Here is a 125,376-nt window from a genome sequence, read left to right as displayed (position 1 = left end):
TTGCCTTTCTTTTATGGATTCTGTAAATTCTTCTTTAAGACTGATATTCTTTAGTTTTTTAAAAAGGCTCTTGTTCTAGCTAGAATAATGAAAGAAGACATAATGGTATTAAAATATATAAATCAAATATAAACACACAATAAAATACTTAGCCCTTACACACAGCATTACATCTTTAAAATTCTTAATTCACATTGCACCTTACATATCCTCTAAGGCAGGGGTGGGTAAACTATGGCCCAGGGGCCGCATCTGGCCCTTCAAATGTTTTAATCTGGCCTTTGAGCTCCTGCTGGGGAGTGGGGTTGGGGGCTTGCTCCCCGCAGCTCCCGGAAGCAGCGGCATGTCCCTGCTCTGGCTCCTACATGTAGGGGCAGCCCAGGGGCTCCACACGCTATCCTGCTCCAAGCACCGCCCCTGCAGCTCCCATTGGCCAGCAGACAGGGCCAATAGCAGCTGCAGGGGCAGCGCCTGTGGATGGGGCAGCGCGCAGAGCCTCCTGGCCGCACCTCTACTTAGGAGCCAGAAGGGAGACAAGCTGCTGCTTCCAGGAGTTGCTTGAGGTAAGCGCCGCCTGGAGCCTGTACCCCTGACCCCCTCCTGCACCCCAACCCCTTGCCCCAGCCCTGATCCCCCTCCTGCCCTCTGAACCCCTCGGTCCCACCCTCCTGCACCCCAGAGCCTGCACCTCCAGCCAGAGCCCTCATCCCCAACCGCCTGCCCCAGCCCAGAGCCCCCTCTCACACCCTGAACTCCTCATTTCTGGCCCCATCCCAGAGCCTGCACTCCCAGCTGGAGCCCTCATCCCTTCCCGCACTCCAGCCCCCAATTTCATGAGCATTTATGGCCCACCATACAATTTCCATACCCAGATGTGGCCCTCAGGCCATTTGGCCCACCCCTGCTCTGAGGGTTAGGCCATTTTAGAGAGAAGGAAACAGAAGGTAAGTGAGTTACGCAGGGCCACACACATATCTTTAGGAAAACTAGGAACAGAATTCAGGAGCTCCTTACTCATAGTTCCATACTCCCTCAATGGACAAGATTGTTATCCCTTACACCCATTGGTGAGCAATTACTTGCAGGAGTCATCTCATAGAATTCAGTACTGTTAGTGGAATAAGGGGTTCTCACTGTGAGATCTTGAAATAAAAGGAAAAACCCTCAGGGTGGGAGAGTATTGACATCTGTTTCTCAGACACATACTCCACTGCTTTATGAGACTGATTAGATACATCCTGCTGAGTTCAGGCTACAGTGCCCACCACTGTAGGGGGATGGTGGGGGGTGCTGGGTCCAGGGAGGGGAATGGTGGAGTGAAAATCTGTTATACCAGATTGTACACTGGCATAAGGCCACCTGTGTCAGGGACCTGACTGCAGTCCTCCACAATAGCTCTAATTTATGCGGGAGTCATTCAGCAAAGCATCAGGGAGCTGTGACCAGCTCCCTAAATCTCCACTGGCTGCACCTTAGGTGGGGTGGAGAATTTAGCCTTCAGTGTTTTGTCCTTTCAGGTTTCAAGGATGGCAAAAAAGACTACAAGAAGCTGAGGACTTTAATTATTTTGATTGGGAAGCTGGTGTTTCTCAGTTAATGCAAAGGGCAAAGGTCAGACCTTCTTGAAGTAGTTACTGTACTGCAGAATCCACCATACAATAGATTGACTATTTGTAACATGCTACAGCGATGGAGAAATCTTCACCATGCATTTGCATTATCTGGAGAGTATAACCCCCGCTCCCACCTATCTTAACTGAATCTCCTTTAATGTGACCCAGGTTTCTGATTAGAAAGTTTGGAGTGGGGAGTTGCTAACCTGTATACAAAGTGTTCGTATAAACAAATTCAATATAATTTAGCAGTAGCTATAAATTAAATTAAGCACTTGTAAAGGAGCCTCAATAGTTTTAAGAACAAAGTCTTTAACATTCAATCTATTATATTTTAATACAGGTTTCAGAGTAACAGCCGTGTTAGTCTGTATTCGCAAAAAGAAAAGGAGGACTTGTGGCACCTTAGAGACTAACCAATTTATTTGAGCTCAAATAAATTCATGCTCAAATAAATTGGTTAGTCTCTAAGGTGCCACAAGTCCTCCTTTTATTTTAATACATTTATTATGATGTTCAGATCCACCTTTGCTGCAAGGGGCAGCAGGTGAATCTTTCCAAACATATTAAATATCTGCAGAATAGGCTGAAGACATCAGTCTAGAAAGATTAATTCAGGAGGTTCCCAAACTATGGTCCATAGCACATTTGCAAGTGATCTTTGCCGAGATAGCTTGTAACAAGATGCCAGCTCTATTCTATTCCTGTGTTCCAGTTCTAAAAATTCATTAAAGCACTGATAAAATATGTCTCTTTCCAGATATGACTGGGCCATCTAGGTATAGCAGCCAAGATGAAAGTGGCAGAGCCCGTAAATCCATTCTAGCACAGCACTGAAGAAAAATAAAAATGGACTTTGTGGTGTCTGATTGGGACATTTTATAAACAGCTTGGTGTCAATGTATTAATCATAACATTAACTGGAACCTCTGTTCTATTTTAGGAATGTATTATTCATATCTTTAGAAGTATTTAATTTGCTGGGTTTTTTTCTTAGATAATGAAAAGGAGTTTAACATTCGTTCAAGAACCTATGGGGGGGGGAGTGGCGAACACTCAGAATAATCCTGTAGATTAAATCTTTTGAGAGATTCTATGAATTTAGGTCCTTTCAATCTTCAGTGGCATCAGGGCTCTAAAATGATGTAGTTAACCTAATAAAATAGTACTTTACATTAGAACTGTGAGATTAAATTAAAAATTAAAACTATGGGGCAGATCCTCAGGTAGTGTTAATTGGCCTAGCTCCATTGCCATGAACTGAGTTGTGCCAATTTTCACCAGCTGAGGATCTGGCTCTCTCGAAACATATAAATAGCTGACTTGGCTCATAGCCTGCATTTGCCATGGTAGCACTGTGAATCACAATCTGTGAAGCTGACAATATACATGACCTGAGCAAGATTCCCAAATTCCATGTCAATGTATAAAAGCCATTTGCTGTCTTAAACAGGGACTAAATAGTTTAGAAGATACTTGATGGACACCCAAACACCTACAATGAAAAAACAGAGTTTGAAGACAGTGTTTAGTGGACAATAGAATGCTATTTCAGAATAAATGAGAGAGAATTTGCACAGACTCTGGCTGGTACCCCTTCACAGAAGTGAAACACCACGGTCCAGCTTCACTAGGCCCAAAGACCAGTGCTGCGTAGATGCTCTGAACAAGTAATATTTACTGACAGTAAAATGAAGCTCTAACTTTTTAACCAGTACTTTCCCGCCTTCTTCTCATACCACCCCTCTGAACTTGGTAGAGATTCTGTCCGCAGATTGTTAGCTGTTTTTCACTAACAATCAAAAAATATGACAAAGTACTTGGTTCAGAAGCTAAACCTTAGACACAATTGAATAGTATGATACCATGATAACTACACTGTTATCATGGTATAATGATACCTTGAAAAGTGACCTTCATTTAGAAATGTAAGGGGCCGGCAGCCACCTTTCCACCCTACTGATAATCTGCTGGGAGGATCCAATCCTCGCTGAAGCAAGGATCTGCTGCTTATCACCTTTGACCCTTGTGTGGAACAGACATAATTCCACCAAAATTCACTAGTGGTCTAGTTACAGTCAACTAATGTAAAGTACAGATATCTAAATGCAAGATCTGGCACACCAGAACATGATGTGTGTTTATGACACTCCCAGAACAACTGTGGGTCCACATACAGGACTGAATTAATGATGAAGCTTTTAAAAAAGGTTACTTCTCAGCAACCAGAGATCTCTAGATGTCTTCTCTCTGCTGATCCTACCACAATGATCGTGAGCTGTATGAGCACCTATTCAAACAGCCGGCTACAAGGGAGGCGTGTGGCCACTAACCTGTGAATTGCAGCAAGTTCTGAAAAATCCAAGTCCCAAATGCTTTTGGTTTCTCTCTCCTTATCAGTTTCTAGCATAAGACTCAGAAGAGGCTGGAGGAGACAGTGGGTCAAATGCAGGTGTGCAGAAGCAATGCATGAATTTCAGAGAACTCCAGTCAGTATTATCTCTCTCAGCATTAACACATGAGCAATTCCAAAGCAGAAGACTACATTAGTACTTAAAGACACACAGCCAATTTAGCTCCACCAATGACATAATACTGCTGAGTAAAAGTATGTAGCATACTCCCAAGTGGCAGCCTTAGAAAGATTCCCATTATGGCAGCATGCTGTGAGGTGTTTTGCTGAGTAAATGCCAGCGTCTGGCACTAACACCCAGGCCTGTTCAAAACAGGTTTGAATTAAAAAAAAAAAAAAACGGATCAATTCAGACAGCTCTTGGACTGAGACTGTTTTAACCTTTATGGCTTGTTTATATGGGGAATTATTCCTGGTTAGCTGTTCCTGAATAACTCCATATACGGACAATCTTATTCTGAATTAATTTAAACCAGTTGATTAAACTAATTTGGAAGAAAGTGTTCCTATTATGAAATAAGAACACACATTGAGTTAATCAGGCATAGTTAATCCACTTTAAATTCACATCCTACTTTACTTTGGATTAATTTTCATGTGTAAACAAATCCTTAGCATTTGGAGAGCAATCTATAAAATAAACAGTGAACTCTCTAAGGGACTCAATTTTGTTTAAGAGAAGATTGAGGGCTCCTTCCACATCCAGTATATGAAGCCTGACTCTCTCGCTAATCACTAAAGTAATCATGAGGAGAAACAGAGGAATAATTTGACTAATATGAAACCGTGAAAGTGCTTTATGAATGTTAGAACCACCTTGTTTTTGTGAAAAATTGCAAGTGGAGGGTGGATGGGCTTGAAATTCACTGGTTTAACTGGATGGCATAATAGCTACCAAGAAAGCTATCTATACCATATGGTACTATAAAGGACAATCTTTAGTTACTTAAATGGGACTCCATAAGTCTACATTAAGGTTTTAAGAAAATATGGAGAAAACAGGAGGTTTAGAGAAAAGAGAGAAAAAAATCTAAATGTCAAATCAGCTGGAGAAATTGTTCTGTGACCTGGTGGGTTCACAGGTAGTTGGAGGGCAGGGGCCTCTTACAACTTCAGCTAGAATACAGGATCTCCCGGATGACAGGAACACACATCCTAACAGTCGACTGATGGAAATGGTTCATGGATCTGAGATGGTGTGTAACTCCTGTGCTGGATATCTGTAGTTTTAATGGAGGAAAAATGAGATATTTTGTCACTCAGGTACTCTTATTCCAATATTATCCATTTTCTTCAGATGAGCACTCAGAATTTTCTCAACAAAAAATAAAAAATTAAATTGAGTGATGTGAGAACTACACTTATGACAAGTTTGGCAGAATTTAAAGTGTCATCTTTCTGGATGAAGGAAATATGTGGCTTATTTTAACACTTTTACTACATCATGTGTAAGTGCACACAAGAATAACAATTTCTTATACAAAATGTAAGATGCCATTTGTCATGACACAGCTCATGCTTATCAGAAAAAAGGGAGATGCCACACACAGATGCTTTACTGTGCCATGACACCTAGCATGAGCCCTGCTCTAAGAGTGTGTCATGTATTCCATGGTTAGCATAGTAATAATCTTGTTCCTCAGACATTTGTTTGGCTGCTTAACACAATCAACTTTCTGTGGTGGAAAACTTTAATTGTTGGACTCTAAGCCCTGGTCCACACTACAGGGTTAGGTCGAATTTAGCTGTGTTATGTCGATTTTATAATTAATGCGTCTACACAACCAACCCCGTTCCGTCGACCTAAAGGGCTCTTAAAATCGACTTCTGTACTCCTCCCCGGCGAGGGGAGTAGCGCTAAAATCGACCTTGCTGGGTCGAATTTGGGGAAGTGTGGACGCAAATCGACGTTATTGACCTCCGGGAACTATCCCAGAGTGCTCCAATGTGACCGCTCTGGACAGCACTCTGAATGCCAATGCACTAGCCAGGTACACAGGAAAAGCCACGGGAACTTTTGAATTTCATTTCCTGTTTGGTCATCGTGATGAGCTTAGCAGCACAGGTGACCATGCAGTTCCCCCAGAATCGCAAATGAGCTCCAGCATGGACTGAAAGGGAGACACTGGATCTGATTGCTGTATGGGGAGAAGAATCTGTGCAGGCCGAACTCCGATCAAAAAGAAGAAATGCTAATATATTTGCCAAAATTTCACAGGGCATGGTGGAGAGAGGCTACAACAGGGACACACAGCAGTGCTGCATGAAAGTTAAGGAGCTCAGGCAAGCCTACCAAAATACAAAGGAGGCAAATGGTAGCTCCAGGTCAAAGACCCATACGTGCCGCTTCTATAATCAGCTACCGGCATTCTAGGAGAGGACCCTACGACTACCCCACCCCGCCATCCATGGACACCTGCAAGGGGGGAGTCTCCCGCAACAGGGAGGAGGATTTTGTGGATGAGGAAGAGGAGGAGGAGGAGGAGAATGCGCAGCAGGCAAGTGGTGAATCCATTCTCACTGGCAGCCAAGACCTTTTCATCACCCTGGAGCCAATACCCTCCCAAGGCGGGATCCCCGACCCTGAAGGCGGAGAAGGCAGCTCTGGTGAGTGCACATTTGTAACTCCAATACAGGGTTTAAAAGCAATAGCGTTTAATGTTTGATTTGCCCTGGAAACTTGGGTTGCATTCGCGGCCAGTACAGCTACTGGAAAAGTCTGTTAACGTGTCTGTGGATGGAGCGGGAATCCTCCAGGGACATCTCCATGAAGCTCTCATGGAGGTACTCTGAAAGCCTTTGCAGGTTTCTGGGGAGGGCTGCCTTATTTCGTCCTCCATGGTAGGACACTTTACCACGCCAAGCCAGTAGCCTGGAATCATTGCAGCACAATGCATGGCAGCGAATGGTCTATGCTCCCCCTATCATCTCTGTCCCTGAGTTTATTGCAGATTAGAAGGCGGAAAAAATGCATTCATGATGACATGTTTTCCGAGCTCATGCAGTCCTCCTGCACTGGTAGGGCACAGCTGAATGTATGGAGGCATTCAGTGGCAGAGGCCAGGAAATCATTAAGTGAATGCGAAGAGCAGAGGCAGGAGGCAATGCTGAGGCTAATGGGGGAGCAAACGGACATGATGAAGCATCTGTTGGAGCTGCAGGAAAGCCAACAAGAGCACAGACCCCCGCTGCATCCATTGTATAACAGCCTGCCCTCCTCCCCAAGTTCCATATCCTCCTCACCCAGATGCCCAAGAACTCCACGGGTGAGGCTCCGGGCACCCAGCCACTCCACTCCAGAGGATCGCCCAAGCAACAGAAGGCTGTCATTCAAACAGTTTTGATTTGTAGTGTGGCTACAATAAGCAATGTGGCCTTGTCCTTCCCTCCTCCCGCACCCCACCAGGGCTACCTTATCAGTTATCTCCCTTTTTTTTTTTTTAATAAGAAAAGAAAGAATGCATGGTTTCAAAACAATAGTGACTTTATTTTCTTTGCCAGCTGTGATTGAAGGGGGGAGGGTGGTTGGCTTACAGGGAATTAAAATCAACAAAGGGGGCGGGTTTGCATCAAGGAGAAACACACACAACTGTCACACCATAGCCTGGCCAGTCATGAAACTGGTTTTCAAAGGCTCTCTGATGTGTAGCACACCTAGCTGTGCTTTTCTAATCGCCCTAGTGTCTGGCTGCGCAAAATCGGCTGCCAGGCGATTTGCCTCAACCTCCCACCCTGCCATAAAAGTCTCCTCCTTACTCTCACAGATATTTATGGAGCACACAGCAAGCAGCAATAACAATGGGAATGTTGGTTGTGCTGAGGTCTAACCTAGTCAGCAAACAGCGCCAGTGAGCTTTTAAACATCCAAAGGCACATTCTACCACCATTCTGCACTTGCTCAGCCTATAGTTGAACTGCTCCTTACTACTGTCCAGGCTGCCTGTGTATGGCTTCATGAGCCATGGGAGCAAGGGATAGGCTGGGTCTCCAAGGGTAACTACTGGCATTTCAACATCCCCAATGGTAATTTTCAGGTCTGGGAAGTAAGTCCCTTCTTGCAACTGCTTGAACAGCCCGGAGTTCCTAAAGATGCGAGCGTCATGCACCTTTCCTGGCCATCCCACGTTGATGTTGGTGAAACATCCCTTGTGATCCACCAGTGCTTGCAGCGCCATTGAGAAGTACCCGTTGTGGTTTACGTACTTGTTGGCAAGGTGGTCCGGTGCCAAGATAGGGATATGTGTTCCGTCTATCGCCCCACCACAGTTAGGTAACCCCATTGCAGCAAAGCCATCCAATATGACCTGCACATTTCCCAGAGTCACTACCCTTGATAACAGAATGTCAATGATTGCATTGGCTACTTGGATCACAGCAGTCCCCACAGTAGACTTGCCCACTTCAACTTGATTCCCGACTGACTGGAAGCAGTCAGGCATTGCAAGCTTCCACAGGGCTATCGCCACTCACTTCTCAACTGTCAGGGCAGCTCTTATCTTGGTATTCCTGTGCTTCAGGGCAGGGGAAAGCAACTCACAAAGTTCAAGGAAAGTGGCCTTATGCATGCAAAAGTTTTGCAGTCACTGGGAATCATCCCATACCTGCAACACTATGCAGTCCCACCAGTCTGTGCTTGTTTGCCGGGCCCAGAATCGGCGTTCCACTGTATCAACCAGCCCCACTGCCGCCATGATGTCCCAACTGCCATGGTCCATGCTTTCAGGAACATCTGTGTCCATGTCCTCATCAAAATCCTCCTCACGCTGGCGTCTCTTAGCCCAGTTCTGCACATACTCCAAGATAATGCACGAGGTGTTTACAATGCTCACAACAGCAGCGGTGAGCTGAGCAGGCTCCACGCTTGCCATGGTATGGCATCTGCACGGGTAACCCAGGAAAAAAGATGTGAAACAATTGTCTGCCATTGCTTTCACGGAGGGAGAGAGGGAGGGAGGGGTGACTGACATGTACCCAAAACCACTCGTGACAATGTTTTTGCCCCATCTGGCACTGGGTACTTAACCCAGAATTCCAGTGGGCAGCGGAGTCTGTGGGATAGCTACCCACGGTGTACTGCTCCATAAGTCGATACTAGCCAAGGTAGTGAGGACACACTCCACTGACTTAAGGCGCTTAGTGGGGACATACACAACCAACTGTATAAAATCGATTTCTAAAAATCAACTTCTATAAAATCGACCTAATTTCGTAGTACAGACATACCCAAGTGGTGGGGCTGATCATGCCCCATGCTGGTAACTATCAGGATTTACAGTGGTGCAGGAGTTAAACGGACAAAGTGGTAAAGGATTTGTTAACTTGAAAGGAGAGTTAGCTTGTAATTATTGTATTGAAATCTCTTAGCCTGGTTAATGTAGGTATTCAACAATGGAATTGTCTTATTTCCTTTGAAGTTCACCATTGAAATCTAAAGCTGACTATTTTAGAAGTGTGGACTAGATGCTGGTGAATTGCATGAGAGAGAAAAGACTCCTCTGGAAAGACCTTGGAATAGGAGCAGTGGGCTTGTCTACACCACACCGCGGCTAGCGACAAGGCTGTCTTAACAGGGTTTTATTCCCTGCACTGCCACAGACTTTCTGTGTAACCATGTGCAAGTCACTTATGGTATGTGTATATTGCAGGTGGGAGCGTGCTTCCCAGCTTGGAGAGACAGACACGCCGCCCAAGTGGGTTTGTACTCCGTGAGTAGCCTGCGCTGCTGTCTGTGCTACCTACCATATCCTCCTACACTGTTATTTTTGGCACATTACTGTAGCTTGAGCAGAGCTAACACATCTGTATACTTGTGTTGGGAAGCACGCTCCCAGATGCAGTGTAAACATACGACATCTCTCAGTCCATCAGTTCCCATCTGTAAAATGGGGATGACAGTACTTCCCCTACCACACTGGATTTTGCAAGGATAAATACATTAGACTGCGAGGCACTCTAATACTATGGTAATGGTCACAATAAAGATCTTACACAGGTTTACAGATTTTATCTATTTAAGAGCATTTTAAATGTGCTTTTTTCTCAAAATATATTACTTGGATTTCGTGGAAAGAGGAAGGTTTCTATCTATCCCAGATGTCTTCTTCAGTACCTTCGAACTTCTTTGTGGAGTTATGCATTGCTGATTGACTTTCACGATTTTATACCTACATATAGTACAAAAATAATTCATAAATGAAAGCTTGCATTTCTTAATCACTTTACATGTCTGGACTATTATGAATGACAGTAAATAGCACTTGAAGATTGTGAAAGGCAGTATTAATCTGAAAAGAATGTAGATTTAATACTGAATGTAATGACAGCTAAGAGAAATTGCTAAGGAATTTGTAGTGCTGTGTAAGAAGTAAATCTTTTTTCATGACACACCTTTTAAAAATTAATGCTAACAATGTATAATTAGATGTGCCTTGCAAGCTTATGGCATATAAAATTAGCAATCCATGGTATAACCCTCTCCAAAATCGCTCCCCCCACAAAACCCCAAAGCAATAAAGTCAACGCTGAGAAGCAAGAATACTGAAACTGGGAATACTGTCTCACCACGAAAGATTCATATTTGGATGCCTTTGTGTTTTCCAGTGATGTCCTGGAGGGAAGGAGGGGAAATCAGGCAGTACATTTACACAACTACAATATGACAAATAATTATGTCTTCAGATTCAGAACTGCAAAAACACAGATGAGAGAATTGCAGTGTGTATGGAATGCCTATTGCAAACTGTTGAAGATCAAATAAACAAAAAGTTTCATGCTTGATAAGGTTGCACAATCAAGCAATGGGGTCAAGAGATTCCAAAAGTCAGTTAACGTGAATTCAGTCCTGTTGCACGTGATGTATACTTTATGGTATATATTAACAAAAGCAAAACCATTAAGGTTTACACAAAAAAAGAGGAAGAGAACATACTGTGTGCTCAGCATAGTGGTTAATTTTGCCAGAGCAACTTTAAAGTTAGGAATTTCCTGATTCATGTTTGGTCTTACAACTTTACTATAGTATTGTAGAAGTGTTTCTTTTTTAATTACACTTAATTAAAAAAAAGAAAAAAAAGGAAAATATATGTGGGGAAGTGATCAACTTGTAAAATCAAGTGGAACTTGTAAATTAAACTGCTGAGGAGATTTCGTTTAGACTTTCCAAAGGAAAAATAAAATTAATCTGTGATAAAAGACTAAGTATGGGAAATTTCAGTCCAAAAAAGAATATTTTGGTAAGTGTGAAAAGTAGTGAATATGGAAACTATTCTGCAACCTTAAACTTAGTAAATGCTTCTCTGTTTTGCTTCAGAGGAATCATCTGGAAAATGGACAGTCTCTTCTTCTTGCTTCCCATTTCATTTTTGTAAGGACTGAATAACCTTAATCCCTATTAAGCACCTTCCATTACCTGTATTCAGCTGTCAAGTGTCATTGACTCCTCAAATATAATTCACTTGGCCAGTTTTTTCTTTTAAAAATCTTCAGCACTAGTGATGGGCTACAGAGAATTGAGGGAGAGAGCGAGGACCTATGAAGTGTCTTCTCCTTTCTGGAGAAAAAGCAAATGTTGTAGGGAGTAATATCAATCCCCCTCAAATTTTAAGTCTAAACAGAATATATGAAAATAGGAAGAGAGCAGATATGCTGATTATGAAGCAACAGCCCAGCTAATTATGCTGCTACTGGTCACAACAGAATAGGGAAGGAGGCAGCAGAAGATTTCAGTTTAACAGGAGTTCTAAGAAACTTTATTTTGTAAAAATCTCAACTAGCAAAAAATGGAATATAATCTACTATTTGAATCTTTCAAAGCAGTTTGTTGCAAATTCAATCGCTACAGAAAGAATGAGTTCTAAATTCACCCCTTTTTTGAAGTTTCTCACTGGATTGTCTCACTTTTTTTTTAAACCCCTTTACGAAGAAATGTAAAATACTCTGAGATTGGGGATTTGCTCCTCATGTGCTAATTAATGCAATATCCGTTATAAATACCAGTATGTAGTGTTTGTCTGTATCATGCTCTTTCTCCATAATTGAAAAGAAATGCATGATGATGAATTTAATGCATTTAATGGTGATGATTCAACGTATCTAGTCAGGTAATCTTCTACTGGGGATGGAGGCAGGAAGGGAGACAGGCACACCACCTCTCCCCCAAATGTCCCTTTAGCCATGGGCAAAGTTCCTGAGCTAGGAAAGAGGAGACCTTGAGTTCAAGTTTCATCTCTCTGTGGTTTATATTCCCATGCACCTCACCCAACCAAGCCTGAGCCCCAATCTCAGATGGCAGTCAAGCATGAACTGATACATCACTCTATACAAATAAGATAAGAGGTTACACAATGTCACAGACACAATCAGGAATAGAAGCTAGGACTCAACACAACAGGCCAAGTCAGATTCATTGCCTGTCAGATAGGACTGACTATGCTTTGGCTATTGCTAACCCCCTAAACCTAAACTATTTTCCAAGAGCCAGGGACAGAACGCACTTTTCTAGTGGGTTACACAATTGTTTACTCTCCATTACGCTACTGATGCCTACCAAATAATTGTGTAACCCGCTAGAAAAGTGTGTATCAAGTCATCTTTCCATTGTGTTACTAAATAGAAGCTAACAATTACTTATGCACCATGAGTGGTAAGAGTCTGAGGCTTGGAAAGTCCAGGGTTCAAATCCTGATGTTGATCCATGTTAGGGCATGTGAGGGTAACATTTCATTTTGTTTTTAAATAAACTGGTTTATTTAGTTCAGACAATGAGCATCCTGCAACATTTGTAACTGAAAATCATTTTCTGTAAATTAAGCAACATCTCAGAAAGGGTGTGTGTTGCATTTCAGTCGTTATCATTTCCCCTCTGACCCTGAGAACATACCTAGTGAGATATACCATTCCTATATATAAACAAAAAACCTAAATATTTGATACAAAAAAAAGCTTAGTTTAGTGACATAAGAACGGCCATATTGGGTTAGACCAGTGGTCCATCTAGCCAGATATCCTGTCTTCTGACAGAGAGGGAATGAACAGAACAGGGGAATTTATTAAGTGATCCATCCCCTGTCGCCGAGTCCCAGCTTCTGGCAATCAGAGGTTATGGGACACCTGGAGCATGAGGTTGTGTCCCTGACCATCTTGACTAATAGTCATTGATGGACCTATCCTCTATGAACTTATCTAATTCTTTTTTTAACCCAGTTATACATAAGAGCGGCCAGACTGGGTCAGACCAAAGGTCCATCGAGCCCAGTATCCGGTCTTCCAAGAGTGGCCAATGCCAGGTGCCCCAGAGGGAATGAACAGAACAGGCAATACTTTTGGCCTTCACATATCCCCTGGCAATGAGATCCACCCGTTGACTGTGCGTTGTGTAAAACAATACATCCTTATGTCTCTTTTATACCTGCTGCCTATTAATTTCATTAGGTGACCCCTGATTATGATATCTTCTTTTATTATCTATCCCTTTCCTAAGGTTTTCTAACATTGTTAGCTTTTTGGATTGCCACTGCATACTGAGCAGACATTTTCAGAGAACTATCCATGCTGACTCCAAGATCTCTTTCTTGAGTGGTAATAACTATTTAGACCCCACCATTTTGTATGTATAGTTGAGATTATTTTTTCCAATGTGCGTTACTTTGACAGGTAAGGTTGCACCAGAATACTTCCCTCCACTCAAAACTGTGAAAAGTTAAAGGAAAGTCTCCTGCATTCCTTGCCACTTTCACATTGCCTACACCACCACTGATAACAGCAAAAAGCAGTATCTACCGCAACTTCATCAAACTTGTGCTCTAGCACAAAACCTTAATAACTGACCTCATTAATGTTAAGGCAGAATAATTTCTCATTTGTATGCTACAGGTGACAGATGTGGCAATCAGTTGATAGGGGAGCCTGTTAAAATGCTGTTAAGATTTTGTGCAAGAGCACAAGTTTGAATCTGGGGGTGTGTGGCTTTTAGTTATCAGATTATAGTCATAGTTTAGAGTCAAAGTACTATATATACAAGATGACCTTAGACAAAGTCTGGTCACATCTCTACGTGATCTGGCACCACTGTCTTAGGGAGGAAATATTTGGCAGGAAAATGAAAAGAGACTCCATTTGTTTATGCCACTCACTACAAATTTCTAAACATAGAAATCAATGACACTAGAAACTAGCTATGTAAGAAAGTACTGATTTATAACGGTGCAGCATCCAAGCATCAAGAAATGCAACTGAACTATTAATCTGTACATTTTTATAGAATTTTGTTTTTCTCATTTGTAGGGTCTTACCAAATTCACGGCCATGAAAAATGCCTCATGGACCATGAAATCTTATCCTTCTGTGATATCTGGCTATTGTAGGGAAGGGGCAGGGCTGGGGGTACTGTGCACCAGGCTCCAGCTGCTAGTCCCTGCCCAGCGGTTGCCCGTGAGGCTGGCCCTGCCCCCCCAACTGACAACACCCTCATGCCCCGCAACCATCATTTCTGCGCTAATACTGGCGGTGGTGTTGGCTTTACAGCTGGGCACTGCCCAGCTCTGAAGGCAGTGCCCCTGCCAGCAGTGGTGCAGAAGTAAGGGTGGCAATCCCACAACCCCCCTATAATAGCTTTGTGACCCCCTCCATGATCCCCTTTTAAGTCATGACCCCCATGATTACAACACCATGAAATTTCAGATGTAAACATGTGAAACCGTGAAATTGACTATTTTAAAAATCCTATGACTGTGAAATTGACCAAAATAGGTCATGAATTTGGCAGGGCCCTGCTCATTTGTATAAAATTAGATACAATATACTCTGTAATTATTATTTAACATTAGTATTGCAGTAGTTCCCAAAGCCTCTTTTTGCTAGGTGATGCCCAAACACACAGTAAAGGGTTTGCTTACAAAAACAGACCACTCCTCCATCTTCTCCACTTCGCTCCCTCCCATACGTACGTTGTAGAACGAGATATTTTTCAATCAAACATTTTCTATTGCTATGAACATCTTGGCTTTATTAGTAACTATTACACTGTAACACAATCATCTTACCATCTTCCTTTTATAGTCTTTAGTTAAAGCCATTGTATTTAAATCAGTCAAAGTAAAAGAGCTTGAGTTAGCAACTGGAACGCTGCGTCTCCTGTGGGGTACTCTTCTGTTAACCACTGTGGGAAGTTCCAACTCAGTAAGTGGTGCATGATCCCCTGCTATGCATGGTGCAAATCTCCATCCTGTTACCACTTGGTTTGGAGACTAAAAATTGTTAAGAGCTTAGAATTTTCACCAAACAAATATCATGAAAATGAGATCCAGGAGAGAGAATCCTGGTGGATTGGTCAGATAGTTATTCAAAAGGCACCAACAGAAAGGAGAAACCATCTTGGAAAACAAATGTCTAAATCACTAACATGTCCTTATGGAAAATCTGGCAGAGATTCTTGCAGGGGGAAAACCCCCCAGCAAGAACAAAACCCTATGCTCCTACATTCTCCTGGCCAGAAGATCAGTTTTAAGAGTCAAAATCCCTCAGAACTTCTTCAGGTGTTCAGAAGGAGATTCTGAGAGTGCATTTAGAACCACTGAGCTAGAACAGAGATTCTATTCTTCCTTAGCTTTAATAATAACCCAGCCAACCAAAAAATCTCACCACTTCTTGATCAGAAGCCACAGAAGAATGCTCCGTTTTGCTTTTAAAGCCCCACTAGCATCAATTTGGACCTAAAGAGAGCCCATATTCAGGCAAGAGTGTTAAAAAAAAATCACATTTTTAAAGGATTTAAATTGATGCTGTTAAGGAACCCAGATTAACATACAGGGAATGTAGACTACTTACGTGCAAATAGCTGTAAAATCCTCCTTAATGAGTCTCACTTCATAAACCAGGCCAACTAACATATTTGATCACAGTATTCATGGTGGACTGGATCTTAGGCCAGAATGTCCCATTTGAAGGGAAGAATTAAAGAATGATCTAGGCAGAGATTCAGTCAGTCTCATAACCAAAGCATCATTGGCTATCAGGAAAACTCGACTAATTGTTTGCTCATTTGATGTGGAGGTAGAACAGAAGATATCCTGGGTGAAACTTCCAAAAAGAGAACACCTGTATTCCTAATGATAATGATAATGAAAACTAATGATTCTGGAGAAGATGACATTTGTCTTTATGTTTGACCATAAAGCCATCAGACTCATCTGAGGACTCCATTTGTGGCAAATTAGGAGGAATACTGACTGGTGCATTTCCTTCCCTTGATTAGTTCTAGAAGTCTGTCTGCTCTGGAGTTCAGAACCCCTGGTAACATGGATGACCACGGGGAATACGTAAAACTCATTTTTGCTGAAAAGAGGATTTGGCTGCCATGCTCTTACATTGTGCTCCCTGACCTACTGATTATGATACTGGAGAGACAAGGGGCAGGTGAAGTAATATCTGTGATGGGACCAACCTCACCCATCTTGTCTCTCTAAATTCTTGGGGCCAACATAGTTACAAATGGTTATGCTACTGTCTGTTTGAATTTTTCCTGTCTAGAACTTTGGATCCTAGCTGAAGTGGTAAATTGCCTACCAGCTGCACTATCTAGCCAACTGATCAGGAGAATCTTCTCTGTCAGCAGCCAGCAGTCCTAGATTACAAGGTGGCCTAAGTGTCTATTTCTACCAGGTTCATGTCCATAGTGAGTACTGTTATTATAATAAATGTGGTACCATCAATTGAGAGGATCTAAAAGTGACCAGTGGTGAAGATTAACAACCTGCATTCACCAGATGAAAGACTCGGTGAGAGGGCTGAGAAGCCAAATTTGGCAAGGTAAATGAAAGCAGGTACAGGATACTAGGGCAAGTCATCTGACAGAGTGATGTCAGAAGAGAATTGCTCCCCCCCATCTCCATTTGCTGGAAGTAGGATTTATACCTAACGGCTGAGCTTCATGAAGAAACAGTATATTTAGAAAATAAAACATTTCTTCATTGAATACAGACCTAAAAGTTAAGTCACTCTGATATTTATAATAAATAGTTCAGATATTGGTCCCTTATGTCCCCTGTGTGCCACTCAAGTAGTGCAAAGGGGAAGGAAAGATGGCTTTAACAGCTGGCTGGAGATTATGCCTGCACAGGGGAATCCTCAGGCAGCGCAAAGGCAGAGAACCTAGTTCTATGGTTCTTGCTCCTTACCCTTATCTCCCCTCTGGTTTAGGAGTCATTGTGGGACTGAGAGGAGATATGGCTGGAGCATGATAACATCTGAGCCAGTTTCTATCATCACAAATTAGAACAGCCCTGAAGCTGAGGGATCAAGATTGTTCCTGGAAATAAAGAGAAATAGGTTCAGGATCAACACTATTTTACATTCTTGTGTTTCTAGCATGGTATGCATTGCAACATCGGTAGTTCAAGATAGAATATGGAATATTATTTTAGGGCTTTTTGGTGGGTACCTCTGTATTAGTAAGTCAAGCTTTCTTATTCATTGAAACATGCAGAGATTTAATAGAAGATTATGAACTGCTAGTGCAAAGAAAATGTTTCAATGGAAAAAATACTGCACTTAAATAGGTCAGACTTGGAAATTGAAACGTGTTTGATTTAATGACTACACAATTTCAATACATAAAAATAGGTACCCAGTAATGAACAAATGTATACAAACCAGATTTCCTTAGGTAATGTACAAAACAATTGTAGAGAGAAAAAGGGGGGTGAGGGAGGAGGAGGAAGGTTTTGTTGGATTACATTGCAAGACAAAAAACAAAATGTAGTTGAGCAAACAATGTTAAATGAGGAGATCAGAGGCTTATTTCATAAATACTGTGCAATGCTTTCATTTAACAAATACAAAAATTACAATTATTTAACTTAATGTCAGGAAATATAAAATGTAATTCAATGACAGTTCTCTAATTTATTTAAAAATGGATGCAAATATAATAGCTTTTAAAATTTTGAGGTAATATTACACAGTAAACCCAAAAAGCTTTTAATAATTAAAACTAAACCAAGGCAAAGTGCAATTTTATGATAAAAGATTAAAATGTAAAGCTTTTATCTTAATGATAGGCAGAAACAATGCTTCAGTTATTAAATGTGGGCTTGAGTCATAAAAATATTGACATGTGCATTTTTACATGAGAAACTGTAGAGCTATTAATTCATAAACAAAAATGCATAAGACAACTTTCCATGAATCACCCCCTCTAGAAACAAAAATTTTGCTTCCAGTTTACTTAATAAAAATATACATAATTCTGACTTCTAAAATACACCCACATTTTTGTGCTTATTAGTATTTTACCCATTTTAAATGTCTTTTTAGTTCAGGCAGTACAGTGGTGAAGCAGTGTGATTTGTGTAACTGATTCACTTTACATTTTCAGATTAAAAATATAATTCTAGAGTGGTATTTTTAAAAGCAACAATTACTGGCCTAAATATGCTTCCACTGAAGTCAATGGTAGTTTTACCACTCACTTAAAGAGGAGCTGAGTTAGGCCAATTCTGAATGCTTTCAAAAATCCTACCACTAATCTCTATTCCTAATAAAATAAAAATGGAAAACCATCACTACCTTCTTTAAGGATCAGAACAGAATGAAATGTGTAATTATTTACTAAAGGATTAATGGCATTAAGGTTACAGAGTAGCCAGATTAGTTTACTAACCAATGTAGAAATCTGCTGGTTGTGTGTAAGTAGTATAGAAAGGAAGAAATAGCCAGAATAAGAAAAGTATCAGAAAAATTACTATATATTTTGTTATTGCAAATAAGTTCCACTGCAAAATCTATAGAACATACAGTAGGTATTACTTGATGTAAAAAAATACAATATACTATACTGTATGCTGCTACTGTCTCAGGTTGTGAATAAAAATGGACTTGTAATTATGCCTGCATTTTACAACCAGTTTCTTCCTCAGCTCCAAATTTGCTAAAACTTTCAGACAAGAATATCTTTACATTTACTTTATTAGTGTGCAGTGAAAAAACCAAAACATTGTCTAAATACCGACCTTCAAGTTAAATGAAAGATACAGCATTTTGATATGTTCTTGTATTCACTTTTGTCATAGCTTACTCTAATAAACTTTTAGTAAAAGATTTCTAGCATAAAGTTGTTGATCAAATGACAGCATTGTACACAAGTTAAAATTTTAATATTTTTCCATGTGATGGGGATATCACTTATTTCTGAAGTGATTCAAAGAGATTTAGAATTTACCTGTTAACATCCAATTTCTTTAAGTAAGCCATGGTTACAAAACTACAATATCTACAGCCAAACTGATTAGTTTGCTGCCAATTTCATAAGATTTACATGCAGGTTGTTTAATACTTAAAGTTTGTCCTTGAGTCCAGTTATACTGAAAATAGTACTTTTAACATTCCTGTACAAATCAATTCTGTTGATCTGTAAAAGCTGAATATATAACATCTAAAACTGTGTATTTGTAAAAATAAATCTTTAGCAATTAATGGCACTATCAAAATTCTATTTTTCCACAGGCAGTTATTTACATGCTTTTTAAATATCCTGCTTAATTATTTGATAACGAAAGCCAGAACATTAAAACTGTATACATTTTATCTAGGCTATAATTGCTTTATGTCTCAATATGAAAATATGGCCCCGTGTCTCACATGAATGGCAGTTATACACTTTGCTACTGCGTGTATTAATTGAAGACATTCTGCCACTCGGCTTATCTAATCAATAAATCTTTTATGTTTCCTTTCCCAGTGGAACATGCATCCGGATGTAAATTATGATTAATTATAAAGTGCTCCAAGAATAATCAGACACAAAACTGTAACCTGGAATTTGTCACCTCTGGCAGCTTTCTTCTGTCAAGTAATGCAGCATTCTGTATTTTATGAAAATTACTTTGTGAAAAAAAAGAAGCAGTAAATGTATTGCCATACAGCAAAAACAAATGCACTTTGCATTTAAATAAAAAAATCATGTTTTAAATTGGATAAGACTGGCACAGTATCAAGAGACTGAAACATGAAAAGCTTAAAGGCACAATAAGAGGAAAGTGAGTGCTACATAAAAAATCCTGTATTTTAAATCTTTCACATTATTCTAGACCAAAACCTTCTGCATTTGAAATTCCAATGATCAGCTTCTGCTTCAGTTCTTTTTTGCTCTTGTAAGGAGGGAGGCAAAGCTGGTTGAAGCAGGTGTGGGCCACAGGTAACCTAAAAATATTTAAAAAAATAATGCACCATTTGTTTTTAACATAAATTTTATAGCATTAGGATATTACCTGTATTGTTTTAATTTACGTGCATTATTTTTAAAAAACGCACATGAAGAAAGTGTTACTTACCTCACAGTAACTGGGGTTCAACATGTGTTGTTCATATGTATTCTATGGTTAGTGCACATGTGCCCCATGCCGAGTTTGGATTCTTTTCGGCCAGCGGTGTCCTTGTGACTCCCACCTCAGTGCACAAAAGGTGAGGAAACCCCAACTAACCCTCAGACTCTTTGCCAATACAGAATCCAGGTATTATGAGACCCTGTAGTAGTGAGGAAGGTGGGCTGTGGAATATAAATGGCTAACGCATCTTGAAGAACCACAGTTACTTTAAGGTAAGTAACAGTTTTCTTTTAGGTTAGTTGTCCATATATATTCCATTGTTGGTGACTCACAAGCAGTGACCTATATCACAGGAGGTGGGTGCTTGGAGTCTAACAATAAGATAGGTCTGCCAAAAGGAGCATCAGATGTTGATGCTTCATCTGTGGAGTAATGTTTGGTAAAATGTATGCATGGAATTCCGAAGTTGCTTCCCTACATATTTCTAGTATCAAAATGCTTCTTAAAAAGCTGTAGAAGCTGCTTAAGCCCTGGTGGAGTAACCTATAATTCTTCCTTGTTGGCATATGGCTTGGGAATGAACACAGGCAGGTGTATTACTTGGTTGAATGGAAGTCAGAGACTACCTTTAGCAACACCTTTGGGTTAGGCCTCATTGAAATATTGTATATGGAGGTTCTGCAGTGAGCATATGCATTTTTTCAACCTTGATAGCTGCTGTTATTGCAATCTGGAAGGCTGTTTTGATGGACAAGAGGGAATGTGTAGCTAGGGGCTCAAAGGGATGGGGAAGGGAAGACCCATCAAACCTGTCAGCACGAGGTTAAGATCCCAAGGAAGAGGAGGGTCCCTGACTGGGAGATATACCCTTATAAGGCTCTTCAGGAATCTACCTACTGTGAGGTGTGAGAATGCTGATTAGCTCCGAATCAAATGGGAAGATGGAAAGCTGAAATGGCTGTTAGGTGAACCTTAAGGAATTCAGAACTGTCTAAAAGCTCCCTAAATGACAGGAGGTATTTTAGTATTATATGCAACTAGACTTCCTGAGAAGTGCAGGGACCTTGTGTCTGAAGATTGTCTAGGTGGGCTCCCCACCCTAGACTGGAGGCATCTGTGACCAAGGCTTTCAATAGCAATGGCGGATAAAATGATGATGCAGCAGAAGCTGATGGTTTCCTTGTTTGGAATCTCTGATACTTCTCAGATGGGCTCTGCTGTGTGTGAGGGATGGTTGCCAGGGTGCTGGTAAGAATATTGAACAGGGAGCCATGAGAGTGAGTATGACTGCTGGGGTCCTGGTACGGATATTGAACCATGGGGGTCAAGGCATAGTGTCTCTCCTAGAATTTTGGGCTTTAGATGGTAGCAATGCGCTCTAGAATCCTTTTCTGGTGTGTAGGGATCAAAGGACTCCAGGGAATGAGATGGTCACCCCAACCTGCTATTGTCTGAATGAGAGGAGGAGAAAAACTACTACTCTTTTAATGGAGGAGCAGTACCAGCTCAGGTGCTAGGCAAGCCTTTAGTATGTTGTCTACCTGGTACCACAGATATGCCCAGTACTGAAGAGACAGAATAGTGGTTGGTACTTCAGAAGGAAGTTAGATGAACAACAACAATGGTACTGCAGAGGGTGTGAGGTCTGTTGACGCTGCAAAGGGTCTTGGTACTGAGCATGGTGGTACCAAGTGAATGTAAGAGACTGGTACCAGCAGCCTCAGTGACAAGTCAGTTCTGGATGATATATGATGCTTTGTGGGAGCTGGCTCTAGGATATGGTGACTGGTGTGGACTGGGTGCCAGAGAGATACCCACTCATTTGAACTACCCTTCTCAGTAGCAGAATGAGAGGACCTAGTGAGGGGGCACCTAGATCTGTGGCCCTTAGAGGTGCAATGCTCCTTTCTCCCCCAACCTCAGATATTTTACCAGCCAGAGAGGAAGGTCCCTTAGACATGTGCCTCAGAGAGCAGATCGAAGAGCAGACTGGAGCACTTTTGGAAGAGGACTGTTCAGGAATTTCATGTCCAGCCACTCCAATATCTGAAGAGGCATAGACCTCTCCAGTAAAAGAAGCTTCTTGAGAGTCTCTCTTCCCTTTGGTGTTTGCTTCAAGAATGATTTGCAAAATGGCACCTCTCTCAGGAACGTGCCCCTTTGCTAAGGCATAAACACCCGTATACCTATCATTAAGTGGTGTTACTGCCTCACAAGGACAATTCTTAAATCGTGGAAATTTCTATTCTGCTATAAGGACTAACCCTGGTTCCAGGTGAAGTTGTTTAGAGAAATTTTTTTGTTTTCAAAGAGAAAGGAAATGCTAAGTAAAAAGCTAATCCTAACATGAAGGTATTTACAAACAACAGAACGGGCACAGTGATCAAGAGGCTCAGCCACTGTTGAAGTTCCAACTTGTAGCCATGGGCACTGAGAAGGAACTGAAGGATGGGTAGGGTTTCCCTACCCTTAAACACTTAGGTGGGAGGCACAAGGACACTAAGAGCATAGGCATGGCCCCATATGGATATTGGTAGCCAAAAGAATCCAAAAATCAAGTGCAGGGGCTGCACACGCACCAATAATGGAATATGTATGGAATTACAGTTCAGCTCAGTTTGAGGTATGAAACTGACTGGACATATTGGCAAATTTCCAAAGCTAGATGTCTAAAGTTAAGTTTCTAAATTCATATTTGGGGTGGGATTTTCAAATGCTCTCAGAAGTGGCATAACTTTCTTTGAAAAATCACAGCCTTTAGGCCACTGAAGGCCGGGCTACAGATGTCAACAAGCATTGAGAATCCATGCATTTCACTAAAGTCAACAGGAGCTGCGGGTGCTCAGCATCTTTAAAACTCAGGCCACTTTCACTACGAGGTACATATCCAATGAATGTAGGAGTTTAATATTGGACACTCAGATTTGAAAATTTTGGCCATTACTACGGCCTGGATCTTGTAATATGATCCATGCAGGTGGATCCTTATGCTTATGAAGAGGCACATGGAAGCCAATACGGCTCTGCATGGGTGCAAGAATCTGACTGCAAAGATGACACTGTAGGAATAGGGCCTACATTATTTTAACATACACCCTTTATTTAAAAGCTACTACTCCATTTTTAAATTGTGCCACTGCACCAGACAACAGGAAGATATGTGTTGCGTGTACCCAAATATATGTAAGATCATATACAATTTTGAGAATTTAAAAATGGGACCAAGTTAAGAACAGATTAGCAGTCAGCTCTCAATTTTCTTGCCTTGATATTCCTTTAACATATTACTGGATTCATGAGTCAGTTGATCTAAAAATCAGTAGAAGCATTATAATATTATGATAAGGCCAATTACAATAAATGAATTTTTGAAAAAAGATCTCATGTACTGTACTTATTTCAAATCTATGATTACTTGTGATGCTGAAGACTTGACAATGCAAAGTGGAACCAGGAATTTCTGGTGATAGTAAGCTTCTTTATATAGCTCTCCAAATTAACTGAGCTGAATTTCTCCTAACCTTCTGGAGAAAACAGCCATCCAAAAAACTAGCTTGCTAGTAAGGAATGAGAAACTTCCCGCATGAGTTCAAAAGGATATAAAAGGTTCTAGCAGAGCAAACAAATATTTAACCTTTAATTTCATGTTACAGACTCTCTTGTTTCACCTACAGAGAAGAAACTCTGGACCATCTGTCCATTTACTCGATAGAGGTCCCAACGCAATGGTCAGTCTGTTCAGGGCTCACACTAAAAAGCTTGATTCAGATCAGCTGTAAGAAACAAGAGCATCCTGCCAGCTGCGGAGACTGGTATCCATAGTGATGAACACCCAAATGGATCCAGCAGGACTCCTGGTAAATATGGTAGTTTATTTTTCACCAGCTCAGCCCCAGTCAAGGACTAAAGCAAATTGCTTCTCTGAATTGAAGCATAAGGACCACTTGTATTAAAAAGCAGAAACTGGACTTCAGAGTTACACATTGCTTAGAGAGCTAGCTCTGTATTAGATGAACATCTGCTAAATTTGTGTAATCAATACCTGGTTTTAATAATATTTGTAAACCAAGCTAAAGGAACTAATATAGTTTCTCAATCAGTTTGCTTTTTCTTTACAGTACGATCTTCTGTTAAAATATTTAAGAATACAACTGAAAATTATTTACCAGTTAGTGGACGTTTCACTCTTTGAAATCTTGAAATTCAAATCAGCCATCCCTCCCACAGGTACTCTGTCACTTCCTGTAGTAAAATGCAGCAGCTTCTTTTGGAGATCAAGAGGAAATCCAAGTACTACCTCCCAAAAGTATCTACAGGATTCATTAGGGAAGGGGAGAGTTAATATCTTGATAAAAGCAATGTAAAGTTATCACTACACCCTAGGCTCAGATATTGTCACTTAATATAAAAATTCCCATAAATATATAGTTAACTGGTGAACTTAAAAGCAAAAAGTATTTATGTACATTTTCAAACACTGTGTTATCAAAAATGTGCTAGTGACACTCCTCTATACAACTCCTCCCCCCCACCATTATTTGGAGCCAGATTTTATAACTGGCATAGTGAGGCAAAGGGAAGAGATGTTTTGGCTGAGCTATAGATTACATGCCTGTATCTTACAAACCCTTATTTTTCAAATGTTGGTTTAGTTAAAGATACATATTTACATTTCTGTCTGAAACGTTATTTAAAACCTATTAGTTACAAGAAATGCCAAGGGTTACTAGGTATTACAGAAAGATCAGATGGAAATATTTTCTTCTCAATTTTTTATGCATTTTATATTTTGTGTATAGACAGTTGCCCCAGTTTGTGTGGCTCTTTCACACATCATCATCAGAGAAGAGAGAGAACATTTTAAAATATAGGAAAATAGTGTAAAACCACACAGTAGCTTGGTGTAGTACCTGAAACTGACTAGACTTAAACCAATTGTGTCCTTTTAAAGACACCTGGCATAGCTAAGGAGGTTCAACTAATATAACTTTTCCTACTAAAGGAAATAAGACTACAGTATTTTAATGTCATTTTGAGATAACCTTTTTAAAACTAAACTTATATCTTAGTACTTCATGACTATATTGAAATTCAGATTTTAATTGCTCCCATTAGTGCATCAGTCTATACTGTTCTTCTATATGAATATTAAGAAGATTAAAAATTAAGTCTACCGTATAGTGAGATCAGTTTTCAGGTAGCCATCATACTGGGTGTTTCTCTGTAGAGCATACATATCCAGTTCAGGGCTTCCACAAACAAGAATTTCAACCTCTTCTGGACGAAGTAGCTGCCAAAAAGTCATAACATTTGCTGGCAGAACACTTTTTTAAAAGATATATAATGATGCTAATACGATTCAGACTAAGAATTGAAAAATTAAATTGCAGATGTTTTGTTATGTATTGTAGACAAAGTATGTTATTTTCTTAAGAACATTTTTCATGGATAAAAGTTGATATGTGAACTCCAGTATTTACTATTTTGCAGGAAGATCAATTCCTCAGCGCTTAATTTTAAAATCCTGTACTAACAAGCAAGATAAATGTGGGTAATATCCATTAGTGTGTTGTTATTACTATTACCTTTATTCCCCTTTCCTCCTAATGTTTACACTTACTTACTTAGAGTCAGAGATTTAGGCCACTGAGTCTGATCTCCTACACATCCACAGGCCCTAAACTGAGCCCAATTACCCTGTACTGAGCCCAACAACAGTAAACTATTGTATGCCACAGCCAGAGAACAGGAAGGAGTGAGTAGCACTAATACTCAAGGCCTCTGCGATGGCAGGGAATTGATTAGGTTAGATATGCTCAGATGATTCTAACAATCGACATGCATGCCATGCTGCAGAGTGAGGCAAAACTCCCCATGATTCCCGCCAATCTAACCTGGGGACATTCATTCCTGAAAACAGAAACGGTGATCAGTATGACACTTAGCATGTGAGAAAGACTCACCAGCCAAGCATCTGAGAAGGAATTCCATTTATGCCTCATAGCATTGGCCCATCCTGTCAAGTGTCCTATCTCATACTTCAGAGGAAGGAGAAAAAAATTACAGAATACACCTCTGGGCCACTATGCCCAACCCCCCTGTCACAGCATGTAACCCCATCATACAATCCCACTCATAAATTTATCAAGTTCTATCTTAGAATTAGATTGCTTGCCCAATCTACTCCTATTGGGAAGTTCCTCTGATGGTTAGCAACTTTCTAATTTCTGAGCCTTAATTTGTTCATGGACAATTTATACTCATTTGTTCCTCTGTCAACATTTTCCTTTAACTTAACTAGCTCTTCTCCCTCTTTGGTGTTTACCTCCTTGATATATTTGTGCATACTCCCATCCCCCTCTCAGCCTTCATTTTGCTAGGCTAAAGAAACTAAGTTCTTTCAGCCTCCTCTCATAAGATAGGCCCCACATGCACTAATTGTCCTAGTAACCCTTCTCTGCACCTGTTCCAGTCTGAATATATCTTTCTTGAACATGGGTGAACAGAACTGTATGCAGTATTCCAGGTGAAGTCTTACCACTGCCTTGTACAATAGTGTTAATATTTCCCAATCTCTACTAGAAATACCTCTCCTGATACATCTTAGGATCACATTTACCTTTTTCACAACTGCCTCTCACTGATAGCCATAGCCATCCTGGGATGAACCTACACACCCAGGTCTCTCTCCTCTTCTGTTGCCTCCAAAGGCTGAGCCCCAGCTTGTAGTAGAAATTGGTATTATAATTCCCCAAGTGCATGTCTTTGAACTTGATATTATTAAATTTCATCTAATTTCTATTACCCCAGTCCTCTAGGTCATCTGGTTCTTTCTGTATAATATTCCAATGCTCCAGGTGTTGAGAATGGAGTCTTTACCCTGAAAACGCTACTAGTTTTAAATCTCTCCCCCTTCTTCCTGAAGTACTAGTGTGGTGCCTGCAAATGTAGGGAGCAGGGAACAAGTACGTATGAACCTGCGACACTTTAATTTCAGGACCCGAAAAGCTCCCAATCAATCAGAAGCTAGACCTTGGAGCAATTCATTGACATGCTGTTGGTCAGATTAGGAGCCCCACTACCATAAAGCCGGTTCCAAGCCACCTTAATAGGCTCTTCCCTGTCCAGGAAGGAATTAACTGTCCCAGTGACCAGAGGGCCTTCTGTTGCAATCTCACCAAATTCACGGCTCTCTGGTCAGTAAATGGGAAAGATACTCCTTGATTGGGATTTCTGGTTGTCAATCATATTCAATCTCCACTTATATCGTAAAACCCGTATAACCAAACCCATTAACTAAAATCCTTCTTCTGTGCTTAAATTAAACTTTATTGAGTAAGAAAATAAAGGAAGGCATGTACTCAGTAATGAAATGTGTATAATTTAACTCCTTTAATCTAATACAGATGTCAAGGGACTCCTGGCACTAACAGAGGATATTTATTACTATAGAAGTATGATATAATGAACAAGATAGGATAATTGATAAAGGGTGCTTACAATCCAGTTATGTTCTGTGATTAATAAGAGGTATTTGTGAATACAAATATTTTCTGTAATTTATAAAAAATGACACATTCAAAGATGTTTTTAACTCCTTTGGAAATGCTTGCTGGAACAGATGTTCTTAATAACAATAACTGGGGTTAGAAATCCCTTTAGCGTATCAATCATGTAAATTAAAATACCATAAAAATTCCATAAGTATTATTTAAATAAATTAAAATATTAAAACAGAACACACACAATCAACTGTGGGAAAGTAGTTTTTCCCCTCCCAACAAATAAATGTTCTTTGTTCTAAACCAGTATATAAAGGAATAAATTTTGAAAAGTTAGTTGGAAGTGAACAAGTTGCCATCTCAGTTATTTTTATATATTTAAAAAGAGAACAAGCTGCCATCTCTTCATAATTTACAGAGGGTAGTAAAGTATTCTTTCTGTATTCTGTATCATACTGTATGAATCTTTAACTAATAAGCTCTAATTAAGTAATTCCAATTAAGACAATTGTCTACCATCTAGTGTTGTTATTATTATTATTATAATATTTAAACATGCAACATTGCCCTGTGGCTACTTGCAAACTATGTGGCTGAACTATCAGGTTGCAGAAGTGGTGAAAAACTAATGGAGACTAAGCTCCAGTGTCAGCTCTTCTCCCTGCCAGTTTCTGATTGGCCCCATGGTTCATGAGAAAGGGAACTGATGTAGCAGCTGAAGAGGCCAGCAAAGACTGGAAGAGAGAAGAAGTGATGCCGGAGAAGTTATCAGATTCCTGCCCCCACTGTAGGGATGATCCATAAGTGGGGGGCTGAAATTGAGGGACCCAGAATGGCTTTTAAGATGGCTATCTGGCTTTTCTTCATGTTCTCTTTGAGTAAAACTGTACCCATTATTTACTCCCCTGTAAGTACACAAGACTGCACGATCCTCACAACCCCCTCCCAACGATCCAACTAGAAATGGGGGAGGGGCAGAGGAGGGAAGCCACCAGTATATCTGCCATTAGTCCTCATTTGGCCAGAACAGGCTTGGCTTTAGAAAACCTGCCCAAGGTAACTCAGGTCCTGGTCAGCATCACAGGTGTGCATGACAGGCAACCACTCTTTCCTCTACTACCTGCTGGCATCTTTTCTCACTTGCACATACTGAGCTTCCAGTTCCGATCCTCTCTAATGATCTAGAGATGTGTTCAGCTCAGTAAAGGGTTTAGTTTGGAGCCAGATCCTGCATGCACTGAAAAGAAGCAGTCAGCAGGGAGGAGGCACTGAGCAGCCACGAGGCACTTTTTGCAGCCAGAACAAGGTAGGTCACTAGGAAGAGGCAAGCCACGGGGAAAAGTGAGGGAGAAAAGGGACGTTTCAGGGGAAAAATGGGGAACAATATTATTTTCAAGGGATGGTTTTTCATGTCAGCCAGTGGTGTGGGGGTCTACTGAAGGATTTTATGTTCATTCTGCTGAGTTTTGGGTGACTTCTCTTTGCTTTTTCTCCCATTACTTTCTAAGATGAAAATAACCTAAAATTCACCAAAAATGCCCACAGAACTGTTTATTAACAGACCCTAGTAGTCCCACCCTTTGATTATAAGGATAGAATAAGAATAAGGATAGAGAGGGGAAGAGAATGGATTACACTAGGTGACACCACCTGGGCTATATCATGAGTAGGGTTGCCAACTTTGGTTGGATGAATTCCTGGAGGTTTAATCACATGACATTATCTTTAGTTAAAAATTAATCTTTAATTCCTGGAGACTCCAAGACAATCCTGGAGGGCTGGCAACCTTAATCATGAGAGACAGAGGGGCACCTCTGCAAACCTGCCACAGAAGAGGGGATCTAGCTCTGCACACCTGGGAATCACTGGCTTAAAACTAAAGACTAAAGTGAGGAAACAGAGGTTCCATTTGTAGTTTTATTATAGAATTGCAGTTTCTTAAGACAAGATTTTAAAAGATTGGTATATAAAGTTAAGGTTTCGAGTTCACATTTAGGCACCTAAATAAATGGCCTGATTTCCAAAAGAGATGAGCAGCCACTAAGTTTAGTGAATACTGCTGGGTGATAAGCACTTTTGAAAAACCAGGCCACACTGAATCCTAACTGTTAAAAATCCTACCCATTAGAAAAAAAAAAAATCTTGGCCTTAATCTGTTGCAAATATCTGTCTATAGAAGGGGGATCATACTGGTTACTTACTAGCAGTATTGTGAGAGGAAATACATTAAATATCTTTAAAGACCTTTAAGATTCTCCAATGAAAACACTATTCTTTCCAACTCCGTAATATTGCAGAGTCCTAAATATTAATGCAATTATATAGTGTTTTTCTCAAATAGTTTTCTGGTCATAAGAACATAAGAATGGCCATATTGAGTCAGATCAAAGGTCCATCTAGCCCAATATCCTATCTTGCAACAGTGGCCAATGCCAGGTGCTTCAGAGGGAATGAACAGAACAGGTAATCATCAAGTGATGATCCATCCCCTGTCATCCATTCCCACTTTCTGGCAAACAAAGGCTAGGGATACTGTCTCTGCCCATCCTGGCTAATAGCTATTGATGGACCTATCCTCCATGAATTTATCTAGTTCTTTTCTAAACCCTGTTACAGTCTTGGTCTTTACAACATCCTCTGGCAAAGAGTTCCACAGGTTGACTGTGCATTGTGTGAAGAAATACTTCCTTTTGTTCATTTTAAACCTGCTGCCTATTAATTTCATTTGGTGACCCCTAGTTCTTGTGTTATGAGAAGGAGTAAACAACATTTCCTTATTTACTTTCTCTATACCCGTCATGATTTTATAGACCTTTATCATACCCCTCTCCCCTTACTTGTCTCTTTTCCAAGCTGACAAATCCTAGTCTTATTAATCTCTCCTCATATGGACGCTGTTCCATATCCCTAATAATTGTTGTTGCCCTTTTCTGAACCTTTTCCAATTCCAATATATCTTTTTTGAGATGAGATGACCACATCTGCATGCAGTATTCAAGATGCGGGCATACCATGGATTTATATAGAGGCAATATGACATTTTCTGTCTTATTATCTATCCTTTTCTTAATGATTTCCAACATTCTGTTAGCTTTTTTGACTGCCGCAGCACACTGAGTTGATGTTTTCAGAGAACTATCCACAATGTCTCCAAGATCTCTTTCTTGAGTGGTTATATTCAGCAAGGCCCATTGATCACAGTGGGACTACTCATATGCTTAAAATTAGGCATTTGCTTAAATATTTTGCTGAATCAGAGCCTCTATGAACACTGAAAAAAGTCAGTTGAATTATTAAAGTTTATTTATCTAATTCAGATCAGTCATTTTCAATTCTTTGTCACAGATTTATAATAGAAGTAAACCAAACTTTAAGATAATATTAAATAAAGTTTACTATAAGACTTTTCATCTTATTCTTACCATCAATGCATATGAATCACAGACACTATGGAATCCATAATAAAAAGCTGCAAACTGTTTGTAGATTGATTTGTTGAGAATGAAGTCAACATAAAGCTGCACATATTCTAAAAAAAAACACAAAAAACATTTGATACCCTTTCTATTAGATATTAATAAAATTATTTCAGACTATCATTTAATGTATTATCTTAAACGGAGTTGAAATAATTTAAAACTTTTAAAATACATTTTACTTTACGTAGCATTATAAATAGAAAGTATATTAGCAAGTTCATTCTGAATTTTATTTTTACTACTCAGCTAAATAACAAAATCTATAGTTACAAGTGAAGTTTGGTGCATTGCAGTTGGCATACTTATATCTTTAGTGTACCTTTCCTATTCTGAGCCGTAACTGGAATTTTATCACCACCAGGCTTTAGGTTATAAGATTTTATGACTCCAAATTCTTCTTGAAAAACCTGGAGAAAGAGAGAAGATGGTATAGTACATGTAACACCTTTGGTCCATTATGGCAAATAAATCACTTATCAATAGTTTTGCATATTTCTGAGAGATTTTTAAAAATTATGCGTTATACTTTTTAGTATTTTTCTTAACAAACAAATACACTATTTAAAATGTGTTAGTTGTGTGGTAAGACTCAGATACCATGAAGGAGAAAGACGCAGAAAAGGATTTAGGAGATTAAATATATTAGAAGAAATAAACTCTCTTTTAATTGTAGGTCCCACAAAATTGAAAATAATTTAGGTTATAAAAATTCTCATACCAGCTGATAACAATATAATTCCCAGCTAAAGCAAAAAAGCCTTGAACTAGATTAACAAGCCTATGTCAGGCCTAACAACCGTTTTCAGGCTGTTGCAGGCCTAAACCCAAGCTTCCTTGGCTAAACTAAATCATTCCAGATTAGAGCAAGCCTCTGCTTAGTTTAAAACTCCCATGGCATACCAAATCTTTCATAACTGGATCAGGATTCTCTTTAAGCCAGTGTTCCAGACTGGAGTAAATCAAATAGTTAGTGCAAGCACTTGCCAAAAACTAGCTCCCAGATTAGGTAAAGTCTTTCAAATTAGGTAGGTCTCTGCCTAAATCAGGCTTCCAGGCCAACTTCAATCCCAAATTTACTAAATCCTCCAAAGCTACAGCAAGCCTCTGTCTGGGCCAACCTTCCAGGCTAAACTGACTCTTTCAAAGCTAGGGCAAGCTTTATAGTTCTTTAACCCCAACCCCACTGAACTCCAGACAATCAGCAATCACTCTCTATCATGGACTACTCTACCTATGAATAAATCTCCTGAGATGGACCAATAATTACTATAAACTGTAGAGTCTGTGTTCCTACAGTACCTGGAAGGTTGAATAAAAGTCTTCTTCAACGTTGTCTTCATAGGATAGAAGCTCACTTAGTCCATGGGCCAACTCCTGGGGGGAAAAAATTACTAAATTAGCTACAATTCCACCTTGTCCTTTTAAAGTACAACAATTTACTACTGAGAAACACCTTGGGCAAAATTGCACATTAAAGCATACTATACATAAAGCAACCTGTTACTCCACATGTGCAGAAATTATTTTTCAACTACTAATAACTATATTTTGAATTTTTCCCCTCACCAGGCAAAGGAACTTATTTCCAATATGTTCATACTGAATTCATCTTTCAAACATCAGCTACAAATGGACCTAAAAAAACTCTGTTAGATTTTTTTTTAAACAAATGGAAAAAAGGGAGATTTATCAGTAATCGTTCCCCAGATGTTACCTTTGAAATAAAGGTACAACTAAACAAAGAGCTCATAGAGAAGGGGCTGCTTCTGTATTTTGCCTACCACATTTATATAACACTTATTCCAGTAGATTAAATTTAGTATCCAGGTCTGTAATAAGTGAGCTGGAGTCCCAGTGCCACAGAGACTAAACTCTTATTCTACCAGGGGAGTGACTGCTTGGAATGCTTGCATCCAGAACATATGTATTTTGCAAATTTGTAGGGCTGCTACTTGAAGTTTAGTTTCCAGCTTTATGTTGTTTAAATAATCATGACACTCTTGACACTGGGGTCAAGATCAGATGCTAATATTGGGAGAGCAGCTCTTCAATTTAAAAAAAAAAAGTACTCCTTTGACACCACTTGGTTCTGTTATTGTATGTTATCCTTCTACAGTGGGGATTCAGAGGCATTTTACTGAGGGAGAAATGTATTTCTCCCACAATGCCCAAATAACTGTGATGAGCCTGAGTGAAAGGCTCAGTGTGTCCAGATGGTAACTAAATAGCCCATTCCATGCCCATCTTATGCTTATGTAACTTCTCTTTGTGGCATGAAGACACCATAGGCCAGATTTACAAAGGTAAATAGGTACCTAAACATGCAGCTATGTGCTTACTGGAATTACAAAAATATCTAAGTAGGTTAGGTACCTAGCTCTCACTCAAAGTCAATGGGAGTTAGGCACTTAACTCACAGAGTGCTTTTGTAAATCCCACTAGGCGCCTATCTGCATCTTTAGGCTCCTATGCACTTTCATAAATCTACTGTCTGGCCTGCGTATGTGTATCTGGAGGAATGCTTTGCCTCCCCCTTCCTCTTCAATATGACTGCAAGAGGAGCTATGACTCTCAGTATTCAAAAAAGGAACCTACTGATAGATAAAGTGGTTTCTTGGCAGGAAAAATAAGATCTGAAGATCTTGTCTTCAATTTATGATCTGATGGTTTCTTTGTTGGAGAAGCTGGACCGAAAGATCATCTCTGATTTCAAAGTCGAAGGTTCTGAGACTTCTGAAGAAAGGAGTTGAGCAGGTCAGACTTCAATCCAGGGGGGAAGTTTAAGACTGAGCTCATGCTTCTTACCCCTACCCTGGAATATGGTGCCACACAAAAAAATAATACTAATGCAAGTACCCATCAGCATACAAAGTGCCTTAATGATAGGGTAGCGACATCTTCCAACTGCACGGGGCACCTTTTTTTGATTCCCAAACTCTTTTTAGGATATGTCATCTTGTGCTGATGCAGATTTCAGAATATTCCTACTCAATTGTAGAAACTAACCCCACTACAATTATTAGAAATTAATCTGGCCATTACAAAACTTTTATGGGCTTTTTTAAACCATAGGAATGAAGACTAATAATGATCTAGCAGGTGGCTATAGAGGAACTGAGGTCAATTAAATGGCTGAGGCCATTTGTAACTTCATTGAGAATGCTTAGATCCAGAACTGACTCACGTACACCGTTGAGAGTTTTACTGCATCTAGTGATACCATGGATTGCAAAATATAGCACTGGTCTCTTAGAGTGGCGTTCTGCATAGTAAATTTCTTAGAAGTGAAGTTTCATGAGTTTGTGTGTAGTTTTGCTTTTTTAAACTCCCATAACTTAAATGGCAGAAGGGAAAATTTTGTTCAATCTTTTACAAGCAAAAAATAAATAAATAAGATCTTCAAGAAGAGAGAAAATGGTGAGTGGTTTGGAAAGCATATAAAAAAGGGGCTTATAAAATGAAATGTTTTGCAACATTTAAATGAAACAGAAGCACCCAAGCACCCATAAATGAAACCAATTATTTAAATAAACTATCCTTTAAAATACTGCTTTTTACTTACTGGTATAATATGACACAGGTCATCTAATGAAACATCACTGATGCCTACAGGTGTGTTCTGATCACAGGGAACAATGGGAGGACTCAAAAGTTTCTTATAACAGCAAGGTGGGAAGCGAATATCCAAGGTGATACTGTTATACACGGCAAGTCCCATAAGCTATACATGTCAGATGTTAAGTAGAAAATCATATTCTTATTATTCTTTTTAAATCACTTTTGGAAGAATATTTTACACTGTTAGTGAGTATTTTGTAAGTATTAAACAAAACTGAAAAGGCAAGAAAATATGTTCCTTTTTCAACATTTCTATCATTCTTTTAAGAGTCTACTGTCTAATGTAAGAATTATTAAACTAAAAAATATTAACATGATCAAATAATGCACTTCTATTCAACACTTGAATTGCTTCATACTTAAGATTCTAATACAGCATGAAACATTTTCTGAACTACTATAATATGGAAAAAAAGTTAAAATGAAACTATAGATATGGGTATCTTTAATCTAAAAAATTCTACAGAGGTCTTAACATACCAATGATTCCATAAAAATTAAACACATTAAGACAAACTTATGCTGACAGTGTAGGTCACCAGCTGGCCTATTCAGGCATATTTGGTGGGACTGCACAAAGATCCAGAGTTTTTGGGAACTATTAATGAGAAATCAGGTTGATTTTAGACATTTTTGTACAAATCAATATGATTACTGCTGTACCTGAGAAGTTAATTATCCATCAAGAGAAGCTGCCCGTCTTTTGTGGTTGTTACTGGTTACTGCCAGATTTGTTATTACATCCCATTAGTTTAACCTTCCTGTGCCAGGCAGCCAACTGGGTAAAGCATGGGATATTTTCCTTATACAAAGCTTAAATATAAGACCAGGCTATTGGTTTCCATTTACTAAATATGCCAGTTCTAATAAACAAATATATAAGCCATCCGATTTGCTGCCTATTCCACCAGGCTGTTTTTCTTTTTGTATTTAGCAGATTAAATCCTGTTTACTGTATGTATTCATTCTATTTGTAATGACTATACTGTTTAATGATTTTTTAAAAAAATTCAGTTTATTTATTGCTAATCATTTTGTTGACAAGTTATGTCATTTATAATAGCATTGTGAGTAACCTATACTAGATTATATGTCAACTGGTTTAACAGTCAGCAAGAAATTACTTTTTTCAACCAAAGATTCAATTTTACAGATGAAACTTTATGGTCAATGAACTATAATTATAAAATAGATTTTAAACTGGTTACCAATAGGAGTTCCATACTTTAAAAAAAATCTAATTCTTAATTTCCTAACTTTGGAGTGCTTGATTTTCCTGACTTTACATTATTTTAATGTAGTTTTTTGTATGTAATGTATATGTATACATACACACAATATGTATTTTCCTTATTTTTAATTTTCCTACAAGAATCACTAGTCAGTGTATTCTGTTTAGCTCTTTAAAGCAAAAAAAAGATCTTTTACTGAAAAATAAAAGCATAATAAAAACTAATTCTGATATTGTATATTTATACTTAATCAGAACTTCCTAGCTTTTTGTTTTTACATTTAGTAACTCATTAAAATACTATGCAGGTAGCACCTTCAAGTGGACAGCAAAGGATACAGCTCCAACCAATCGGAATTCAGAGTAGTTATCACATTTATAGCTGCTAAACCAGTGACAGTGTGAATCCTTGTGATATGTAAACATACCTGTGGAATGTAAAAATTATTTCACAACATTATTTATCTGCAATGAAAAAAATCCCCCCAAAGCATATATTTGTCTTATGCTTTCTTCATCCTTTTTTTAGCTAACAGTGTGTGTATATCAGTGAGTGCCTTCATTCTAGATACTTTCCTTCCTTTCCACAGCAGTACAGGTAGTTGTTTGGCAATCTTGAAGGATGCCGGCACATATTCACTGACACTAATGTCACAAGCTGTATTGCCATGTAAGGCATGGTTGTGGGCTGTCTCACAGAAATCACCAAACAACAGTGAAATTGACAATGTTAAAGTCAATTTGCTAAAGAATTGTATTTAAGATCCATATTTATGGAGCCAAAAATTAGAGTGTTAGAGTGAGTCAAAATTGCTGGAAAAAACAAGAGCAAAATATGTTCTAATAATGGTCTTGGGATATGTGATTTAGAAGTTGAGGAGACAGAGACCCACTGGATAGCGCAATACTGACTACCATGCTCACAATTCTCAAGTAAGGAGCTGGCCCTCATGCAGGCAAGTCCCACATCTATACACAATTATTGTGCTTCGGCTTACAGACACTGAAGGTATGTTTACACAGCAAAGAAAAACCTGTAGCTGGCCTTTGCCAGCCGACTCGGGCTTGGAGGGCTCAGGCTACGTGACCCAATAGAGAATATTAAAAAAAAGATCCAAGGTGGATGAGCTAAACATTTGAAAAACTAAAAATGCCTATCCATCCCTGTTTTTAATTAATCCTGTTTTTAATCTGTTAATCTTAAAGAAGTAAATTATGAGGACTCACCATAGTCTGGGTGAAAAATCTGGCGAATAAGGAGAAGAAACCATTCTTTTGTCAAGCCACCCATATCAAGACCAGCCTCCCCTACAAATGTAACTTTCAACTTTTTTTTCAAATCTGCCCTCTTCCGTGTCAGCTATTAAAAAATTAAAATTAAATAAATCAGAGACTCACAACATATTTAATATTACAGAACTTCTGGATAACACAAATGTTCTTATTTTATTTCTACAGCTATTATTTCGAGTGAAATATAAATCCATAAAGTTACTGAATTCTAATTCATAATTCAGGTTTATATGAAAATAACTGTCTAGACTGGGAGAGTTAGCTAATCATAATTGTTTGGCCGCTCTGCCTCCTGACTCATGAGGTCTCTGTCCAGGCTTGGAAGCCATCTTGGGAGTCAAGGCACCAAATAGCTCTCATCCATGCTCTCTGTGAGTAACTGGGTCCTGGGTATGGCAGCAGTGGGTTAAAAATTTGGGTAAGAAATTGGAAGAAGAAAGCCTAAAGTATTTAATAATTTTGGAGCATGTGTAATTCTGTGGGCAAGTTAATGATAGAAAGGTAAGTGAAGTGTCATTTGAGTCATTAAAATCTACGGAATCATAATTTCAATGGTATCACCTTTTTAACCGATGATGGCAATCAACTTCAAGCATTCCTTCCATTTATAGTAATCTGCAACCTTAAAAATATTAATCCAGGTATCACGTTCTGGGCATTAACCGATAACACATTATTGTCAGTCAAGAGCCTCAACAGAACTTCATGAGGGCTGCCACATATGACAAGCCTGTGTTAAAGTATAATTTAAAAAAATTATTTTTAAATATTTTCTTTAATGTATAGCTACATAATTGTTCCAGGCTTGTCCTGTTTGGTGCCATAGTGTTTGTTGGAGAAAGGACTTTTGAATGATACCCAACTTGACCCATTTCCGACCACACTGTATTATCAAAATGTCCACCAACTGCAGGACCTGGAGTGGGGGACCCATAAGAACATAAGAATGGCCATATTGGGTCAGACCAAAGGGCCACCAAGCCAGTATCCTGTCTACCGACAGTGGCCAATGCCAGGTGCCCCAGAGGGAGTGAATCTAACAGGTGATGATTAAGTGATCTCTCTCCTGCCATTCATCTCCACCCTCTGACAAACAGAGGCTAGGGACACCATTCCTTACCCATCCTGGCTAATAGCCATTAATGGACTTAACCTCCATGAATTTATCCAGTTCTCTTTTCTGTTATAGTCCTAGCCTTCACAACCTCCTCAGGCAAGGAGTTCCACAGGTTGACTGTGCGCTGAGTGAAGAAGAACTTCCTTTTATTTGTTTTAAACCTGCTACCCATTAATTTCATTTGGTGGCCCCTAGTTCTTATATTATGGGAACAAATAAATAACTTTTCCTTATTCACTTTCTCCTCACCACTCATGATTTTATATACCTGCATCATATCCCCCCTTAGTCGCCTCTTTTCCAAGCTGAAAAGTCCTAGACTCTTTAATCTCTCCTCATATGGGACCTGTTCCAAACCCCTAATAATTTTAGTTGCCCTTTTCTAATGCCAGTATATCTTTTTTGAGACAAGGGGACCACATCTGTATGCAGTATTCAAGATGTGGGCGTACTACGGATTTATATAAGGGCAATAAGATATTCTCTGTCTTATTCTCTATCCCTTTTTTAATGATTCCTAACATCCCGTTTGCTTTTTTGACTGCCGCTGCACACTGTGTGGATGTCTTCAGAGAACTATCCACGATGACTCCAAGATCTTTTTCCTGATTAGTTGTAGCTAAATTAGCCTCCATCATATTGTATGTATAGTTGGGGTTATTTTTTCCTGTGTGCATTACTTTACATTTATCCACATTAAATTTCATTTGCCATTTTGTTGCCCAATCACTTAGTTTTGTGAGATCTTTTTGAAGTTCTTCACAGTCTTAACTATCTTGAACAGTTTAGTATTATCTGCAAACTTTGCCACCTCACTGTTTACCCCTTTCTCCAGATCATATATGAATAAGTTGAATAGGACTTTTCCTAGGACTGACCCTTGGGGAACACCACTAGAGGAGAAGTGAGCCCCCCTGCCATGCCACTGCAATTATGATTCTGTAGATTTTTACAAATCAAACAACCCCCACCCCTTATCTTGGTAACACTAGCTTGCCAACCACAGAATGAGATTTTACTACACTGTGCTCCTACACTATAAAACTTGAGGAGAGAAGGTCGTGAAAGAAGAAATCACACAGTATCTAAAGCATTACTTAGAAGAAGTTGGAACTCCTACCTTGGAATATGATACAATATAATCTGATGATTATGCACAGTATTATTAATGGGTTAACTTTACATTAATATTTTTAAAATTTATTTTTAGTTAGCATGTACATACACAAAATGCACATAACTGTGTGTGTAAAGTGGGTAAATGTGCAGGAGACAACGACTGAAAATATGGTTAGTTTCCTCAGCTACCATTACAAATGTTTTAAATAGATTCACTACAGAAATAAGTCCTATCAGACTGAATTAAAAATGTTACAGATACTTTTCAACAAACATTAATTAATTTCCATTTTCTGTACCTCATCAAGTGAATCACTAACAAGGTGCATCCTTCTCACTTTCAAGTTTAGGAATAACATATTCATGTCAGGTCTCTGCCTGCGAGAGACTTTGTCCACTAGGCTTTGCTATTTGGAATAAAAAAAAAATATTTTACATACACAACATTTTTGCTTAAGAAGCCAGATCAGCCCTCAGTACCTAGCACCATTTCCTCTTAACAGCCACTTCTCCCTTATATCCAACACCGTGTCCTGTGACCTGTATATGTACTCTTGTATTCCGATCTATCATTGTTCACACTAGCAGAATAAAATTGACAACTAACAATGCGTTTCAGGGAAATGTGTTCCCTCAAAATTATCTTCCTCATTAATCTGGCTTGCCTGTCACTCATGGGAGTGGTGAAGGAAGATTCATATATTGCAGAAGACTAAAGAACAGCACATTATACTGTAGAAACACATTTATGAAGCTACCACAGCCCTAAGCAAACTAAAACAAGAACACTGTGTAAGCATTCTTCATGGCCTTTTGCAGACTAGAAGTTACAGAATGATCTAATTTTGTTTCTTACGAGGTTAGCCCTAAATTTCAGAGATCGCAACGAATAATTTTACAGAATGTTTAACAGACTAAAATGTACAACATTATTTTTACATGAACATCATTTATCACAAAGTTACTTACCCGTGCCATGCTTATCATCTGTTGTTCTGAGTCCCTTTGAATAATAACTTTTTTTGCTGCTATAGAAATAATGAATGGATACTGACAGAAAGAAAACCTGAATGGCAAAATAGACAGGAAGTTAAATAAGGTGTAATTTTTACTAAAGATAATAAAACAAGAATCAATCTGTGTATTACAGTTTAGTAATTTTCCCCCGTTAATATTTTTATAAGAGTTATTTGTAAATAACTCTTCTTCTGAAATAGCTATTGTTCTTTCTGCATTGTGTGCACAGATGTTAATTTAATCTTGTGCAAACCATTTTAGTGTTAACTAACAAGGACTTAGCATTCAAAGTATTTGTATATACTTTTTCACAATAGACCTTTAATCTTTATCGTAGCATCTACCATCATTGCACTTTCACGTGACTGAAGAAGAAAGCCAGCCACTATAGTATGCAAACAGTATCTTTGGTATTAAATACTAAATTTGAATTGTTAAGCAGAGCTAAAGAATAAAAAAAAAAACTTAACTTTTAAATGACTTTGATTGCAAAAAAGACGTCTCATGTCTACTATTTTCCAGTCAATTAAAGCACATAATGTAAATACTTGTATTTTATGCTATTTGCTGGGGCCTGATTGACATTTGGAGCTGCAGGTATCCAGCACTTCTGAAAAGATCAGGCCATTAGTAACATTATTTTTCAATCAATCAGTATTAAGAACGATAAACACTCAAGAATCCCAAAAGTGACAAACACCTATGGTTCTTTTGTTAGTTTTCTTTGTTAAATTTAAGCTCTCATGAAAGTGAGGGTATAGACAGCACTAACTTGAGCAAAGAACAGAGCATGTAGATGCTGTCCAAGCTTCCTCATGTGGCTCTGCTAGTATTCAGTCATGACATGCAGTAAAGTTATTTGTCTCCTTAGCCTATTCTCTGACAACTGTGTAGAACATTATACATATCATAAAGCTACTACAGTGAAGTATGACACTCCCTCCCAATACAAAATTTGCCTTGGAACTTGTGCAGGAATTTGGACTTTGGGCCCCCAACATGCAAGGATAGCGTATTAGTCCACTGTACTATCTGTCAAAAAACCAGTGTCATCTTTCATATAATACCTAAAGTTTCTTTCATCCTTCACCTTTAACAACATTATATGGGCCACAAGCCAACAGTTAGTATTCTTAGTCAACAGAGACATCATTCACTAAAGAATACAGCAGAAACATTGATTCACCATGTAAACTAAAAATGAACTTATTAAATATTCTACACCACTCATTAAAAATCAATTTGAAACTAACTCTAAGACTGATGAAGTGGTCCACATGTCCTGTTACAATACAAAAATTTACAGCTACATTAACAACAGACAAAAAAAAATAAGAAGTGTATGTGAACTGCATCAGCATTTCTATCAAGAATTTTTATAAAACCTAACATAAAAGATTACTTACCAATAACTTTAAGTTGAGTGTATTTCTTTTGTTCACATTTATGGGATGTGTGGCCTGGTACAGCTGAGTTTCAGGAACTTTCTGGAAAACACTCCACTGTTGCTCTGAACATTGAGACTCAAGCCTATACAAAGGATTATGGAGCCCACAACCACCAAGTGAACTCCATAATCCCGCGAGAACAAAGTTGTGAAGAAGAGAGAAAGATGGGAGCAGAGTGTGAATACGCAGAGGCAACCCTCTAAAGAACTACATTTGCTGGTGAATAATCATCTTTTTTTCCAAGGTTTGCCTCTGTATATTCCTGATCATGAGGTATAAAACAGGATGATGAGAAGTGCTCTCATATCGTCCTTGTTTTGAGAATTTAATGGGCAGCTAACTAGTACTGCATTGGCTTCATTCACAGACAGGGACCACTAGGTCCTGTGACATAGGTGCAGGAGGCCACGAGACTTAACCACATTAGAAAGAAACTCACTGACATTTGATAATTATTCTTTAATGGAATAGTAGCTTAGAAAACATCCTGAAGTCTCTCTTCGGGATAAAAAATGGCCAGGATTGAACCAATATAAGAAGATATCTTTTGAGTAGGTATCAGAGAAATGAAGCAATACCCATGTCACTTTCAGGAATTCTTCTAAGGTTTGTGGTATACAAATGCAAACCAGCCAGTTCTCCAAGTACAGGTACATTGGAATACCTTAATATCAGAAGTATGGTACAAGCACAGCTGAACAACTGGTAAATCAGAAAACAGTAATGTCTGTTGCCTGCACTTAAATATTTGTGTTGTTAAGTCTGAAAGAGATAAGTAAGCATCTTTTTAAAAAGTTGATAGCCTTGTACAGGCTTCATAGAGAAAAGATAAGAATGATGGAAGCAAATATCAGCATTTGTAATTTGAATTTCTTCATTAACTCTTAATTTTTTTAGCCTTCATATCATCATGGATCTATCCTGATTTTTTTACATGAGAAATGATCTTGAATAGACAGAACATCCCCTTTGTGCTCATCAGGCACCTTCCTTCTGTAGTTTCAAACTTTACAGAGAATTCTCCTCTGCTCTGAATAGTGTTTAGTGAGAAGAAACCCTTGTAAGCATATGGGAAGAGAGACTGGGTTGCCCCATGGAATTAGATTGTGTGGCCCAACCAAACTTTAACCACCAATGATCCATGGTAATTTCACTCCCCATTGCAAGGAAATGGACCAAATGGTCCCCAACCGCCAAAGATGACTAGAAATTAATGAATGGCACAGGTTTCTCAGGCAATTTGTTAAATATGTCGCTTAGTGGATGCAGAAGCCAAGTGAACATCAGTAGTCAAAACTGACCTACTATTTTTTTCCACCCCCAAGCCAGGCAGATCATAACAGATATAAGCTGAAGGGAGGAGAAACAGTCAGAGTTACTGGAGCTGGTTGTGGTCGCAAGAATGGTGAAGACTACACACACAAAAAACACAGTTTGAAACTGGTATGCTTGTCCAGATTGGCTACAGTGCTCTGTTCTGAGGCCCCACTGGGGATTTAGACTATGTAATACTGCAGAAACAAGGGAAAAAACAAGGGAAAAACCCCAAAGTAAAAAAAGAATTAAAATTATACCAAGAGTGATATAGCTGGACTAAACTACACTATGGCCAAAAGCCAAACAAAAAATGTCAGGCTATAGACAATAGGTCCCAATGTCTACAGTTAGCCAAGAAAAGGAAAGAACTGAGGTGGGGTGAAGGCCAAATAGCCCTACTAAAAGCTTGGTTCTGAATGTTCAGAGCCAGAAGGAGGCACTCCTGTGAACCCAAATGGCACTGTTTCCTAGGAAGTTCCTGAAGCTCAGCAGTTCTGGGACATACATGTGAATTTGCAGCTGAAATTCTGTAGTTTTCTGAAGATATTTGTACGACAAGATTCCGTGATACCAGAAGTCTGTAAAATGCTTTTATATTTCCAAATCCAAATATCAGGCATCACACTGAAGCCTGATCTAAAATACCTGTAATGGTGCGAACAAATTCTGCCCTTAAGGTTTTCTTCAACTCCTACTAAAGTCAATACAAATAGCACATATATAAACACAAGGCCGCATTTGTTTTTAGTATCTTTAACTTACTGAGAACACTTCAGTGTACTTTGAAATAAAAAAATAAAAAGTAAAATAAAGAAAGATGTAATTAGTCTCTCATGATTCAAGACATCAAGATCCCTTCAGAAATCCTTAATGAGATGATATATTGTCTAATCTGATCCAAAATTTTCATTTTGTAAAAACAAGCTTTTGTGAAATCAATGAAAAAAGTTTTCATTAAAGATTTTTTTAAATTCAAAGGAAAGTTTTAATAAATATTCCTCTTCTGTTTTTGTAACCCAAATATTGTGCTGTCTCATGAGAATCTAAAGTCTTAATTTCACTGTACAAGCTGAGCAAAATGCAAAAAATAAAACAGCCTAACAGTGAAAAATAAACTGAATTTTACATTTTCTTCCACTTTAATAACCTGAAGTATTACTTAGAACAGGAGACTTGTTGCCAAAAGTGACAGTTAAAGACCCTAAGCCTGCAAAGGCTTACTCACGTTTATCTTTATGCACTGAAAATAGTCCTATTGATCTCAGTGAAATTGATCACAGTCTGTAAAGTTAAGCATGTGTTTAAGTCTTGGCAGGATCAGAGCCATATTCTGGAAGGACACATATAGTATATGAATGTCTGATATGTTTTATATATAAAATGGTTAATGCCACTTGATATTAGTAGGTGTCTCTCTTATTGTGTGGCAGACAAAAATAATTTGTATCATGATAAAAATAATTCATATTACAAAATTTGTCCAGTAGAACCTCAGAGTTACTACGTACACCAGAGTTACGAACTGACCAGTCAACCAAACACCTCATTTGGAACCTGAAGTACACAATCAGGCGGCAGCAGAGACCAAAAAAAAGCATATACAGTACAGCACTGTGTTAAATGTAAACTACTAAAACATTAAAGGGAAAGTTTAAAAAAAGATTTGACAAGGTAAGGAAACTGTTTCTGTGCTTATTTTATTTAAATTAAGATAGTTAAAAGCAGCATTTTCTTCTGCATAGTAAAGTTTCAGAGCTGTATTAAGTCAATGTTCAGCTGTAAACTTTTGAAAGAATAATCATAATGTTTTGTTCAGAGTTATAAACATTTCAGAGTTACAAACAACCTCCATTCCTGAGGTGTCTGTAATTCTGAGGTTCTACTGTAATTAGTTTTCACTAGCTGCCTTTTGTACTGTCAATGTTAGCAAACAATGAACTTATATTATTGTCTACAATTTTTACCTTTTATCTGATTTAAATCAAAGTGTGAAATCCTGGCCCCACTGAAGTCCATGGTAAAACTTCCAATGCCTTCAGTGGGGTCAGGATTTTACTGAAACTGTCAAAACTATCTATTTGAAAAAGACATGGTGCTGAACTTTAAAATAAATAGACAAACCTATAACGAACAACAAAAAAACAATCTATTTTTATTCATTGTTAGACAAAACCTGACTCTTGCCAGTTTCTCTTTTACCTGTGAGAGTTTCCATAACACTGCCAGTTATGATACTCTTCCATGAGATCAATATGATCCAAAGTAGAATTATAAAAATCCATATATGGAATAATAGCAAGATTAGCTAGGCTATTTGCAGCATCTACAAAGAAAACATACAGAATCACTATTAGGAACTCTTTCAAACTACTGTTCCAATGAGGCACACCAATTTTCAAGCTGTGTGAATGTCAGGGCACTTAGAAAAATCAGCTGTTATATAGCCATCTCTTTTGAACCTTACCTATAGCATTGCTATCACTCTGCTAAAATAAATATTGTCATGCTGGCACACCAATACTTAATGAGAATACTTTACAAACCATTATAATCAAAGAGAAACTAGACAAACAAGTGCTAATCTCAAGATAATTTTTAAAATATTTTTATTTTGCAGTTTGAATGTTAAAAAATAATAAGTCTAGGGACTCAAATTGCTTTTTTTTGCTATCTCAAATATGACTCTGACATATGGAAATTTGACATGCAATTGATATGTATCATTTAATTTACTTTTTTGGTATTTTATGAAGAACCAACAGATTTTGTCATTGAAATTAAAGTACCAGCTAATGCTTATGATCAGTGACTTGAAACAGGGACCAAAATTCCAAGGTAATTTTTTTCTGCTTCCATTTTTTCCAAATATATTGTAAGAATTTAAGGAAAAAAACCCAACCTTGAAATTCCAATGGAAATCTAAAAAGTATTTTACTCATCAGCAATAGAAGACTGCTTTCCTGAAAAAATATCTTAGTTTGACTGTACCTCAATATAAAGGTGAAATCTTGCCCCATAAAAGAGTAATAAAACTCCTATAGACTTCAGCGGGGCCAGGATTTCACCAAAGAGTAGAAAGAAAAGGCGTACTAGTGGCACCTTAGGTTAATCTCTAAGGTGCCACTAGTACTCCTTTTCTTTTTGCGAATACAGACCAACACGGCTGCTACTCTGAAACCAAGGAATATAGTCTACTCATATAAGCCATAAATAAAGAGTAAAGTATAGTCACCAGACCAATGGACACCTTTGATTAAGGAATCAATTGATTCCTTATCTTATTTTTCAAGACCCTGAAGTCTTAATTTATCTAGATATTTCAAACACATCTATTGACATAATATGTTTTTACGTTACATGTATAAGTTCAATGCAGTCTTAGTAAAGGGAAAAAAGGCATGGATGCACTCCAGGCCCTACCTATTTCCTTTCAGAGTTCCAATTCTCTATCACCTTGTCTAAGCTTCATAGTGAAATAATTAGATACTAAATGAGAACAAGATTTAGCCAACTTGTCATTACTTGGGGATCTGATCTTTAATCAACTGTTGTCTTGATGTAAAAAGAGGGCCCACACTGTAGACTTGAAACCACTCCCCATAACTGACCCAATATTCATGGCAAATGACGACTCCTTTCAACAAGCCCAAATTTATGAGTCGCAATGCATTTATTGCCATCAGTCAAGCAATACATTGGATTAGCAATTCCAAATTTAATACTAAGGTTTGTAAATATCTGTTCACTCCACAATAAAAAACGTGTATAAAGTACTGCACTATAACGAGATCTGACTTTCACTGGATGTGAAATAAATTGAATGCTGCATGTTGGAAATTTTTAAGATCTGCTAATCCACATGCATGTTTGCTAACAGGCTTGTGCCCGTGGGATTGGTGGATTTATATGTCAGCAATTTGCCGCAAATATCAGTGAGACTGGTATGGGCTATCTATGAGACTGAGAGTATCTCACATTCATTTGATCTATTTTCTTTTAAGGGGAAACAGGCTAAATGCTGACCATTCAATTTGACTTGTGTTCAGACTACCTATATCTTTTTATATGTATTTATGTGGTAAAAATATATGTATCCTTACTACAACATTACAGTCTTATTCAGTTGCTGGAGAAAAATTTTGTATAATCATTTGATATCAACATATTCCTATCTGCACCTGTGAGTTTTGACTAAAACTTAATTGGTCACAATTTTGTGAGAGAAAATCTCATCCCCTGAAGTGCAAGATAAGAATGCGCCTTCTCCCTAAATATACATACAGGATTAGGAAAGAAGTGATAGTTATGTAGACTAGATCACTTCTGCAGGGAAAATCTTGCTTTTGGGTACAGTTTAAAGGCATTCTTCTAGGATAATGGAAAAAGCATTTGGTAGGTGTAGACAGGGCTGCATTCTTCTCAGTATGCAGTGGTAAAAACTGAAATGCTGTGGGAACATCATGGTCTGTTGATGAGATTGACTGAGGAATCTATTTTGTCAGTTACCATTTTGTATCTCTATGGTAAAAAGAAAAAGCCCATATATCCTAACAGAATTATGAACTAAGAATAATCAATTTTAATGAGAAAAAACTTACTGAATAAAGCCAAGACTTTGGTTGCTGATGGAATCCACCAGGTACATTTTATCATGGGTGGGAATTCTTCAGGTTTTGCAGGGAACAGACGTAAAGAAATAAATTGCAGCAACCTGTCTACTAACTGCTTAAACCTTCTCTGCGAAATCCTAGAAGAAACACACTGAAATTACTCTTATGCTAGTACTGCCCCCAATGAAGCCCACTATAATAAATTACCACATAATGGACAAAATTCCAAATATAAAGTTTATTGACATCTGCATACTTCTAAACATTGACATGTGGCAATATTTTTCTTTAAAGGATATAGCAATTCTACTGGATGCATCAGGCGTACTCTAGATATGCTTTAGTCTCTACATCTTTTTCAGATTACTGTATCAAAAGTTACATCTTTCCTTTGGCTCTTTATTAAAGTGGTAAATAGAAAGATAGAAATTATCTGTTCTCTGTAAAGTTTGTCTTTTAATCCTGACAGCTTTTTGGAATTTTCTATTTAGAGATATTTTGCTTCATTGAACAGAGACACTGAAAAGAACATCATGCACTCTTGAGTATAGATTAAGTATTCTACAAACACTTTTTATGTTGTACAATACATAGCTTCCATGTATATAGTAAGAGAAGTGCAAAATCTTTTTAAAAGATAAAAAGTTCAAATTTTTAGTATTGTTTGGCTTTTCTATCCTGGCTGTAACAGTGAAAAACGTCAATCTCCATATTACCTTCTTAACCAAGAGAACAATCACCCTTTTCAAACAGTGAGCCAAACCAAATTATAGCTATTAAAGTTTTTGGTAAACTAGGACACATTTCTGCTTGAGAGGGAAATTTTTACCTCCTCATGGAAAAGCTGCCCCCAAACCTAGCAGATAACCTGCAAGGCCAGGCTCATTCAGACAGAAACCCTGTATCCAGATGAGGCTACAGCCCCTAGTGGTCTCTACTAGCACAGCTCCAACAGGGCTACGCTTCCACCAATGGGATCTGTGCAAAAGTTAACATAGCCTTGTAACTTCCATGAGTATAGGAGAACTATGTATGTACCTCACAATCTGCTCCTTCCATATATGTTTAAAAAAATAAAACTTTTCAGTTAATATAATTAATATAGTATAATTGTCAGAATACAAAAATGAAAGTACATTAAAAATTGTGATCCTATATGATGGAAAGTATTTTTTTTTACTTTTTAAACCAGTGAGCTAGGAAATGATGGTCAGCTTCTGCCAAGGTTGCTATCTGTCTTAGCAAGTGAGCATAGATGACATAAGTAGATGTGTTACTAAACTGAGGATTCTGCAAAAGATATTAAAAACATGTTGTTAGTACCAAAATTGTATAAAGAAAAAAGCCATTATACTTTTCCAACCAATACAATCATGGATGAAAATATCATTCTGAAAATTGCTGTGATAGAGTCAAGATTATAAAATAATAGATATTTTTTATTTACAAACTTCTGTTCAAAGTCAAAAGATATGTACAACTTCAATATAGCAACAGAAAACATTTAAAATGCTCTTACATTTTAAACAGAAAGCAGAGGTTTGTTTATTTAATGAAGACTTCGCTATAAGTGAACATCAATTAAAACATGTTGGATAAGCTTATGGAAGTTTTAATATTCTTATGGCTGTGGTTAGCATTGACCTTACAGCTCAATATTATATACAACTATATTTCTCCACATAGATTCTAATGATTGACATCTTCCAGGATTAGAGCATTAGTCTTAATTTCTATCATCACCCCTGCACTGGACTGATCACATTTCCACTATCACAGCAGGTTATATTTCACACAATTCACAGTTGCTTCCCCTCCCTGGTGTACTGAAAAACTTTTCTCCTACATGAATTAGATTCCCAGCTGATTTTATCCCCAAATACTGGTGAACTGCTCTCTTGTGTACAAAACACATCCACAAGCCTCATCTACGTTAGTAAAATTTGGACATATAATTCATCACTGGTGCAACTCCACTAGTAGCAGCAACAGTCAAATGCTAGTATAAATAAGACTCAGGCATTCTTACCTCTGTATCTGATGTATTTATCGATACTATTTGTATGTTTCGTGCAACATTACAGCCTTATTTAATTGTTGAAACAAAACTGCTCAAAATATGCAGAATGTAGCCTGTTGGGAAAGTGGGCACAAGGGCAGATCAATGCAGGAGAGCAGGGGATGGGGAGAAAATAAAATAACCCACTTTGCTCTCTCATCCTGCAAGATGGCAGTTTCCAAGCAGTAAATTTGTATTGTTTTTTGCATGTTAATTAGAAAGAAAGCCTCTATGTTTCATATCAATTTAAAATTTTAAAAGAAAAAACCCACAGCAGTAGATTTTTCTGTAAGGTAGCTGTAAATATTTCAGAACATAGTTTCCATATACAAGGAAATTAAATATAAATCTATTTAATGTAAAGCCGCTCAACTTATATTTTTTAATTTACAGTACACTTTAGTTACACTTTGATTGCATACAGGATTGTACATCATGCATTAAACAGATTATGTGTTTTACTAAAAAGCTTTTATTTTTCTTACCTGTAGAAGTATACAGTATGCTCTAAGATCATCTTTTGTTCGTGGCCTAAGAACAAACAGATTTATACCAAAACCATATGTAAGTATAAAAAAAATTAACAGTCAATGAAAACATGTATCTAACTTCTCAGTTTTGCTTCTCCAAAGATATCATATCTGTTGATCTTCTACAATCTATACATACTCTGGGTCTCTTTCACTGATCAGTTAGGAGAAGCAAAAGTAGTCTATCATTGTAAACCAGAGGCTGAGGAACCCACCATCCACCTACTTTCTGCCATAAAGAGTTCTTCCAAAGTTATTATAAGCAAGAAGCATGTTACTGTAAATAACTATGTACACAGGGAAAATGTCTTCTAAAAGGATCTCAGTATGATCCTGAAGAACCCTTTGAAGATACACCAAGTTGATTGACCCTATGTATTCCTGAAACAATATAAAGAAAGATCAGCAGACATGCCCAGGTAAGAGAAATTGACAAGAAAGAACATTTCTCTTATTAGAGAGACTTGTCCATTGATCCTTTGCATAGAAAGCATAGCCAGAAGTGAAAAGTAGACAGGCAGGGAAGAACAAGGTTAGGCCAGAAACACTGGAAAGCACAGAAAAAAATTGCTGAAGCACCACTTCACTGAATACCCTCCTATGAAACACTGTACAACGAGATACCCAGAACTCCTTTTTGGAAGCAAATGGTTGCTTTATACATTTCCTTGATTGATGTTTAAGATTTCTCTGTCCATGAAAATGAAGCTGATTCAGAGGAGTGTGTCCACAGTCCCTCCAAGGAGAGACCTTTGGCCTGCAATGTTTTACTAACAAAGCATTTGATTCAAGAAGAGACTTTGTCCTGTTTGGATTTTCTGACTCCTATGTTGAAGACTAATAAAAAAGACAAAAACTTGACCATCAATACTGCTCTGTTCTCTTAAGATAAATCTTGAGAACAAACCAAAAATCTGAGATATATCAGGTTTCTTTTTGGGGCCATTTTAGATTAGGGTAAAACAACAGCATACTAAGACATGAGATACACTTCTAAGTCTGAAATCCTGGGGGTTACTTTGTTCCCTATGGAATATGCTGTAATGAGTCTCAACTAATATGACTTTTGATAATGATACACTCTGAGGAAGTGTTAGCCATGAGGTAAATCCCACAAGGTAAGTCCATGTAAGAGTCTGGAAGTAGAAGTCTCTGATGAATCCCTCTCATGAGAGCAGAAAGCAGGAATCATTCTTAAATGTCCTTGGTATTACAATTATAATCAAACTGCCCACTTGTTTCTGATATAGGAAATGTTGCAGAAATCCTGGTGTGCTTTTTGTAATCATTGGCTTTCATAGTTTAGAAAAACTGAATTCATTCTTGTAGCTACTGTTGGAGATGTGTGAAGAGACAGCCTACAATTTCTGAATGGTCTATATTTCTTGGGTCAATTGTCCTGAAGGGATTTTAATCATGACCTTGTTGAGAGCTTCACCAAATGGTCCTCCTCCATGGAAAGGTGTTAAAGGGTTACCAGTTGCTTTGGTGGTTAGCTTTCCATAAAACACAGCTATGTTTGTTTCCTGACAATGATGGCTGGGATCAGTGATCCTGTGGAGAATCAAACTGAGCGAATGGTGGCATCTACTATGAAAGAAGAGATGAGAAGTCTTCAAGATGGCCTGCGTTATTTTGTGTTTGAAGGCCGTAGCTTTTCAAGGATGGAATTTTCAAAAGCTCTCAGCATTGGCTTACTTCTGCTTCCATTTAGGTCAATGATAAAACTCCCACTGGATTTAATGGGACAAGAGGAGGTCAATGCTGAGCACTTTTGAAAAACCCACCCTAAGTTTCCTGAACTATAATACAGATGCTCCAGCAAAGTAGATGACAGAGACAGAGGGCTGGAAAAATAATACTAAGGCCTGAATTTCCTTGGAATGGTGCTTTGACCTTCCTGTCCAACATAGTGCTTAAGAAAGAAATCTTTCTCAATGAAGAAGATTGTTTCCTTTATCATGCCTGTCAAAACAGCATCACTCTTGGGCACTGTAGACAGTTCCTTTCTTTGCAGCTTATTCAAAAGTTATTGATCTGCTAGTTTAGGCAATTGCTTTTTCATGGCTGCTCCCATTCTGAGTTTACTGTTCCTTAAGCAATCATTTCAAAGGAAAGTCCATGTGGTAGCAGGAAAATGTATGAGCACCTAGGCTTTAACTGATTCTTTCTTGCCTTCTTTTGGTGAGGACTCAAGAGCCAAAATAATCCTTTTAGTCATACTTTTAGTCATACTACTGCAGTATTCCATGGGGTAAAAAGTCTTTCTTGGGAGCTTAGTTAAGATTTTAAAGAATAGATTCAGATAGTTGTTCTTTGAGGAAAGAGAGTGAAAGGAAGTGGTTGAGTTGGAGGAGGAATCAAGTAGCACTTCCAAAGCTCCTAAATTTTTCTTGTATTTCTTTAATCTTGGATCTTAAGATCCAATCATGGATCTTATGTCCACAACAGAAAGAGTCTACAGATTCAGAAGGAGAGAGGAGGAGGAATAAGCTCTTTTAGTGCTCACTGCATATAGGATCCATTGCTCTCCATTAAATAATTAAATGAGAGACACCTTTGGGAAGACCCTTACCAAATTCTGGCTACTTTCTGAGTGAGGGAGAGCTTGTGCAACAGGAACAATGTCAGCCAGCTAGCTATCTTAGCATCTTTTCTCTTTTCTATATTTGTACAGCACCCAACACAAAGGACTCAAATACTAGTTAATATAAATATTTATTAAAAATCATCCCCACATCTTAGAGGTGGGGGAATCTTATGGAATGGGAGACGCATGGGGAGCTGGGAATAGTGTAAGAAAAAAGAGGGGTAACTCCTTCTTTTCCATCTTAGAGGAGCATGGATGCTCTCATCGCCCTTCATGGTAGAGGATTTGCCTACCTGCCTTTTTGAGCTTTGTGACAGGTGTATCAGTGTGGTTTTGCTACTTCTTGCTGTTCATTTACTTTCTTGCTGCTGTTACTGTCACTGCTGAGACTTGCCTCCCTCATTGAATTTTTTGTTTGCCTCTTCAGGCTCTTCTGTTTTAAGCTATTACTGTTTGCTGAGCCACTTTGGTGGGAATTGGGAAGTAGCTTATCCATCACATTCCCCTCTATCCAGCAGAGATCTATCAACCAAAAGAAGCAGTAATGACCAAGAGTGGAGTGTGGAAAAGAATTCTGTGTCTGGAACACCATTGTTCACCATTGTAAGCCACTAGCTTAAGTGTTGCCCTGTCAATCGAAGAGCAATTTGCATTGTGGAGAGGCAGCAGAGAGAAGAGATTCTGAAAGCAAAAAGCTGAAAAGAAAAAGAGGGTTTCCAGCTGGAAAATAAAGGTTTTTTGGAAAAGCATGAGGGAGCTCCAGAGCCGCGTACCCATTTCCTAAGAAATTTCTAGCAAGAAGCTGGGGAGAGGTCCTCTTGAACCAGTGCCTACCATGACTGAGGATATATCTACATTGTAAAAAACGAAGAAAGGAAAAGAAAAAAACCCTGTGTGTTAACTTGGGTTAAATCAGCAGTGAAGACATGGATAACCAGGTTTTTAAATTGAGTTAGCAGCTTGAGTTCAAGCCTTAGAAGGAAGCCTGGGGTTGAACATGAACTGCTATGCCGAGTTTGCCATGTCTTCACAACCTGAGTTAGCTAATGCAGAAGTTGGTCCAATCAAAGACAGTATCACCCTCCTTGTCTCTCCTACCCAATTTAAGTTTTTTTACAGTGTAGGAATACTGTGAGAGCTCCAGCTATTTCTGATCAATCATTCAGAGGGGATTTGACTAAGAATTAGATGATCAGCAGATGTGTCTCTTCAAAGGAGAAACTTATAAAGCAAATAAGATGTAGCTCAAATAATTTTTCATTCTTGGTCTAAAAACATGCTAGATCCTTGTCATGTATTAAAGAAAGATAATATACTAGTACAATAAACCCAGATTTTTCACTAATGTAAATGTGTGCAAATGCTGGTTATAATTACCCTTTCCACTCCTGTAACAGACCATTAATTATTCCTTTTAGGACAGACTTCTGAATATCTTGAGGCTAGGAAGAATGAAAAGAAAAAAAAAACAAACAGCATTAGGTTAAAGAGTACACTTCTTTTTTACAGTTCATCTAATACAATTGTTGAAGCATGACAGTAGGATAATATTCTTATTTTAAGGATTAGGAATAGTTTTTACTCCACAATAAAACACAACTATTTATTTTGTCTACTTCACAGAAAATATATAACTAAAACAACCCAAACTAATGATAATACAATTAACATTAAGGGGAAATTTATATGCATACTATTCTGCTACCTTCATTGATAGAAATGCCCAGGTTAGTTCCAACTGGGACTACTCAGGTGCATAAAATTATCCATATGTAAATGTTTATTGCATTTTGCCCTCTGTTCACAATAAAGTAACATTAATAGATCAGTAGAAGAATTAGGGCTTTTACTGTTGAACAAAGAAACCAGGAGAAAATGTAAACTTACTTTTGGTGCCTCTAAAAATTTGACTTTACCACAGTACTGCATTTGTGGTTATCCCTATACTTAAAATGGGGAATACCGCACATACGAACCTACACTGAACTACATTGAGCAGTGAAGTTTAAGATTCTAATTCCACCCACTCTATGGGAGAAACTGATTTTAAAGTGATCTGTGAGAAACCTTCAATGAAAATTGCATATGTAACATTATTTTACTTACAACTTTCAGATGAATATTTAGTTCAGCTAGTTGAATTTTGAATAGTAGGTCTATAGATAAATTAGATTTGGCAAGATTTATTAAATTGGTTATTAAAATTCTCTCATTTTAGGACATGACAACTAAATATGTATGCAGAACTAATAATATTCAATTTCTTAATGAGTTACTGAATATGTAATAAATGCTACCTTAACTTTCCCCCATTTCCAGTCTTCAGGGTTCCATTTTACTAATTTAGAATTAAAATACTAATTTTCTTATAATGGTAATAGAAAGAATGACCTTATGCTGACTTTAGTACTAGGTTAATTGTATAAGAAAGCTGACCTAATTTTTTCCTCCATGCAAATTACCTTCTCTACAAAAGTTAAATGCCCAAGGTCTGCTGAATACTTCTTGATGATTCTAGCTCTAGTCAACAGAAGCTCTTGTTTAATAGCTTGATTACATTTGTAAAAATTAGGAAGGGCAAATCCCATCAATCTAGTCAGTCTAGAAAAAGTTCAATACATAGTTTTTTTCTTTTCATATATAAACTTAAAACTTTTAGTTTGCAGATCTTTCAAAGCTGTGCTTGGTAATACTACTAGCAGAATTTGAAACAGAAAAACAAATCAGGGGAGCAAGTGTGTTCTCACCACAACTACACTTCCCAATCAAAACGTTATCAGTTTATTACATTTTCCCCAAATCTTTATTTAGATGTGACACCATAGGAGGATTATTAAAGTAATACAAATTATGAAGGCTGGATGCGTAGAAAAGAAACAAAATCAGAGACCACCCTCGACAAATCACGGCTAGCTAGGCTCTCTGTCTGGTTATTTTAAAATATCGTTTAAGTTACCAGAAGACCTTATCTTATATTAAGCCCTATTAAATAGGGACAAAACTTTTCCATTGGATGCAAACATGGAAAAAAATATGTTAAAAAAAAGCTACATCATCTAAAAAGTATATCATCCAAACTTAGAGAGAGAGATTTAGACTGGGAGTCCTGTGAAAGTGATGAGACAAAGATTGCACCATTGTTTTGAATCAATACATTGGGAAGCAACATGTTTTTCTATTGCACAACTAAGTTTAACTTTTGGTATCACTAGTGTCCCTTACATATTATATATTATCTTATGGTTTCTTTTTCTATTATCTTGTTTTCCTGATTACTTGTTAGTATGTAAAAAAAGGCTCTCTCTTTCTACTGTCCAAGTCCCCAGTCCTGCAATCTGATCACTAGGTCAGAGCCCTGTGCTGTGCCGGGGCCAGGGTCCTTCTAACTTCACTAGAACACTGCACAAGTGGACCTTTATACACAATGTACAGCCTGCTTGAAATCAGTGGTGTCCTGCACAATCACAGGAATCTACCTGCAAAAGCCATTTTCAGGATCTGAGCCTAAGTAAGAACCTCAGATGTTGTGAGGGAAAAGCCCTCATTACCATTTTTTCTTGCATGCCTCTTAAAAGAGAACAGTTCAGTACCATGCAAACAGATAGCTTAGAAGCAAACTAATGGTTACACAATATCCTTTACTGAACAGTAATATTAAGTTCACTATACCAGATACAAATATTTTTGTTGAGCAAAACACCAAAGGTCACACAAAATCAAATAAATAATAAAAAACTGATTATATTAATAAGTGGTCAAGAATAGCCTATATTGTGCACTTAATTATTAAAGAAAAAATAACTTTCAAATTATTTAGAACCCATCATTTGCACATTTAACTTGCCTATGCATATTCATATGATTGACACCCTCATTCCATCTTTCTCATTGCTTCCTACACTCATTTCTGTATCTTTTTTCAATCCAGATAAAAAGCTTTTGGGGCAAGGAACCATGCTTTGCTATGATTGTGCAGCATATAGCATGATGGGATCCTGGTCCTTATTGAGGCCTCTAGACTCTGCCAAAATATAAACAATATTATTAACTAAAAGTTGTTCTATCCGTAGAGTGCAGTTTTCAGGATTTTATGGTGATTTCATGTAAGCTTGCACAGTTTTTGCAATTTCAGCAAATTCCTCAGTTCATAATTGTGAATCTTTTAAAACATTTTAAAAACATCTTTTTTACTTACAGTATTTAGTAAGGCATCATAGACAGCATTCACAAATTTAGCATTGATTCCAGAGTCTTCAATGGTATTGAAAGGGAGACTGACATCTTTCTGCAAATTCAAATCATAAGCATTTTTCACTCAAGTTATTTCAAATGTCATTTTAAAATTCCCTTAAAAATAAAAATTTTGGTGTGCTAACATCTGTATCAAATTTAGAAAAAAGTATGTACAGAGAAAAAAAATAAATTGATAATTTTTTGTAACAACAAAAAAGAAACCAGGTCAGATATGATATTGTATCTTTTCAAATTCTAATGCAAGAATACATTATGTTAGCAAAGTTCACCTGGCTCCAATTTATCAAGTCTAAAATAATGGGACTACATTAGATGTGTCAGCTGATGGGTGATTTAGTCTACCATTTCTAGTCATTGGTTCAAATTCAAATTCAGCAACAGTCAAGAGCAACAAAATTACTACCACGCAATATCTGTTAGATAACCTGTGTGACATGAATTAATACCCTCAATTCAGATCCCACTGTTTACATGAAATAGCACTGCCACAGGCAGATTCTGAAAAAAATAAGAAGAATTTACTGGGCATGGAGACCGAAGTACCCACCCATAGATGTGATCCTTTCAGAACCGGACTGAGGCACATTAAGAAGGCAATGCAAGGAAGAAAGCGTGGCCACAAACCATACTGTATTTGATTAGGGAATTGAGGGCTTCAGTCTCCAGGGCTGTCAGATAACTATTTTACCAGGAATGGAATCTAAATCAACAATAGTCTAAAAAGATAGTAAAGCAACTCCATAGTCATAAAGTATTACAAATTTTAACAAAATAATACGTATATAGTTTCATTTACTATAATGCAAAGTTAATCTTTCAGAAATGGGTTGTACAGAGACAGTTTTTATAAAGTCTTTGCATTTTCTTTAATTCTCAGGACACCAATTTTTGAATTTCTTTTGTTTTAAATCCTACAAATGTCCTTGAAACATTGCTTTACTAATACATGAATAATGGACAAATAGTTTACTAAAAACAAATAATAAATGGAACTAGTAAATGAAACAATGAAATACTATAACTACAAAGTGTATGGGTAAGGTAAACAAGATAAAACTATGAGTCTAGTCTGTTTAAGTAAACAAAGATAAAAATAAATTTTATGTGATGGATTTATAGCATCCTGAAGATAGAAAGAGCTAAGCAGCATTCTGAATTGTTTTCTACCTTAAATGCAGCGTTTAACTCCAGGAAAGAATCAAATGTTGTTAAATAAAAATCATGTACAGCTTTCCAATCTCCTGATGACTTAGCTTTTTCCATATCCTCCCTAGAAAGAAAATTCACAAATAAATATATATCACACAAGTTTATGTACAAATATTAAGCACTTTATGAAATAGACTTTGTACTTCATACTTCACTATTACTCCAGTGTCTTTCATCTCTAAACAGATTTATGAGAAGGGTGAATTTAAGAATTGACGTACGCAAGTTAATTTCTACTTTAATATTTTACCTGAAAATCTAGAAACACTGACGCTCCAAAACAATGGAGGCATTTGAAATTGGTTGTGCAAAATATATTTCAGCACTATCTGATCATAATATTTATTAATTCAGTGGATTATACTTCAGTATTTTAAAACAAATTAGTAATAGAATAATGTATTATCAATTCTTATGCAATGTGTAGAAATAATTTAAAATAGTAAGTAACCTCGTAAAACTGTTAATTTAACATTACAGGTACTGATCTTTGCTTCTATTACAAGCTTTAAAATTCCTAAATTTTACATAACATATGTAAGATCACATTCATTGTTGCAACCATAAAATTCAGAGATTCACACCTAGCTAAAAGCTGGGAGTTGGATATGTTATGTGAACATTTTAAACACCCATAAAGAACTAATGTCTGAAATAATGGAAAACTCTAAATACCTTGAAAATAAAAGTAAAAACATTTATGCAAAGCCAATCGACAACTTATTTCCATATTAGTAGGGCCAGTGTTCTCCAGCAATGAAAACAGTAATTTCGGATTTTCAAAGCTATATATTTCAGACATTTTTGATATGCTTTATATTAATAAAAAATACACTTATTGACAAACAAGAGCAATATGCAATCCTTTACAATAATGGTGCTCAAACTTTTCCAGTCGCACCCCGCCCCTTACCAGTAATGGAATCTGTCTGCGCCCACCCCGCATTACTGCATAGCCAAGGCTTCCTCAGCAGCAGAGCTTGGGCAGAAGGCGGAGCTGGGGGTGGAACTGGGAACGGGGGAGGAGCTGGGGCTGGAGGTGGAGCTGGTCTGCGGGCGGAGAAGGAATGAGGGCAGAGCAGGACTGGATGAGGACAAAAAGGTATTGGAGGTGGAGCTGGTCTGGGTGCGGAGTGGGGCTGGAAGCATGGTGCTCCCTCCCTGCCCCAACCACGCACCCCCTGAACAGTCCTCTGAACCCCCTTATGGGGGCGCACACTACACTTTGAGAACCACTGCTTTACAAAAATGCTGGGCACTGAGGGCTAGAGCCAGGAAAGCTATGTGCTGGGTGGCAGGGGGAAGGAGCCAGCTGTGTGCAGGAGAGATGAGTGGGGGACAGGTGCTGTGAACATCACCCTGCATGCCCTGCTCACTCTCTGAATGGCAATTCCAAAAATTAAGGGCAATTCTGGAAATGAAAAGTCATTTTGGGAAAAAAAAAAGAAAAAAAAAGCAGTAATTGCACCAATTTCCAGAAAACATTGGCCCTACATGTTAGTGATACAAATCACAATTAATTTTTTCCTCTACAACATAAAACATTTTTATATATTCACTCATATGAAATAAACTTGTTTATTTCGATGAAACACACTGTAAATATGAAAACAGATGTAATATATTCAAAGTGCTTAAAGGATTTAGGAGCATGTTTTGCTGAAAGTCAATGGGGCTTAGATTCCTAAGTCACAGACACTTTTGAAAATTTTAGTCAAAATTTATAAAATGTGTGGTAGATGGGTTTGTCACGTTTCAGTTTTTTGACCACTTGAGTTCTGGCCAAATTCCTTTGTGATACCTGACTCATTCTGCACCAAGTAAAGAAACACCTGACAAATCAGAACATCTGTTACTTTTAACCTCCTACTGAATGTGAGAAATCTCAAACACACACAAAAAGCAACCAACTTATTAAAAGAAGATAAACTCGTATGTCAGTAAGAGCAACTGTGAACTTTTCCTTGATAAATGAGATCAGTTAGGTTTGTGTTCTGACAGAGAGAGTAAATATGAAAGTGGAACAAAGCCAAATTGATTTGGCAGAGTGATGATATTGTCCTTTTGCTAAATTGTAAGAGGGCAGCAGTATAAAGCTCACCTGTAAGGACTCTGATCTAAGCCCACAGAAATAAAAGGCCTGTTAAGTGTAGTGCTTCTCACATAAGGGAACTAGAACGAAGGGGATTTCCCCAATATGGTTTCAAGCTTACTTACGCTATTTAAAATAGCACCTTCATCAATAGAAAGGAGGAGGAAAAAAAATAAAAAGGAACTGCCGACAACAGTGTCCTTTCACATAATATGAAAAAAAAATTTCTACATTTTAAACATCTAAGTGAGAGGTGGCACAGCTCATATTATTAACTATTGTCAAAGGACCAAAAACGTAGGAAGTTACAAATTAAAGGCCTGGTACACAATGTCTTCAGTCAGAGTTGAGGATGCCCAGCTCCTGATTGGATCAGACCCCAAATGAGTGGATGATAAACAGCAAAGCTTCAGAGATGTGGTTTAAATATCGAAAGAGCTTTTGTATCCTGAGAATACCCCAGTATGTCTTTTCTCTAATTGAAACTAAATATCCACTAAATATCAGTAGTTCTTTCACTCCCCCACCCTCCAAGAAAACAGTAATGGTAGAAAAAATGCATGTGGCACTGAGCTGCTGATGGTGCTATCTTTTAGGTGATGCATAAAACCCAAGCTGAGCAAGGAATCATGACAATTTCCACAGTCACAGAAGTATTAATTCCAACATCCTAGCCAAAATAACTTATAAAATTACATTCTATCTAGCATTCTGTTGTCTTGTACTGATCCCATCATGAGAGGTCAGCCAGAAAATCAATATATTTGATATACATACATACATACTTAAATGAAATGGAAAGTCAGTCAATAAAAACCAAAACAGAGTTGTATTGGTTTTAACTGTATACTTACTGGAAGTCTTTCATAGTTTTGGTTCGGATGGGAAGGGAAGATTCTGGAGGGACTGGAGCTTTCAGTTCTGGTGGTAGTGTATCTATAGAGATGCGCTGCTTTTGCCTAACATCAAGGCAAATTGGTGGTAGATCTCTCACTTATTGAAAAATTTTAAAGAAGTGTTAAATGTTTCGTAATCATATACATAATTTACAAAGATTTATTTATTTAGTTTGCAAAACACAAATGCATATGAACTATGCAAAAGGACTAAAGTTTACACTGTAATCTGTAAAGAGAACCTAAACATTGTTTTTGTAAACTAGGAACTCGTACATACGTGAAACTGACAGAAAATGCCTTTTCAACCAATACAAAAATTAGCTTAAATTTTTTCCATATTGCTCAAAATTCCATTTTTGACAAATATCAAAATTTAAAATTTCACTGTGGAAAAAACACATTCTCACTATTTTACTTTCCTCCTTCTCCCTTTTTGCAGTGAAAATAAGTAAAAGGAATGAGAGAAAATGGTATTTTCCCTCCCAAACCTTTAAAAAAAAATTCATTTAAAAATGTAAAAAAAACCCCAACATTTCAAATTAAGCCAAAAATTTTCATTTCTTTTGAATGTTTTAGTGAAGCTTACTTACTGCCTGACCAGCTGCAATATTTATATTATATTAGGGCTGTCAAGCGATTAAAAAAATTAATTGCACGATTAATCGCACTGTTAATAATAGAATACCATTTATTTAAATATTTTGGATGTTTTCTACATTTTCAAATATATTGATTTTAATTACAACACAGAATACAAAGTGTACAGTGCTCACTTTATATTTATTTTTGATTACAAATATCTGCACTGTAAAAAACAAAATAAATAATATTTTTCAATTCACCTAATACAAGTACTGTAGTGCAATCTCTTTATCATGAAAGTTGAACTTTCAAATGTAGAATTATGTACAAAAATAACTGCATTCAAAAATAAAACAGTGTAAAACTTTAGAGCCTACAAGTTTACTCATTCCTACTTCTTGTTCAGCCAATCGCTGAAATATACATTTGCAGGAGATAATGCTGCCCGCTTCTTGTTTAGAATGTCACCTGAAAGTAAGAATAGGCATTTGCATTGCACTGCTGTAGCTGGCGTTGCAAGATATTTACATGATAAATGCGCTAAAGATTCATATGTCCCTTCATACTTCAATCAACATTCCAGAGGTCATGCGTCCATGCTGATGACAGGTTCTGCTCGATAATGATCCAAAGCAGTGCGGCCTGAAGGTTGGTTTTCTTTTTTGGTGATTCAGGTTCTGCAGTTTCTGCATCGGAGTGTTGCTCTTTTAAGACTTCTGAAAGCATGCTCCACACCTAGTCCCTTTCAGATTTTGGAAGGCACTTCAGATTCTTAAACCTAGGGTCGAGTGCTGTAGTTGTCTTTAGAAATCTCACATTGGTACCTTCTTTGAATTTTGTCAAATCTGCAGTGAAAGTATTCTTAAAACAACCAACATGTGCTGGGTCATCATCTGAGACTGCTAGAACATGAAATATATGGCAGAATGTGGGTAAAACTGGAGACATATAATTCTCCCCAAAGGAGTTGAGTCACAAATTTAATTAACACATTTTTTTAATGAGTGTCATCAGCACGGAAGTATGTCCTCTGTAACAGTGGCCAAAGCATGCAGGGACATACAAATGTTTAGCATATCTGGCTTGTAAATACCTTGCAATGCCAGCTACAAATTGCCATGTGAACGCCTGTTCTCACTTTCAGCAGCATTATCTCCTATAAAAGTAAACAAATTTGTTTGTCTAAGCGATTGGCTGAAAAAGAAGTAGGACCGAGTGGACTTGTAGCCTCTAAAGTTTTACATTATTTTGTTTTTGAGTGCAGATATGCAACAAAAAAATTGACATTTGTAAGTTGCACTTAGTACTTTTTAAATCATTTTATAGTGCAAACATTTGTAATAAAAATAATAATATAAAGTGAGCACTGTACACTTTGTCTTCTGTGTTGAAATCAATATACAGTAAAAGCTCTTTTATCCAGCACTTCACCAGTTGTAAAGCTCTATAAACTGGCATTTCTGATCTTCAGTGAAATTCCGGTTTATAAGCCGGTTGGTGTGGGTCCAGAGCAGGGACACGGGAGGGGGTGTGGAGTGTTTGCTCTGGGAGGGAATTTGCCTGTGGGAGGGGGTTTGGGGCAGCGGGTGTGGCGCAGGAGGGTATGCGGGGATTCAGATCTGGGGGGCGCTCATAGAGTTTGAGTGCGGTAGGGAATTCAAGACAGCAGGTTGGGATGCGGGAGTGGGTGCGTGCTGCCTCCGCCTGCAGGCACTGTCCCCACAGCCAATGCTGCGGAGCTAATGCTTGGGGTAGGAAAGCGGCGACCTCTCCTGGCTGCTCTCAGGCAGAGGTGCAGCAGGCTGCCCCTGCCGTACCCCCAAGCATTAGCTCCGCAGCTCCCATTGGCTGTGGGGACGGTGCCTGCAGGTGGAGGCAGCCCGCACCCACTCCCGCGCCCCAACCTGCTGTCTTGAGTTCCCTCCCGCACCCAAACTCCCTCCCTCTTAGTTAACTGGCATTTTTCAGTTACCGGCACCCCCCATTCCTCCAACATACTGAATAAAACAGCTCTTACTGTATCTGAAAATGTAGAAAACATCCAAAAAGTAAAAAGAAAAGGAGTACTTGTGGCACCTTAGAGACTAACCAATTTATTTGAGCATGAGCTTTCGTGAGCTACAGCTCACTTCATCGGATGAAGCTCACGAAAGCTCATGCTCAAATAAATTGGTTAGTCTCTAAGGTGCCACAAGTACTCCTTTTCTTTTTGCGAATACAGACTAACACAGCTGTTACTCTGAATTCAAAAGGTATTTATAATAAATTTCAATTGGTCTTCTACTATTGTTTAACAGTGTGATTAAACTGTGATTAATTTTTTTGAGTTAATCGCGTGAGTTAAAACTGCGATTAATCGACAGCCCTATATTATATTTTTCACAGCTCTACCACAATTTTTTAGCATAAATCTGGGAACACAATATAGTAAAATTTCATTCTGTGGGCAAATTAGTGATAGAAAGGTGATGGAGGTATCATTTGATTCCTAAAAACCTACAGAATCACAGTTTCAATTGTGCCAACTTCTGTGACATGGTGAGGGGGCTTACTGCTCCCCTGGCACCCAGCTTCAGGTCCTCCGGTTGGTAGAAATTTTGATAATACAGTTGATAATACAGTGCTGTCAGAAATGCTTCCAGTTGGGTATCATTCAAGAGCCCTTTCCCCCATCAACACAAAGGCACCAAACATGATAAACCTAGAACAATTATGTAAACATATATTTGAGAAAATGTTTAAAATCAACATTTTTTAAATTATACCTTAACAGAGGGATGCATTGCTTACATAAAAAAAGACATCGATCTTTTGTAATTCTAGTGAAGTTAGCCTTGACATGTAGGACTGAAAACATTTATTTATCAAAGTCACCATCAGTGTCATCTCCATCTAGGGCACCATTGCTAGACATATTCTCACACTGATCCTTGTCTGAACTGCACTTGCATATGTCTGTGCAAGGCAGGCTGCTGGCCAAACATTTGCAGGATGGTGAGCATCTGGTCTTTGCACACGAGCATTTGATTAGCTGAAGTACTGATCTGGGACCACATGGTAATTCACACATAACTGGTACGATCAGTTCATTCTCCAAGACCCAACCGTGCCCAATAGGGGAGGGCAGTTTTGGATATGGTCGATCATCTCAGCGCCATTCCATTGCTTGATAATTTGCCCTCATGACACCAAGTATAAATAGTACCGCACATCACTGGCAATTTTTCTCAGTTTATCTGCTTCTTAGAAAACATCCATCAACGTAGTTCTGTAAGTGTCGTAATGTTAGTCTTCAAATGGTAAACTTGGTATATTAATGCCTCCAGTTAATTTATGACATCATCAGTGACTGTCTCATGCATTCCGAGAACCTTCAGAGCGAGGAAAGAGGCTTTGGAAGCTGAATCTAATACCATCCAGTAAGATAGTTTGATAATAAGATAACAGAAGGGAACTGGTGACCTTTTAGCAGCCCAATTTCCTTTTTGAAATTCCTCCCATATGTCAGGGTCAAACTTTTCACACCTCTTATTTCAGCGAGATAGCAGGCAATCATCCCAGAATAGCTGGTTAAATCTAAAGCAAAAATGAATTTTGCTATGTCTTCCAGTGTGAGATACAAATTCTAATTAGCAGATCGAATAAAGAGCAGTAAAGTCTCAAGCATCTTCATGTATTACTGCACTACTCCAAAAGTTGGCTTTGTCACCAATTCAAACTCATTAAATTTCATGATCCATTCTGTGATATTGCAGCTCTCCATCATGGACAATAATGGTCACTGAATATGGAACGTACACTGGATGTGTGGAACTCGTCTTGCAAGTCCTGTATCCTTTGAGAAACAACTTAAAATACATCAGTATGCTTTTCAAAGATGACATCTAGTTAGCATTTTTGAAGGGTAACGAGTGTTTGGGTGTGTGATTCTACAGCATATCACAACTTTTTCCCTACAAAAATGTGGTTCACAATGCCAAGTGTTGTGTTCAATCAGGTCCTCCGAGGTGATATTCTCCAAAGATTCAGCTACTAGTTGGTATTCTTTGTCTCCCCATTGATGCCTAAAAATGATTGAGACCAAAGAAAAACAAGGATACTGGAATAAATTACTCTGGGATTGTAATTATGTTAAGTAATGTAAGTTATGTAACTATATGCATACCATTTGAAGATGGATTCCAGTTATTTCTGGATGGATGCTGACGTCTTAACCAGTGCCTCATTACAACTCCTTTGGCATAATAAACAAAGTTCAATACCATTGAACTGCTTCTTTTTTGCTGAAGATGGGAAATCAATCTGAAGTACTTCTTCCATTTGTAGTAATCTGTAACATTAAAAAAATTAATCCAGGTATCATCTTCTGAACATTAACTGATAACATAGTACTTGTCAAGACTCTGGGCGAAGGTAGGCAGGACTACTGGCAGGAGCTTGAGATTCTGGAACTGAAGCCAGGGGTCAGAGCCAGTATCAGGGTCAAGAGTCAAACTGGAGTCAGAGTCAGGAGTTGAGCCAAGGGTCAGAGACAATCAGAAATCAGGCCAAAGGTCAATACCAGGTACTAGGGTCTCTGTTGCAGTTCCAGGGGTCAATCAGGAATCAGAATCCAAGTCAGAGCTGAGGTAAATACGGAGAGTTCAGGAACAGAGAAGCAGGGTAGTCATGACACCTAGCTAAGGATCCATGTTGAACCTCTGTGGATTATGGGTCACAGAGAGTGGGCAGGTAACAGCTGCTGCTGGGTGGCAATGTGGGAATGGTGTAGCCCAAAGTTATTACCTCCACAACCCACTTGTCTGTTGCAACATACCATAAGGCCTGCTGGAAATGGCAAAGGCAGTCTCCAAAAGTGGGGAAGTGGGCAAAGGGTTGCAGCTTACAAACTATAGGTGAGGGAGGAGTCAAACCCTTGACCAACTCATGAAAATTGCTTTTTCGATGATGACTGGGTACTCAGTGATGGAGGGTGAAATGCTCTTCTCCTCTGGAACCTTTGTCTTTTTCTAGCAGGTTTGGTGGTTTAGCGAAAAACTGGAGAACTGAGCTGGGAGCAATCACTGGGCAGTTTAAGACCTGCTAAATCTTCTGTTGTTTCACCTTTGTGCAGCTTGTCTTCGTCCATCCTTCCACGAACACAAGTCGACGTCACACCATTCATTTTGTTGTGAGCACATTCTTTCCATTTCTGGCCCAAGACTTTTGTCATGGGATCAGCCCAGAGCGTTTTCGGTCTGCCCAAAGGTTGGTTGTAGTCTCTGGACATCCAGTCACTGATGAGGGTTGTCCACCTATTGTCTTGCCAGCAGACTACACGACCCGCCCATCTCCGCTTTGCGTCGTACATCGCCTGTACTACATCTGTTGTTTGTGGGGGGTGTATATACCCAGACACCTTAGCGTGGCCCTAGAGTCCTTCAGTATATGCAGGGACTTATCTGTAGTTCCTGAGAAGAGTTTTTGACCATCAAACAGGAGGTTTTCACCAGTATTCTGAACCATCCTCAGAAACCCTGATGACAGGTGCCAAGATGCCCTGTGCATGACAACTGCTGTGGAGATGATCTGCAGCATCTAAGGACACTTGAAGAAAGGTTTTGGCTAATAAGTAAGGCTACGTTTTGGTCACAGCTATTTTAAATAAAAGTCATGGACAGGTCACAAGCAGTAAACAAAAATTCATGACCTGTGACCTGTACTATGCACCCTTGACTAAATCTTGTGGGAGGGGGAGGGGCTGCCACGGGTGCTCATGGGGGGCAGCCCAGAGGGTGCCATGGGTACTTGGGGGCAGTCTGGGGGGCACCACGGGTGCTCGGTGGGGAGCAGCCCGTGACCCCTGCTGGTGCGGGGGGGAGGGGTGAAGGGGGTGAGCGGCGGCATGGAGCCTGGGATGCCCGCTGTGGCTGGGGGAGGGGGTTCCAGGGATGACAGGCTCCCTACCCGGCTCCTTGGAAGCGGCAACATGTCCCTCCCTCCGCTCCTAACTCTGCGTGCTGCCCCTGCCCCAAGCCCTGGCTCCGCAGCCTCCATTAGCTGGGAACCAAGACCAATGGGAGCTGCGGGAGCGGTGCCTGTGGGCAGAGGCAGCATGCAGAGCTAGGAGTTGAGGGAGGGACATGTCTCCGCTTCTGGGGAGCCCCCAAGGTAAGTGCTGCCCAGAGCCCTCACACCCTCCCGCATCCCAACCCCCAGCCCTGAGCCCCCTCTCACACCGAAACTCCTGTTGCTGCAGAGGGGTAGGGGACAGCGGCCCGAGACTGCCCCAGCAGTGGCTGGTGCAGCTGTCCAGCGGCTGCCCAAGCTGCCTTACTAATAAGTGACCCTCCTTAACGATGACCTGAAATGCTCCTGTGGAAGATATTCAATAAAGGATGCAAACTTCTTGTAATTTGTGTAATCATACTTGTTCATGATCACCTAATAGCTTGCAATCTAAAACTGGAGGGTCATGGATAAATACGCCTTTAGACCTGCTGTTGACGCCGCTCGTTTACAGCATCCATCTGCAGTGAACTAAATTAGCGGTGAGAGAACAAAAATTCTGAGTCCCTTGTAGGAACAGAGTATTTTTTATCAGCCAATTTACAAGTTGGTACGATGGTGGCAGGAGTTTGCTACACAGTTTTTTCTGGATCCAGGAGCACTTCATTAATTGGTAGTACAACCTGGGTGGGTATTGCTGACTGCAAAATGTCCAGCTGCTCATGTTGAGAGTCTTTACCCTCCTCAAGAGGTATGTGGAGGGCATTAGCCACCCTCTTCACAAGGCCCTAGAATTGACAAAAATTGTTGGCCATCAATGGTGCCTCATCTGAAGATGAAATAGGGGACTGAGGGGTAGCCTCCTTGTCCACCCTAGCCTCCTATTCCTCTAAGGTCTCTTCATGGTGGTGGCTTGGTATAGGGGACTGCGTGGCCCTAATCTCCCTTTGGAATGGAGATGGAGATCTGGTAAATTTCCGCCGATACATCACCCAAGGATCCCAGTATAGCAACTGGGAAAGCCCATGCAGGAGAAGGGATATTACTCAGGGCTGATTCCACCATTCCTGATATGGATGAGGGTTCTTGTCAAAATATGGGGTCCTGGAATGATGTGGAGGTGAATTCTGCACTGAAAAGGAGGAGTCTGATCGAATGTTTTCTTCAGCCTCCTCAATGTTATCCACTGGGAGGGCCCCAACAGAAAAGGGCAGAGAATTCTGCAGTATTGGGAAGCAATGGTAATCTGGAGACTGGGGTCACAGCACTGAGAGTTGTCCCTGCTGTAGCAGAATTTCTGAGGTACCAAGTGGGTCAGTACTGATACAGCAAATAAAACTGTTGGTTTGGAGCTTGTAGGCACTGGTGCCAAAGGCTTCAATTTTGTTGATAATGATGAAACCGAGTGTGAAGATACTGTTGGTAAGGCTGAGGTAGACAGTGCCATTCTGGAGGAATGCATGTCTTGTACCTCCCTGTCCTTCATGGTCAGTACTGGGGCCCTGCTGAAGCTCTGTTTCTCTGAAGGGCTCTGGGCTCTCCCTATTTCACTGGTTCTGGAGGAAGAGTTTGCCACCAAGCTGAAACCAAGTTGTACCAAGTTGAAAGGTCAAGGTTTCCAAAACCATAGACCTAGTGGGAGATCAGGGCTTCTTGGGAGCTGACTCCTTGTGATGAGAGACAGAGCTCCCCTTTTTTGGAGTCTTCCCTGAGTCCTCTGAGTTCTTTCCCTTCCTAGGAGATACCTTAGCTGAAGATGAAAGAGCACTGGATCTGCTCAGACACATATGTTTGAGGGTGATCTCCTGACCTGACTTGGAGGCTATCATTAGCTGCTTCAATTTGGTCTCCTGATTCTCCCATGTTCTAGATTTGAGAGCCAGGCAAAAATTACATCACAAGCAACGCATGCACTTGGAATGGCCATCACTGACCGGGACAGCCTCCCAACTAGAGAGGCAGCATTTGAAACCTGGTGAGCCAGGCATGGCAAGCAAGGCCAGATCAGTTCCTCAGAAAAAAAGGGGGAGAGGACAAACTGATATCTTTTAAAGCTATCTAACTATTCCTATACTAATAACAACTAACACTAACTAAATAACAACAACTGTAAACACACTCAGGTACACATGACGTAGACATGCTAGAGCTCCATCTGAGTCCAAGGTAGTAGAGAAGGAACTGAAGGTGGTTCGCCCACGCAGCCCTATATACCCTCAGCCCATGCAGCCCTATATACGCCATAAGGTTGTACAGAGCACATGAGCAGGTTGCATGGACGCTACTAACGGAAAATCTCTAATCAATGGCTCAAGAGACACATGTGCACCTGAAGAAGAGCACCCACAGGGACACTACTCGAAGAATTTTAGAATGATCATGTGTAATCAAAACTTTCATTTTTGTTCTCTCTAAAAAGATGGCATCTTAGCAACTCCGTGATCTGGCACTCAATCACTGGTTTGTCATTGACTTGGAGAGAAGAATGTCACCTATTGAATCATCACGACTGCAGCACCAAGGTTCCATTAGTCTACAATAAAGCACAGGACAAAGGGAGGTCATCCTTCTTTAAGAATCCTTCTATTGAATTAAATAGGACGCAGAGGTAATCAAAGTCTACAAATTCAACTCTAACTTCTTTGCAGATCATTTTTACTGTGTCTACTCTACCTTCCAACTTTTAGTCACTATGACGTTAGAACATCTTCTCCAAATAGAAGAAAAAGGGTTGCACTGAGGTCTTTTAATCTAACTCCACATTTTATCTTGATTTTTCAATCTGCCCTGCCTTTGCTAAGCTTAGTTAGATCAAACAAACTATAACCCATCATACTTAAAACACATTTCATTGACCCTCTCTCTCTTTTCAAATATCTTGTTTCTCCCTTATTTATACTACTAATTTTTTTCTCTTTTTATTATTAAATTATGTATAAAGATTTTGAGGTATTGTTTGGATGAAAGATGCTATACAAAAAGATGTCATGTACAATAAATGCATGTTAAACCTAAGCTCATCTAAATCTTTTATCTGCAATCCAATAGGTATCCATTTTCACTAAAACTTGTCTGTGAGTTTACATTTTTTCTAATTAACCAAACACCGAAGTATTATTGCTAGTCTGCTGCCAATTCCACTAATCTCAGCAGGAAGCTGCAGCTGAAGAAAGAATGTCGGTTCTTTTCACCCACAGTAACGGCAGAGCCAAACTACTGATGTGACTTATTCAGATACCACTCATGAGACGATAATAGATGAGACCTGTTCTCAGACCCCTGAGTATCAGTAGCACTGATTTTCGAGAGTGTTTCTTGTCTGTTTTCACACCTGAACTTGTAAACAATCTGAAGGCAAAAGCAGTAATCAGCAACAAAGAGGACAGTGAGATATTAAACTAATCTCAAACTGATGTTCTAAACACCCCCACCATGCACAACAAATGCACAGTTGCTCCACAATATCATAATGCTCCGTAAAGGTACAAAAATATTCAGAATTAAAAACCTGGTAGTTGAGTTCCATTCAGCTAATACTTGGAACTTTATGTGCTGAACTGATAAGCAGCAATAATGTTTTCTTTTCTTATAATATTGTGTAACCATTTTTAGCTGGTTGCTTAGTTACATTAGGTAAAACCTTAACCAATATGCAACAAGCAATGTGAAAACTCTGAGGAACAAAACCTTACTGGTATGGGGGGAGTGATTATTACAAAGATATTAAAAATGAAAGATCTAGAACAGTGGCATTTCTGAAATAACTTGACAACCATTGAGCAATCAGCCTTTCCAGTCAGCCAAAGTGAAAAAACCCTATCTATATTTTAACTACACAATAAAACTAGAAAAAACAGCCTGATTAAAAAGACTTTTCATTATAGATATTTATTGTATCGTATTGTTATATCAATTCAATCTTTGTAGCTGCTATTATACCAATTGTAGTTAAACATAATTCGTGTTATCAACAGTACTTGCCTTATCTCATCTTTTTCATGGTATATATTACATACCACTAATTTATTAAGGTGTTTTAATGTATTCATTCACTTGTATTTTTTTTAAACAAATACCATAATTCTCATTAAAATAAAGGAATACCAAGGAAAAGCTTTTAAAATGTTGGGTTTATATCAATGAGCGATTTCCCAAAGCATAAAGTTATATATCAGTATCTGGTACAATTTATGAAAGACACAATCAAACAAGTTTTGAAAAAATTTCTACCCTCATCATAACAGAATATTATAAAATTAGGACCTGATCCTGCAAATATGTGAGTTCTAGCAAATTCTATGAGTCTACTCAAGTGTTTGCAGGATTGATTGTATAATAAGGAGAAAATATAGTCATAATCAAAATAAGTGTTTTTCTGAATGAATACATACAAGTTAAAAAAAAATCACTATTGCTGGGGTAATAACTATAACCGGGCATCTATGTTCCCTTCAAAAAGCTGGACCTAAATTCTTCTGGCACTCAAGTGAAGGACAAGATATTCTCTGGCAATTACAGATAAATTGAAATTTTGAGATTTTTTAAAAATTTAAATATGGACGTGAATTCCAGAAAAGGTACTATATCCATTGTGTTACTTATTTCAATATTACATTTATTTTACTCTTCCAACTTTCAATGTGCTGCAGATTTTTGTATTGACAACACAAGGGGAGGGACAGCTCAGTGGTTTGAGCATTGGCCTGCTAAACCCAGGGTTGTGAGGGGGCCATTCCAATCCTTGAGGGGGCCATTTAGGGATTTGAGCAGGGGGTTGGACTAGATGAACTTCTGAGGTCCCTTCCAACCCTGATATTCTATGATTCTATGAAGATTGCATTGTACAATTTTTCACAATGCTGTAGTTTTATAGCTGAAAAGCTATACTTGAACAAAAAAACTTCAGAAACATACTTCAAAGAGAAACAGCAGAACTAAAATTCATTTGCAAATTTAACACCATTAATTTGGGCTTGAGTAGGGACTGGGAGTGGTTGGCTCATTACAGAAGCAGCTTTGCCTCTCCTGGAATTGACACCTCCTCATCTATTGTTGGGAGTGGACTACATCCACCCTGATCGAATTGGCCCTGTCAACACTGGTTCTCCACTTGTGAGGTAACTCCCTTCTCTTCATGTGTCAGTACATTTATGCCTGCATCTGTAACTTTCACTCCATGCATCTGAAGTGAGGTTTTTACCCACAAAAGCTTATGCTCAAATAAATCTATTAGTCTTTAAGGTGCCACTGGACTCCTTGTTGTTTTTATATTAACAAATTGTCATCTTTAGCTTCCAGAGTTAACACTGCACTGATTTCAATGAATAATTTTACCTTTTTCAGAGCTCTTTCAGATTTAACAGCACTGCATCAGTTTATACTCAGTTTACATTTGAAAGGTTTTATTTACAATTATAAGGGTGAGAGGGAGGGCCACAGGGAGCTGGCTGCAGCTTCTTGTTTCAGGACCCCTCGCCCTGGTTTAAGCTAGGGCTGCACAGAGAAATCCTGAATTGACCTACGCCATTGGAGCAGAGGGCACAGCTCTGACCTGCTTCATAAAACACCTCCCATCTAGGCTTTACCCACATACTGTCCCTGACACACCCATTCCCAACTCTACACTGGGATAATCCTCCACTAGCCTTTTCTGACTACTTTCAGGCTACTTTGTTCTGTTTGTATTGTGCAAAATAACCTGAGCAGACTGGAGAATCCTGTCCAAAATATCTAATTTAAGATTAACTACGTGATTTACAGGTTCGTAATTGCCTTGCCTTTTGCAGATCAGTGATTTGAGGTACTTGTCTACTCAAGAACAGCTATGAAATTTAATGTTAGATTTTTTTTAATACACCTAGTACAGAACTCACACTATAGCCTGCATGGATGCACATACCATCATTTTAAAGTAATATAGGACCCAATCCTGCAAGGTATAGCCCACTTTCTCCTTCAGAATATCTACATTATTCTTCAAGTACCTCTTTAAAACCCATCTTTGCCATGATGTCTACAAAATCTGCCATCTGACAATGGATAGGCAGGTGGCAAGCTGTGATTACATGCTACTGACTGGCTCTGCAATTTGTGCATATAGCAAGTCTACACTAAACCTTCTGATTATTACTATTACTTTGTCCTCCATTCTCCATCCCCTAGCCCACTTGTTTGCCTCACCGACCTGTTAGGTCTTGTCTTTTAGAATGTAAGCTCTTCAGAGCATGGGACTGTTTAACATATGCTTGTACAGTGCCTACCACAATTTAGACTCAACATAGTCAAGGTTTGAAGGCACTATGGTAATACAGATAACTAATGATCGCAGCATATTGAACATTTCTCAGAGTAATTTAATAATTTAACTAAATAACAAGACATTTTATTCTCTTACCATTTTTGATGTTGGGTATAACAAGTTGTGTAGGTGAGCTGCTGCTTCCGGCTGCTTCTTTCTTTTGGTTGATAGTGGAAATAAAATTGCTAAAAGTAGAAAATTGGCTTTTGGCTCCTCTTTCCAATCCCTGTAATTAGGAAGGCAGTAATAATAGTAAAGCACTAATATCTATTATTGCAAAAGTAACTTTACTCATGAATTATTCTATGGAACACTTAAACAACATGCCTCTTGAATGAGGAACAGATCCATGAGTAATACTTAAATATTTTTGAACAAATTTGTTTCAAATTGAATAACAAAAGCCACTGTAAGATTCCTTCCCATTTTCCTCATGTTTTAAAACCCATATGTACTTAAGAGTTCTGCAGATAAATTGGGAGTAGCAGATATGACTAAAATGATTTAAATATACTGTATTATCCTAACTCACTGTATCCTAATTAATAATTACCTTCATATTTCTTTTTTGCATGTAACTGAGTTCATATCCAACAGTGTGTCTCACATTCCTACATCAAAATACCTTTATGTATGCCGACTGTTTTTAGAGCAGAAACCTAAAAAAAATCTGATATTTAAAAATGTCCCCAACTTCAGTGTTCCCTCTAATTTTCCCCACCCATGTGCGGAATGAATTTTGTTATGTGCCCATCAATATGGAGGTGATGTGTGACACCTTTCTATTGGTGCACATAAGAAAATTCATGTGGGAGGGGTGGGGCTGAGGGGTTTAGAGTGTGGGAGGGGGCTCAGGGCTGGGGTGGAGTGTTGAGGTGAAGGGGTGTGAGGGCTCCAGCTGGGGGTGCTGGCTCTGGGATGGGGTCAGGGATTAGGGGTTTGGGGTGCAGGAGGATGCTCCAGGGCTATGGTGTGGAGAGAGGACTCCCCCCAGCTCGCTTTTCCCACAGCAACACCTGGGTGGGGAGGTGGGAAGGTACTTCTCCCAACCGTGGCAGCTCAGAGCTGGGGCCACAGGTCAGGCTCCCCTCCCTCAACAGGTCCGGACCAGGGCTGGGTTCGGGCAGAGGGAGGGGTGCCCCTACCAGCAGGTCTCTGGGCAGGTTCCCTGAGCACCTGAACTTAGGCATGTGGCCATGAACTGTGGGCTGCCTGCTGGTAATGTTAATCTACAGGCCAGTCAGAAGGCCAATAACTTGAGTTTTCAATGTTGGCTACCACTCAGCTTACAAATAAAAGGTTAGCTATTGTAATTAGACAACAAGAGAAGCTGCTTGAACATCTGATGCCAGTGAGGAACCTGCATAAACCATTGCCATCAATGTTGTATGCAAATAAACTTTAAAAATTAGCAGAGAGCCTACGTGAATCAGTATGATGGAACATGCAAAGGACTATTTATGTCAACTTGTTTGAAGGGGGAGATTATTATTTTTGTTCCCTTGAGAAACAACACTTTGTAAAATTCTATAGAAGTGTAAAGGTGATATTATTCCTATTTTACAAACAAATAAAGTGAGGCTCAGAGAAGCTAAGTGATTTGCACAAGATCACACAGGAAGTCAGCAGCAGAGTGAAGATTATTAGAACTCTCAAGGCTCAATCCACATTTGGCATAGGCAGATTCAAGGTCTTCTCACTTCAAGAATTTACTCTTCTGCCAGTGATAAATTTGGTCCTCACACTAATCCAATGACGAATCTGGCCCACAAACCTTGCCAATGCTCTGACCACTACAAATATAGAGTTGTTTTGCATTTCTACATTAAATTATAACCTTTTATATAAATCTGCAGAACTCCAAAACTGTAATTCTAAAAATAATAATAATTAATATTGAAAATGCATTATTCCACCCATTTTTTAAAACCCAAGTTTTCTCATTCCTTACCATAAAATATAAAAAAAATCATATAGCTAGAGTTCTGGGAAAAGCTATACATACACACAGTCATTCTGAAATACTACAGTGGGCTCAGAAAGGCCCAGAAAATCACACACTGAAGCATGGCAGGAGTTGGAAAATTTTAAACTGTTTTGAAATTTCTACTGCACTTGCACAAGTGGCCATTTTCCATGGCTCAGCCAAATTTGAACAAATTTAGAACACCACAAGACATCTCTAGGACCTCTAGACTGACGAATTTCAATTTCCTACTCTAAACCCCTGACATGCCAGAAGTGTTAAAAATAAGTTACAGAAAAGTTGACATGCAGCATGCTAGGCTATCATTCAAACTTTCATTCTATCTTAAAGGTTAAAAACAAAAAATTAAGATACCTCTCAAAACTTATCATGTATAACATATAAGATTGTAGAATAAATCTACAACCTGATGGAAAAAACATGTAAGAATAAGGAACACGTTGAAATGAAAAACTCTTTTGGGGTGGCCACCTTGCAATCAAGTTCTGCAGCATGCAGAATACAAAGCCAGACAACTTGAGTTCAATTATGAACAACAGAGAACCTTGAATCTACTTTGTAGACAAATGCAATGGAAACATCTCTGAAACAGGATGTGGTAGCAGCCTTATCTCTGACTGTATAACACTTTTCAGGGCCTTCTCAATTTCAAGCTAGCCAGGGAACAGCAATGTGAACCACAAGAAATATCCCTTTGAACCACAAGAAACTGTCCTCTGGAAAACAGCATTGCCCAGAATGCTAGTATCAAATGAAACAAAAAGTTAAGTGAACAGTCTAATGACATTAATCTGCTCCAAGCAGAGCATCAAGGACTTTTCAACATCAAACACAGAAAAGGAGCTAATGAGGAACTGACACTTCCTTGGAGAGTGTCTTGGATAAGTCTAAATCTCATTCTTATAAAAACTTGTAAGGTGGTCAGTCAGTCACGAGGGTCTAAAGCTCACTTACTGCCATCAGAAAAAAAATGAACTTCCATGTACAAAATTTAAGCTCACTGGAACTAAGTGATTCAAAAGGGTTATCATCATCTTTGTTAGGATCACATTTAACCCACTATAGCACTGGCTTAGTAATGAAGAGTTTCAAAAGAGTTAAACCAGTGGTTCTCAAATTTTTGTACTGGTGACCCCTTTCACATAGCAAGCCTCTGAATGCGACCCCCCCCCTTATAAATTAAGAACATATTTTTATATATTTAACACCATTATAAATGCTGGAGGCAAAGCAGGGTTTGGGGTGGAGGCTGACAGCTTGCGACCCCCCGTGTAATAGCCTCGTGATCCCCTGAGGGGTCCCGACCCCCAGTTTGAGAACCCCTGAGTTAAACCCCTGCATGAATCTGACAAGAGGTTAGACAGACATCAGCCTACCTTCAAGGAATTCATGATAGACCGAAGCAGTTACCAATGTGCTTATAAGTGTGCATAAATTAGACTTAAGACAGGTGAAGAAGATAGCCCAGCTCTTGTGAGCAGCAAATAAAGGCATCCTTTTGAGTCTAACTGTACCGCCCTACAGGGAAGGAGAGGCAGATCTTGACAACTTTCTGTGGTGTGGGGAGCCCAGCCGCCCTGCTCCTGCTGGGCATCACTCGCCCTTCCTGATTCTGCAGATCCAAACAATGCTCACGACTCACATATCTGAGGTGAACAGGCGCCACTGAAGATAAAATGCTTCCTATCCTCCTCCACTCAGGAGGTCCTGGCAGACTATTGGTAAAGGCAGGTGGACTCAACACTCTTGAACCTTTGTCAAGGTTTTTTTTGAACTGTGGTACTATAAATAACAACATTTGCTGAAAGAGGGCTTAGGACACTTCAGTTTCTGGCATCAAGGCTGAACTCCCTGCAAGAGTTAAGGCACTCAATGTAATACCTGCTTATGAAGCAGAGCCCTTCCTTTTCCTCCCTTGAAGAAACAAAGTGAAGGTGAAACAGGCCCCAGAGAATGCAGAGTGCCCTTTGTTTCCTTTGCAGAGGCCACCACCTGCTCTTCAAAAAATTCTTTTTAGTGAAAGGCAAGTTCTTAAACTCTCTCTTGCTGAAATCTGGACATCTACAGCCAGACAGAACTATTGATATCCATGCCTAAGGCAGAAGCCCTGATGCATGGCAAAGGTCTGAACTGACTGCATGTCAGATCAATGCACTCATATACTAGTTTCTTAAGCGCCCAACATTTTTCTTAGGGAAGAGAATAGGTCATGATGGAATCCTCCTTCTGTAGTTCCACTTCACCTATGGCCATGAAGGGTCACAATACAAAGGGCTACAGCCATGTATACGTAAGCCTTTCATCCAAATGATTCTAAGTGCCACAGCTCAGGATTACGAGATATACTACCTACGTGCTGACAGCCTTTCCTTGAGCTCTGACAACAAGCTTTCATGAGAAAAATGGTAATGTAGCAGACAGCAAGGTATACTTTTTCTCATCAACCTTTGAGACCAGGAAGTTGGATCTGCTGCACTTTCATAACTAGTACAGTAACTGGTTGATGTACATCCAAGGAGTTGTTTGGTTCATCAAAGAATAATTACACGACAGTATAGCCAGGTTAGTTGTACAAATACATAGAGGTTGTCTAGCACACTGACACAATATACAAAGTACAAGAAAAATCTAGTGGAGTATTGCAGAAGGAGTATGATTTCATTGCAGAAGATGTCAGGTGTGCTATTGTAAGATTGTCATATAAATTTGGACAGATCATATATACAGGGATACAGCAGCAAAGTTAATGTTGTTTGGAATAAGTTAACTGCATTTTCACATTTACAGTGTTTGGGGTTTTTTTTTTTGTTTTAAAGCAAGGAAACTTCAACTTAAAAATTCCTTGCATGTTAAGGTCAGTGGTGGTTTTTTTTAAAGCAAAACTACAAGTTCTAATAAGGATTTTTTTTCTTAAGTTGTTATACAAACTTGCAACCTTCACTGTAACTTAATAAGGTTGGGTCTGAGAATTTCCTTTTTCTTTTACAAGTGTTTTATAAGATCTGATCTGTGTTTTGTAACATTGATTTTGATGCACTAACAAGAAATTTGGGTTTAAAAGAACTTCTTTGGATCTGGATCTGGCAGCACACTATACAAGCTCCTGGAATCAGATATCTGGGTTTAGTGAGCACTAGGGTGCAGAAAAGCAATTTTCCAAGGTTCATCAGCTTCATCAAAGCAGCTTATAAAGTACTTGCTTCATAACCAATGACCTTAGCAGCCTTACCAATTTTGTCTATTTAGCTTGAAAATTTATCTCCATGCTTACATAAAGAGAAATCCAGGGCCATGGAGAAGACCAGGCCTTGTACCAGGACTCCTTTTGCATGGATCTCTGAGCTGCTGCTTAAAGTCCTATCAGTGGTGAGATCCCCAACATCGTTCCCTTGACTGTACACAGAGGTAAAGTTCCTCATTACTTCATAGCTTCACCTGCTCTCCACCCCTACAATTCTTAGGAAAGCAAGACTAAAGTTGTGAATTCGATGGCCTACCTACTTTCTTTATATTGTTAATTATTTTAACACACTTTTATTACACCTTCTCTTACTAGTATGAAGAACTCAAGTCTTCTGAGTCACTCTTCATGTAAGAAAGGCATGAAGTGGATGAAAGCACAATATTAGGAGTCAGGAACTCCTGAGTAGGTCTGAAATCAACTCCCACTGTGTGACTCAACAATCTAACTGTTCTGTCTCAGTTTCCCCATATGCAAAATGAGTAAATACCTAACTCAAGACTACTGTACTGATTAATGTTTTAAGTAACTGAAGATAAAAAGTGCTAAGTAAATGTATTATTTATAAAATCCTTTATGCATCTACTAAAGTGGGTTTATTGCTGTAGATCAATCTATTTAAATCTCCTTTATACCATTTTATAAACAAGACGATCAAAACTGAATGAAGTATGAAAGTCACAGACATATCTATACTATCTCACTGTAATGTTTTATGCTGTTTTAACAGGACAAACAATCATTCACTTTTTAAAAAACTTGTGCAGCATATTGACATGACATCTTCCTTGAATTAACTACATAAGAATAATAGAATCATAGATATGTAGGACTGGAAGAGACCTCGATAGGTCATCTAGTCCAGTTCCCTGCACTGAGGTAGAACTAAGTATTATCTAGATCATCCCTGAAGGTGTTCATCTAACCTGTTCTTAAAACCTCCACTAATTCAGATATAGATTCAAGTTATAATATCTGCACTCTGACAATATCAATTAACCTCAGCATAATACACTTCAGACCTGCTATAACAAGATTTTGATTTTAAACTATAGATGGTATTGTGTACTAGCCTTTCACCGGTTTTTCCTTGGCCAGAGGAAGTTGAATGGGCCCCCTTGATTACCTGGCTGTGCCTTTTCCTTCCCTCATTCTGCAAAGAGCAAAAGCGTGTGTGGTGTGGTTGCCAGCCAGGTGAGCACATGCATATGGGAAGAAGGGACAGGGTGAAGGGCCAACGCAGAGGCAGCCTACAGTAGCAGCTGCTGGAGCCAGAAGAGGAAGGGCAAGTGATTCCCAGCAGGAGCAGGGTGGCTGGGCTCCCCACACCACAGAATAGTGAGTGGGTAGCCCCTTGGGGGAAAGGGAAGCTGGCTCGCCTCTGGCCCTCCCCCTCAGTGGGGCAAGAGCACATGTGTGTGGTGAGGGTGCAATTCAGCGCAGCAGCTGCTTTCCCTGAGTGTATGGCTCCTAAGGGGTAGAAGGGCTGCCTGGGCTCTCCCACATTGCAGCGTGAGAGCATGCACAGTGGTGAGGTAGCCAAAACAATGAAACAGACACAGCTGAGTGTTGCTGCGGCTACAATCCTAGCCAAAATCGAGGCACAGCTCAGTGTTGCTGTGACAAAGATCTCAGCTGAAAGGAGAAACTGAGGCTCTTAAGGAGTACTGCACAATATAGGATACCTACCTGAGGGTGGGAAAAGTATATATGCAGTAGCCGTGCTTATAACAGAAGACCCTTTACAGAGTGTGACTATGGATATTGGGGGACACTTCAGTCAAGGGACCCTGACTTGCAGTCCACATGGAGGTGGGGCAGAGAGAGGAAGCTGTCCCTGGGGAAGAAGCATAAGATTAGCCCAGAGAGGGTTTACACATATACACACAAACACAGCCCAGGGATAGGGACATACCTGAGAGAGAGAGCATGTATGGCCACAGCTTGGGGGCAGGGGTGGCAACAAGAAACCTTTCCTGACCTGATATTGGGTAATTGAAGTGCAGATGTTACAGTTTGGTTAAGACCAACTTTGCAGGTGGTAGTCACTTGGATACTCTTTTATGTGCAGCAAGTGTGGATTCAAGAGAGGATACAAGCCCGCTGAATAATACCAGCAAAGAAATCACAGTGAGCCTCTGGCTGGCTTGTCTGGAGTCTGCATCAGAGACAGGAAGATATCTTTACTCGCTGTTAATAAACTACCAGGATTGTAGGAGTTGGCTATGAAGGACTGGGGCATCCAAGAAGATTAGTTTGCATGAACTACAAGCCTGGCCATCTTCAACTTCCACCTTGGGATGGATATTTTGCACTTAGCAGCTGGCTATTTCCTCAGTTATGGCCAGAACTTATTTATTTAGGGAAAAGAAAGAAATGGAGGTTTTGAGTGTTGGAAAATCCCCTAGTCAGTGCAATAGGATTTCCATGAAGGGAGGATGGATGACAGTTGGACCTGGAAGTTGATTAGAATGTACTGGGGGGCATCTGTTCTGGGATTTTCACCCGGGCAAGCAGTGCTCACTGGATATCCGGGAGGTTGGGAGAATAACCCTACAGAGCTCCACTGTATGCATCCGATGAAGTGAGCTGTAGCTCACGAAAGCTTATGCTCAAATAAATTTGTTAGTCTCTAAGGTGCCACAAGTACTCTTTTTCTTTTTTCTCTCCCTCAGTGGCATAGACTCCTTGCAAGAATGAAGTCAGGGACTAGAGAGGTGATTCAGGAAGAAGTCCACATTAGTAACTGGCCATTCGAGTTGCTCAGAGTATGAGGGAGATGGAATTTGAGAGTTGATGCTGGCAGCCAATAAGGAAGCTATTCTGGTGCAGTTAGACCTCTGGCTGCTTAGTTCTTGATTGACCATTTTGTCTTAGTGCAACTTAAAGCTTCAATATTCAGGTGTACATTGAGGATGTGGAGGAAGTTACTTATTTCTCGATCAGGGCTATTAAGGGATTCAGCAAGGAAGGATCTAGATAGGTCTTCAGAATTTAGAGATCTGCAAAGGGAAGAAGGAGGGAAGCAAACTGATGGGTCTCACACAACAAATTTCAAAGTGTCAAAAATCAATTAAAGGATGTCAAAGTGAAACATAATATTTCAAGAGTGTGGGGAAGCTGAGATTTGCCCAATCAAAGCATTAATGAAGGTGCCACTCTTTCTTCACAGAGGAGTTACCTTGGGAAAGGATTGTCAGTTTATGGCAATGTCAAAGCACATGTCATTGATGTCCCCCCTGATAAAGTAGGATCCCATTCCTTCAGCACTGGATTGGTTACATCAAAAGCAGAGCTGGGCAAATTTTTATGGATGAATTGTTTAGTCTTTGTAAATGCCGTTTTGGATGAATCCACATCTCCTATCTTGCAGGTGAGCACCTTAATCAATAAGCTATAAAGTTGTTCTGATTCGCTTTCTGGCCCAATGAATAGTTACGTGTTTATATAAAGTGAAACAGCTTTTAACAGGAGAGATTAAGAGCACAATAGCCATAGGAATGATACTAAAACTGAGGCTCCTGAGCCGCAAGTGACTCTTTAATGTGTCTCCTGGGGCTCTCTGCAGCACATGATATTAAAACACTGTGTGATTTAATTATTAACCAATCAGGATGCTTTTACTAAGTTATTAAACAATTGATAAAATAATTGTAGTTGATAAAATAATTTTACTTAGTCAGCCATTTTGCTGTGAATTAATCAATAAATCAAATATTGTCCCATCATACTGTTTTAATATTTAATACTATAGTAAATGAAACAATGAATTCACACACTGCTAATTTGGCTCCTGAACCAGTGAGGTCTTAATGTCACTGGCCTATGGCATAGTGGTTAGGGCAGGGGTGGGCAAACTTTTTGGCCTGAGGACCATCTGGGTATGGAAATTGTATGGTGGGCCATGAATGCTCATGAAATTGGGGGTTGGGATGTGGGAGGCGATGAGGACTCCGGCTGCGGGTGCAGGCTCTGGGGTAGGGCCAGAAATTAGTTAAGGGTGCGGAAGGGGGACCCGGCCTGGGGCAGGGGTGCAGGTGTGGGGACGAGGGCTCCGGCTAGGAGTGCACACTCTCGGGTGCAGGAGCGTGGGACTAATGGCGGAAGGGGGATCAGGGCTGGGGCAAGGGGTTGGGGTGCAGGAGGGGGTCGGGGTGCAGGAGGGGGTCAGGGGTGAAGGCTTGGGGTGGCGCTTACCTCAAGCAACTCCCAGAAGCAGCGGCATGTCCCCGCTCTGGCTCCTACACGGAGGCGCGGCCAGGCGGCTCTGCACGCTGCCCCATCCACAGGCACTGCCCCTGGAGCTCCTATTGGCCCTGTCTGCTGGCCAGTGGGAGCTGCGGGGGCAGTGCTTGGGGCAGGGGCAGCGTGTGGAGCCCCCTGGCTGCCCCTACGTGTAGGAGCCGGAGCAGGGACTTGCCGCTGCTTCCGGGAGCTGCGCAGAGCAAGCCCCCTACCCCACCTCCCGGCAGGCACTCGAGGGCTGGATTAAAACATCTGAAGGGCCGGATGCGCACCCACCGCTGGGTTAGGGTATTCACATAGGAGATAAGAATTCAAGTCCCTGCTCCAGAGTAGGGATTCAAACCTGGGTCTCCCACGTTCCACATAAGAGCCCTAAACACTAAGCTAAAAGGTTATAAGAGGAATGGCTAGACACGTGCTTTTCTGAAGGTGACCCACATGATTTGCTGAGAAATTCAGAACATTTTCAGGATAAAAACAATAATTTAGTTTATTTTTTGGTTTGTTGGCAAAACTGAAAAAACTATTTGCCAAGCTCTAATCCACAGCACAATTTAGGAATAGGAACCTAAGAGATTATGCCTATACTTGGTGACATCCAAATGCATAGAAAGTATGGAGGTTCCTATTGGGAGGATAATTCAGTGATTTGTGCTAAACCTTCAGGATCACATGACTGGGTCACAGGAGTTAGTGATTAGATGTTTAGAGATAAGATTGCACGTGTGGCACACAGGCAGGTGGCCGGTTCCTCCACGAAGTATGCTGCTGGGCATCAGTGGTGAGGCAGCTGAGTTAGTATGAATGCTAGCGTGCTCTACAGAGAGCTGGGAAATGGGTCATGAGAGTCTATGTTTGGATCTGTGCAAGCAGCCAAGCACAACTGCCCTGGAGGTTCACAGGTGGGTCTTGGTGGAGAGATGAATCTGAGTTGGCATGGCAAGAGGGACATGCTCTGAAACCAACTTATGACCCTCTTATACTCTTCGGCAGTGAGGAAACAGCCACCTAAAATGATTCTAGTACACTTGGGTGAAAACAATTTGGGATTTCATTAGTGGATTGATTTACTAATCGGAGCCCAAAGAGATGTAGGGCAGATTCACAACATTTGCCCAAGGTGTGACTATAAACTTGTCTGAAAAGCTTCCTGTGCAGCTTGACAAAGCAAGTAGTCATATGAAGCATCTGGAATAGGATCTGGGAGGATTGGTAATTATCCACCCAAAATACATTTGGTACCTGAATTATTCAGGTAACGGGGTACATCTGCTCTCCTTCTTGGCCACTGGGGAAGGAACTGTTAGCTATTTGGGAACTCAGCTTCAGGTGTGTGGGCAGTCAGCCAAGCTAATTGCTGATGTCTCCTTAAGGCTGGCATCCAATACAGGTAATCATTCCAGAGGAGGACCAGTTCCTTGATGAAATGGAAATGAATGTAAAGAAACTAGGTAAATGGGCTGGGGCAGGTAACATCTGGTAGAGCAAGGAGACAACTCCCTTTCCTCAGCCCCATAACCTTCATATGAAGGGAAGGTGGTGGGGATCCTCACAACAAGCGGAGACTAGCTGTGGAGGGGTGGGGAGCTGATGGCAGCCTTCCAACAGGTAGAAGTAACTTAAGGAATCATGACTTGCACTGTAACAATTTGTTCCCAGATGAGTTAAATAATAAAGCTGTGGCCTCACCTAAGCCACACTCCTTGCTCTCTGTCTTTCTTTTCATGTGTTCAGGCCATGTGGCAGTTGGGTGTCTGACTCCAACTGACTTTCAACAGGAGTTAGCACTGGCATTTGTGCCTCTGATTATCTCCTACTAATTCTGACTTGAGTTCACAAGTGCAAATAAATCTAGGGATCTTATCCAACTCCATATTTGTGCAAATTAGTGATTCGAAAGTTGACAATCTTTTTAATGAACCAGAGGCCATGAATTTGGTTGTACACAAAGACCAAGGTGCACTGGCAGAATTGTGCAGAGAAGTTTACATAGTATTAAAGACCAGCGAGCGAAGGCAGACTGTCAGTGTCATAAACATTGCAGTCACTCAATTTAAAAATTAAATTGTGTAAAATGATGAGTTCTAATAATTCAGTCACCAGTTAAATCTACTCAACTAAAAGACCTCAGAATTCTGACATTAGAGGATTAGTGAAATTATTGTTTGCTCCTTTATTCTATGAAAATAGTCCCCACGGTTACTTGAGCTAGTTAAATGGCAGATTATAGCCAGGAAATCAAGGTTACATGGTGGGAAATGTTATATATTCATCAAAAATAAACTTTAAAATTCCAACAAGTATGGAGATTTCACTAAAATAATAAAGTTTATGAAATGGAATTTTTTCAATGTAAATATCTTTCTTCATCCTCAATTTTATTAGATAGCCATTGATGAACCTATCCTCCATGAAGTTATTAGCCAATATGGTCAGTGACACAACCCCAAAACCTGAGACTGGACGACAGCAGATGAATCACTTGATAAATTGCCCTGTTCTGAAGCATCTGGCACCGGCCACTGTCAGACGACAGGATACTGGGCTAGATGGACCATTGTTCTCACCCAATATGGCCATTTTTGTTTCACATATTTATAAAGTTTAAAGCGGTCTACATTAACCCATACAGCAGTAATTTTATCGACAAAATATTTTGTCATCTTTGTTTAAGCAGACTGAAGAACATGAGAGAATCTTCTAATTAAATTCTTTAAATACTGCAGACAATGCAATGGGTTGAAAATAATTAGCATTACATTACTTTCAAGATGGTAAATTTACCATAAGTATATTACAAAGACCTCACTCACGTCCAACAAAAAATGGAAGCGTCACTATAAAACAAACAACCACATGCAAATTTAAAATTCACAGCTACGTCACTGATTATTGGTACACTTTCTAAAAAACAAAACTTAAAACACCCCAAAGCAAGTAACATAAAAAAGAAAAAAGTCTACCTACTAAGAATAAAATAAAGTAAAATTAAAAAAAAAACTTTAAAAAAATTAATCATTTTGCTTCCTGGTTTTAAAGCCCTTCTAAAAAAATTGGATTAAATCTGAGTTATGCTCTAACGAGAAGTGACAGGTCACGCAATCCCCTTCATAATGATTCACAAAGCATCTGTGTCAAGAGCCTTATGGCAACAGGAAAAGGCACTTGCTCTCCACATACCCCAGCAGCAGTATTAGATGCAGTCAGGATAGGAGGCAATTTCTCTTTCTCCTTTTCTTTCTCCCCGTCTTCCTCTTCCTCCTCCTCCACTGACGGGGGAACAAAACTGTCCTCGCCCATTTTGTAACCCAGAAAGGACCCTTTCTCGGTAACTGCGGGGAGATCTGAGCCGGCTGTGGCAGCCTGCGGGGTCTGCAGTGACATCGCTACTTCGCCCAGCCAACGCGCACCGGGTCTGCGACAACTCCCCCGCCCCCGCCCCCCCCCAGTAGCCCCTACACCCCAATCACACCCCCGAACTCATCACCCCAGCAACCCACGGCCTCCCCACACGCGCCCACAGACACCAGCCCCTAAATCACCTGCTCCAACCGGGTCGCCCCCAAACACCCACCGCCTCCCCAAAACCACTCAACACCCCAGGGAAGAGAACCAGGCACCTCCGCAGCCCCCCGAGCCCCTCCCCAGCCAGCTCCCCTAACGACCCCTGCCCAGAGCGCCCAGCGCACTGCGGGCACGAGCCGCGGTGCCGCAGCGGGCGCTACTCGCGGGCACACACACACACCCCCGCACGGCTCGGCGCGGGGAGCGCGGCCCTGCCGCCCGCACTGGAAGCCCGCGGCCAGACCTGTCGCGCTCCCCGCTCTCGGAACCCTGCCCGCTGCCCTTAGCGCTCCGGGCGGCCGAGGCTGCCCGCGCCCCTCACAGCCGCCTACAGCCCAAGAATTGGACAGGGAGCCGGCACAGCCGCCATGTTGTTTACGGGCTGCTCATAGAAACGCGCTTGGCGACACACAAGCGCGGCGTGGAGGCAGCGGAGGACACGGCTACGGAAACTCCGCAGCGTAAGAAATGCCGCGGTGCCCCGGTCACGTTGCAGGGACTGCCCGTTTGCTCTGCGCAGCCGCAGGCTCGAGCGCTCCGGGGCAGAGGGGGAAACCAACACCTTACGTCATGGGCCTACAGCCCGCCCAGGGACTCTGCAACACCCTCCCCCGCCCGGGCGGGGCCTGCGAAGGGGTCTCTCCGAGCCCCCCGTGGGGCGTTCCCTCAGCAGCACCCTGTCAGCGGAGCGCTCTGACTCGGGAGGGAGCCTCGTCAGTCTGCTCCCCAGCCGTGTGCCCCTCCCCGCAGACAGAGAATCCCTCCCTTTACCCTTCCTCACAGGGCCGCGGAATCCCTTGCCCTCCCCGGAGAGGGGGTTTCTCCTCCGCCCCCGTAATCAAATCAGCCTTTCCTCTGTCGCACCCGCGTTTGCCCAGATGGAGGTTAATTCTCCCCCCCCCATCGCGGGAGTCTCCCCCGCATTTCAAAGCAATTTGGGGATCAAACCCCAGTCAGTGTCCGGCTATGAACCACCGCGATAGCTGCCCTTCGGGGACTGCAGCTCACAAAGCCCACGCTGAAGCGTATGAGGGCTGGGGACAAGGCATGCCCCAACAACGGCATGGGGCTAGGCAACGAACTTCCCAGGGAGACAGGTGAAGCCAGAGCCCTCACCAATGACCATCGGGTTGCCAACTTTCTATCTGAAGAAAACCCAACACCCTTGCCCCACCCCTTCTCTGAGGCCAACATCCCCACTCACTCCACCCCCCTCCCTCTGTTGCTCGCTCTCCCTCACCCTTGCTCACTTTCACCAGGCTGGGGTTGGGGTGTGAGAGGGGTGAAGGCCCCAACTGCGGGCTCTGGAGTGGGGCTGGAGATGAGGGGTTTGGTGTGCAGGAGGAGACTGGGGGTTGGGGTGCAGGAGGGTGTGAAGGTTCCAGCTTGGGGTGTGGACTCTAGGGTGGGGCCAGCCAGAGAGAGTTTGGGGTGCAGGAGAGGGCTCCAGACAAGGGGCTGGGGTGTGTGTGTGGGGGGAGGGGGTGAGGGCTCTGGGGTGGTGCCAGGGTTTGGGTGCAGGAGGGGGCTCAGGGGTTGGAGCACAGGAGGGGGTGTGGGCTCAGGGCGATGCTTACCTCAGGTGCCTCCTGGGAAGCAGCAATGTCTCTCTCCGGCTCCTAGGCAGAGGTGTGACTACATGGCTCTGAGCCCTGCAGGCGCTGTCCCCTCAGCCATGGTTCCTGGCTAGTGGAGGCTGCTGAGCTGGCGGCAGGGGCGCAACACACAAAGCCCCCATGGCCGTCCCTCCGCCTAGGAGCCAGAAGGAGATGCTGGCAACTTCCCGGGAGTCACGTGGAACGGGTAGGGAGCCTGCCTGCGCCACCAACCTGACTTTCAACTGCTTGGTCAGTGATGCTGACTGGAGCCGCCAGGGTCCCTTTTCGACCTGATGTTCTGGTCAAAAAGTGGATACCTGGCAACCCTAAATGACCATCTTCAGGAAATAGTGCAAAGCTTTCCTCCTTTTCCAAAAACCCTAAGAGTGATACAACATGGACACACCCTCTTATACCCAATAAATCCTGACGAACCCACCAAAAAAAGGGGAAATAAATAAAATCTAAACAAACCCTAACCATGCAGAGTTTTTATCCTGAAAAGAGGAAAGTACCACAGATGAGGAAGTCCACTGGAGACTTCACTATTGAGATTGATTTTTCATGGAAGCTACTTAGATACTGTGGTGATGGTTGGCAGTATAAAACAGTTAGGTAAATGAATAAGGTAGAATGGAGGGATAGAGGTGTCCATAATTGACTCTGTTTTGGCTTGCTACAATATTTTAATTTTCTGAGCACAATAAACAGTAGGGAGGGTAGGTTTGCCCTCAATTTCCATACATTCTCCCCAGCCTATTAATTTATTTCCAGGTGTCTCAATAATATTTCCTTATCAATCAATCTAAAATGTGTTACCAAATAGCTGCTGCATGATTGCCAGCTTCTCTTTTCCCATCAGAATAGACAGCATTTTTTTAAAAACTAAAAACCAGGACATAGTTCTTAATATTGTCAAATGAAGACTGGATGGTTTGGAAACTGGGAGCACGTGTCACTTCAAACAAAGTACCTAATTCTTTCCCCCTCTTTTCCTTGTTAACCAGCTGTACCAGGCTCTGAAGCCTAAAACCTCTTACTGCCTAGAGTGACCCCACCACATGCTTCACAGTTTTAACGTGGAGCCTGCTTATTTATGTTCTAGGCCCACACTGCCATGGCACTACATCACTGATTCTTGCATGGTCCAGAAAACACAAAGACCAGGATTTGGAGCACCATAGATTCAGTGGCATTTTAAAACTCACCACAGTTCCGTAGAGAGGTGCCCAGAGCCCATCATCAACACAGCTATCTCAGGTTCAGTTTTGGGGTGGGAACTTGGAATGGAACTATGGACTGTCAGGTGCAGAGAGGTTGGACAGATGGCTGATTATACTGAAACTAACATAAAGCACTAGTTTTATTATAAAGAGCCCCATAGGGTTGTTTTTAAAAAATTGGGAGGAGGGTGTTTCAGGGAGCTAAGTCATCAATTTCTGTCATATTTAAGCTTTCATTTAAGGAGAAAAGCCCTTGTGGTTGTAGAGCTTCCACTCCAAATGTGAACAATGCACTGTTCTCTGACAGCTACAGTTGCACATAGGTTTTCCAGTAGCTTGAAGTTGATGAGACTGGTCAGTTTCATTCATATTGATTAAGGGTATCTTTGTGAAACTGTCAAGTTCACTTTGCGACTGGTTGGGGAAACTATGAACAGCAGGAGAGGCAGACAGAGGCTAGGTCTTCCTGCAGGCAGGGACAGAGTAGCAGTCCCTGTAGTTCTGGAGACAGTCACAGTGTTGGGAAGAACGAGGAGTACTTGTGGCACCTTAGAGACTAACAAATTTATTTGAGCATAAGCTTTCGTGAGGTAAAACCCACTTCATCGGATGCATGCAGTGGAAAATACAGTAAGAAGATAGATAGATATATACACACACACACACACAGAGAACATGAAAAAATGGGTGTTGCCATACACACTATACCAAGAGTGATCAATTAAGGTGAGCTATTATCAGCAGGAGAAAAAAACCTTTTGTAGTGATAATCAGGATGGCCCATTTCCAACAGTTGATAAGAAGGTGTGAGTAACAGTGGTGGAGGGAGGGGGAGAAATAAGCACGGGGAAATAGTTTTACTTTATGTAATGACCCATCCACTCCCAGTCTTTATTCAAGCCTAATTTAATGGTGTCCAGTCTGCAAATTAATTCCAATTCAACTCTCTCTCATTGCAGTCTGTTTTTGAAGTTTTTTTTGTTGTAATATTGTGACTTTTAGGTCTGTAATCAAGGGACCAGGGAGATCGAAGTGTTCTCTAACTGGTTTTTGAATGTTCTAATTCTTGACATCTGATTTGTGTCCATTTATTCTTTTACGTAGAGACTGTCCGGTTTGGCCAATGTACGTGGCACAGGGGCATTGCTGGCACGTGATGGCATATATCACATTGGTAGATGTGCAGGTGAAGGAGCCTCTGATAGTGTGGCTGATGTGATTAGGTCCTATGATGGTGTCCCCTGAATAGATATGTGGACAGAGTTGGCAACGGGCTTTGTTGCAAGGATAGGTTCCTGGGGTAGTGTTTTTGTTGTGTGGTGTGTCGTTGCTGGTGAGTATTTGCTTCAGGTTGGGGGACTGTCTGTAAGCAAGGATTGGCCTGTCTCCCAAGATCTGTGAGAGTGAGGGATCGTCCTTCAGTATAGGTTGTAGATCCTTGATTGTGCACTGGAGAGGTTTTAGTTGGGGGATGAAGGTGATGGCTAGTGGCGTTCTGTTACTTTCTTTGTTGATGGGAAGGGATCTAGTAGGACAACCTCCTCAACAGACTGGCGGCTGTTGTGGAGACAGGAGGCAAAAGAGGGACATGTTTGATGCTCTAGGCCCATTTATTATATCAAAATTAACACAGAGAGTAACCTCTTTCTGTCAGCAGCCACAGAGGCGGAGGAGGAATTCAAATTTAGATCAGACACCCATTAGCCACAGACTAATAGATAAAAAATAAAATCCCAGAGCAAGATGCAGGGGAGAGTTAGAAACTTAATTTTTTAAAAAGCAGGATCTTAAATCCTTCACAAACTTATGGGACCTCAAAGAAAAATGTTGATACAATACCACTAATACAAACTCAGTCTTACTCCTGCTTGTTATTATTCGGTATTATATAGTTAGCAGGAATTGTAATTTTTCTTTAGAGTGTTGTTTCTTAAAACTTACAATCACATGTAAAAGAAAAACACACATACACATAAAGAACAAACAAAAAAGTAAAAATAAGGCAGGCAGAAGTCCAGCAGCAGAGTGGGGGCTATCCAATTTATTGCACTGAATGCAGCATGTATGGTTGGTGTATGTGTGCATTCGGTCCAGGCAGTTCATGGCCCTCTGAGACAAGAGTTTGTGCTCTTGAGACCAGAGTGGCTGACCTGGAGAAGCTAAGGGAGACAGAGAAGTACATAGATAAGACTTTTCAGGACACAGCACAGTCCCATCCCCCATATGACAGCCTATGTGCTGTTGAGGAGTGTGAAAGTCTTGGGGAAGGAGAATTTGGAGTGAGGGAAATGATCCCATAGTTGGGACCCTCCTTCCAGATGATTTCCTGGTATCTTCTCACACTGATGACACCTCTCCAAGGGAGGGGACCACTGCTGTTAGGAAGAGAGATGGTAATAGTAAAAGGGGTTTCGTTCATTAGAAATATAGATAGTTGGATTTGTGATGACCAGGAGACCTGCACAGTGAATTGTCTGAAGGGTGCAAAGATTGCAGACCTCTTGAAACGTCTACCAAGGCTTATGTGCATTGCTGGGGAAGAGATGGTGGTCATGGTAGCTGTAGGAACCAATGACAAAGGAAAAGGTAGGAGAGAGGTTCTAGATGCCAAATTTAGGTTGCTAGGTAAGAGATTAAAGTCCAGGACATCCATGGTAGCATTTTCTGAAATGCAACTATCTCCAAGCACAGGGCCAGTTAGACAGGCAGAACTGCAGTGTCTCACTGTGTGGAGGAGACAATGGTGTTTGGAGGAGGGATTTAGGTTTGTTAGGAACTGGGGAACATTTTGGGAAAAGAGGAAGGCACCACCTAAACCAAAACGGAACCAGATTACAGGCAGGTAAAATTTAAAAAGTCTTAGAGAAGTTTTTAAAGTAAGAGAAAGGGGAAAGCCGACACGTGTGAAGCACATGGTTCTGACGACACATCCATTAGGTGAGGAATTTTTAAAGGGGATACTCTATATCCTAATAAAGAGGACAGGATAGAAGTTACAAACTACAGGAATTGAAGAGAAACAGTCAAATGAAAGAGAGTCCGATTCAGTTACATCACATGAAGCCAGATAACAAAATATTGACAAATTTTATAAGTGCTTGTTTACAAATGCAAGAAGTCTAAATACTAAGGTTGGTGAACTTGAGTACCTGGTATTAAATGAGGATATTGATATAATAGGCATCACAGAAACTTGGTGAAGCGATGATAACCAATGGTACTATCAGAGTATAAAATATATAGGAATGACAGTTGGTCATGCTGGTGGGAGAGTGGCATTATATGTGAAATAAAGCATACAATCAAATAGAGTAAAATCTCAAGGGAATTTCCAGGATTGAACAACAAGAATATAGCAGTAGGAATATACTGCCGACCACCTGACCAAAATGGTGATGGTGACTATTAAATGCTCAGGGAGATTAGAGAGGCTACAAAAACAGAAAATCCATTGATGATGGGGGAATTTCAGCTATCTCCATATTGATTAGGTAACATGTCACCTGAGGATGGGATGGAGAGATAACATTTCTCGACACCATTAATGACTGATTTTTGGAGCAGCTAGTTTTGGAAACTCAACGGGAGATGCAATTATTGATTTAGTCCTAAGAGTCACACAGGATCTGGTCCAAGAGATCAATATAACTGAACCACTTGGTAATAACAATCATAATGTAATTAAATTTAACACCCTTGTAGTGGGGGAACCTATTATAGAAACCCACTACAGTAGCATTTAACTTCAAAAAAGGGAACTACAGAAAAATGAGGTGGATAGTTAAATAGAAATTAAAAGGAACAGTCAGAAGAGTGAAATGCCTGCAAGCTGCATGGAAACGATTTAAAAACTCCATAATAGAGTCTCAAACTACCTGCATACCCCAAATAAAAACAAAACAGTAAGAGGACAAAAAAAAGGCCACCATGGCTAAACAACAGGGTAAAAGAGGAGGTAAGAGACAAAAAGACATCTTTTAAGAATTGGAAGTCAAATCCTACAGAGAAAAATAGAAAGGAACATAAACTCTGGCAAATAAAGTGTAAAGTATAATTAGACAGGCCAAAAAAGAATTTGAAGAGCAATTAGCAAAGGACACAAAAACTAACAGCAAAAAAAAAAAATGTTTAAGTACATCAGAAGCAGGATGTCTGCCAAACAATCACTGGACAACTGAGGTGCTAAAGGAGCAATCAAGGAAGGCAAGACTGTTGTGGAGAAACTAAATGAATTCTTTGCCTCTGTCTTCACTGCAGAGGATGTGAGGGAGATTTCCACACCTGAACCATTCTTTTTAAGTGACACATCTGAGGAATTTTTCGAGATTGAGGTGTCAATAGAGGAGGTTATAGAACAAATTGATAAATTAAACAGTAATAAGTCATCAGGACCAGATGGTATTCATCCAAGAATTCTGAAGGAATTCAAATATGAAATTGCAGCACTACTAACTGGCACGTAATCTATCGCTTAAATCAGCTTCTGTAGAAGATGACTGAAGGATAGCCAATGTAATGCCGATTTTTAAAAAAGAGTTCAGAGGTGACCCTGGCATTTACAAGCCAGTAAGCCTACGTAAAGTACCAGGCAAACTTATTGAAACTATAGTAAAGAACAGAATTATCAGACTCACAGAGGACATAATATGTTGGGTAAGAATCAACATGGCTTTTGTAATGGGAAATCATGCCTCACCAATCTATTAGAATTCTTTGAGGGTGTCAACAAACTTGTGGACAAGGGTGATTCAGTGGATATAGTATACTTGGACTTTCAGAAAGCCTTGACAAGGTCCATCACCAAAGGCTCTTAAGCAAAGTAAGGAGTCATGGGATAAGAGGGAAGATATTGTAATGGATTAGTAACCGGTTAAAAGATAGGAAACAATAGATAGGAATAAATGGTCAGTTTTCAGAATGGAGAGAGATAAATAGTGGTGTCCCTCGGGGGTCTGTACTGGGACCAATATTGTTCAACATATTCATAAATGATCTAGAAAAAAGGGGTAAACAGTGAGGGGGAAAAGTTTTCAAAGGAAACAAAATTACTCAAGATAGTTCTGTTCAAAACTGACGACAAAGTGTCACAAAGGGATCTCACAAAACCGGGTGACTTGGCAACAAAATGGTCGATGAAATTCAATGTAGATAAATGCAAAGTAATGCACATTGGGAAACATAACCCCAATTATACATACAATGTTTAATTGCCAAATGAGAACATAATATTGCCTTTTGGCAGGCACTTTCTCATCTTCAGTCCATTTAACCAACAAACTAGAAGTGAGTTAGTAACTATTCCACAGCCTTTGCATAGTTGCTGGCAATGCTGCACTATGAGAAAATGTGAATTCATCTTCATGACACAGGACACACTGGTTGGGCTAGATCAGGGGTGGGCAAACTTTTTGGCCTAAGGGCCACATCGGGGTGCGAAACTGTATGGAGGGCCGGGTAGGGAAGGCTGTGTCTCCCCAAACAGCCTGGCCCCTGCCCCCATCCGCCCCCTCCCACTTCCCGCCCCCTGACTGCCCCCCTCAGAATCTCCGACCCATCCAACCCTCCCTGCTCCTTGTCCCCTGACCGCCCCCTCCCAGGACCCCCCACCCCAAACCGCTCCCCCCGCGACCCCACCCCCTATCCACCTCCCCCACTCCCTGTTCCCTGACTGCCCCCCTGACCCCTATCCTCCCTGTTCCCTGACAGGCCCCCCGGGACTCCCAGGCCCTATCCAACCCCCCCTGTTCCTCATCCCCTGACCGCCCACCCTGAGAACCTCCACCCCATCCAACTGCCCCCTGCTCCCTGTCCCCTGACTGCCCCCCGGAACTCCCTGCCCCTATCCAACCACCCCTGCTCCCTGCCCCCCACCCGCTTACCATGCCACCCAGAGCAGCAGGAGCTCGCAGCCCCGCTGCCCAGACAGAGCCAGCCGCGCTGCCTGCATGGCAGTGTACCAACAGGGGAGGGGAGGAACTGGGGGCTAGCCTCCCTGGCCGGGAGCTCGAGGGCTGGGCAGGACGGTCCCACGGGCCGGATGTGGCCCGTGGGCCATAGTTTGCTCACCTCTGGGCTAGATCCTCTGATGCAATGCAGCCACTTTTCAATACAGTGCTGGCAGATTCTGCCTGTAAAGGTGGTGGCAGCACAAGGGGGTGGGAATCATTCAGAGTCAGAAGGGAACTATGGCTGCCATGTCATGCAGCTGCATAGATTGGTTTTGGCTCTTTGAAGCTATTAGCAGCCAGTCTAAATTAGAATTGCCCTCAGGGTACTCTATGCCTGGAGAATGGCCCAACATAGCAGCCATATCGGGGAGCGCAAAGATGAGCTATGTGTCACTCTTTTGAAATCTTTCCAATGTGTGATTTTTCTGATGAAGACAGAGCATATACTTTTTGTGAACACTGGCAATACTCAAATTACCCCAGTAATTACCCCAGTGAGTGGTATGGGGTGTGTGGTGGATGTAAAGAGTTATATAGGCTCCATTAAGGATTCAGTGAGCAGAGACTTTGAATTAAATTTGCAATAGATACTGAAGTGGTAGAATAACATTTAATTAAGTTTTTGCTTGCCTTCTTTGAGTTAACAGGCAGTTAACTCAAAACTTAAATTTATTAGATTTAATTAAGAATGTGCTTTCCCCCTCTCTTTCTTACTAAGTTAAATTGAAATTTCATTTAAGAGCTGGCTTTACTAAAAGATAACTTGTTTAACTTTCAGGTTCAATTTCTCACCATGTTTGGCTCCCAGTAGTTTGTACAAATATAAATAATCAAGCACAGTTGCACAAACACCAAGCATTCACGTGCTTATCTTTTCCCTTTTGTTATCAAGAAATCACATAATCATGGGCATTACAACTAGGGTTGCCAACTCTGACTGAAGCTATTCCAGGAGATTTTCCCCCCCAACATGACGTAATGTCATTTTCTTAAAATATCCTATTAAAATCTTCCAGATTGCTTTAATAGTTACTGGGAGATCAATGCTGATTCTGGGAGATTCCAGGCCAATCCTGGAGGGTTGACAACCCTAATTACAACAACTTCAGTACTGGAGTTTATGCTCCTATGAGAGGGCCTCAGCTGGAGTAAGATGGCACAGATGCATTGTGGATCTTTCCCAATTTACATTAGCTGGGGGCTCTGCCCCCATCCCCAACCCCCGCCCCAGAACTGCAAAGTATAGTATATCCTAATAAAATGAAGCAAAAAGAAACAAACACAGAAAGGAGAGTATTCAAGTGAATTCACACTATTTACTTCATCTCTATTGAGATATAAATATTGAAGTTTAGATTCCTTCAAAAGCACTGAAATAATTTCCTACCAATCTCATGTTCACAAAAATCCAATGCAATATTAAAATGAAAATTCCTTTCCTATTCTCCATAAACAATTTGACCCAGATCCTCAGCTGGTGTAAACTGGCGTAGCTCCATTCATGTAAATAAAGCTATCCTGATTTACACCAGTTGAGGATCTCACCCATTATATCTGTGGCAACAGACACAAAACTTTATCCCAACTTTTGTTTTTTCTGTTACCAGAGGGAAAAAAAAAGATTATCTTACTTAAGGCAAAACAAACATTTCCCCCATTCCTAACAAAGTTATAAAAACACTTTTTAAACTGAACATAATGTATATCTGCAGTCCAAGTATGAATATTTGCAATACAATAAGTGTCCCAGAAAATGTTCCCCAGTTTCATAACAGGACAATCCTATCTGATTTGGAGTGTTGTTTCCAGTTCCTTTCAGTTAGACAAAGAGATGCTTGAATAATTCAAAAAATAATTCACAAATATTCTTCTCCTGTTTAAAAAGTTTCAGTCATCCAATAAGGGAAAAGAAACCATTCCACATAATATAGGTGACCAGTCACACACTACCAACAGCAAACTATGCAAGTGAGCTGTTTGCAAACAACCAATGGGCTGAAATATGTTCACAAAAGTATTTATCAAATGCTTACAAATAAATATATTAGTTAGTAGAAGCCAGTATGTATTTAAGATTCATGAATGGGGAAAAAAAAGCTAAATTCACTGGATGATTTATTCAAATTTATAATTCAACCAATTCTGATCATAAATTCCCTGACAGGCACAAACTGAAAATCAAATAGGGCCCAATTCACCCCTAATTCAACTCCATTAATGCTGGTGGAATAAGTCTAAGGATGGATTTGACCAATTTTGTACGTTTGCTTTCCCTCACTTGCTTTGCTACTAATTGCAGTGATGCTGCAGATCCTGATGCAAACTGGAGCATCACCATGCATCTCAGTAGTTGATGTGGACTCTGCCCTCAGAAGTGTTAGTCTGGGTCTTCTGTTCCATTACTGATGTATTCTTATTCTTATTTTATTTTTTGGATTATTGTAGTACCCTGAAGCCCAGTCATGGACCCAGACCCCGGTATGCTAGGAGTTGTACAAACACAGAATAAAAAAGACAATCCCTACCCCAAAGAGTTTATAATCTAAGTATAAGATAAAAGACAACAGATGGATTCAGAGAGACTGATGCGAGCGTACAAAGAAACGAGACAATACCGGTCAGCATCAGAGGCTGTGGTCACAGCACACCAGCAGACTTGTCATTGTCAAAAGAGAGTTTTGAGGAAGGATTTGAAGGTGGACAATGAGGTAGCTTTGTTGATGTTTACAGGGAGCTTCTCCCAAGCGTATGTGGCATGATGGAAGAAAGCAAAAAGGTACTTGTCTGAAAATTTAACAAGTGGATGATGGAAGCAGGCATCATTGGCCAGCTGGAGGTGTGTGTGTGGGGGGGGGGTCGACCTTTTGATCTGATTATTTCCTGTGTTTCTCTCTCTCTCTCCATGATACTTTTTCTTCTTCCTCATATTTTGATTGAGTATACGGCTAGGTATCTTACTGTTCCCAGTACAGAAAATGGAGGCTTAAATAATAGATGTGGACTTAGTGAGGTGGCCCCTGGGAAGGGTAGGGAGAAGAGAGGGTAGAAGCAGACTAGGTGAAACAGGAAAGGAGTGCATGCTTCAGAAAGCTCTGTTCCTCTTTATTCTGCATAAAGCTATATAGTACTTTGTAAGTTGTTTTCAAAGCATCTTACTGCTGCATGATTATTTGTGGCTTGCCTTTCTCTCCTTTGAGTTACAAGCTGTCTTCAGGTTTCAGACTGGTAGCCGAGTTAGTCTGTATCAGCCAAAACAACGAGGAGTCCTTGTGGCACCTTAGAGACTAACACATTTATTCGGGCAGACGCTTTTGTGGGCTAAAACCCACTTCAGATGCATCTGATGAAGTGGGTTTTAGCCCACGAAAGCTTATGCCCAAATAAATTTGTTAGTCTCTAAGGTGCCACAAGGACTACTCGTTGTTTAAGCTGTCTTCAGTTCAAGCTTTCAAACCAATTCCTTCTTTTTTGTTCTGGTGGTTTACATACAGCTGCAAGATGGAAACATCCAATTAATTCTCTTCTGCACTATTAAGTATTTGATAATTACTTTCCCCAGTCTCCTAGTAAAAAAAATTAAAGGGATAGAGGCTATTAATAAATAATAGACCATATTAATCCAAGGACTATGCTTGCTTCTGTTCATGTGGACCCTGAAGAAGGCCCATGATAAGATAAAATCCATCAGAAAGAGACAGTGATGTGGTAGAAAGTGGTCAGTCTTTCCTCCAATAGAGGGCTCACAAAAGCCCAGCTGTTCCCAGAAAGCTGATGCTGTCTCAGGGTCGGGCATGGTTTGGATATGTGCTCACTCAGTAAATTCTCCATCAGCCTTCAGCAATGAAAAGTCTCAGGGAGAGTGACAGCCATATCACAGCCTACTTGTCCCCAGGGTAAATCCCTCACTAAAGTGCAGGAGGAAAGATGGTGCCAGCTTTGGTGAATCTGACCCTGAATCTATTTTATTTCCTTGTAAAAGATACTTCCAGATTTTATGCATGGTCTTTCAGGCCAATTCCTACTTGAGAAGCATGTAAAAAACAAGTTTACCATGATGAGGAAGATACCAGACAGTGCTGGTCTATAATAGTCTGAGGCAGGACATCAAGTCACTTAATTGTTTTGTATTAAGGAGTTTGCTTCGGTTTTCTAAATTCTCCCTACAAAGCATTATAAAGGTGGGTAAAGGCTTATTAGGATATGGAGTACTGCCTAATCTTCATTTATTTACAGATTAGTAAAATTACCTGATTTTTGTTTTAGGAAGCAAAAATGTTTAAACTGATGTTACTACACAATAAAATGAGAAAAAGAGAAAGTCATTAATAAACTCTCTCTATTACTTTAAAGGAGTCCTAAACTGAATTATTAGCACAGTCTTAGTGATAGGAATTACAAACAAAACGTGCTAGTCATGGTGTCAGTGAAACACTATTTGTATTACTATTATTATTGTCTAAGTTGCTAAGGAGCTATTGCTTTATGGAAGAAAAGGGGTGACTATACAAAGCTAATCTGTACATATGGAGGGAAGAAAACAAAGTATTTGTATTATAGTTGTTCATATAATGTAACTGTGGCTATGGCTCCCTCTTGTGGCTGTCCAGCAGTATATGCTAATAGTAACAACGTCCACGTTTTAATATAGCATCTTTCATAAAAGTAGCATTACAAACTGCTATAGTCTTATTTCCTCACTATTTTTTGAATTCTTCCGTACTTCATAGGCATGATGACAAATATAGGAGTTCCCAAATGTTGGGCCCTTTTTAATAATTATTTATTTACGACCAGATCATGTATGTGCTTGTTTTTATTTGTATGACTAATATCTTTGAAATCAATGAGAGTACTCTCATGAATAATTTAAACACATATGTAAATCTTTGCAGGACTGGCGCCTTGAAACCGATAAAGTGTTGAGAATTTCATAGCATTTACATGCTATGTGGTGTCTAAACATTAAAGGTACAATACCTCACCTTTCCATGTATCTTGGTTGCCATTTAATGAAACACTCCAGTAAATAATAAATAAATAATGATTATACTTAGCTCTTGTATAGCACTTTTTAGCCATAGAACCTAAAGCACTTACAAAAGTGGATAAAAATTATCCTGATTTTACATATGGAGAAATAATTTTGTCACAGTGAATCCTTTTTCATAATATGCATGGGGAATGACACATCTGAAAACATTGGCAGTTTCAAAAGAAAATAAACAATGAATAATATTACTGATTATTAATTTGAATATAGCCAGTCATTAATATTGTAGAAGGAAATTCCATATTATCAATGGATATAATGTCCTGTGCTGCTAACAAAGTTCTGAAAAGAATGTTTTCTTTTAGATAAACGTAGAGACCATATGAGGGAAGCAAAAGCAGTTTTCAGATCAGCCTTAACTGAAGTGGGCCAGACACCTTGGCAGCAGAAAGACAGATTTTAATGACCCCATAAAAACACTGAGATACATAACTAGCTTATCACAAACTATTACTCACCCAGCCAAGTCAGAACTTTCAACAATTTTATCCTTGGTTATTGACTGGGATGAATGTAGGCTGCCTGGAAGCATTTAAGATGGAACAGCATACAGTATATGGTAATATGGATCTGATCTAACACCTATTGAGTCGTATAGGAAGACTTAGATGGGAGCCTTTCTATTGACTTCAATGAGCTCTGTGAGTCTTACGGGTTTATTTTATAGGCTTTTTGTGCCACTCCAATGCAGCTGCAACTGGCAACTTTCAGGCATACTACTTTGGATTCAGTTCACGTTTAATCAAATCCTTCACATTTTGGAGGGAGGGTTTATTACTAGAGCTGATTGAACTATTTGTTAAGACCAAATTGCTCTAAATTTATTTAGATAAAAATTATTTAGCCCTGCTCTCAAATTATCTTCAAAATTATGAGGATTTTCTCAAAATTGATCCTTGTTTGTAATTGTTCAACAAACTTTAAAAAAGGAACATATATAAATCTACATGGGGATTTGCCAACCCTGGGGTAAAGTTTTCCTTTTGGTGTTCAGACTTTGGTATTTTGAGAGTCTGACTGGTCACCTAAGTTATGTGGTATGGGTTCTGCTTCCTGAACAGGTGGCCTTCTAACCTTTATAAACAGGAGGGATGCCTGAACAAATCATAAGGGTTTTGAATATTTCAAGTATATACACGGAGTGCCACACTTTATCTGTGACCTCCCTCCCTCTGACTGCTGCTGTTTGCTGACCTCACATTTCTCTCCAACAGTGGCAACATGGGTCTGATTACTCTCACCCCAGTTAGCCCACCTGTTATGTTGCAATGGTGGTCACAGGTCCATATACATATAGAATATAGGGCATTTTGGTCCCAGGTCCTGATCTAGCTCCCATCCCTGCTTCTGAATAGACTGCAGATATCTTGCACTGGGTCTAGACTACGTGCAAAGTGCCTCTAGAAGATAACAGACTTTTCTGATGCTTAACCATCACCTGTTATGCCTGTCTTGCCATCTCCTCCTCACTGAAGCTCATGATAATGTATTTATTTTGTTTGTTTGAAAAAGTCAACTATTTTAAAATCTGTTCCGAATCTCTCACTGCCTCCTAACACCCAAACCCAAACACACAGGGTCTGTTTACACTAGGGTTTCCCACCTTTGCTGTCAGCAGTGGAGCTCTACAAGGAGTATTACTGTAGATCAGCTGGCCATGTTTAAAACAAATTGCTTAGAAGTGCTCTGAGCACAATCAGACTACAGAGTGAATAATCAACACTACTCCCACTGACTGAGCTGTACCAGTGCTGGCACCAGCTCACTGTGGGTTCTAAACAGGAATATTCCCCACCCCCCTCGCATGACACACACTAATAATTAATAGGGGGCCCCCTTGAGCTACTCAGGGCCTTAAGCAATTGCTTAGTCCGCTTATGCCTAGCACAGGCTCAGGCTGTACCAGTGGTAGCAACAGAGAAAACTCAGGGCTTGTCTACATTACCCGCTGGATCGACGGGCAGCGATCAATCCAGTGGTGTCAATTTATCGCATCTAGTCTACACGCGATAAATCGACCACTGAGCGCTCTCCCGTTGACTCCAGTACTCCACCAGAGCGAGAGGCACAGGCGGAGTCGACGGGAGAGTGCCAGCCATTGACCTACCGCTGTGAAGACACCACGGTGAGTAGATCTAAGTACGTCGACTTCAGCTACATTATTCACATAGCTGAAGTTGTGTAACTTAGATCAATCCCCCCACTAGTGTAGACCATGCCTCAGAAAAGAAGTCTAGTGTAGAGACAGCTCAGCCAAGGTGAATAACATGCTAGCACTTTTGACAGAAATACCCATCAACACACATGAACATGCTCATTCATACACAAATACCAGTATTCACACTAATAAAACCTCTTCTTCAAACATTTATACAAATAAAGTTGTCACCCAAATATTTGTGAAAAAATGTCATGTATTGTCAAATACCTTTGTCCATTATTAGCCAGACTATATTTAATACCCTGTACGTGCATTTCCACATCCATCTTTTCCTGAGGAATTGTTAACACAATAGTTCTTCATTACATTTTCTGCCATTTCTCCTCACAGAGTTCTTGTTTTTTTAAAGAATTATAGAATCAGAGACCAGAAGGGACCACTATATCATCTAGTCTGACCTCCTGTGTAGCACACGCCACCACTAGCACCACCCAGCACTCACACACTAACCCAACAACCAAAATGAGATCAAAGTATTACAACCCACAGGAGACTAGACTATTATGTGCCACTGGCAGAGGATAGGAGGGACTGAGGTACACCAGTGCCCAAGGCCCCTGCAATGGCAAGGAAATGATTAAGTGAGATACAACCAGATATCCTGGCAAGTGACCTAAACCCACATGCTGCAGAGAAAGGCACAAACCCTCCAAGGACACTGAAAATCTGACCTGGAGAAAAATTCCTTCCCAACCCCACATATGGTGATCTGTTAGACCTTGAGCATGAGCCAGCCAGCCACGCACCTGAGAGAGAAAGCTCACTGCCACCTCAGAGCACTGGCCTACCATCCCAGTGTTCCATCTCCAGCTGTGGTCCTCTCCTTATGTTTCAGAGGAAGGAGACTAAAAAAACCCAACTCAGACTACATTGGAAGGGAGGGGATCCTGACCCCTTCTGATGGCTGGCTGAAACCCTGAAGCATGAGCTTTAGGAACAGAAGACATAAACCAGATGAGTCCCAGGGCTGTTGAGCCCTGCCCCACACCATCATACACAACCCTGTCTTACAATTACACTTATAAATTAGTCCAGCTCTCCCTGACAACTAATTAAGTTCTAATTTCCAGCCTGAATTTGTTCATGACCAGTTTGTCCTTCTTGTGTCAACATTGTCCTTTAGCCTAAAAGATCATCGCTCTCCCTACTATATATCCCCCCTAATGTATTTATAGAGAGCAATCATATGCCCCCTCAGCATTCGTTCTGCTAGACTAAACAATCTAAGCTCTTTGTCTCCTCTAGTAAAATAGGCCTTCCATTCCCCTGATCATCTAGTAGCTCTTCTCTGTACCCATTCCAGTTTAAATTCATTTTTCTTGAACATGGGTGACCAGAACTGTACACAGTACTCCACGTGAGGTCTTACTCGTGGCCTATACAATGGTATTAAAAATGCCTCAACTAATACATCCTAGAATCACATTTGCCTTTTTCACACTTGCATCACATTGGTGGCACATAGACATCCTGCTGACTCGCATCCAGGTCTCTCTCCTGTTCTGCACTTCCAACTGATGACCTCCCCCTCCCATCTTGTAACAGAAATTCTTGTTATTAGAACCTAAGTGACCTTGCACTTTGTACTATTGAATTTCATCCCATTTCTGTCACTTCAGTCTTCAAGGTCATCCAGATCTTCCTCTGTATTGACAGTGTCTCCCAACTTAAAAATTTGCTGATGACTCATTAGTCCACTCCTACTTTTTGTACCATGGTCATTAATAAAAATATTGAATAAGGTTTGTCACAAGACGAATCCTTGAAGAACTCCACTAGTAACCTCCCTCCGCTCAGATAATTCAGCTTTCAGCGCAACCCACTGCCTTCTCCCCTCTAGCCACTGCCTTCTCCCCTCTAGCCAATTCCTTATCCACCTTACGAGGCTTGTATTGATTCCCATCTTCCCTAATTTAATTAATAATTTCTAGTGTGGCACAATGTCAATGCTTTACTGAAGTCTATGTCTATTAGTTCTTCTGAATTTCCCTTATCTAAAAAAAATAAAAAATAAAAAAATCGGTAATTTTCTCAAAGAAGGAAACTAAGTTAGTCTGGCATGATCTACCTTTGATAAACCCATGTTGTATTGCATCCTCTTTACCATTTCATTACATTTTTTCTCATTTGTCCTCACAGAATTCTTGTTTTTTAACAATTATGTGTTACACCAATCACAAATACCTCTTAAGTGTATCACTGGTGAATATTAAATCTGTTTATCTAACTGGTTTATTCCTGAGTAATTTCTCTTTAAAAGCAACATTCTCCCCCCTGCAAAGGTCAAATGTTTCACATAAAAAATCTCCAGCTTCCCCAGTCTTTGAAATAATATCTGACAGTGATACACTCCCTGGACTTTTCCACTGTTTATCTAAATGAGGAATTTAGTTTGGGTTATAAAATACTTGTAATTGAACCCAGACATTAAAACTAATGGCTGTTCAAAGGCCTCTGTCACAATTGTTACCAATCCTGAAACAGAAAATTCCCTGATCCTAAAAAAACCCAAACCAAACCAAACTACCTTTTAGATTTTGTTCTTGGAAACGTTTTGAGGTCGCACAAAATTTTGTTGGCTGATTCTAGCTGGGTGGATAGAACATAACTTTTTAAAGATAGTTAGTGAAAAGCTAAACTCAGATTGTTCCTCCACTCTACCACACCTGACCTTGAAGGAAAAAGCCAAAAAGGAGAGAAAACTTCTTGTAGAACTTTCATTGAATCATGCTCTCAAGGTGGTGGGACATAGAGTAATGTGGAAAAGTAATCCATTAAGCCTTCAGCTCCCACAGATCCCAGCAACTGGCAGGAAAGGGCACTCCTAGATCTGTTGAAACAGCTCCTTCATTGACGATAGCTGCGCCTCTCCCCAGCAATATGATTCCAACAATCCATCTGATCATTGGCTGAGTCACCCTTTGGCTTCTTAGTAATAGGTGTGGAGAGGACTCTCCAAGAGTTAACATTCATACAATTCAGATAAGCTTAGATTCTTTTTGGCTACTTAGTAAAAACTCGCAGAGAGGACTCTACAGAAGTAAATAGTCATACAGTTCAGGTAGGCTTCTGGACCCAAACTCAGACCTTTTTGTGATACACCAGTTTCTCCATTAGAAGTAGGACATTGTATGAGTGCCTTTGCAAAGTAGTCAGATACTTTGAACTAATGAAGGACAAAATTTACAACAGTGCAGAGGGTCGGCCCAGGTCTGTGCCCTAGTTAAATCCAACTTTACACCTATTTTGCAAGCTTATGTGGGATTTAAATGGTGCACTGACTTTGTGTTAGCTTGCTGTAGCATGGGGTGAATTTGGGCCATCATGCTTTAGATCTTCAGAATAGGGCATTTAGATTAACTAATTAACCCAGGCAAACCCCCTAAATCTGAGGTCAGTATTATTTTTGTATATGTTAGAAATGGGGACACTATCACAGAGGTTCCACGCTGCAAGGGGCCATTGAAGAGTCCTGGACCCCTCTTCTCTCCATTCTACTTACTCACCCAAGAAGGGCTAACCACAATCTGGCGGCCTGTATATATGCTACAAAGTCTCCATTATTTTCAGCTAATATTACAAAACATCCTGGTATTACATGTGCACCATGAGGTAGGAATATAGCAATCAGTGTTCTTCCAGGTCCCTTCAAAGTCAGTGGTGTTGCCAAGTTATTATGTAATTTTATTCAACCAAGTTAAGTAGTGCTATTTATAATAACATTTCACGTGACTGAGACGTGATCTTGGTAAACCCATTCTAAAGAAGATTACATCTTACAAATGTATGATGTATAGTATCATAAATACTGTGGCTTAACTATTGTATATTTTGAATGTCACTTAAAATCAGGTTTTCATTATAAACTTCCAGTTATTCGGCAGTTTTCATCATGGACATTTTAAATTTACATCAAGCTGAAACTTGGCTTTCAAGCTGTCAGCCCAGATGTTAGTTTTATTCTAAAAATAGTGTAAGTTAAAGCTTTTAAAGGTGTCATATGGTTTATTTATGCAGTGGTTTCAGATGTTTTATTTTTCAGCTGCTCTAACTACAAAAGATTAATTATAAAATACTATTTTTAATTTCATATCCCAGCATTTAGAGTCTTCAGCAATGAAGAACAGGAGGCAAAATAACAGTAATGGAATAACTGTATTCTCTGAGAAGAACCCAAACTAACAATAATGTGGCTGAAATATCGTTATATATATGAGTTGAGTCCCCAGAAACCAGGTGGGGAAATGCAGAGACCCCTGTGATGGACATAGTATAATTGTGATGACCAAGTATTACAATTCAGTACAATGAAACAGAAGGTAAGATCCTCACCCTCACAAGGGACCCTGTACACCTGGTAAAAGGGTTAGAGTAGAGTAAATTGGCTTTAAAAATCTCAGTCTGAGCTGAGGGAGAATTTCCCAGCTATAAAACTGCCTTCTGAGGACCCCTTCGCAAGTCCTGGCATAGGGGACATGCTGGGGTGGAAGGATGTGTCAGAGGCTGGGCTGGCCCATGCTGTGTTATGGAGATTCCAGGCAATACCACAACCCAGAGAGCAGCCCATGGATGTTGCCATATAACTACAGCCTCCACTGTCAAAGTTCAGCCCCTGGAGCAGCCCAGGATAGGAAGTGAACAGAGATGGCTTAAAGCCTGAGAAGCGCAGCACAGTGTCTTCCCCAGAGTATCTCTTCCAATGTAACAAACATGGCAAATAAAGCAAAAAGTCAGCAAAATAACATAATATCCAAGAACAGGAGAGTTACTCGGGGGGTCCAGATACTGATACCTGTCCTCATGCGGAGTATTACCTTACTCTGCAAGTCAGTCTACTGAAGTCAGTGGGACTTCTCTAGAGTAAGCATGAGTAAATGTGGCAATAGCTGGCCCAGAATAAGATACTACTTAATGTGAGAAAAGGTTGTCCTAATTTATTTAGCAGCATCTATGTCAAAGTCTGGGACTTCACAATTTTTAAAACAATATTTTTGAGCACAACATTTTAATAATCTAACACTCATTGAGCTTCCCATACATATAGTAAAATCAAACTAGCCTCTCCCCCCAATAACCACCCAAACACAAACACAATATATCCCAACATCTTAATCTGCTTGCTCCCCTATGCCCAAGAAAAGATGGGTCATACAGCACATCCTGGCGTTAACAAATCTGAGCTCTGGTGGGGAAGCAAATTCCATAGCTGTGGACTCTTCATGGAGAATGTCCTGCCAACGCCTACCTCTCCTTTCAGCCAGGTGGGTTCTAGCTACCTCTAATTGGATGGAAGATCAGACCAGTTCACAGGTATTATGCACCTTTTTGTGAAAGAAGAGTCTCATTTAGTTTGATTGGTAAGGGGCTATACTTTTGAAGTCATGATTTTAAGACTTGGCCATAGTGGACAGTACAGTGATTATTGTAATCCTGGTTAGTCACAGTTCTGTTACAATGGATTTAATCTAGGTCTCTGAGGCTCCATTTTCAAAGAGTGTGGACAAAACACATGTAAATATTTGCGTGTGTGAAAAGTATATTTACATTTTCAAAAGCTGTAATAGTTGCGCAGTAGATTACAAAAATACTTATCTATATTCATCTTTGTGTGCCTGTCCTCTGGCACTCACGTTTCTTTTGTGATTTTCCAAGTTTCAGGATTACCTGAAGAAGATAATGATGATGAAAAGGTTTCAGTACATGCTTTGCCTGTTTAACATGAAGTTATTTCTCCAAGTTTCTAAATTTTGATTTTTCCAATTAGAAAATCATCTTTTTGTGGAATTACCAGTGCCAATAAAAATTAATGTGCATTGCTACTCCTTTGTTACCATTCTCTGGGTGATCCACTGCATCTGTGCAGAAAACAAAGAGCATTCAACAAACTGGCCATGTGCTTACACTTTTAAAGCCAGATCCTGCGATTTCACTGAATTCAATTGGACCCCACCTGTGCGGAATGGCTATTCACAAGATGAAAGAATTGTAGGATTGGATCTCTACGTAATGTCAAATGTTCACTGTTTAATCATTTTGCCCCTTAAGAACTGTAATATTTGACTATTCCTTGTCTATATTGTTTCATAGTATCTCATTACCCATTTCTCCCTAAAAACATACTTTACTATATTCAGTCGTAGCAAATCCATGGATAAAAATGTCATAACAATCTCTTTACTAGTCAAGATTTAATAACTGATATTTAACATTCTATGAAATGCAAATGTTTCTAGCCTTCAAAATTTAGCAGTATTCAGCCCTTTCTGTTAAGGTGAGAATATGCGAGGAAGCTGAGTTAATTTATCTGGCTTTCAGGCAGATGTTGATGAAGAATAGTCTATTGGTAGGTTTTGAAATAATGCCAGCTGGAGCATACTCTGCCACCAGTCTTCACAATATAGCTGCTATACATTATTGGGAAGGTCACACATTCTCCATCATTTGATGAGAAATTTGGCATTAAGTCTCCTTTCCTCCCCCTACAACTGTCCTTGATGACCAGAAAACATGTTCTCTATTTCACATGTGTCTTTTGGAAAACTTGTTTCATAGCTAACATATCAAAACTTAGGAAACCACTTTCTCATCTAATCAAGTATGGTGTTTGATCCAAAATTTTCATGTTTTATAAAGAAATAATTGTGTGTAGTACAAAAGTTAACAGAATTTGGTTTATTATTTCTAAATGCTGGATTCCCATTGTGACCCAAAGTGACAATGGGTTCTCCTCTACTTAGTCAATTCTTTCTCAGTAAAAAGTCTCTAGTGCAGTGAAAATGAGGTAGTTGTTATATCTAGAAAATGCGGGTTTGCACACTGGACAAGATAATATGGCCAATGTAGTACAAGTTGAAAAATACACAATTTTACTGACATTGGAATGGTCCATCTCCCTGGGATCTGAAGGTGTATGGGGTCTTCATATCATCATTCCATCTTCCTCTCCCTTCCCCAAAGGTGTTGAGGAATGCAAGGTCACCTCTGTAGCACATCCCCCTCCATTTCTCCCTGTGGAAAGGGTTCCCGGAGGTTTGGAGGTGGAGGGGAGAAGCATGGGACTGGTCATGGCACTCTCACCTGCAAAACCCTCACAAATTTCTGTATGGAATTCCAGGAGAGAGTTGGTACAGCTCAGAGCTGTATTAACCACTTTGTCGTTTTCATTTCTGCTACTGATCATCCTCTGGGCTATCTAGCCAATTGTTACATGCTTCCTGAAGAAGTCATACTGCCAGGGAAAAGGGGCTAGTGGAGCAACATAGAGGTCAGAGACATGGTGCATCCCCTTCCCATTCTAGGAATTCCAAATTCCCTGGAAAGTATGAATTACAGTAAACACTGTGAGGTAAATCTCAGAATATTCCTGTCCCTCAGGAATCTCTCTCGTGGGTTTCTCCACAGAAGGGGAGAGTTCGTCTTTATGTTGTCAATATTGATATAGATTCATAGATTCCCAGGTCAGAAGGGACCACTGTGATCACCTAGACTAATTTCCTGTATACCTCAGGCCACAGAACTTCCCCTAAATAATTCCTGGGCATATCTTTTAGAAAAAACACCCAATCTTGATTTAAAAATTGTCAAACACAACCCTGGGTAAATTGTTCCAATGGCTAATTACTCTTCCTTAAAAATGTACACCTTATTTCCAGTCTGAATTTGTCTAGCTTCAATCTCCAGCCATTGGATCATGTTACACTTTTCTCTGCTAGATTGAAAAGTTCATTATTTATAGACTGCAATCTAGTCATCCCTTAGCCTTTGTGAAGTTAAATAGATTGATCTCTTTGAGTCTATAACTATAAGGCATGTTTTCTAATCCTTTAATCATTCTTATGGCTTTTCTGAACCCTCTCCAATTTACCATTATCTTTCTTGAATTGTGGTCACCAGAACTGGCCACAGTATTCCAGCTGTGGTTGCACCAATGCCAAATCTAGAAGTAAAATAACTTCTCTGCTTCTACTAGAGATTCCCATGTTTATGAATCCCAGGATCACATTAGCTCTGTTCACCACAGTATTATTCTGGGAGCTCATGTTCAGCTGATTATCCATCACAACCCCCAAATCTTTTTCAGAGCCACTGAGTACCAGGATAAGAGTCCTCTGTCCTGTAAATACAGCTTACATTCTTTGTTGCCAGGGATTGATGTCAGGCTGAGAAACCTATAATGACCCAGGTCATTCTGTTTACCCTTTTTAAAATAGTGCTCCAAGACTTTTTGAAAATTAACATTATTGGTCCAGGAAGCTCTTCAACCAGCACTTTTCCAACTCTTGGATGCAAGTTATCTGTACCTGCTGATTTTAAAATGTCTAACTTTAGTAGCTTCTGTTTAACATCCTCTAGAGATACCAGTGGAATGGAAGAAGTGTTATCATCACAGTATAATGAGACTATATCACCTTTTCCCCTCCAAAATACAAAATAGAAAAAATTATTGAACACTTCTGCCTTTTCTGCATCATTATTGATAATTCTACATTTCCATTTAGTATTGAACGAATATCATTGTCAGGATTCTTTTTGTTCCTAATATACTTTAAAAACTCATTATTGTCCTTAATTCTGCTGCTATAGATTTCTCCTTGTGCCCGTTGGGCATACCTGATCAATTTTATACGATTCCTAACTTCTGATTTATATTCATTACTATCAACTTCCCCTCTCTTCCATTTGTTACAGTTTTCTTTTAATTTTTAATATCTGCCCTCACTTCCCCTCTAAACCAGGCCAATTTTTTAACCAGCACGACCTTCTTCCTCCATTGTGGCTTTTGGAGCACCTAGTAAGGAGTTCTTAAATGATTCCCAATTATCGTTTAAATTTTTCTGATTAAATTCTTCCTCCCAGATGATTTGGCTCATAATTGTTTTCAGCTTTGTGAAACTGGCCCAGTTAAAGCACCAAATATATAAAATACTGATCTGGACTTTATTCTGCTTGCACATTATAAATGTGATCAAGTCATGATCACTTGTACCTAAACTACCATTAATTTTTAGTTCTGCAAACCGTTCCTTTTTATCTGCTAGGACAAGGTCTAACAATAATTCCCCCATGTTGCCAGCAACATTTTTTGAGTTAGGATATTGTCATCTATTACATTTAGAAATTCCAAGGACGTTGTAGTATGGCAGTATGAGACCTCCAGCATGTGTCATTCAAAAGTCCCCCGTGATCAGGCAGCTTTTTTCCCTATCCTTCATAGATAGGTGCGTAAGAAGCCAGTCATCCTCTTCCCTAATGTGATTTGGTAGTCTGTTGCAGACATCAACTAGTATCCATCCTGTGCTTTATCTGTTAGGACATTGATTCCTAAGCATTCAAGATCATTTTCTTCTGAGCTATCAGTGACTTGGAAAGAGAAAATGCTATTTTTGACATAAAGTGCCACTACGCCCACTTTTGCCCACTTGATCCTTCCTAAATAGGTTGTAACCACTGATTTTAACATTCCAGTTGTGAGACTCATCCCACCAGGTTTGAGTAAAACCAACTAGATCAAATTTATGCTAATAAATGAGCAATTCCAATTCCTCTTGTTTCCCAGGCTCCTAACATTGTGATAGGCAATTCAAGAATTACTTCTCTTTGTGTCCTTTGGTTCCTTGATTAATTTTGTTCTCAACATCTCAATTTTGTGCGGAGTGCTAATATCTTCCCTTTTTTTACCCTCCCTTTTTGCTATTAGTTCAAGCCTCTCCTGACTACTCTAGTCAGCCTGTCCCCAAGAAGATTGGTTCCCCTTCTACTGAAGTGGAGGCCATCCAAACTATACCTCCTCCTCTCCCCAGAGAAGGTGGACCAATGTTCCACAAAACCAGAACTCTACACAACTTACCTAGCTAACAATCTTCTGCTATTGTCTTCCTCCACTTGTAGAACATGAAGAATCTCAGAGACGATCGTTTCAAAATTATTCTTCTTCGGCATGCTTCCGAGTTCCTTGAAGTCATCTACTATCTGCAAGATATCCCGCAATGCACTGACATTAGTGCCGATACGAACAACCGCCAGTGGATCCTCACCTATCAACTTCAGAATCCTAACCAGTCTTAGAGTGGCGTCTTGTGTCTTGGCTCCAGGAAGGCAGCACACTGTCCTGTTGTCCATCTGTCCCTTGTAGAAGGTTCTTTCGATTCTTCTGAGTATTGCATCTCTAAGGTGGATGGTTGGAGAACTCTTTGCAGACAAACTTGATTTTCTTGGAGGAACAGTTTTTGCCCCTTTCTGAACCAACTGAGGCCTAATCTGTAGAATCATGGAGATATCACAGAGACAATCATTGAGGCACAGGAGACCATGTGGATGTACATACATTCTACTTCAGGATCTTCCATTCACTTCTGCTATAGCATAGAGGCTTCCACTGCAGGTAACCTCATAAAAGATCCCAAAGACTGTCCAGTGTGAGGCACTGTCCAAGAGTGCGCCAACTCCTTTAGAAATTTCCCAATTCCAGTCCTTTACAAGAGCTGAGCACCGGCCCAGGAATTCCCTCCTCCCCTGCAGATGTTCATGCCTCATCCTGCAGGTGTGAAATCTCTGCTCTTCCCAAACATGTGTATGATTTTAAAAATGAAAAACCTACATGAAGACTAAATTCTGCAGAAATTCTCCAAGCTTGAAAGTTTGATTAAAGTTATTGGGTTAATGATTAAAAAAAGTATCGTGTAACTGAATGTGCAAGCACTCGGTCACCTAACCTCTGACAAGAGTAGAATTTGACACCGGGGCCGAGATTCAGTAGTACACTCCGATTACTTTGTGCCACTACTGTTTAACCAACTAGCTAAGCTATCTTTATGGCTGGTTTGCACTGCAACATAAAGTATCCACAGCCAATTGATGAATCTGGCCCTGGATAGTCACAGTGAGTTGGCACTAATAAACATGGGTTTTTCTGTAACCATGGCACCTTAAGAAACATACCAGTTCTTAAAAGCTGTCATTAATTCATAAAACTGTGAGCAGTATATAAACATTCAAGAACTTCTAAAGACATTTTCCTAAAACAATGCCTTCTGCTGGATTGAATTTCAGATCTAGCTAGGTATTTGACATTTTCCTAAAACAATGCCTTCTGTCTGTGACCACAAAATTGTTCATAACTGACTGAGATTATTGGTCAAGCTATTCACAGCTTGTGGAGATTCTCTTTTAGCCTGATTCAGCCATTGTTATTTAATATGATTTTTCTCTTTAAAAAGAATTCATATCACAACATAAACTCTAGATCTTTCACAATGGCCATCAAAACAGGTGAGCTATTCTGATCTGCTGTAAGCACTGATCATGCCATTTATGATTTTTAAAAAAGAAAAGGAGTACTTGTAGCACCTTAGAGACTAACAAATTTATTTGAGCATAAGCTTTTGTGAGCTACAGCTCACTTCATCAGATGCATGTAGTGGAAAATACAGTGGGGAGATTTATATACATAGAGAACATGAAACAATGGGTGTTACCATACACACTGTAATGAGAGTGATCAGGTAAGGTGAGCTATTACCAGCAGGAGAGCGGGGGCTGAAGCGGGGGCTGATTACTCTCGTTACAGTGTGTATGGTAACACCCATTGTTTCATGTTCTCTATGTATATAAAATCTCTCCACTGTATTTTCCACTGCATGCATCGGATGCAGTGAGCTGTAGCTCACGAAAGCTTATGCTCAAATAAATTGGTTAGTCTCTAAGGTGCCACAAGTCCTCCTTTTCTTTTTGCAGATACAGACTAACACGGCTGCTACTCTGAACCCTGTCTTTATGATTTTTAGTCTCCATCTCTAGTTCAAATCCTAGAAATATAAGGATGATTTAACCTGTCTGTCTCAGGGTCAGGTTACCTTCATATATGAAAAGCATGGTTTAATATAGTAGATCAAGCAGTACACATGAACAGGAGGCATTTTTTAGTAATATTACATATTATAATATGGTTCATAATGTTATATATTAAAATTATGTGACTAAGTTAAAGTAATTCTTAGAGGTTATATCCAAAAAAGGAAAAGAAAACATTTTGTGCTTCTGACTTGAGTTGACACATGACATATTGCAGTAACCTTCAAGGGCAAAGAATTATAGCCTAGTATTCAACAGATATAATTAAGGATGTATGACTTAAGTACCAGCTGAATAGCAATGGTTAGACATGATACCATTGAAGTGAGAATGTTGTGGTTGGTTTTGATTCCCATCTAGGGAGTTTTAATATGTGCCTAAAAATACTCTGTGCTGGGTGCATGTAAATAAGGTGTGTTATCACATGCAGAAAGGAAGACAGAGTGTAAGTCATCACAGGAGAGGAGGGAACCATAGGAGAGGGAAATCTTATAACAAAAAAATTAAACTAAACCTTTGAGTAGCTAACAAAACAAGCCAGTACTTGGTTCAAATTCCTATCCCCCGTTCCCTGGGATGAACAGTTATCTATAATTAGAAATGAGTCATATGTAAGTAGAACAGTGTGTATATATTTGCACCATATAAAATTCCATTTTATTGCTATACACAATGCATGCTCATCTATTGAGGATGTTGTAATGGGACCTCTCTTTCCCTCTTTTGTTCTGGGGGAGGAGTCATTTATTACTATCTTAATTTGAGGCAGCAGTTAAAGAGGAATCAATATTTTGACAACACTTTTCAAAAAGCTCCCATGGCCCTTTCGTTATTGTGGTTAAAGTCAGCAGCGTTCTAAATACATGAAATAAAAACCTTCATTTGGGATGCTGTTAAGCTACACAATCAAATATTCAAAGGAGAGGAACAATTTTGGCACTTTTTCTAAGAAAATATATTTGCAATGGAGAAAAAGTAGTAAACAGGATACTCTGGATAAAGGATGCTGCAACAAATATGATTAGATAGCAGAAAATGCCTCAGTCTGAGAGAGATACAGAGTTAAATCATGCCCACTTCATTCACATAACTAGTCTCAAACTACTATAATTATTTGCTTTTTAAGTCACTAGCTATATTACTGAAGAAAATTAAATCTTTTGTTCTAATGTTTCTACTGTGAATATTACTTTAATAATTCTATTAATGACATATTTATTATTTTATTTAGAATATCGGATCAGGTGGATATGGGGATGAGGGGCTGGATAGAGTGTTCCAAGGTGAATGTCTGGATATAGGGATACAATTGAGTCAAACAGTGAAACCTATGCTTTGAGACGCCCATGCTCTAACTCATTCTGAACATTACTCTGGTGAATTTCCCCTTGTCTGTACTAATGTAAATTTACTATCAACAGAATACACAAAGGAAAAGTAAACAAAAATTTATAACAGGTGCAGAAAATGAAGGAAGGAACTGTCTATTCGCTCTGCCCCTAGAAGTTGTATGGCACGTGACATTTTAGAGTCATGAGGGTGGATCCAGTAATCTGGCCTATGTAATTCCATGCCAAAAAGTTTACAATATCTGATATGTACAGTATTGTATAGCCAAAAAAATATGCTGGGCACATATAATTGCTTATCTTGTTGAACATAACACTAGGCAAACACTAGCGGGGTTAGATTTGCCCACAGTAATCACTTATTTGTCATAAATACAGTCACGAAAGATCATCTTAGGGATGGATCTGAAAGGAATGGAACGATGTGATGACAAATGTAAAAGAATACAAAAGCTATATATGGATTAAACGTCAATGATTTTAATAATGTACTTCTAGCAAATATTTTCCCTTTTAATATACAATAAGTTTATTTGAGTAATTATTAAATATTTTAGTAAAGTAACTATTTCTTATGATAATTTCTTAAAACAATTTTTTAAAATTTCCCATTGTTATCTGTGATACATAAATAAATTTGTAATTATATATACAGTTGCTAAAAAGAGTGATATTTATATGCAAAAGGTACTTCGTAGAGTTTATTTTCTTTTATACTATTCAAGAAGCACATAAGCTAAATGTCTTAACAAAATTACTTACAAGTGGGCTAAACAATATTGTTCTCAGCTGTAAATTTTCTCAGTTGTAAATTGGCATAATGCTTATAAGAACCTAGATGCGTAATCTGAAAAGACTCTTAAATGTTATCTCACATGTAGGCTCTCTCCATGAAGAATCATGGATCACATCACTACATTCAGAAAAAAACTTTGATAGGGAATAATGGAACTATTGTTTGCTGAGAAAATGGTTTAACACTTTTTATTCCAACCCATAAGCAGCAATATTCCAAAAGGTTCTCAATCTGCCCATTGTATTTAAAAAAGGTTTACAGGAAGGGGTGTACCATCAATATATCAGCAGCTGTGTTAAGACAACAGAGCATAGACGCCATCTTTATGAGTGGCTGGGGGAGGGGCTCGACCTCCGCTTCACCTCTTCCCACCCCTGTTCCGTCCCTGCCTCTTCCCGCCCCTGCCCCGCCCCATTCCACCCACTCCCCCGAGCACACCCTGACCTCACTCTTCCCCCTAGCACCTGCTGAACATCGCTGAACAGCTGATTGCAGTGGATGGGAGGTGCTGAGAGACAGGGGAAGAGCTAATCGGTGGGGCCTGACAGTGGGCACGAGACACTGGGGGGAGGGTGAGGAACTGATGGGGGGGGCTGCGGTGGATGCTGAGCACCCACTAGATTTTTTCCTTAAGCACCCCTGGAGTTGGCACCTATGCAACAGAGTATAGTAAAGTAATAAGATGATCTATTGAAAACAAAATACATCTACTCTAGATGCTGACAATGTTCTCCTGTGTATGGCCGAGCATCTGATTCCCCCCCAGCTACCCACACTTGGGATATAAAATGTAAGCCCAATGGCCAGAAGCTCCAGAGGGGAAAAGAGCTTTTTACTCCCTCCATTGGTGAAAGTGGAAAAGGGCTGTCATAGAGAGCTTCATTGGCTTAGGCTACAGGGAATCACCATAACAATACACAAAATTTACTGTTATTATTTATTTATATTACTGTAGTGCCTAGGAGCCCTAGTCATGCAGGAGGACCCCATTGATCTATGTTCATACAGTGCCTAGCACAAGAGCAACAAAAGGTTTACACTGTAAGTGTAAGAACAGAGACAACAGATGGACAAGGACAGATGAGGGGAGTACAAAGAAACAGTGAGAAAATATCGGTCAGCGTGATAGGCAGTAATCTGAGCAGTGGGCTCCCAGAGAGCCTCAGCAAAGATAAAGAACTCTATGTGGCAAAGATCTCATTTCCAAACAGCTAGGAGTGGACTCTGCTCAAAAGTCCTAAGTTCTCTTGACTCCCTTCCCATAGGTTCTCCACAGCAAGAGATGACACAGATCGAGGCCAGCAGCAGACCTGAATGGACTCTGGGGAGGTCTCACCAACTCAGCTCCTTGACAAAGATGAATCTCTAACTATTAGATGACAGAATGAGACCTAATGTGGGGGACAGATTACCACTCAGCTGCCTACTTCGGAAGCAGCTGGTACTGGCCACTGTCAGAGACAGAGTATTGGATTAGATGGAACTTGGGTTTGATCCAGTCTGGCAATTCTCATGTTCCGATCAGTCAAAGCTAGTTGGATTAACCATAAAACTGAGTCTCCATTTCACTGACATGCAACTAATTAATTTTAGACACAAATTCTGCCACTCTCTCTTCAAAGCATAAGAAGTCTTAAGCTTAATTTAATTAAGCTCCTTAGGGCAGGAGCCATGTGTCCCATGTGTTCGTACAGTGCCAAGCATAACTGAGTCCTGATCCAGGTGTGCTACCCCAGCGTGAAGCTGCCAGACCACATGCCAGCTTCTGCCAAGGTCTCTAGGCCTCAGTGAACACTGACAAATGGATAGGTGGAAACCAGTCTGGTTCACCTGTGTGTTAGTATTGTTAAAATAGGTATTCGGTTTATAAGAATGTGTTTAGTGATTAGACTTTATGAAATGCTTGTGAGTTGCTGCATGCATTAATCTCACTTATGATATCTGCATCCGATGTTATCAGGTAATATTTATGTGTTTGATCTAAAACCGTAAACCCCTGCAGTCAGGAGAGAAGCATTACCAAGTCTGAAATGCTAGTTTACCTCAAGAAGTGTCATCTTCTCTCCAACAAAAGAAGACTTACAGACACCAGACAAGCCTTTGTGGCACATCAGTGGACAACAGACTTTGTTGAGTCCTCTCCCCACACCTACTAAAAGAAAATATGCCCAAACACTCGTCCCATCAGCTTGAACTTTGAGGGGAAGGGGATAAAAATCCTTGTTAAGAAAACATTGTTAGCCATATGCTGCTTGGACTTTAGGGAGAGGTGAAGACTTCTAAGCCTAAGCAAGGGATCTCTGGCTGCTTAGCTTGGGTTAGCCCTAAAGGACATATAGAGCTTGCACATTACAGCAGCTTCTATTATTTTTGAAATCTAAGACTGACATACACAAATGAGTTAACGTTTACCACCTTTAACCTTGTAAATAAGACCGTATTTACACTTACTGATACAGCTGTGCCGCTGTAAGATTGCTCATGTAGCCGCATTATGCCGACAGGAGAGAGCACTCCCGTCAACATAATAAAGCCAGCTCAATGAACAGTGGCAGCTATGTTGGCGGGAGAGTGTCTCCTGCCGACATAGTGCTGTGCACACGAGCATGTATGCCGGCAAAACTTACGTCGCTGTGGGGGGATGTTTTTTCACACCATGATTGACAAAAGTTTTGCCAACACAAGTGCTAGTGTAGATGTGGCCTAATTCTCTTATTTCTCTTTTCCTAGTTAATAAATTTTTAGTTAGTTTATTATAGGATTGGCTACAAGTGCTGTCTTTGGTGTAAGATTTGAGGCCTGGTCTACACTAAAAAGTTAGGTTGAAGGAAGCCGCCTTAAGTCGACCTGTTAATGTATGTATCTACACTATCGGGTCCTTTACGCTGACATAAATTGCCTCTAATGTTGACTTCTGTAATCTACCCCTGCAAGAGGCATAACGCTTAATTCGATTTTCATGGGTTGACTGCAAGATAGTGCAGACGCAGTGTTGTGTAATTCGACTTAACTGGCCTCTAGGTGGTGTCCCACAATGATCATCTGTGACCGCTCTGGAGATCATTCTCAACTCTGCTGCATTGCAGCCAGGTACACAGGAAACAGCCCCTCCCTGGTTAAAGCCCCAGGAATTTTTGATTTCCCATTTCCTGTTTGATCAGCATTGGGAGCATGCCAGCTTGACCATGGAGACTACACGCCTCAAACACACTCCAGCCTGGTCTGCACACGAGGTGGTGAATCTCATCGCTGTGTGGGGAGAAGAGTCTGTGCAGGCAGAGCTCCGATCCAGCAGAAGAAACACTGACATCTATGCAAAGATCGCTCATGGAATGGGGGAGAAGAGCTACATGAGGGACACACAGCAGTGCCGTGTGAAAATGAAAGAACTTCGCCAAGCATACCAGAAGGCATGGGAGGCGAACAGCCAATGCAGCAAAAAAGGGTGGTTTTTTTATTGAAAATGGTCTTGCTATGGAAAGATTTTATTTATGTACAATGGCTCCTTTATTTTTTCCCATGACTGTCAGCTGGAAATGTGTCCTTTGGTGTGTCATCAACACCTGAAAGCAGACTTTTGCTGATTAGAAGGAGGAGAAAGAGACGGAGGAGGACATGCTCACCAAGATAATGAATGCCTCCAGGACAACCGACACAGCGCTGTGAGCGTGGAGGATTTCACTAACCGAGAAGTTAGACATGGACATGGAGAGCAAGAAAGCTTCCAATGAGCGAGAGCATGCAGCACAGGATGAGATGCTTCGGGTTATGAGGGACCAAGTAGACATGTTGAGGGGCATCTGGTTGAACTGCAGGAACAGAAGCATGAAGGTAGAGTCCCTCTGCAAACTCTGATGGACAGCCAGCCAGCCAGCATCGCCTGGTGCAGAATCACCCTCACCCAACCATTCCATAAGGCGTGGGTGAAAAGTCCATTATCCCTTTCACTTATCTCAGGGGGAAGGTACAAGGAAGAGAAAGCTTCCATTCACAGACCGTTGATGGTCTGGAATGAGGTGTTATGTTACACAGCTGAAAATGTTTCTCCTGTTCCAACTTTACAACCCCTTTTCCCCAAAGTTACCTTTTTTTTCTGTTCTTCTTCTTACTTTATGTTTGTTAAATAAAGTAAATGGATTCGAGAAATAAATGTTCTTTATTGAGTAGAAGCAGTGGGTTTGCGCGGGGAGTTGGCTTTACAGGGACAGTGATACAAGACAGGTGAAGGTTTGGGAAAGCACAATGCAGAGAAGCAACTCACATTACTGTGACTCATTATTGCTTTTTACTTGTGACTCATTACAGCTTTTTAAAGCCTCGAGGATACGCAGCACCCCTTGCTGTGCTCTTCTTATTGCCCTGTGTCTGGCTGCTCAAAAAAGGCTGCCATGCGATCTGTCTCAACTGCCCACCCCTGCAGAAAATTTCCCCCCTTTTTTCACAGATATTATGTAGCACAGAGCAGGCAGCTATAACCATGGGGATGTTCTTTTCACTAAGGTCCAACCTTGTTAGTAAACTTCTCCAGCGCCCTTTCAAACAACCAAAGGCACATTCAACCACCATTCTGCACTTGCTGAGCCTATCGTTGAAACGCTCCTTACTGCTGTCCAAACAGCCGGTGTATGGCTTCATGAGCCACGGGAGTAAGGCGTAGGCTGGGTCCCCCGGGATAACTATAGGCATCTCAATGTCCTCCGTGTTCATTTTGTGGTCTGGAAAGAAAGTCCTGGATTGCAGCTTTTTGAACAGACCTGAGTTCCTAAAGATGCGTGCTTCATGAACCTTTCCCAACCATCCTACATTGATGTTGGTGAAATGCCCCCTGTGATCCACCAGCACTTGCAACACCATTGAAAAGTATCACTTTCGGTTTATGTACTCTTTGGCAAGGTGGTCTGGTGCCAAGATGGAGATATGCATGCCATCTATCGCCCCACCGCAATTAGGAAACCCCATTGTGGCAAAACCATCCATTATGTCCTGCACATTTCCCAGACTCAATACCCTTCGTACCATAAGTCAATTAATGGCACTGCACACTTGGAGCACAGCAGTTTCCGTGGTTGATTTACCTACTCCAAATTGATTCCCCACTGACCGGTAACTGTCTGGAGTTGCAAGCTTCCAAATAGTGATCGCCACTTGCTTCTCCGCTGTCAGAGCACCTCTCATTTTTGTGTTGCTGAACTGAAGGGCAGGGGAAAGCTCTGAACAAAGTTCCTGGAAGGTGGCCTTCCTCATTCAAAAGTTCTGCAGCCACTGCTTGTCATTCCATACCTGCAAAACAATGCGGTCCCACCAGTCAGTGCTTGCTTCACGGGACCAGAAACATCACTCAACAGAGTGCAGCTGCTCTGTGACTGCCAGCAGCAACTGTTAATTGTTTTTTTCAGTGGCTTGCAGCAGGGCTGCTTGCAGGATATCGTTATGTTCCGTGCGGCAGACCCTACTTCGGCTCTGGAAATACTGCAGGAGAAGGTGCGAGATGTTTGAGATGCTCACAGCAAGAGTGCACAACTGAACAGGCTCCATGATTCTGGGGTTATGGTGTATCTGTGGCACTTTTAAGGTGCGAAAACCACTGGGTTGTTTGCCATTGAGCACAGTGCATCATGCCGACACAATGTTCCCATTCTCCCCTGTGACAATGTTTTGGTCCCATGAGATATTGCACAAACTTCCCAAAACACAGTGCGGCAAATTGCACTTTGGGATAGCTACCCATGATGCACTGCTTTGTGCATCGAGGCAGGCACTGCTAGTGAGGACGCACTCCATTGAGACAATGAGCATGGTGTGGCCATGCACAATTGATTTAATTAATTTGGAGGGTCAAGGTAGAATTAGATAAAGTTGACAATTTTGTAGTGTATACAAGCCCTGCTGAGGTACAATTGACCACGGGTAAGTGACTGGTCCTTTGGGACTGGGAGTAACCTGAATGTTGTTATTTTTGGTGTAAGGAACCATCTCTTACAAAGACATGCTTACCTGAGTGACAGGATAGATTGGGGTACCCAAGGGGACTGTTTGTAATGCCAAGGTAAGGCTGTCATAGTGCTTGACTAGTTCACACTTGATACTCGGTTGGTAAAAACTAAGTATAGAACACACAACCAATTTGGGGTTTGTGCTCCTCTTCTTAGCAGTCTGCCCTGAGGTTGTCACTCATAGTGGTGAGCCACTCCAGACAGCTTGATACCCGATAAAATTAATAAATATTATTAATGGTAAATGAGAGACTTCTATACAACTTACAACAGAGGCCAAGGGCACGAGATCTCTGTGCTTGCAGGTATCTGCTTTCTCATGCCACAGGTGTCTGCAATGTCCATTCCTTCCTTCTTGTGCTACCCTGCTCCAGTCTTGTGGGCAGACAGGGTATTAACCTTTATAACTGTTATAAATTAAGGGCATTATAACATCTTCTCACATGGTAAGTCTGATTCCTGACTCACATCAGTAGTCCCACTGAAGTCACTTACTTATATGATGACAGGTTTCAGAGTGGTAGCCGTGTTAGTCTGTATCAGCAAAAAGAACGAGGAGCACTTGTGGCACCTTAGAGACTAACAAATTTATTTGAGCATAAGCTTTCGTGGACTAAAACCCACTTCATCGGATGAATGCAGTGGAAAATACAGTAGGAAGATATATATGTACACACACACAGAGAACATGAAAAAATGGGTGTTGCCATACCCACTATAACGAGAGTGATCAGTTAAGGTGGGCTATTATCAGCAGGAGGAAAAAAAAAACCTTTTGTGGTGATAATCAGGATGGCCCATTTTCAACAGTTGACAAGAAGGTGAGAGTTACAGTAGGGGGCGGGGAAATAAGCATGGGGAAATAGTTTTGCTTTGTATAATGACCCATCCACTCCCAGTCTTTATTCAAGCCTAATTTAATGGTATCCAGTTTGCAAATTAATTCCAATTCAGCTGTCTCTCGTTGGAGTCTGTTTTTGAAGTTTTTTTGTTGAAGTATTGCCACCTTTAGGTCTGTAATCAAGGGACCAGGGAGATTGAAGTGTTCTCTGACTGGTTCTTGAATGTTCTAATTCTTGACGTCTGATTTGTGTCCATTTATTCTTTTACGTAGAGACTGTCCGGTTTGGCCAATGCTACCACTCTGAAACCTGTCACCATGCAAGGCACTGCATTTAGCCGTATTAAGTGGAAATCCATCAACTTCAGGAAGAGACTCATACAGATACAGACAGACATCATCTTCTTTTCCAGTGCAAACAGAAGGACATCATACCAAAAGGACTGAAGGTAAAAAATCCACTACAGTCTACATACCACACACTCTCAAAGAAACTGCGGAACCACTTGATCAACATCCTATGCTACAGCAAACAGGGAAAGATTAAGAATGAGCTCTCAAAACTGGGATACTCTCATAAAAAACCCAACCTTCCACACAAACTTCCTCCTGGTTGAACTTTACAAAAACTAGACAAGCCATTTACAACACACACTTTGCTTCTCTACAAAGGAAAAAGGACACTAAACTATCTAAACTACTACATGTATACGTTCAAGTCAGCAGCACTGCTATGGGTACCCCCATGGCCCCACAGTATGCCAACATTTTTATGGCTCACTTAGAACAATGCTTCCTCAGCTCTCGTCCCCTAACACCCCTACTCTACATTGATGACATCTTCATCATCTGGACCCATGGAAAAGAAGCCCT

At 40.1% G+C, this 125,376-nt stretch overlaps 1 protein-coding gene across 4 annotated transcripts; it reads right to left on the bottom strand.

Annotated features, from left to right (window-relative positions):
- Positions 1-17,586: 17,586 nt before the first annotated feature.
- Positions 17,587-88,424, bottom strand: HECTD2 (HECT domain E3 ubiquitin protein ligase 2). 4 transcript variants are annotated; one of them, XM_043552360.1, is made up of 22 exons: positions 88,311-88,424; positions 74,694-74,823; positions 66,477-66,641; positions 61,685-61,823; positions 58,697-58,799; positions 57,471-57,560; positions 54,653-54,717; positions 50,641-50,686; positions 49,277-49,386; positions 48,085-48,233; positions 45,686-45,809; positions 40,674-40,770; positions 40,004-40,111; positions 37,403-37,535; positions 36,515-36,603; positions 34,889-35,047; positions 32,626-32,700; positions 31,646-31,733; positions 31,270-31,376; positions 25,520-25,635; positions 24,512-24,655; positions 17,587-20,220 (listed from the first exon to the last, which is right to left on the bottom strand). In XM_043552360.1, the coding sequence occupies exons 3-22, from the start codon at positions 66,574-66,576 to the stop codon at positions 20,100-20,102; spliced, it is 2,163 nt and encodes a 720-aa protein (XP_043408295.1). In that variant the 5' UTR covers positions 66,577-66,641; positions 74,694-74,823; positions 88,311-88,424; the 3' UTR covers positions 17,587-20,099. The 4 variants fall into 4 exon arrangements, with proteins under 4 accessions (XP_043408295.1, XP_037760898.1, XP_007059472.1 ...); XM_037904970.2 differs by lacking the exon at positions 88,311-88,424 and adding an exon at positions 87,251-87,495; XM_007059410.3 differs by lacking the exons at positions 66,477-66,641; positions 88,311-88,424 and adding an exon at positions 87,251-88,228.
- Positions 88,425-125,376: the final 36,952 nt, after the last annotated feature.

Source organism: Chelonia mydas, chromosome 7 (assembly GCF_015237465.2).
Source record: "Chelonia mydas isolate rCheMyd1 chromosome 7, rCheMyd1.pri.v2, whole genome shotgun sequence".
NCBI classification, from domain to species: Eukaryota; Metazoa; Chordata; order Testudines; family Cheloniidae; genus Chelonia; species Chelonia mydas.
This window is presented reverse-complemented; position numbering and strand designations above follow the sequence as displayed.

Excerpts from the sequence above, each read along its gene's own strand:
- HECTD2 (XM_037904970.2), bottom strand. The coding sequence starts at position 87,454 with ATGTCACTGCAGACCCCGCAGGCTGCCACAGCCGGCTCAGATCTCCCC. Across the intron at positions 58,800-61,684 it reads AAAACTATGAAAGACTTCCA|GGAGGATATGGAAAAAGCTA; the intron begins GTAAGTATACAG and ends TTTTCTTTCTAG. Across the intron at positions 40,112-40,673 it reads AGATGATAAGCATGGCACGG|CAAAGCCTAGTGGACAAAGT; the intron begins GTAAGTAACTTT and ends TATTCCAAATAG.